This window comes from Puntigrus tetrazona, chromosome 18, assembly GCF_018831695.1.
Source record: "Puntigrus tetrazona isolate hp1 chromosome 18, ASM1883169v1, whole genome shotgun sequence".
Taxonomy (NCBI): domain Eukaryota; kingdom Metazoa; phylum Chordata; class Actinopteri; order Cypriniformes; family Cyprinidae; genus Puntigrus; species Puntigrus tetrazona.
This window is the reverse complement of record NC_056716.1, coordinates 20,987,410-21,116,584: the sequence shown is the minus strand read 5'-3', so window position 1 is coordinate 21,116,584 and position 129,175 is coordinate 20,987,410. Positions and strand designations below refer to the sequence as shown.

The following is a 129,175-nucleotide window of genomic DNA, read 5'->3' as shown; positions in this document are numbered from 1 at the left end:
AGAGCAAGAGAGATAGATAAATGCATCTGAGATAGAAATGAAGGGAAAGGTTAATGTCCATGAGTCACAGCGCTGACCGAGAGAAAGATCGGACCAGATCAGCTGAAAAGGACTGGAGTTTATTTATAGGCTATATTATTATGGAGGAGGTGGTAGTAGAATAATGCATTCTGATCAGACAGCGTTGAACTTTTCCTGTGTGTATAGAGTCACAATTTCAGCACAGTCAGGAATAAATAATAGCAAAACATATTTTCTTGAATGGATGGTTATGACTACATATTCTGACTTAAAAAGACAAAAGAAAGCAAAAACTGCACTACTTGCGTATTAAGTGTATAAATCTACAGTGTCTAAAAAGCTATGTGACTTGATGATAAAGTGTCACGCGTGTGTTTGTGGAAACATTTTACAATGTGTTATTGTAAACATTAGTTACTTTATTAACTACTGTGTGAACAAACAATGAACTATACATTTATTACAATAATTATGCATCTTTGTTAACATTAGATAACAAACCATTTTTATTATTAATGCATTAGTAAATGCTGAAATTAGCGTTAACTAAGATTAATGCTGTAGAAGTATTATTCATTCTTAGTTCACGTCAACCAATGAACCATAATGTAGTGTTGCCATATCTATACATCAATAATAGGAAAATAATGAGAAACATTCACCATTAGTCAATAACACACACATATATCATTTTTTTTATTTTAGACTTAGCTTTTTTTCATCTGACATATAGGCTATTTGTACATATCCGTGCTTGTTTTGAATGACACGATGAATAAATCGTGACAGAATTGTCATTTCTGTGTGAACTATCCCTTTAAGAGGATCCATCAGGTGAAAGGTCGCGATTATGACGCTAGTTATTAGTAATAATGGCTGTTTCTGCCAGTGTAAGAGGTCTGCAGTGAGGGCTCTCTGTGGATGACATGTGGAAAGGAAACAGCCTGACTGTAGCCGGTTAGTTAAATCCTGTGGGAGTATCTTTGACGTACAATGAATGACTCAAACCTCATGAATTAATGGAGCACTTCTGGTGTTTGTGTGCCTGTTTCTGTGGCTAATCCTATACATATTAATACGGTCACGGTATTTCTGCGTCTCGTTGTGCATTTGTGAGAGTGTGTCATTTCTTTGTGGGCCGTTTCATGCTCGACTAATGGCAGGGCTCAAGGTTATCACTTTAGCCTGGCACACGGAGATGGTCCGATCACGAGGGGCCAATTAAAACCTGTATAATGAGATATGATCTTCCAGAAGACATGCGATATACACACACAGACGCACAGATACAATGTGGCACCCGAAGGTCTTTTGGGATTTTTTTTTTCTGCAATCGTCTGGTCTCCTTTCAGACGCCGACAACCCATAATCAGCTCTGACAGAAAAGATGCGCAGACAATGGAGCGAAAATGCTATGTGCATGCGCGCGACTGCGCGTGATAGTAAAGTGAGCTCCGTCAAATGGAAATAGCAAGTGTGCGAATGCGAAAAGAAAAGAAAAATTCATTTTAATCAGTAAACAGCCCCGGTCTATTGCAGACACCCACTAGGCTGCCTACACATGGAAACGCACACAGAAACAAACCCAGGGGGATTCAAGGTGGGCGAGTGAGTTGGATATTTTCAGAGACAGACTTTTGAAACTCCCACGCTCTAAAATATATCCGACACGTTTTGCCCGAGCCCTCTTGACATGAAGAGTAATCGATTTGGGCCTCAAGCGTTCACATGACAATCGAACACGTTAAATGTAGTCGTATAATTTGCTCGGTTTTCTTTTAACAAGAAAAAAATCTACAAAAACAATGTGAAGCTATTTAATTCAGGACACTTAAGGCAGGAAAGTTCTGTCAGCAAAACTGTCTAATTGTATGCTAGTGTAGTTTAGTCTTTTGTTACAAGGGTCATGTCAGTTTTCCTCCTGACTTTATATCATCTGAACAGTTTTGAACATACAGTATATATATATATAATTTTTTTGCAATTAAAAATTGTGATCTTTTAATTAATTCATTAATTAATTTTATGCTGGGTATTTGTTGGAACAGTTTATGTAGTATATTAATAGAATTTGCACTGAATTTTAATGTTGAAATATTTTTTGAAATATATGCTACTAATATTTTAAAAATAAAATTATATCTGTTAGTTAATAGTGTTTGTGAACAGCAATTTGGTCAAATTATGCTTATTATTTGTAATTATTAGATTTCATGCAGCTATTATTTTATTTTATCAAACGTCTGCATTATTATAATATATATATATATATATATATATATATATATATATATATAAAAACAATTATGAAATTATATATATAAATGATCTAAATGTATTTGCATAAAATATTTTACAATTTAAAAAACTGAAATCAAATATATATATGGTCATTATAACCAACCCACATTGCATCTTATAATGGTCAAGAACCACCCACTTGCACGGGTAAAAAATGTCCGAATGCACCCATTTGCAGTTTTGAAAGTTTGCTGAAGTATGCACTCTTTCAGTATAGCTATGCCGATGTCAGGGTGGTTTTGGTGGGTTCTGCTCCAGCAGCAGGGGACTTGCATTAGTGAAGAGAATGCCATGCCTCTGTGTGTGTGCATCAAACCATCTGCCCCACAGACCCAACAGATGTCAGTGACTGAAACCCATGCTGCGGTGCCGAGGGAAAGCCGACCAAATCACGTTACCTTTAAATTGGGTGTCTATGCAGAGAACACACCTAATGCCTTAAATGAAATGCTACAAATTGAATTATCCACCCGCACGTCACATTACAGATTTAGCTCATTCTTTATCTGCGTATCTGTACATAACACAGTGCAGAAGAGATGATTACAAAGAATACATTAGTTGCGCGCAGTGCATTTGATGACTGACATTTTCACTTGTTTATGTCTCAGTGAATAAATATTGGTGTAATCTGATGGCATTTGAAATGCGGGGGGAGGTGGGTGGGATGGCTTGTCATGAGGCTCTGGAGGGTTTGCCTGGATCGGGAGGTATTTGGGGATGCAGTGTGCGTTATTGGGGGTTTTATGTCAGTCAAAATGAGCTGCATCTGACACCGTCCTAATGAAGGAGCACTGGATTGGCGTGCAAAATATACCCGCGTAGCTTCAACAGCAGGTCTGTCTGTGATTCACACTGAAAATCTGATTGACAGTCCTGTCTCCGACACGTTGGAAAGAATACAGATTTTCTGACAGACGGTTGAGAATGTACAGAATATAAAATGTGATGGCAGTACCATGGCTCATGTTTTTAGATGTTTTGGCTTGTTTTAAGAGATTGGTTCCAGTTTAGCATTTTTGTGTAAAACCTGATGATCCGTATTATCCAGCAAGATCTGAAAACGATCCAGAGAGCATCTTCGGAGCTTTAAAGCGAAAGTCACCCCCAACCCACCCAAATGAAAACTGTCATTAATTCACCTTCACGCTATCCCAAACGTTCTTTCTTCTGAAAAAAGTGCTTCACCTTTGTGTCCACATTTTCGGTGGCCTGTAGTAGTCCCATAATCTCAATGTGAATCAAATCTGGAAAAACAATACAATGTGGCAAATAATTCTCCTCAGCAGTGAAAATATCCTGTCTTTAGGGATAGTCAATAAGCTCAACAGGATTCACGGTAGACTGAGCTATCAGGTTATGAGAGAACAATTACAAATGCTTTCTAAAAGGCTGACGGGATGAATTCCTCCACTAGAGGGAGCTAAAGGATAAAACATGCATCCTATGAGCTTGAAAAAAGAGGATGGGAAGCTGCATTCATATTGCTATATTATCCATAATACGTATAGAAAATATTTGGGTTATTAGGATGCATCTAAAATCATAGTATGGTGTGCTTTGCTGATATACAAGGGTTACTGGAGGTCTTAAAATGGTCTTAATTTTTAAATATTTAATATACATTTAATATATACATTTATCACACTATCTAATATATAATATACAATAATAATTAGTTTATCTCTCTCTCTTGTCTACATACATACATATATATATATATATATATATATATATATATATATATATATATATATATATATATATATATAATTTTACTAAATATTCTATTTAATATACATTATTAAATTGTTAATATATTTAATATAATATAATTATACATTATGTGTTTTAATATTTGCTATATATAAATATTTCATTGCTGAAGAAAAATGTTTGTAGTATATGGTTTTAATAGTTCTGTTGTGCACTAGATGTTTGTAAATTGAGATGCAGCTGGTTAGTGGTCATTAGCTGAATGAATCCATTTATTTCAATCTAGAGCCAGGACAATATCATTTAAATTAAACAACTGCTGATGCAAATGAACCAAGCTCAGACAAACCCTTCAGAATGAGCCAAATTAATTAACCAAGTCCCACTAGATGGCTCCCCAATCCTGACAGATGTTACCATCTCAGTTGCCTTCCTTTCCCTCCATTCTGCATGTCTTTTCCTGCTCAGCTAAAATGAGAAATTGACCTCAGGAGTGCGAGGTGCATGTGCGTGTGTGTCTTGATGATTGTGCCAATTGTGCGACCAGATGCTTGTTTGACAACTTATTGTCGGCTATCTGTGTGTAAACCTCTGCACCTGTGAGATATGCTCACGATAAACGGAGAAGTGACGCTAAGTACATCTGTTTTTGCGTCATGTCACATTTCCGACCGCCTTCATGCAAGGCCCTTCTCGATTTTCTTAATGATGCGTTCTTGTAATGTCATGACTTTAGCGTGTAAGCGCGTTTCGTCGTAGCACGCTACATTGTGCAAACTCTAAAATAAATGTATGCGGCCATCACACATCATTAAGCTGCAGCTCTAGCACTTAAACCGTTCGAGATCCCGTTTGTGTGTGGTTTTGTTTTCCATCTGTCTGCTTGTTTTAAATCATTCCAAATCCCTCTTTCCAAGCTCAAAGGTCAAAGGTCAAAGGAGGCCAAACGAATAGTTTTTTGCTCGCGTTTTAAGGTCACTTCATCTCTAAACACACCCTGGGGGAGAGGTGCAAAAAAACATATAAATACAGACCATTTTTCATTTAACTCTGGGTTATTTTTTTTACAGCACGCAACCAACCATCTTAAGACGATCCTAAAAGGATAATTTAAGTAGTGCTACTCTTGAGTCAGTATTCAATGTGAAATTATACAGAGCTGGAATAATGTATTTTAGACTGAATGGATGAATAATTAATTTGCCAATCTATTTGCATACCTGCTTAGAGGAATATTTAATACTCAGAGTACATTTAATACTTTTTATTTCTCACGAGGCCACATGCAGCTGAGTTTCTGATTTTCAACTTTGTCTCAGAACGTAAATGAGACAGAGTAAGAATACATAACTATGAACAATGTTATTTTATTATTATTTATTAAGAATTATTATTTTCAGTTTTCATTTTAAGTTTTAGTCATTTCTTAGTTGTTGATGTAATTGTCAAAATATCACTGTTTTTTATCATTTATTAATATTTGAATTGCTTTACTTTTAGTTAACAATAACGACTGTCCAGTTTTGACAGCGAGATATCATTTGAAGCACATTATTAAGTTATTTTTAGGGAGAAAGTATGGACAGGACACTTTCACAAGTGTTCACTTGATTTCTGTTGAATTTTAGTAGAAACAGTTGAGATATGAAAGAAGGTTTATCTGTGGTTGTTTCCAAGAAGTTTGCGTGCATGTGCCAAGTTTTCAGTTTATTTGCATATGTATTTCAATATATGGGGACTTATTCACCTAGTCACTTAGATTTACATTATTTATATTTAATCACAGACACCACAATTCATCTGTATTCTGCTCTTCTCGGCATTTAGTGTGTGTGACACCGACTGCTGCATTTCTCTAGAGAAATCCCCTTCTGTCAGAAACAATACATCACTACATACCTAGACACACACACACACACACACACACACACACACATGCAGTCTCTAGGGAGTTGCCTAAGAGCCCGTGTGTGTATAAATGACATGTCAGTGGTGTGTAAGGTGTGTGCTTGTGTGCTAAATGACACTGTAACGCTGAACTGAGTTACGATGGCAGTGCAAGTGTGAAGGAAAGTGTTACTGCTTCGAATTATTGCAACAGATCTCTTTTCCAAAGGACAAGAAATGGCTCCATAAAAATGATGAGTTTGGTCTGGCTTTTGAGCTTCGGCCCAGACACGTATTTCATAACAGGAGTTCTGTATTTGTCTTCTTATTCACAGCACAAGCCAATTACTAATTCTTATATTTCTATAGGGCACAGCTATCTATCTATCTATCTATCTATCTATCTATCTATCTATCTATCTATCTATCTATCTATCTATCTATCTATCTATCTATCTATCTGTCTGTCTGTCTGTCTGTCTGTCTGTCTGTCTGTCTGTCTATCTATCTGTCTATCATTTCATCCGGCATTGGTTCATTTGTTTGGTTCATCTTTCAGCATTCCATCGTTCTGTCTGATGTCGTTTATTATTCTATTTATCTATTTATTAAATGTAAAATTCATTTTCATTTTGCGCCCAAGTTCTGCATTCTGTTTCTTGCCTCAATTAAAGTCAAACCATTGTCTGTGTTAATCAGCAGCATCTCTAGCTTAGAGCTTAACTTGTACTGAACCCAGGCCATGCTTTTAAATATTACCATAATCTTAAAATAGCACTGCACTTTGAGTTTGTAGATGACCAGGGATAAAAAAAATCCTCTGCTAATATAGAAAGTAATGCGAGACTATCAGGGGAGTGATATTTCATTATGTCCTCTTTTATCTCCTTAAATGTATTGCAATACTCACTCTGCGGGGATAACAGTAATCTCTCCGTTATGGGAGGGAATGATTTCTATTAATTGAATCCTCCGCTACTCAACGACACAACATGACATGTGGAAGCTCTGTCTTCTCACTTGTACATTCAGGCAAAATGTCTCGGTGGTTCAATACTGCAGGGGACAGAAATCAGGTGTCTTGCTCCACGTGAGTCATACACTGAGGTTTGAGGTTTGTTCTGGCGGTTTAACTTTCAAAGAAACAAAATAAAGAAATCTTTCAGGACGCAGATTTTACTGAAGTTGTACTGTACTGACCCGAAGTAAACAGGTGTCCTCGGAATGATACATTAAATGTATTAATATGATCAGAACGTGCAAAAAAAAAAAAATTATATGTTATTGGCATGACAAAAAGAGTGAAAAATATATATATGTTTGTAAATGCATATGTCTAGAAGAATATGGGCAAAAATAAGTTAGTTTGGCCATTTAATTGTTTTAAACAAATTTAATTATAAATTGAAATATATTAATATAATAATAAGGTGCAAAAGCCCAAATTATATGCTACATTACTGACATTACAAAAACAGTGAATAGGAAAATTATATTAAAAACATGTATATATTAAATATATAATTAAAAAAGCAACTTAAAATGTTAATTTGTATTAATCGTAAGCTGCAAAAAGCCTAAATCAGTCACGTTTTGTAATATTAATGTTAATTCATATTATGAAATAATATAAATATATTTGTAATATAAACACAATTATTTCATATAAAGATTAATAATATATAATAATATATTATTTAATAATGTTTGATAAAAATCTGTAATACATCTAGATTGATTTAAGCAAAAATATGGATTTTTTTCTACACAAATTTTAACCCAAAAATCATGTATTAAAATGTATTAATAATGATCATAAGATGCAAAAAGCTCAAAATATATACTACATTATTGACATGACAAAAAAAAACAGAAAAATCTTTTTTTTTTAAATAATAATTACTTTATAATAATGTTTATTCATTTTGTTTATCAATTAAGAAATAATAATGTTTGATAGAAAATCTGTCAAACATTCATCTAGATAAATTTGTACAAAAATATGGAAGTCAAATCAAAATTTGGAATTTAGAAGTCAAATCAAATTTGACCATACTAATGCGTAATTATATACTTGAATTTTCTCATTTGCATTCAGTTGTTTTTGCAAATCAATTGCTTTTTTTGGGGGGTGGGGGGGTCGCGACCCACCGGTTAAGAACCACTTCTTGTGCGTACACTATGCCTAAGAACTGCCTGCATCTGCTAATGTTGTGAAAATATCGATGACGTTAACCGTAGATAAAACAGAGATGGATTGTGAGCCTTTGAAAGGAGAAGAACAGCCTGAAAAATAATGTTTTGCCATTAGCCGAATGAATAGACGTCACACAGAGCAGACACTGGCTGGCTGTCCTTCTTTTGTATGTGCGTGTGTGTATTTGTGTGTGTGTTTGCCCTGGCACTGGAGGCGGGAGAGAGAGACGGAGATCAGAGATGACGGACAGACCGCGCTGTCCCGCTTCCCGCTTGTTTCCTGCTGTCTCCCACCCCCACTATCACAAAAAAACAGAGAGAGAAGCGAAGAAGAAACGCACATGCAGCCATCACTGCTTGCCGTCTGGAAAGCCAGGCAGGGGTTGCCCCTGACGACAGTTGCTAGGCGACTGCGGAGCGAGTGACTTCATACTCCAGTGTTTGCAGGGTCTCCGCACACACAGGGAGAGACAGAGAGAGCGCAGCATGCAGGACCCGCTTTACTGGGTGTTTTCGTCACCTTTAATGATATATGAAAGCATGGCCTGCAGTAACATGCTGCGATATTGCATGAGTGGGTAGTAATGCATGAATTTGTAAAAATGCAACAAAAACATACGCACTCTCACGTCAGAGCTGTGCAGTGAATCCCCCTCTTGCTACTTGTTAAAAACTTTCAAGTATTTATCTTACCGTAGCAGATCCAGAAATAGAGCTGCAGCGGTGGTAGATGTACTCCATCTCCACATTTCAATTCCAGGAATTGCAGTGAAAATACTAAATTGAAGCATTTTTAAATCAAATTTTTAAAGATTAAAGATGAAAATATGCTATATTAATCGCCTTATTAACAGCTGCTGGGGCTTAAGATTACAATTGTTCATATTTAGGAAAGGTGCTCAAGCAGAGTGACCCCCTAAATGCAGCTTGAGAGGAATTTCTTTCTTTCTTCCTGTATAGAAAATACAAAAATATTTTTTTGTTATTATTACTGTAATCAATTATCGTGATGTATTATTATTGTCTGTGTATGTGATATTTGGGGATTGTAGATTTTTAGATGATTTAATAAGAGTTTAATATATATTTTAATAAATATACAAATGTTTTGATTATTTTACTTTCATCTAAAACTTAAAACTTAAAATTAGAAAGCACAAATCAAATCGTTTAGTTTTATCAAATCTTAATATTATTTTCTTATTTAATTCTAAATAAATTTTTGCAATAAGAATTTATATATATATATATATATATATATATATATATATATATATGTGTGTGTGTGTGTGTGTGTGTGTTTGTGTGTATATATATATATATATATATATATATATATATATATATATATATATATATATATATATATATATATATATATATATATATGTGTGTGTACAGAATAGTAAAAAAAAAATTCATATTGGTCCTTATTAGTTGTTTTAGCAAAACAATACTTTTTTCTTTGGAAGAATTTTAATAATGCTTCATCCTTGCTTTATTCCTTTTTTTGGGGATACATATAGTATATATATATATATATATATATATATATATATATATATATATATATATATATAGTATATACATATAAACCTGTTGTCAAATAGTTGTGGTCAATCCATCTGAAAATCAGCATATGATTCCCACATTAGACTCAGCTCTCCTCATGCTGAAATCGCTCAGAGAGAGGGAGACAGATTAAACCACATATCTATAGTGTATTTACTCGCAGCCATCAGGGATATGAGTGAACGACCAAAGTTGTGCAGGGATTTCATCATGAACCTCAGATTGATTTGTTAGTTCATACATGTGCGCTCCACGCAGTCCACACGTGTGCTGGAACAGGAACAGACATGTTAATGCTCCTCAAACAAGCCTGAAGCTCAAATATCAGCATCAGCGTCCAATCAATCCAGCGATGCAGTTATCAATAACACACACACACATGTGGCCCTGAGGCTGTAACTGCTGGCAGATAATATGACAGCTCTGCTGTTGGCTGCATAGGGACGTGTGCTCGTCATTGATCATCACTTTTAACACATTGATTCTGCCACAGCTTATTGTTGTCTCCGGTTGCCATGGTGACTGAGCTGCTCACGTAGCTTTTGTTGTTTGCACCTATTGAAGAGCGTCATGAACACCGTGGTGCTAGATGGTAATACAACAGTAATAACTGCCATTTTATATATCACAGCGTTTATATGGTTTTCAGTATCATTTGCAAAGAAATCACGGTTTTAACATTAAGCTGTCCAAAACTCTAAAGTAATACCATGGTACTTCAAGTAAACGAGCTAAAACTATTTTTAAAAAATGCATTTTTGTTCATTGAAATATATCTGAAATAAATAATGAGCATAAATCTTTATATGAACAACTTTGGAATGTTACCTTGGTAAATAAATGTAAAACTGAACTTCAACTAAAACTCAAAATAAATATTATCTAAATCTAAAAAAAAAAGAAAAAATGCTACTGAAATCAATATATTAGTATATGTTAAATATAAAAAGTCATGGTATTAGCATTAAATTGTCCAAAAAACGTTAAAACAATAGTTTCAATAAATCGTTTAAATGAATCTAAAATAAAATAGTGAATTAAAAAACTTGAAATCAAAAATATATATATTGCCTTGACAACTAACTGCAATAATTTGAGGTGCTAACATAAAAAATAATAATGAAATGAGCTTCAAGTAAAACTGAAATCATTTTTTTTAATGTTTATTGCCAATTCTTAATAAAGAAAACCCTCCTGCATATATTTGTAGGAATGCTCTCTTAGCTGGAGCAAATTAATTAAGCTTTCTCCAATCCTTCAAACATACCTAAACTGGCATCCACAATGAATTAATAAAGAAGTTTAATTCCTATCCCTCTTTAAAGCGATTGGCCTGATGAATTCTTAATTGGTTCATTTTAGCTTGTTATGTTAATGGCGACTAATTGATGATTACAGCCATTAGTCCAGAGCTGTCCCACTGTGAAGCCTGTTTCTCTGTTGTTTCCAGGGGCGAAGAGCCATTAGCAGGAGCCGAATGCTCTGTAGATTCTAATGAAAGCCTTCAGCAGACATACTTAGAGAAAATTATACTCCTCTGTGTTCTCCAGCCTGAATCTGTCTGGATATCAGAGTCAATATTTACCCAGAGACACAATGTTCAACCCTCTATTGCCATGTCAGCCACTGATGATGTAATGCTTCATCCTTTGTGTCTTTCATAGGGTGCTCTGTTTGTTTAAAGCAAACATATATCATCCATCACAACACTGTGGGGCTGCATGAACCGCTTCATCTCTATGCATGACCCAAAATGAACACTTGCCAAACACGAGTAAAATTGACTTTAGTGAGTAAATAAAATGTATTTACAGTGGTCGTGTAAGTGGAGCATGCAAATACACACACACACACACACACACATTGTTCATTTGTATATGAGTAAAGAATATACAATATATGTTTTAAAATATTTGAAGAGCTCATTTGCAAAAACAGATAACTATTCTTATTCTTTTCAATGTTTAAAATATTGGAAAAATGTTCTTTGTACATTCCAATTAATCTTAAAAAGTTATTTTGATAAAAAAATAACTAAAAATACTAACTAAAATAATAAAAACACAATAAAAACATGAGTACTGTACATACATTTTTGTTTAATTGTAAATTGTAAAAATTGCAACTCTTAAAAATCACTCTTCATTTGTTGTTAACACTATTTCGCAAGACTTACTATTTACATGTTTTGTTGATTTTCCAAGATTTTTGTCTATAAACAATTTACTTATTTGCTCAATTTACTTGTCTATAAACTATTTTGTCTTATATATTTTTTTATCATTAGTATGTAAGTAAAAAAATAAGAATAATGTAGAATAATAATTCTTTTTTTTTTTTTTTTTTTAAATCTACCGATATTTTAAAAAAATATTAATTTATTTAATGTATTTCATTATTTTATTTCTTTAATATAAAAATATGGCTAAGAAATAGGCAAGTGTGTGTGTAACAGTTTAACACTTCCTGTCAACACGAGGATTGATGAGTTTAGCACTCAGTGTTGACTCTGCAAAAAACCTCGGTGGTGGAAATGGAATTTGCTGTAGCAAATTTATGATCAAATTATTTGGCTCAGTACATTGGAATCGGATTTCATTTGTTTATTGAGTTTGTTCTAGATATCCAGTGGCTGGTTCAGTGAAATCAAAGAATCTCAATTTTGCCTTTCCTTTGTACTCGTGATACTGTATGTAGTTTTAAGAACTGATAGCTTAAGAACCCCTAACTGGCGGCAAACCTTAAGCAATATTTTGAAGGATGTTGGCAATCAAACAGCTGACGGTAGCCATTGACTTCTGTGGAATGGAAAATAAATCTATTGAAGTCAATGGTCACCGTCAAATGTCTTATTTTCCTTATTTTCTGTTAAACTCAATGACGAAACTCAAATAAGTTTGTTTTAAGAAAATGATTTTCATTGTTGAGTGAACTGTCCCTTTAAGTTTGTGCACCTGTCTTAAAAAATGAGTGTGTTTGTGTTTCTATTTCAAATGAGTTACAAATCTCGCATACTGAACTTCAGAAAAGCTACACACATAAGTGCAGTTGGAGTTTTTCAAGCATGTGTATACAGTATGTAAAACAATAATTGTCATGCGTTATAAACTGTAAATGCACAACACATAGTCACGGATATATAAACGCTGCATCGGTTTGTCCGCAGGTCATATGTCAGGTAAACAGAGCGATGACAGGTGCCTTGACTGCTGAAGAACAGAGATTAGTTTGATCTCTGGAGAGTTCATTGATTTCCACATCGGCTTTTGAAAGGTCAGGGTGGAGAAAAGCCTCTGAATTGACAGAAAACGACACGGGACAGATTAAACCCCAGCTCCAGAACCATCAGACAGAAAACAAGTGGCTTTCATTGCTTCTTTGCAGAGCGCATATCGCGAGCTGTTTTAGCGAGCCTGGAGAGGAAGCGGAATTTGGAAGCGTAAACGCAGTTGCTGTGGTGACCGTGAAGCGTGAATCTTAAAAGACGATAAAGTTTGAGTGTGTGTGCATGAGGGAAAACTGCGAAGGAATAAAGGAGCCGCTGCTGAAACTCATTAACGCATCTGCGACTTTTGAATGAAGTCGAGTGATACACTAAAAGTCCCAAACGTGTAGCAGAGAGAGATGTTTCTGTCAGTAAAGCTACAAACGGTTCTGTTCATATTTTAATTGATTCTGAAAGATCAGGCTTGTGACAGCAAGGAAATCTCTCAGATCCGAGAATCGGGGCTGAGGCTCTAGGGACAGGAGATGAGAGGAATCGAGTGTGTGTGTGTGTGTGTGTGTGTGTGTGTTAGGATGTGAGAATGATTGCGATAATGAGTGCTGAAACCTAGTGAGCTGACTTACTGCCCTACATAGTGAGCATACTAAGTTGAATGGAATCTTGACACTGATTTAGCAAGTAATGCTCCATATACCTGTATGAAGGACACTTGATCCACAAGTCATGGCGCAAAATTAATTCTGAGTTTGCATAGCACAAATATACTGGGAGAAGGTTTTATTACATTTAATGCAGTAGTGCATTTTAATATAATATATAATATAACCCCATTCACAGTTTATTTATAATCAACTTACAGTATTTACATTGTTCATCAACTTGTTTCTAGTGCATTCTGGGACATCTGCCTGGCCAAATTAGAGCATAATGATGCTTTATACTCTTTTCAACAAACATTAACACAGGGAATGCTTATAACGATTTTTATGCACAGTAAATATACAGTATAATGTATATGTATTAGATGAATAATATGCATTAAAAGTTTTTCTTAATAAGTTTTCATAAAAAAAATGATTTATTTAAAAGAGTAAAAACTGTACTATTATGAAGTATTATTACAATTTAAAGTAATTGTTTTTCATTTTAAAATACTAACTTAATTCATCCCTGTAATGCAATGCTGAATTCTCATTAGCCAATACTCCAATACTTTTTTTTTATCAGTGTTTGGAAACTTTTGTTGCTGCTAAATATTTTTTGGAAACTGTGATTGTGAAAAAAAGAAATTTTATAAATATATATATATATATATATATATATATATATATATATATATATATATAATTTATATATATTAATTTATTTATTGAAATGAATACTTATTCAGCAATGATATATAAAAATCTCTCTATAATACTTATTTATATTTTTTTATATATACTTATTGCTTATATTTTTATTTAAGCAATAATTATTTGGTAGGCAGTTGACTTGTCTTTGAAACATTGATTTCACATGAGAGTCCAAATGTCCTTTAGCATCAGTGATTTTGAAGGAAAGTGGAAAGATGCATTTTTTTACAGAGGCTAATAATGCTAGTGGTTGTTTATTACACACACACACACACACACACAGTGCAGCAACCTTTTCTCAAGTACAAACTCCTACGTTTTATGAACACACACACACACACAAACACACACACAGAGGCTTTCCTGCAGGGGTGGGGGATGCTCTGACGTTGAGTGTGTGCGTGCATGTGTGTGTGTGTGTGTGTGTGAGCGTCCACGGGTGTGCGCCCAGAGCTGCGCTCATTGCTCGGTGAGCGTGGACCAGTTTGGATACGTTACTGGAGCGATGATGGCCGAGTAAAAGGATTGTGGGTATTCTGAGGAATGAGCAGAAGACATGGAAGGGCTGCTTTCTCCCATGCGCACACGGGTAAGTGCTCTGGTTGCCGGGGGATACGGGAAAAATGCTATAGAATGAGAGAAGGGAGAGAGAGTGCCGGTAAAAACGTGGGTTTATAATGTCCCTTTCTGCCTGGAGACAGCTTATAAGTCATGAGGTGACCACATTAAAAGGATGTGGTGGCTTTATTTTAGGATTTTGCAGGGTTTGTCTAGTTGTTTTTTATGAAGTGTGGGTGGCTTCATGCTAGTATTTTTGGTCCAATTGAGAGCTAGCGTGGTGGTGGATGCCAAATTTAGAGGTAGAATTCACAAACAGCAAGTTGAGGTGAAGTCTAGGACAGACTTGTGTGTGTGTGTGTGTGCATTTGTGCGCTTGATGCTGAATGCAAATGCAGGGATAGGATGAAAAGAGAGGTAGAGTTGAAGCACAATGTCATTCGATCATCGTCCGCAGACGCAGAAGTATAAACAGTCATACTGACTCTAAGATTTTCATTTGAGTCCAGTGATCCGCGTTTATAGAAAGAGTCAACCTGTGACATTTCATCTCATCTCTCGCTGTCTTTTTTTTTTTAGGCGTTCTCCATCCACCTCTCTAAATGTGTGTGTGGTTTTCAGAATAGTGTGTGAGCACATACTGGTGCGGCAGATCCAGCAGCGGTGTGTGTGGGAGTGAGTTTATAGAAATCATAATCATACAGGTGATGCATCCACGCAAGCCTTCCAGATGGCAACAGAGTGGAACTTCAAACTTTAATGCCTTAATAAATATGTATGTGTGTGTGTGTGTGTGTGTGTGTGTGTGTGAGAGAGAGGGAATTGGTTGTGATGAGATTTGAGATTTAAAAAAGGTTATGAGAGATGATTTCACGCTCTACAAATGCTTTAAAACTGTAGCATTCAAATATGTATTTTTTTACCATCAGATCCAAGATGTCTGAGATTTGTTTCTTTGTTTATTTACTTTAACATAAATTACTACTGATTAAACATTGAGGTCGTAAGCTTTTGATAGGAATTCAGTTTTTTTTTAATTAATCAGTTTAATCAATTATTTGATTAAAACTTTTATACAATATGAATTATTTTAATATCTTTAAGAATTTATTCCAGTCACATAAACGTTCAGAATTCATATTAATAATTTTTGTTGCTAATATTTGCTACTCAAGAAATATTTTGTATTATTAAATTAAAAAAAAACTCTTGTCCACTTCATATTTTTGTGAAAACCGTGATTTTCTTTCAAGATTCTTTGGTAAATATAAAGTTAAAATAACTTTTTTGAACTATAATTTTTCAAACAAAGCGAATTAAAATTAATAAAACATTAAATAATAAAACTTTAATAATCTTTGAACAGCAGGGTATGTATTCAGCTTAGAACTAATTAAAATGTAATTAAGTTTTATAATAAAAAGCATTATGCATTTCAGTATTACAGTTTTTTTTTTTCATTGTTTTGCTTTTGCTTTCATGAACAGCATGACATGAACAGAATACAGATTATGACATATACTGCATAATGTATGTATGTACTATATAGAGAGATAGAGAGAGAGCAGGAGAGATTTGGATCTCATTGTAGACACATTTACTCACAAAAAATCCTCATGCAGCATGAGTAGGCTGTGATTGGTCTCTACTCATGCTGTTGGATTTTGCTCTATCAGTCTATCAGCTCATGGCTTGTGTGTGTGTGTGTGTGTGTGTGTGTGTGTGTGTGTGTATGTGTGTTTACATGAGGCCAACAGATTGCCAGCACAGCAGGATGTTTGTTCTACTTTCTAATATAAACCATTTCAAACTGTGTGGCTTTAGGAGAATTCCATTTCATTTAATTAACACACATTCATTTACAAAGTGCTACTTATGATACTGTTGAATGGTCTTCATAATCTGTGTGTGTGTGTGTGTGTGTGTGTGTGTGTGTGTGTGTGTGTGTGTGTGAAGATCCACCACTGTATTGTGGTGCTGAGGCAGCAATTGTCAACGAGTCAAGTCAAGCCATGCATGAAAAACAGAGATGGAGAGAAAGGGAGATAAAGAGATGTCAGCAGTCTTGTCTGATGTGAGCAGACAGCAGAAATGTAATACATTATTCTTCAATCTTAGTCCACAGGGGTTTTAGAGACTCTCTTTAAAGTTATAGAAACACACTCGGTAAAAAGTGTATTGTTTTAGATGAGCATCATTGTTTGCCAAGCACATGATACCCTAGTGAGCTGCTGCCCACCTCACAGAGCATGATAGACGCTCCTGAAACGAAGGCTGCTCCCAAAGGTAGGAGGAAACATTATGTTGCCTCGTTTTTGTTTTATTCCAAGGCATCACATGTACCCTCGTGGAGAAGACAATTCTATAGTGTATTGCAATAGAGCGCTGCAGGAATTACGTAATTTTGTAGGACAACCTGTAAGTTAGCATCACTCTGGTTTCGTAGCTTTAAGGATTACTGCAGAAAATAAGCTCTGGGACCGGCAAATAGAATAGCCAAAAGTAAAAAGCTAAAAAAATACACTACAGACTCACATGACTACCGCAGTTTGTATTTAAAATGCACAGTTTGTAAAGTTTGAGTTGGAATAGATTGCAAAAGCACAAGTATTAAAACAATAAGGCTGTGGAAGCAGATTGGAGAGTCAATTAGTTTTTCTGTTTGCCGTGATGACATTTAATGTTCCTGACAGCCGCTGTAGCCGCTTGTTATCAATTGCCTTTTTCAAGACTCGTAGCTTGAAATTATAAGTGAGGATATTACCGGTGCATTTAATTGTAGAATGTGAAAATATCTTGAGCTTGTGCTAACCACGGGTGTTATTTCCAGCATTTAACCAAAAATCCCTAAAAAAAAAACTCTGGAAGTGGAACTGAAAATGCTAACTGACAAAAACTGAAGTCAGCTAGAGCAGAAATGGAAGCAAAATAGGTTGTGAATGCAGATTCATTTAAGATTCACTTTTTTGTGACAGTTTCGTGAAATGTTGGACTATGCCGTTAAATGAGGCTACGCATGTACACTCTGAACGCGAGCAAAGTTTCTTGCTTTTCCTCGGCTCCCGTTTTTCATGTGCATGAGATAGATTTGCCTGGCTCCTTAATGTATGTATGTAGGCCAGTGGATCAAAAATGAGAAGATTCTATGTGCTGACCTACACACACACACGCACACACACACGCACACACAAGCGTGTCTTAAGCTCTAAGTGATGTGTAGGAGTATAGACAAGGTGATTTCTATCAGTTCCATTAGACTCAGAGTAGATCAATGAGCAGATGTTATCTCGGATTACATGTCAGAAACTATTGAAGGAACCGAGGGAGTGAGTGTGTGTGTGATTTTGTGTGTCTGAGTGTATAATTAGACTTTAGATGAGGTTAGGCTTTAGTCGAGGAATGGGTGTTAAAGATGTGCACAGAATGCTGAATTTCCTCAGTCATTTGTTGAATAAATTCAAAAACTGTAAAATCAACTTGTTAAAGAAATAGTTCACACAAAAATGTTATTTCCGTCATGCTTTGTGGTGTCATTAAAGTGTGTGTCTGTGTGTGTGTCTCTGGTAAGCGGCATTACAGCTGCCCATGCTAATACTAACAGATGGACCCATTAAGACAGAGACCCCCAAAGCAAAAACCAGAGAGAGAGACTGGAGTTTCTTTGGCCCGGACCTCGATCCACCCCACTGACGATCTCTCCATCTCTATCCCCTCGTCGTTTCCTTCCCATCTCTGTTAATTAACAGGAAAACAGCTGGTAGGATATTCCAGGTCAAAGAAGAGAGCAGTGGTTGAAACCTGAACACAAGTTAAAAAACAGCTGATTGAATTACTCAAGCAAATAAGAAAAACTAGCTCCATCTCTCTGTTGGTTCTCCTGTAAAAGAGCGAACTATTGGAGCGTAACAGGCAGGTGGTGTCCATGTTGGAAGCGGGTTTGTCGACTCCATCTCCCAGCTGTCATTGCTGCAGTAATGAATCTGGGATCTGACTGGTCATAGTGGTGGAGGTCAGGGAGCAGCTAGTTTACAGACAGTTAATGAGGAAGTGATTATCTGGGTGAAGTGCTGTGAGAAACTACGCCAGTGGTGTTGATCCGTGATCACTTAGTTTAATTGGTGACATTTACATGGACTTGCAATGATCTCAAGATCGGCTCCATAACAACAAGATTATACATTTGCTTAAAATATATATATATATATATATTTATCTTCAAAATATGGTTTGGAAAAAAGCTCTAGTCTAATTGTTTGATTTGATATAAAATGGCATTTACATTTTAAATCATTGCATAGTGTTATCCAGTAACAGTTAACAGTAGTAGCATGAATATATAAAAATAGGGTATTTTGGCTGAAATGAGTTGCTATGGTGAATCTTTGTCCTAAAAGTAAGCCGTGTGAATGGTATGATTAGAATATTGTCTTATTCAGAACAGGGTCAGTGGTCAGACTGTGGCAGGCTGTTTTAAGTCACTGCTGCAGGCAGCGAGACAGTGAAGCAGTGTGTGTGTGTGTGTGTGTGTGTGTGTGTGTGTGTGGACAGAGGACGAGGAGAGGAGAGCACACTAAGGTCATGACCCCTCTGTCAGACCCTCCATGTAGAAACGCCTTTGTCCTCATGCTAATGAGTCTCACGGACATTCATAAATCATCAAACTATACTTTTTTTCTATTTTCGTCCTTTTTTAAGGCTTTTTACTTTTCATTACCACTTCTTTTTCTTCTTCTTTGCTTCGCTTTTTAGTACCACTTTTTCTTACTTACTCCATTTGCTTTACATCAGTTTCCCTTTCTTTTCCTTGTCTTCTCTCCCCTTACTTTTTAAAACTTCTTCATTTGCTTCTCTTTCCTTTCCTTTCATTTCATTTTTCTATTCCCATTTCCTTCTATTTTTGCATCTCTGATTCCTTTCCTTTCCTTTCCTTTCCTTTCCTTTCCTTTCCTTTCCTTTCCTATCCTATACTTTTTTGACTCTCATTTCTACCATTTTTCTTCAGTGTCTCCTTCCTCTTCCTCTTCCCAAATCCTCTTCCTTTTCCATTTCCTTCTCTTTCATTCCTTCCTAGAGGGTTATTGCATGAAGCGTCTGAATAATGATCAGGCACAAATTCGGACAGTCCCAGGGGCTGCCGGGCTAGGGTCCTGATTGATGTGTGGAATCAGAACAATTTACCCCACATGTCCATGGTACCTATCAAATCTCAAGAGAGGAGAGGGCCAGTGGGAGTTCAGAGTGTGTGTGTGTGTGTGCGCGCGCGTGTTTTGATGATAAAGTAGGAACTGGCTGTGCAGTAAAATGCCGGCCAGCGGCTCTTTCCTCTGCCCCATTAGGACTCTTGTGATTTTCCTCATCAGCATCAGTCAGACCTGCAGCACTTTACCAATCTCTCTCGCTGTAGCCCTGCGACTCCAGCAGTTGTCATAGAAACAGCAGGCAGGCTGATGGGATGCCATCATCATCTGATCTGCAGTTTCACACAGCGGGGTGATGATTTAAGGGCCGCTTCGCGGTGGATGCCACTCATGTAATCACACGTTCAGCACATAACATGCTTGTATGTGATCACCATGACATCATTGTCATCTCTTACAGTTTTAATTCATGTTGTTCCTCTTCGAATATTCTAATATGTGGATATTTAAACATCACTTGGAACGTGTCACAGTGAGAGATGGCCATTAGAAGAACCGTTTCATCATTCAAGCTGCTTATCAGCATGCACTCACGCACACACATGCACACACACACACACACACACACACACACACACACACACACACTCACACTCATTTCAATATAGTTTTCCCAGTGCCTTGATTAGGGCTGCTGGATTGGAGCAGAGTCAGGCCCTCAGTAATACGGCTCATTCATCATCAGGAAAGCTGCCGGTGTCACGCAGTCTCCCTCTCACACTCACACACCTCTGCACTCCAGTGTGTCTTCATCTTGCTGATTAGCGTGAAGTGCTTTGATTCATGAATGGAAGGGCAGAGGGTCCGCAGAGGGTCTACAGTGAGATACGGACAGGCTGGTGCGGTGAGCCAGCGGTTTGATGATGTCACGATCCCTCTGATATCTGATGGGCTCACGTTGAGTTTGCATGTGTTGTATCGCATTTGCAACACGAACAACTACTGTAGGTTTTGCATTCTCTAGACTTGGCAGCTAGGGCACTGTGGGTGGTTGCCAGGTCATCGCCTTGCAGTTTGCTTGCGTATGTCAGTAATATATCGGTTATTTAGTTTTTACATTACGATTACTTCTGCTGTCATGTACAGTTATTTAAATTTTGTAAATTTTATAATTTAATTAATTTTTATATGAATATTAATTAATATTATAAATCACTTTCTCAAATTAATGTTTATTTTAATACTGTACAAAATTACTTTAAAGTATTCAAAATTACATTTTTATTTTATTTTACTTCAAATAAATTATATTTGGTATTAGTCGTAATATAAAAGCAATACAGTATTTAATATATCATATCATATATTATTTTTTATTTTTTTTCAGCCAAAATTTTATTGCCAGTGTTTTTCTGGTTGTTTATTGTAGTTTATTTGGTTACAAAATTATATATAGGTTATGTATCTTTTATTGCCCATAGTATGAATATCAGCTCATCTGTACTGGTTCGAATTTTGCTATTAACGCATTTCACATTTTGAATATGATGATATGTGGTTGCTAAGGTGTTCTGAGTGGTTGCTAAGGGGTTACATACTCTAAAAAGAGCCATCTTTAAAATTACATTCTGGTCTCCAGATTTTCACACCTCACTTCAGATTTGAGCATCATTGAAGTCCATAGCAGAAGCGGTGGAAAGTAAAATATACATCAAAGGATACTCAAAAAAGGAGTTTGGCTCCGGAAGATTTTGTGTTTTCAATGCAAAACCTATAAACTTTCCATCTCTTGTAGTTTAGAAAAACAAATTTTCCAAAGCATTATAGTAATATGGCTATAATGTGCTGTGAAATGACTAGTGACAGAAGGTTCTCGTGTTGTTTCCCCCGTTAATGTGTATTTAATAGTGTATTTTGTGTGTGCATTTGGAAACGTGAATTTAATTTTAGCACAGCACATCACGTTCTGCTTGACTGGGGAGAAGAGTAATTGAAACATTTAACTATAGGACGGGGTAGCGCTCTTTCCCTCGCTCTTTTTCTAAATGTGCATATTGAATGCTGAGACAAACATAACACGTTTTCACCTTCGGTGTGAATATGACCTCATGAATGCTAAGTTTCAATTAAAAATCTTGTTATAGGAAGAATATTTTCTCTTGGTGAGAATTGGCCTTTAACCCGTTCATCAATCCTTGTCTTAGATCTAATCTTTACCTCTAAATCTAATTTGCACATTTTAGTGCCTCTAGAGGCAGGTAAGGTATTGCCAGTTTCTAAATAAAATCCGCTGACATTTACTTACATAGTTTTAATAAATAAAGGTTCTGAAATGCACATTTACTTTATCTAGCTGATCTCACTCAAAAGCTAAATGTAATCTGCTTTCCTACTGTGTGTGTGTGTGTGCGCTGTGTGTGTGTGTGTGTGTGTGTGTGTGTGTGTGTGTGTGTGTTTTTAAATCAGTGGTTCTCTTATCTGCAGTAGGCAAGGAGGGTCTTAGGGTCTGAGACCATTATTCTGAATAAAAGAGGACAATCAAGATCTTTCCTTCTGTCTCTCTCTTTCTCTCACACACTCTTTGTCCCTCACTTTTTTGTTACATACAGTAGAATGTAAGTTTTTAGGCGGCTGTTAGGTGGTTACTAGGTATTGTAAGTGGTTGCTAAGCCATTTCTAGGTGTCTGTTTGTTGGTCCCAGTTAATCTGTGATATCGTGGTCTCTATACATCCTCCACTGAGAACAGCTGCTTTCTCGCATTTGATATGTTGTTTCTGTCTTCCAGGCATCTTATAGAGAGCACAGTGGTTCATGAAGGACCTGCAGAACTGGGTCAGGCTGGCCAGTGTAGTTTTCACATCTGGATCTGTGAATTTGTCCTCCTGCATTAACACAACTGTCAAAAGAGACACTCCTGGAATTCAGTTTAATGAGGCTGACCCACATTTAGGCTCTCAGAATGCCTCCCAAAAGCTTTAGACTTAATGAGTAATCAAGTGCATCTCTTGTTGTTTGCCCTGTGTGTATGTGTGTGTGTGTGTGTGTGTGTGCCCTGTTTCCCTCTGAGCATTTCCACTTTGTTCTTCATGAATTCATCAGACTATTTTAAGGACCAAAAAAAAGAGCAGTGCAACACAAACACACACACACACGTGATTTCCTAAGGTTTCCTTTGCTCTGTTTAGCAGGACTTCATGAGTCCTGATCGAGCCCCCCGTGAGGGCCACTTATCTTCTGCACTGACCTATTTCTCATAAAAGAGAGGGGTTTTATGTTTGACTTTCATTTCCACCATAATCATATCCACTGGAGAAGCACCAGCCAAGACTTCAGCCAGTCTGTTTCCACATCATTATGAAGATCTGGAAATATATTTGAAAATCTAATTACATGAGATCAAACACAGCAAAATCAAAATCAGAATGTCTTGAGGTTGTGATAATGTTGTTTTCCCATTAGACCCTGCACGACATCCCAGAGGAAATGTTTGGATGTGCAATTATTGCTTGGTAGATGATACAATTTTTGAAAAACTATATTAAAAGAAATATAATATTGAAATATAATATAGTTTGTAATAGTATACATCATTTATTGTATGCGTTCAAATAATTAATATCATGGTTTGCACAAAAAAAATAAACAGCAACATTCATAATAATAAGAAATGTTTCTTGGACAGCAAAGAATAATCACCAGATCATTTCTGAAAGATCAGATGTAAGGAGGATTTAAAAATGTAAATAAATAAATATAGAAATAATAAATGTATGAATGAAGTTTAAATAAATATAAATAAAATAAAAATTAATATAGAAAATAATTAATGAAGGAAAAACAAAAACTGCCAGGATGCCTGAAATTAAAAGTTAAAGATCGGAAGACCAAATTATCAGAAATGCTTTCCACATTTATTGCACTGTAAAAAAATAAAAAATAAATGAATAAAAGGTTGAGCCAACTTAAAATTTTAAGGCAACCAGCTTCAGCAGATTTTTGAGTTTTCTCAGCTTTTGTTATACAAACTTAAAAAGAGAGGTTGAGAAAAGGTCTCTAGAGGAAACGTGAAATTACCTTTATCTTTTTCACAGCAGAAATGAGAAGCAAATTGAAATATAACATTTCCATTTCATCTCATTTCTGCCCTGAAGAAACAGCCGAGATGTTGAAGAGCTCTCATTTGTGATGATTAGATTGTGCCCTGGACATCACATGCGTTCGAGGGCAGTGTGTTAGGACACAGCCCCTGTCTTTAAAGCGCTTTTAAGCCCATAATCCTCTGCTCCTGATCTGGGACATAACTGGACAGGTGCATTCTGCCATGTGTGATCAAAGTCTGCTGTTCCTGTGTTCCCTGACACGAGAGGATTTGAGACAGAACTCAAAAACTGATTCATTTTTATAGATTAAGAGGAGGACAAAAGGAACTAAGATGAAAGAGTCTCCTTTTTGTCCCCTTCTTCCAAATTTACATGCCTCTGGGGGGAGTGGATGCTAATCTTGTAACGTGTTCACAGTCAGTGCCCTGAGTCAGTGTCTACACACACACACACACACACACATGCGCGCGCGCTGCAGGGCACAGCTGGATGACTCCGGGTTGCAGGCGCAATGTCAGATATCTCCCAGCATCTCCCCAGAAGAGGCAGAACTCATGTTATAAATAGACGAATGAGCTCTGAAGGGTGTAGTGACTGATTTTCTCTCTGTAAACTGTTACTATTACTGAGCGCTAGCTGTAAATATGACCTAGATTCAGTGTGGTTGTATGAGTGACCAGAAGAGGGCGCTGTGAGATGAATGCAGACAGATTCAGGCTCTCGAATTTGCAATGGCAAACTACTTTTGTAGAATGCAGTATAGCACATTATGCAAATAATCTGCATGATGGCTAGATAACTAGATTTCACTACATAGATCTAGCTCTATGAATGAAGTAGAAGTAATATTAGCCTAGTCAATAATATTATATATATGTGTGTGTGTGTGTGTGTGTGTGTGTGTGTGTTGTGTGTATTTTGTTCACATTCAATTGCACCAAAAAATTACACTTACGACTCGTTTTGTGGTCCAGGGTCACATACAGGCCTGCATGTATATATAAAAACACTAGGAGGCACAGAATAACCTCTGCATTTCATATTCGTATCAAGCAGAAATACATCAACACAAAACAGAATTCAGCATACTGTCAATATAAATACACACATCCATCCAATCCCACGAGCGTGTGTTTAAACTGCTGACACAGTCTGCCGGTCTGGGGTCAGAGTCAGGGTGGAGGTTAAGGTCAGAGGTCATGTGACAGATGACCCTCCTGAGGTTTAGCTCTGCTGAAAGTTCACTTTACGCACACGGGAGGAGAGATGAAGATGATGCAACGGTGGTTGTGTTGATGAAACCTCCTTTGAGGGTGTTTTCTGTTAATATTGATTTACTATAAATGCATACATTTTCTGTTTTTTAGCACATTTAACACGTTGATGAAAAAATAAAAATAGGCCTGCGTTGGACTGTTACCTCTATACACACACACACACACACACACAACTAATAGCTCATCCATCTTTTTAATGTCTGACATTGAGCGCGTACGTGTGTGTGTGTGAGAGAGAGAGAGAGAGAGAGAGAGAGAGAGAGAGGAGTAGGAGAGGTTAGGGCCGTGTCTCTCTGACAATGACTTTTGTTTTATTCATCAACCGTTAAAGATGAGTTTTATACAAGGTCCAGTCCAGACACACTCTAATAAATCACATTGGTTGTGTGTGTGTGTGTGTGTGTGTCTATTCGGGAGGTGGGGGTACACCTACTAAAAAAAAAGAGGCTAAAAGGATAAGTGTGTGTGTGTGTGTAATTGATGCCCTCTGTCCCGGTGCATCTGTCAGGGTGTAGCATGTGTTGGAGAGATGCACCATGATTAATAATTACACAGGCCCTGCTCCAGCTTCCACAACCCCTCTCTCACACACATTTAACTCATTGTTTAGTTCGTTGTCTTGCATTGTCTAGACAAAACACAAATGAGAGCTATATCACACACCTTCAGCTGTAATTTGAACCATGAAGTTGATTTATATTTCTTATACCAAAAAAAGGAAGTTAGGAACTTTGATCTACAAAGTGCACAACAACAAAAAATGTAATTATTTTGATACACAAATTTTGCGCATGTTGTAAAATCGATTAATATTAATATATTCTAACATTTTTAATGCAATAAAGTATATAAAACATGGATTATAAATTACATGTTATTATTTTTAAACTTAATAGTACTTAATGTCCTGTTATTAATATTCCTTTTTTTTTTAAAAATTAAGTCATGGTTTCATTGATCCTGAGTCCGGAGCATAACCTCAATTTATATCAATTGATTTTTGGTGCATGTTATTAAGGCTAAAATGTAAAATCGTGTTCTTAAAGTGACAGTCCACCCAAAAAACAAAACAAAATATAACAATTATGTATGTCAGTCCAAAACTCTATGACACTGTTTTTGACCATACAATGACATTTTTTGAAGTAATAACATAATAACAGAATATTCATTTTTATCCCTTTAAACAATGTGTTGCAAAGAATTTTAAGAACTGCACTCATGCAGGTAAAATCCTGTCATTCTGCAGGGCATGTTGGGAGAATGTGTATAAGTGAGGTCAAAGCCTGACTGTGTTTTGAAGGGTTTAGGTTAGGTTTTATTATAGGTGATGTAGAGATGGGATGGGCTGCTAGACACTCCCCCTTCCCCAGATCACTCGCACGTCTCTGGTTTTATTCATCCGTTTTGCTCATTGCTCATTACTCTATAACGTGTGCATGTGTGTGTGTGTGTGTGTGTGTCCGCCTGCAGGAAGGGTGTGTGTCTCCCTGATACGGATCACCTGGTGATTTGATTGGCAGGTCCCTGAAGGTATCATTTTCAGATGGGACACCCCGCTGATCTACAGAGAGAGAGTCATTGAAATTGAAATATGGTAATGCAAAGCAAGTCCAGGCCGCCCGTGTGATGCTGGCTGACATTTTCATGGCCGGTTTTAAATCTCCCTCACTCTCGCTGTCTTTCTTCTCTCTGACACAAAAAGGCATTTATATGAGTCCACTGTCCGGCTCAAAAGACAAGCAGAGACACAGATGTCTCCGACATTAATATAGATGTAAGAGACGTTATTAAAAAAATGCTGCAGCACCGCAGGCAGGTATCCCGACATGAAAAACGACAAAAGTTCAGCAGAAATTTACATATTTATTTTGCCAGCAAAGCAACTTTGCAGCAGGACATTGCAGAAACGCCAGAGCGAATTCATCATGCATTCGCAAGGCTTGAGGCATAAAATGTTAGCATCTCCCCCAATAGACCAGCTCAACACAGGAAGTGAAGTAATGGACACACACACACACCTGAACCCGCTCATTAAAAACCAGAGAGAAGGACAGATGGAGAAAGAAGCGCGCTGAGAGATGATAATGAGCTGTTGTGGGAGGAGACAAGCATGTCTGGATTTGAGTTCGGGGTTTATAACGAAGATTATTATGATAGGGAATCTTCTGAATGAGGTCAAAGATTTCTGTATCGATTGTTTGGGATCAGTGAGATTTTTTTTAATGCTTTTGCTCATCAAAGATTATTGATATAATTCAAAGTAGAGTAAGAGATGTTTATAACGTTACAAAAGATTTTTGTTTTTTAAAAAAAAAAAAACAGAAGAAATTCATGAAAATATCTCATGGTTGTCAATAAATTATTAAGCAGCAGTACTATTTTCAACATTTATAATAATAATACAAATTTCAATTTGCCATCAGAGCATGAATGAAATATGAAAATATAAGAGTCACTTTAACTTCTAATAATATAAGGCCTACTCAATATTTTACATAAAAAATGCAGCCTTGCTGAGCATAAGAAATTCAATAAAAATAAAAAAAACACTAAAAATCAGAGCGCAAACGTTTGAATCGTAATCAATCACATTTTTTAAAAAAAACATTAATTTATTTATTTGCAAAATGTGGTTTATTTTGAGTTTGACATCAGGGTCAAACGCACTTTACAATAAGGTGCCATTTGTTAACGTATTAGCTAACATGAACAAATAATGAACAATACATTTATTACATTAATCCTAATGAAGATAGTTGTTAGTTCATGTTAGTTCACAGTGCATCACCTAATGTTAACAAACATAACTTGAGATTTTAATAATGCATTATCAAATGCTGAAATTAACATTAACTAAGGTTCATAAATGCTGTAGAAGTGTTTTTCCTTTCTCAGTTCATGTTTACTAATGTTGTTAAGCGGTGTTAACTAATGAACCTTACTTTAAAGTGTTAACGACATCGGATTTGTTCGATTAGATAGAGACTGAAGAGACTGTGCCTTTAAGTTAGCGGTACTCTTTATCTCATCACAATAAATTCAGTCTGCAGCTCGGGTAAAACATGATTTATTTTGTGGTGCTGTAGAATCAGCAGAAAATGTAGTGAAGGAAGGAAACGGCGACATGAATGCAGTAGTATGTAAATGCCTACTGCTTCAACTTTCTGTACTGTCACATGAAACAGAATGCAGTGTAGCTTACGGCATTATGGCTTTTTTTTTTTTCTCCTCACAATCATTTTCATTCCGTTCAAATTGCAACGTGAAGGGTAGAGACCAGCCAAAACTCTCGCGGCACTGATCTGCAAATTGCCCATGCATTGTCACAATATTTAGAGTCGGTTCTGTAAAGAAAACCATAGAAGCGGTTTTCTGCGCTTAGATGTTGGAGACGGTCCAAGGCGCTAAAGTTGTTTTTACTATAGTACACAAGCTTTTGAAGACATATGTATAATCGCTGGGTGTTTTCATTAGGAGGTTAAGAGCAGTAGCAAGTGAACTGGCAGTTAAAAGCAGTTAAACCAGACATACCAGTATTGATAATAAAGCAACAGTAGATAAACTATAATTAAGTACATTTAGAAATCTTACCTTTGAAGTCAATGTGTCCTATCTATCTCTTTCTCTCTTTCTCTCTCCCGTCTGTCTTTCCGCCCGTCATATTTTTTTGTCAATCTACCTCATTACATACTTCGCTGAGTGTTTATGAGTACATGAATTATAATTGTTGTTATTGTTATTATGCAGAACACTTGTTTCTGCTCGGTGACTCAATGAGATTTCAGGTGATCGTGATTGAATATTTAATCGTCAGTGTTTTGCTCCGATCCCTTATAGTGGCTGAATGACTGGAGGCACAATTCACGCGCACTTTTACGGTGATTATGAACACGGATCTTTAGTACACCTCATGCATGAAATTGGTTTATGTGATTCCAAATGTCACTTAGATGAGAGAGTTAAAGATCAGACACACACACGTACTTCATCTCTCTTCCATATGTGCAGTCATGCAGTCGAGTGCGGTGTTTCGGTGAAATGTGAGAAAAAAACAGCACAGATATTTTAAATCGCACTGCTTTTTAACACTTGAATTATCAAATTAATTATATTTGATTTGTAATGGTGTGTAAGAAAAAAATCTGATATTTTAATAAGTTTTAGGGAGTGTCCTGCTATGGTTTGCAGTAATATTATGTGTGACCTCTGAAGTATAAATCATCAAAAGATGAAATTCATGACTTTTTTTTAGTTTACATGACTTTATTTATCATTTGAGTGTTTTTGGGTTTACATTAAACCCCACAATTAACATTCTGTTGAGTATTTTTTTTTTATTTGCATTGCACTGCACATTTTAATCCATTTTTACACATTTATTTTAAAATGTACACATTTGTACAATTCATATTAGGCATTTTTAATTTACATTTGAATTCACGCGTTTGACTCTGTATTCTACATCTCATTTTAATTGTATATTCCACATTACATTTTATTTTACATTAGTTTTGCATTATACTTTACATTTTACATCTCACATCTCACATTGGACTTCCCATTCCATTATGAATTCATTATATATATATGTTACGCTTAGGATTTGAGTTTTTTAAAGGTGAATATAGCCAGAATCCTCTTGAAATTTTAACTCAGATTATCTTTAATTTATACGAGATTCACGTGTTATTCAGGAGTAGATGTTGTGTGCGTGTCCTTGAATCCCTCTGAATTATGGCTGTTCTCAGTATAAAACTAGGCTGAGTTTACTAGGGCAGAAAATGCTGACTCGTGACTCACCATACTGCGTCTTTATCAGAGATTCACAAACACAGGTTCCCATCGATGGTGTGTGGGCTTTTGAGTCTGTGTGTTTGTGTTTGTTTGAGAGAGGGAAGCAGAAATCTTTATAGGCCACAGAGCCAACGCTGACTCAGGTGGAAAAGTAGGGCATTGTGGGTAGTAGACAAAGTGATGACATAAAGTAGAGAGAGTAAAGGGAAAAAAAATCAGTAAGAGTAAAAGTATGGACGCAATGAAATATAGAAAGATAGAAGACTGAAAGAGTGCTAGGATATCAGTCCACACTGCTGCAGTTGAGGTCACCTTGATGCTCAGAGAGACGCACAGAGAATACAGAGAGCCTTTCATTACACACATAAACACACACACTCAGTGCTGAAAACACACTCGCAATCTGCGGTTGTTGACTGACAGGTGAGATTTAATTGTGCTAAAAACCTAGAATGCTTAATTTCAGTTATATTTTTGTGTGTTGGATAACTTTAAAAGTGTATAATTAGTTTAGCAACAGTATAACTGACAATACCTAGAGTAAACTAAACAGACTGTAGTCTGGTGCATGGGTAAGTTAAGAGGTTAAGAACCAGTGAGACGAAAACCAGCTTGCGGTCTTGTGATTTAGACTCTTGACCGGAAGGCTATGTTAGGGGTTGAAGTGGTCACCCTATAGGGCTTAATCCTGTTTACAAGACAAGCAGAAAGTTTATTAAACTCTCTATTATATTTCATTTTAAACAATAACTGACATGTAGTTCGATAATATCATAATATAGAAATATTCATATCTGTTGATTATATTGTTGTTATCTGTTAATTTACTGTTACTTAATATACTAGTCCTGTCAAACAATTAATCACGATTAATCGCATCCAAAACAAGTTTTTGTTTACGTAATTTTTTGTTTACTGTGTATATTCATTATGTACATAAATACATACACATACAGTATATATTTAGAAAAATATATAGATATGTACATTTATATATTTATAATACATTTTATATTATATAGAAATATATTTAATATATGAGAATATTTTTTAAATATATATATATATATATATACATGCATGTCTTTGTATTTGTATATACATATGGATGCAATTAATCACAATCATTTGACATCACTAATAAATAAATAAATGTATTTGACCAAGATTGCTTTTAGAGGCCTTTGCTTCTGAACTATATATTTATATATATATATATATATATATATATATATATATATATATATATATATATATATATTTTTTTATTTATTTATTTATTTTTATTTATTTATTAAATTTATTTATTTTTATTTATTTATTTATTAAATTATTTATTTATTTTTTCATTAAACATACAAATTTTTTAACTGAAAAAGCTAAATTAAAGGATAAAGGATGGGCAAAAGTAACAAATTGTGAAATTCTAATTAGTGCAAATAAACTTAACAGTGTTAAAAGAATCCCATTAAATAAATAAAGGCTAGAAATGCAAAACCAGCTTTAGGGCAGAGACAGATGTAATAGAGAAATTAGAAACAGCCTGAAAAACTGAATCTTCATGAATTTTAAATGGCTTCGTTTAGCTTTGTTGTAGTTGATGTCAGTGCAAACACTGAGAACTTTGTTGGCAAACTGTGTAAATTGTCTGTGTATGTGCCAGTGTAAATAATGCCCCACCTAACCCAGTGCGGGACGGACACTAAACAGATGGAGAAAAATAATCAAACAGAACTGATGTGAGAGCATGTTTTGGCTGTTTTTACTCTTGATGTCAGCGGATGAGCGTGTGGTTGTGTGTAAATGTCAGGCTGATAGTGTCCATGATCTTTCTTTGATGAACAATGATTCGAAACGGCTTCAAACACACGGGCTGGTGACTGGAGCCATGGCGTAGTGAATATTGCTATTGCTAGGGACAATCGCATGTACTAAGGTAAGCATTGCTGTGCCAGTAATTATGGATTTGAATAATAAAACCCTTAGGACTTCAATTGAGAGGCATAGGTTAATAAAAAAACGGTATCTGTAAACAGCAGTACCGTAGTAGATTAAAGAAGTGATGTTTGTCAATTAAGGAAAGCTGGAAAGAGGCTTTAGGTCAGGACTAAAATGGATTACCTAAGTCTTTCTCCTCTTTCTGTGTGAAGATGTGCGAGAGCGGCTGCCGGTCGTGTTTGCATGTCCGCCGAAGAGAAATTACGTTTCTTGACTATAAACGTGACCGAGTTGCGGTGTTAATTTACTACTGAACGGACGTGGAGAGTCAAATTAAGGTCAGAGAGGCTTTGGATATCTGACAGATGGCTGTGCTTAATCAAAAAATGTGCTCCGGTGAGGACGGTGACTAAGACATTGAACATGAACAGAAGGAACTTTGAGTCAGTCCCGGTGCAGGACCAAATAATTCATGTGACGGTGAAGAGGAGTGTCTTTCTGGACTAAAAACTAAAGTTCACCATGTTCCCGTTTATGGTAAGAAAGCGTTTTAGAGTTGCATTAGAAAAGTGCATTATGTTTAAGACTTACAGAGCCTGCAAAATTATGGCAAAAATGTAATAAAAATATACAGATTCTCCCGCAAAATACACCTCTGCCAAAAAAACTTTTCCAGAGGAACATGATAGTTTTGTTTATATTGTTATGTATTGTCTTACATGCTTTATATATTGAAAAGGATAGGACGTTGTGGTTTTATATAACCAGTGCAGTTTTAAATGCGCAGAAATGGACTTGAATGTAATCACTTTTGACCGCCGCAGATGAGGTGCCTCAGCAGGGTCAAAGGTCAGTGTCACCCTCACTGAATTCGAGTTGAAGGGGACAACAAGGCTTTTATGTAATGATTTGTCATATTAAGGCGCGTGTGAGTTTGTGAATCTGTCATCTTCATGGAGGTCATACACGCCGCATGTCAATATTTTGCTTGTTATCAATCCTGTCCTCTTATCTGATTATTTGTGCGGTGTGGGTTTGTACTGTTGGTGTTAATTGGATTTTGTAATGACGCTGACAATGATAAGTGTACACTATCGTTCAAAGGTTTGGTGTCAGTCTGTTTATTATGTATTTTAATGTTTCTTCTGCTCGCTAAAGCTGCATTTATTAGATTAAACATAGGGTCAAAGATGTTAACATTAACGTTCTTACTGACAAATGGGCAAAATCAATGATAGTGGCAGCTTAAAAATAAATGAATAAAATTACAACTAATTCGTATTTGGGGTAAAATCTAAAAGTAAGTCTTTTAATGACATTTAAGATTTTTGTAAATATGCCTTGCAAAATTGTTACACTAGATGATATTTTTAATGGGTGTCTTCTGTAAATCAAGGAAAAATGTCAGATATAAATGTTTTGCTCAGAAAAAGAGATAAAGATTTGCAGTTAAATTTTAACAATTTAAAGCACTATTATGCTTATTGTTTTATGCTTAGACCCTTTTTGTCTTTGTGCAACAGCTTATTATTAAAGTTTAAAATAACAGAGTTCTAATAAATATGTTATTTTAAATGTAGTAAATTTATGCAAATGTTTTTCTTTAGTTGTTCGCTGTCATATGATCTGTCTGAAATCATTTTAATATGCTAATGTAGTGTTGTGCTGCTTAATGTTTTGTGGAACCTAAGAAATTTTTGTGAATAGAAAATAATCGATTTATTTTTAACAATTTTTTTTTCTCCTGGAACATTTTGAATTGCTACAAAATGTGAATCTGGCCTTGTCATATATGTCTTCAATGCCCTTACAGTCTGAAAGATTAGATTATTCTTGTTGACTTACATATTAAGTCGACATGGTATTGTTAAGAGTGACCAGTAGTTCCTGTTATATTTCGGTCCGCTGATGCCTCTGTTGAAATCAGAGTGAATGAGTTTCCATGGTATTCAGACACGGACATAATGTGTTTCTATGGTGTTCAGCTCTACAAAAACAAGCTTTTTAAAAATGCTAAGACCTCTGGTTATTTTTCATTATGCGGTAGATAGTTTAAATGACGTTCTGACAGTGTGAAGCACGCATGAATGCATATTTCGTGTTTGATCATTGATTCAGCATATGGCTGCCTCTGTGTTGGGATGTTTTGTAGCTTCGCATTTGCACAAGGTGAGCTAGAATAACTTGGCGCGTGTGCAAATGCTCACAGGATTAGGCCTGTTTGATTAGCCAACAGCTGTTAGCATCTGTAAATGCATGTGTGTGTGCGTTCTCCAGCTGAAATTTAAACTGTGACTCAAATGGAGTCACATCCTGCTATTTATAATTACACCCCTGTGTGTTTTTCTCTCATCTTTCTAGCTTGCTACACGGTGCACGCACATTAAAGCAATAGTTCACAAGGAACATTTGCTGAAAAGCTACTCATCCTCATTCAATCCAAGATGTAGATTATTTTGTTTCTTTATCAGAACAGATTTGGAGAAATTTAGCTTTGCGTCACTCCTCTGCAGTGAATGGGTGCCGTCAAAATGAGAGTCCAAACAGCTGATAAAAACGTCCCAGTAATCCACAAGTAATCAACACGACACCAGTCCATTAGTCAACATCCGAAATTAAAAAATATGTGCATAATTTTAACTTTAAAGCATCGCTTCTGGCCAAAATCCACAATCCAGGAAACACTGCCTCCTGTGAACTGTTTTTACTTCCAAACTGCGATTATTCCGTGAATATTTCTCTCCTGGTTTAGACAAAATAATTTTTTTATGTACTGGAGGATGCAGCATTATGTATAGGGGTCCCATATTTTAGCAAGAAGCAATGGTTTGTAGTTAAAAACATCTGACAGGACATTTTGGACTCTCATTCTGACGGCACCCCATATTGAGAACACTAATCACATTGCATTAGGCATAAACAGCGGCAATCTCTCGATGAGTTACATAAGTTTCCAGGCTCTGCCTTGTTTTGTGGCCGGGGCATCACAGAGACATTCTTGGCCCTTCGTTAATAAGCAACACAAAGCCGCATTGATCAGAAGGCCTGTGTGAATGAGACGGGCATTAGACACAGACACCCTCACGGGTCCTCCTCATCCTAATGGTCCTGGTGCACAATGGGGTCTACTGTGGGTCCACTGCCCCCAGGAAGAGGCGGACACACTGCTCCACACACACATAGATGGTTGGTCATCCTCAGTAATGAAGTTTTGTCCCCATGTCAAGTGAGCTGGACAGTCTGTTCTCGTCTCAGTGATGTCCTGCGTGTGAGAGTGTGAACGTCTGGAGGAAGTGTGCGAGAGACTTAGACGTGTCATGTGGTTTTTATACGGTGCAGACTTTCAAGAATTGAGCCAGGTCTTCACGTGGCTGCATATGCATATGCAATTAGAGGTTCTTCTGGGATGTGGAGCTCAATCTAATATTCTCTGGACTGGGACGGGCCCCTGAGAAACAAAGCGAAGGGATCGAAATTTCTTCTGGCTGAGAACATTGATTTAAAAAAAATAAGCACTGGGAGTTTATCCTAGAATTTGGACATCGCATGTGGACGCGTCGACATTCCTGTTAAGGATGTTCAGATTTTTGGAAAGCAGATGTGCAGTTTGGCTGTAGTGCACAAACATTTGATGTAAACAACTTTGTTTTCGTCACATTTGAAGTTGTCATTGGTTTTATCCATCATGACACTGGCAGCAAGACTTGATGACCTGGAAACGACTCTGGAGCACATGCTAATGGATGTGTTTGTAAGTCAAATTATGTTCTTTTACTCTTTTTGGCTTTCAAACAGCAGTGACAAAGAAGAAGCATTTTGGTTTCCTCAAAGAGCCAGTTTTTCTTAAAGTGAGAAGAACATTTTAATATTCTACTTTAAGGTTCACTGCAAAGGTTCCATGAATGTTTTGAACCACAGATGCCAGTAAATAACCTTTATTTTTAAGGGTGTTAAGCTGTGCCAAAAATACCATGATACCATTTTGCATGTGACACCATGATATTCTTTTAAGCAACTTGGCATACCATTTAAATACCTTCATGACTTCTTGATATATATATCAAAGTACCATAGTATTAATGCTTTACTACCACTGTCTGGTATCATATTTTTAATACACTCTTAAAAATTAATTATTGTAGTGAATTAGATGATTCACACTAGTATTTCACACTAACAGTATTCTAAAGTACTTCATACTAAAAGTATTTTATTGTTGAAACCATTGTTTTATGCAGATCACAAGAGTGTAAACATAAAGTATATATTATCATTTACCCATGTCGTTCTAACGCTGTATAACTTACTTTCGTCTGTTTAACCCAAAATAATATATTTTAAGACATATATCGAAAGTGTTGTTTTGTAACTCATCGAAATTAGGACGACGTGGGTTTTCATTTTGGGTGAACTAACCCTTTAGGGCTTGAGTAGATTTTATTTGATCTTGGCTTGTGCTCAAACATCAGTGTCTGCAAGGTGATGAAAACGATGATGCTGATGAAAAAGTTTCATGCTGAAGTTTCACTGTAAATAATTCAATCATCTCCACTGAGTGACACACCGCAGGCCTGACAGATGCGTAAAACTTTCAGTCCAGTCTGGTAGTGTGTGTGTGTGTGTGTGTGTGTGTGTGTGTGTGCGTGCAGTTGTGCTTGTGTGCCATTTTAAGAAAAACTTCTATAATTTGCACGATTGTAATTGCACTGAAGCACAAAGTCCTGAATTTCAGGTAAGGATTTAGGATTGAAAAACAAGTGGAAAAATCTCATTTCTTTTTTTCCATTGGGCTAGTAAACACACACACACACACTCACACAAACAACTAGTTCTGGATCTTTCGAGGGTATTTCTATGCAGTCTGTGTATGTGTGTGTGTCTGGAAATGAAGGATAGCTCGTATTTGAATTCAATCAGCATGTCTTTTCTTATTTCTGTTTAATGACTGTTTAATAATCATAGCGTGGATTGTGCAGTCACTGAGAGCTGAACAGCATATGTGATTGTGCTGTCTCTCATCAAGAGCCTGCGGTGCCTTCAGGAAATCTAAGAACAAAGCTCTGATTATTTTTACCCAACCGGTTCATAATCCCTTTATTTTAATCTCCGGATGTAAAATATTTCAACAATGCCTCTGATGTTATTTTTGGAAAAGATTAATTTAGTTCGAACAAAAAAAGTTTCCGTCTGTCAGATTAAATGCTGGTTTTGGTGATGCTGAATGTTCGGTCATTAGATCTTTTAGGAACAAAGTATGAAGGTTATTTTCCCAGAGGTGTATGCTGTCCCAAATCAAAAACGCTTTATATAAGAATGTGATGTAAGCAGTGTTTTGGAAAGTTACTTTTAAAAACAATGCATTACAATATTGCGTTGCTAAAAAGTAACTAATTATGCTACTTAGTTACTTTTTTATGGTGAGTAATGTGTTACGTTACTTTTGCGTTACATTTTAAATATTATCAGGGCTTGATTTTTTTGTTTTTAGCAAATGTAAAAGCTCCCTCACACCGAAAAGTGTAAAGAAAAATAAATTAAAATCTGTACAATAGAATACAGGAGAAGACGTTTCAGTTCTCTTTAGCATTGAAAAATGCGTTACACCCAACACTGAATGTATAAGTTCTTTGAAGTAATACGAATTTAAACGTTTAAGGTTTGGTTATAGTGTTTTATTTACTTATTAATTTTTAACATGCCTCTTATGCTCACTAAGGCTGCTGTCCTTACTAATAATTCAGCAAAATTGAGAAATAATATTAAATAACAAAATTGTAAATATGCAGATATACATTTTAATATTTAATATATTTCAAAATGTAACTTTGTGATACTTAATATTTTAGTAGAAGCTGTCATACATTTTCTTTCAGGATTCTTTTAATGAACAAAGTTCTAAAGAACCAACATTTATCTATTTTATAACATTACAAATGTCTTTGCTATAGTTTTTTATACATTTTATTAGTCCTTGCTATATATATGTATAATTAATATAATTGTTTTCCAAAAGAAAAATCAATTACAGTTTTTATTATTTACATAAAACACTGTGTGTGTGTGTGTGTGTGTGTGTGTGTGTGTGTGTGTGTGTGTGTGTGTGTGTGTTGATGTTTCAGTAGTTGTAATGGCAGAGGGCATGGGCAATAGTCTCTCACTGGTCACCATGGGAACAATGGGGTGGTGTAAAGGGCAAAGCTGGCCATGACTCCATTTTATTGCCCCTCTATCACACACACATTTGCACAGTGTATATGTGAGTCTCCCAAGAGGAAGAACGGCCAGCTAGAGGACAGGGTGAACCCAGTCAGTAAAGAATGAGCGATAAACTCCATTGTGCGTGTTTGTTTGGCTTTGGCTTGTGTGTTTGGCAGTGCTGTAGTGTTGTGCTGAATTCAGTGATTTCTATTGTAAGTGCACCTCACACACGGGGCATTGTTCCAATGTTTCAGCCTGAAGAAACTACAGGTTCTTTCTTCATGTTTCCAGCTCACAAAGCAGCGACAAGCAGTATTCAAACGTTGCAGCGAGAACAAAACGCTCAGTCCCTCTCACTGTTGTGGTTTATTTGGCTTTTATAGAATAGGTTTTTGGAAAATCCTTATGTGGCTTCGTCATGTGTTACGTAAGACGTCTTTCAGTTTATGTCCGCTTGAAGGGGGCAACTCCCATGTATTGTCTCCCATTGGTTTTTCTGCCACCTTGATGTGAAAAGGACCCATTTCACAAAAAAGGATTTTCTATGCATTGAAAATGTTTTATTTCATAAATGCAACTGTATTTTCTGTCATTGTGTCTTTGTATATTTTGCACTATAACTTTCTCAAAATTTCAAAATTACCACTATTTTTTACACTAAAACTTGAAGATGCAACTTTCTCACAACTACAACCTTAAATCTTACCATTTTAATGTTATATTTTACAATATAACTTTTTATTGCACATTTGCAGCTATATTTGCCATTCTTGCACAAAAAGAAATTTGTATTTGTATTGTACACTATGGATTTTCTTTGAACAATTGAAATATATTTTCCATTTTATCTCATAAAATTGATATCCCGTTAGCGCAGCTTTATTTCCCCTAATCATATCGAACAAACATGTGTGTGTTTTCTCATAACTACCTAAAATCATACAACTTTATATCTCGCAATATGACTATTTTCTCTATTGCAAACTTTATCACGCAAAGTTTGTTTTATTTGTACTCCGGCTTCAATATAAGGCGAAGTGAAATAATAACGTGAAACTAAATTAAAGCTTTGGGTGCTGAAATTGTGTTTATGTAGAGCACAATACCTTGACTAAGATTCTCAGGGAAAAAAAAATGCTCGAAATCTTAAATATATGACTCCTTTGGATATTCTCTTCTGAAACGGATGAGTATTTCCCAAAACCATCTGCAGCGCCTGATAACAGATATGTGCTTTATTTTAATGAGGAGAATTAAAGTGGCTGTTGATAATTTGTAGACTCAATAACCCCAGAAGCGTTATCAATTTGCTTCACCGAAGTGAATTATTCCAACATGGCGAGCAAATCATTGCTGTCAGCTCTTGTGTTTTCCCTCTCTCGTTTCACTCTGCGTTCTCAGCCTCACCCTTTCCCACGATAAGTATTACGAAACCCTTTCCGTCTCCATCCAATTGTCTTCCGTTCGTACCAAAGTAGGACTTGCACCGGGTTCAGACTGGGTTAAGAGAAGAGCGTTGGTGTGGATAGATGTTTTGTTTTTTTTGTGTGTATGTGGGGTTTTGCAGTAATTATGGTAATTTATGAAAACTCGCTCTGAATAACAGCCACACAAACTGCAATGGACGCCATCTGAGACACAAACACACACACACACACAGAGTGCCATGGGCTAAGATTACAGGGTGCAGTGTAAACAGGGTCTGGATGAGCCCCTGCAGTCCCAGAACAGAGGAAAAGCTCCAGAACTCCATTAAAACATCTCAGCAAGAGTCGAGCAGCCTCCCCCATCGCCTGCTGCACCATTGAAGGTGCTTAGAGATTTTGTTTGTGTTATTATATTGGATAAATTCATTTAGCCGAACTGTAAGAGTGTGACAGGTTCATTTACCATGTTTTGAACGGTGACACGTTGTTCACCTATTTGCTAAAATGGCCCGCTGTGTTGGAGAAAACGCTATGGAAGGCGAATGTGTGTGTGTGTGTGTATACTGTATATGTGTGAGTTAGTACTCGTACCCTCAGGCGTTTATATCCACTCTCGGGTTGTATTAAGAATGTCACGGTTACACAGGGAGTAATAGCTTGGTTTAGTGTTTGAAGGGGAGGGAACCAACACACACGGTGTGACAAATGTATCGGTTCCCCTGTTCCCTATCTGAGTTTATCACACTGGTATAGTTTAGCTATTAAAAAAACAAACTGTATGTAAGCAATTTAAGGCAAAGAGCCATCTAAACCCTCAGTGACTTTGCAGTACGGTAAAAATAGAAACGTTTTTTTAATATGCGTAATCTAGAGCAGCTACTGAATGAATGATGCTGAGCAGGGATTAGAAGGAAAGCTCCTTACTCTCTCTTTCTCTGTATGTATTTGAAAAAATAGTTTGTATTGGCCTTTTCACGTTCTTAAAGGTAATCAAATAATTCATACTGTACATCTAGACTGTAGAAGTTCCAATGGAAAAGTCTTCTCATATCTAATAAGAAAATGAAGAGTAATTGGGGTGTTTAAAGGGTTAACCTTAAAAATTATAAATTAGCATTAATCGCTTACACCATGTCATTCCAAACCCATAAAAGTGTTTCTGTCGTATCATAACATTCAGATTGAATCACTGATGGAAGACGAGCAATTTTAATGATGTCTTTCATACTTTTCTCAACCTTGACTGTGAAAATTGCATGGCAGTCAATGAGACGGTGACAAACCTCTCCGTTTTCATCCAAAATATCTCTAATTGTTTACCGAAGACGAACAAAGATTTTACAGGTTTGGAACAACATAGGGGTAAGTGAATAATGACAAAAAAAATATTTTGGGGTGGAGTAACGCTTTAGTGTTGTATTTTTGTAGAGAACCCAGTTAAAACTAGAGTTTACATTTTCGAAAGTACACTTAAAATGTTGCTGACTCGTGCAGAAGTTGCTGACAAGAGGCAGGGAGGGCAGTTCTCAGCCTTTTTAATTGCCACCCGTTGTCAAACACAATTTTTAAAGGCCAAAATAGGCTAAAAAGATATTTCAATAATTTTGCTGCAATTATATAAAAATGCTTGTTTTTAAACGTTTTAATTAATATAAAAAAATGAATTAATCATTAAATTAATTTATTTTGTGATTATATTGTAATTGTCTAAAAAAACATTGCTACCTACCTTTTGGAAAAACCTTTATGAGTGGAGAATACACATAATATACTATAATAAATACCTCAAAATAAAAATAATAGTTTATTCTTTCTTTCTTTTTTTCTATTTATTCATTTCATGTATTTATTTGTTGATACAGTGTTACAATGGTGATACAATGTGTCCGTTGTTGCTTTAAATGGCACTGACTTTCTGTTCTGTAAACATGCAACTGAAATGTTCTTCAAACTACCTTTATTTTTTTCCCAGAAGAAAGTAAATCATGCAGGTTTGGAAAAACATAAGTATGTGATGACAGTATTTACATTTTGGGGTGAATCATCCATTTAAAAAGCATGTAGCTTCATCTTCCAGAATTGAATCAGATGCTTTCTTGAGCATGTTTTTGTAGTATAAGCTCTATCATATGTCACCTCATTCCAGTGCAGTTTCCAGACAAACAATCGCCATAAAACTCACTCTTAAATACAATGATTCCAAAAGAATGTTGGAACGTTATTATTAACGCTCTAAAACTCTAAAGAACCTTTTCCACTTTAAAGAGCCTGTCTTTAGTGGAAAGTTATCAAGAGTGTATCCCTCTGCTTGCTTCATTGTGTTGGGAAGAACATAGAAGGACGGACTGGCATTTAGTGCAGTTTTTAACAAGACACGGTCCCTGTTAGGACATACAGGCGATAATGTCCTACACACACATGCAACGATCCCTAGTGTGTAATCTTGTTGGCAGCTTGAGGGTATTTTCCCTTTGTGTGTGTGTGTGTGTGTGTGTAGTCTGTCTGGTGAAAGCAGCCATGGGATTTACAGCTAATCTGAACAGCAGATGGCAAAACATCAGATATTCTGTTTGAGCAGGAGAATGGATATTTTACAGCGCACACACGTTTTATCCCTCATCATAAACATTGACATGTACACAAAACACGCACATACATTCTCGTCCAGCATCACGTGACTCACAAGTGTGTATGCGATAATACTCATATTAATCCAATGACCTGAATTGAGTTTGACTGGAGGAAGCAAGGCTGACGTATCTGGAGCGCACACGCCATTCCACTGCTACTTCCAGAGAAAGAGAGAGAGAGAGAGAGAGAGAGACAACAACCTCCCTCCCTTCTCCTCGCTCTCTCACTCACACGCGCTTCTCCTGAGGAAGCAGTATGAAAGCCGACACAGTATGGGTTGAAGACCACAGTGAGGACGCCCAACGCTGAGAGACACAGGAACAGAGGCAAAACGGACAGAAAGAGTGCAAGGAACAACGACAAAGAAGGTGCGAACACATTCAAAAGCCGAACAAGGAGAGACAGGCTGGAAAATTGGCGGGAGGGAGCCGTGGAGACGGAGCGAGAGAGAGGAACAGCCCGTCTGTCTGTGGCGGGACAGCAGACGCCGAACGCTCACACACGCACCATGGTGGTCCAGGCGGCCGTAACGCCTGGCAGGACCCGCAGGCTTCTCCTCAAGCTGCCGGTGGGGACTCTGAGGCGAAATAGCGAGGAGAGGGTAAGACGTCTTGTGTGTTTTCGAACGCTGGCTCAAGGTTATCAGTGGGCAGCACTTGTGCGATAGTTTCTGTGCAGCTGGGGAGACAATGGAGATAATTAGCCGTTTATGTGATGGATGTGCACCTGTGTAAGAGCTTTACAGGGAATCTGCTGTTTTCATGCTTCATGCGGCTCGTATGAGGGACACTGTCACGATTGTGGCTTTCTGAGGTCTGACAGTTCGAATGACAGTGTTAAGTAATAGTGTTTGTTCACTGAATATACCGGTATGAGGTAAACATGACTGTGATTACCCCAAAACACGCAGCAACCTGCCCAGTTATGTGAATCACGTTAGCAGACAAAATACGGCGAGCTTCACCTCACTGCACCGACTGCACTGTCATTTACTGGAACTGCCACAGGGTAAAAGTTCTGTCCGTACAGATGTGTGTGTGTGTGTGTGTGTGTGTGTGTGTGTGTGTGTGTGTGTGTGTGTGTGTGTGTGTGTGAGTGTGTGTGTGTGCGTGTGAGCATAGGTTTGCTTTCATTCTGTATGTGGGTGTGTGCGACTCTATTTGTGTGTTTGTGTGTGAGATGACACTTTGTGCCATAAAAGTAATAATTTAATAATCATGATAACGCCATGATTTTTTTTGTATATAAATAGGCATAAATATATATTATGATATATCATACTATAGCCATTCAATTTGGCAGGTTTTGATCATATTATTAAATTATTTATTAAATATTATATTTGTATATAAAGTTATTGTTATTATTAATAGTTATTATAACAGTTATTAAAAATTATTATTTTTAGTGATGCTTTATAATGCATATTTTGTGTTTATTTTGTGATTTATGGTTAAATTTAATGATTATTAATATATATATATATTTATTATTAATTAATAATTTATATATTATATAAATTATTAATTTATTATTATTGTATAATTATATTAGAATATATATCGTGGTTAATAATCAGCTATATTAATTAAATGTTTAATAATGAAAAAAAATTATATAAAATGGATATAAAATTATTAAACATAAAGTAACATCAGTAATATACATTTATAGGCCACCCTACTTTCTTAACGTCTATACATTTTTAAATGGCATAAAATGTATATCTTTTTTGCATGATGGTGGCCTACATTCATGCATTTCATATGGCTGTTGTGTGCCAGTTTCATTTGAATCCCGCCGTGCGCTAAAATTACAAGAACTGTTTAATATTTCACAATGGCGTAGTACGCATTACGTCTCTCTCTCTCTCTCTCTGGTTTTGCGCTGAGACAGATGTGTGTAATTATAGCAGTTTGAATTATTGATTAGAGGATTTCCTCATGCACGTTACTTTTACTGCATCCCTGCAGAGCTCTCCTCCTCTTCGCTGTCATTCTCTCTCTGTGGCCTGGGGCTGTCCCTTCAGCTACCGGCCACGAGTTTTAGCGGAGAAATTATAGCTTTACCTGCATTGTGGCGTGATGCCTACATGCATGTACATGCGGACTGCCCTGCCAAACCGACTTAAAATACTCGCTCCCTGCAGCATTCAGCACTGCGAGAGCTGGCGAAAGCGTTTGTGCATGTATCTCATATTCACCGTGGTTCTTCATTACTGTGAAAGCAGCTTTAGAAAGCACTCTTCCGTCCACCGTCAGCAACGCTGAGCCGGCAGGCAGCAGAATCCATCTACTTAACCGATCTAGCACGAATGTTGGTAGCACACGCCGCAAAACTCTACTGTGACTAATGTGAGATTTTCTTGATAGCCAGACTGCTCTGCATTGAATGTATGTGCATTCAGGAGAGAATGGATACGGCAGTCAAGATTAATGCTTTTTAGTTTTGGCCTAGACCAGCTGTGGAGGAACATACTACCATCTGAGATACTACTGTACCTGCTCAGATAAGTTAAAAAGACTGGCAACTTAATCTGAAGTCCTGCTGGTAAAAACATGTCAGAGACATGTGGGCCAAAATTGCATTTTATTTGTTTATCTATCTTCAGATGACATAAAACTTATTAAAACGTATATTATATCATTTTATTGTATAAAATGTTGATCTATAATTGTACATATTAATGTGTTTTATATGTGTGTGCAGTGCCTTCCACTCTCTTGTAACGTCTTCCATCTTGCCTCTGCCTCCTCTCTTTCACTTTCTCTTCCATTTCTCCAGCTGTCTGTATGCAAAAAGGCATGTTCAATCTATCATATGTCCATATGGGTCATAACTAGGGTGCAGATGTCTACCATCATGTTTAAGCATCAATTATGAGCTATCAATCAGAGTGCAGCCGTAACGGTTCATTCAACCAAAATGACTCTTACCGATGAACTGAATAATATGACGTTGCCAGTCACCCAAAAACTGGTCGCTTTTAGCCTAAACACGGTGGAAGTTCACTCTGATTTTCTTGTCTTTGCCTTGTGTTTTCATTAGAACTTTCTTTAGGTTGCGACGTGCCTTTAAGAGGCAGCGCTGGTCTTATTAAAGGCCTGTGGTGTGTTGTGTGTCTGTCTCGCTGGTTTGCGTTGATTGGCTCTTTTGAAACACGGTTGTAATTTAGGGATTTCCTGTGAGGACGGCAGACGAGGTTTTGGGGGACGGCAGTGGTTGATAAGGCATAACCATTGCTATTAGCAGACAAAGCGATTTAATCAAAGGAACAAGGGCTTCATTCTCCTTCTCTGATTACTAGGCTTCTCAAACCCCCCTCTTTCCCCTCATTGTTTTTTTCCTTCCCCTTGTCTTTTGTGTTTGTGCTCTGCCATCTTTCATTGAAATCTGTTTGAGTGATTTTGACTCACAGCTCCAGACATACACCACAGGATAATCACATAGCCAGAGAGGACGAGTTGTTTTGGGCGACTCTCATGTCCGTGTTACACCAGTCTGTTTAATGTCTTATTTAAGTTGAAATGACTTGTATAACCAAGTTGATCATACTTAAACTTTAAAGGACTCCATTCAGAAATCATTCTTATATGCTGATTTGGTGCTTAATAAACATTATTATTATTATTATTATTATCATCATCAATTATTACATATTCAATATCATATTGTTATAAAAAAAATGCAGAGACTGCCGTGATTTTTTTAAATAAAATGTTAAGTTAAAAGAGTATTTATTTGAGAGAGAAATGTTGTAAAATTATCAATATACATTCTTGCTGAATAAAAATATTAATTTATAAGAAAAACACTTTGAACAGTAAATATAACTGTTAATAATTATGAAAAAAAAAAAAAAATATATATATATATATATATATATATATATATATATATATATATATATATATATAACTATATAATATTTTGCTTGAATCCAGTAATGATATAACATTATAGTGTGCAAAATCTTAATGGCCCATTAGCAAGCCTTCTTTTCTTTTGGTTCCAGGGTGAAATATGACATGGCTGTGTTCTAGGTGGGTTTCACCCTTATGCCACTCAGTGTTTTATGATTTTCATTCTGAGTTGAGTGTATGTGTGTTTGCGTATGAGATGTTTCTTCACTGAAGGTTAATGTAATCATGTAGCTGCAGGGCTTTCCATAAGAGTCAAATCTTTACGCTCGTTGGTCATTTGCGACAGACAAATATGTTCTGCTTCATTAGATTGAGACAATGAAAGAAGCCCGGTTCTTTTGCCCTCCACTCATCCCTTTTTCCTCCTCCGTCTGCCCTACTGTTTTTCTTACCCACGTATTTCTTTCATTCTTTTGCCATTTTATGCTCTTCTGTTCTATTTCCTGTCCTTTCAGCTTCCTGCTTCCTTCTCCTCCTCCTCCTCGTTTCCTCTTTTTGAGTCTTTTTGAGGTCGAGTTACAAATTTATCTCAGCGTGTTCCTCTGCTATAATATGGTGTGACCACTTGCAGAGTTTCGAAGCCAGATTTTCAATCCAAGGCTCTCAGCGAAACAACAGTAGCAGTTTAGCTGTGGAAAACAGTTCCTTTCTACCTTGATGTTTAGGAGGCCGCCGGGGTTCTCCTTGGAGATGCTTTGTTGCATTGGGTGGAATCGCTGTGTGTGTGTGTGTGTGTGTGTGTGTGTGTGTGTGTGTCTTTAATTGGGTCTTGTTTTGTGTGCTCCGTAGAGTTTGTCTCTGGGCAGTGCGTTAACTCTCGGCTAAAGCAGTGTGCTAATTGAGGCTTGTTAAATTTAACCGTTCTGTTGCCTCCCATTAGGAAGCAGGTCAGGCATGATGCAGACAAAATGTGGATTAATATGCGAGTGCGTGCTTGAGCTTGTGCAATGTCAGCCGTCCTTTAAAATGCTCCAAAGTAACACATTTACAGTCGCTAATGCATTTGTGCCATGTCTGTAATCAAAAATGTGCAAAAATGTTGTTTTTATTTATAATGTATGTTATCTTTGTTCATTAAGGCTAGACTTTATGCAATTACTCGAACGCATATGTTGCTGGCTTTGTCAGGCATTTCAAATGTTTACACTAGAAGTACTTACAGGTCAAATTGATTTGTTCCCGGCTTGAAACCTGGAACCAGCCTAAGACGGTTTGCTTAGTTGGTCTATGAGCCGAAGGCCAGTTTGGCCTGATGGGAGAATATCTTGAACCAACGTAGAGTAGTTTAAAGTGAAACTTTGATGTATCTGTATTTTAATGCATCTGTAAACCTGCCCATTTATCACAATCAAATGGCTTATTTTATTTGCTATCTTTGTCTTGTTTGTAGTCAAAATATCTAAAAAAAATCTTAAATCAAGATACTATTACTATATGAAAACTAAATAAAAAATAAAACTAAATGAAGTATTAAAACAAGAGTATTTACTTAAGCAAAATGCACTTTATTTTTTTTTACCCTAGAAACAAGACTAAATATCTTGTTGTTTTGCTTATCTAGCAAAAGTATATTGATTTAAATATTTTTAGATATTTATACTAGAAACAAGACAAAAATACTAAGTCAAATAAGCCATTTTTGCAGTGTTGAGAGGTCATGAACGAAAATTCAGTCAACATTTATGTAACAAAAGAAGATAATTTGAAGAATGCTTGTGACCAGAACTTTTTAAACGATTTGGGGTGGATAACAGATAAGTTTTCATTTTTGGGTGGGCTTTCCCTTTAAAGTCATGACGCAATGGAAGTAGCACTAGGTCATTCTTCCTTTGGGGTGGGCACTTGGTTTAATCCATCATTTGGAAAGAAGAGGACTCGAATATGATCTCACACTTGATTCTGAAAAAGGGGTTTGGTTTTCTCAGCAAGATTACCAACAAAGCAAGAATGTATTTTAAGAATGTTCGGCATGCCAACAGTGCATCCTCATACTTGCTTAAAGTACATTAGTGGCCTTAGACATGATTCCTTCCAAGTGCATGTCAAAATATAATGACATCTAGATGATAAATTGATCATTTAGAGCTTTGTCCCATCATCATGTACTAGCTTCTCCACTTGGGCCCTCAAGAAATCTCAAAACAGGCACACACACACACACACACACACACACACACACACACACCAAGCTGCCGCTATCGCTTTTATTGTTTCCCTCTCCATTTAGACATCCCCTCAAGCTCAAACTGATCTTTAGAAGGAAAAAACATCCCATAACACTTACACACTCACAAGCGCATATACAGACTTCAGCATGTGAATGCTGCAATATCAACTGCCCTGAAGCAGCCCGAGGAATAGAATTGAAGTGCTCTACACACAAACACACACATTTCCTCATATCAGTAGAAGATACGAAGTGTCTTCTGACTGCTTTGAATATTAGACTGGAATGCAGCCAAGTTGTAAACACACACACACACACACAATCTCATGCATGTCTGAGAACATAAAGCTTTTTAAATGACTCCAACCTCTATGTGAACTTGACGTCTACTGGTTTCAATTAAATCTCATGTTCTCTTCCCAGAAACACCCGTGCATGATCCCAGGGTCAGCCAGGGTCACATTCGTCCCCCAAAACAGGATGCATCAACCCCCACTCCCCTCCAAAATGTCCAGAATGTCTCTTAGACGTGAACAAGTACAGAGCTTTGTGCTAAAAATAAGAGTAGAGAATGGATCATTTCACATGCGCTGGAACAGGCCTGTCATAGAGCATTACACACACATTTTGACTCATCTTTCGCTCTCAACAGTCTATTCATGCCATTTTGGGGGCTGTGTGATGGTGCGCCTGGGTGTTTAGGGAGGAAATGTATGCGCTTTCTGCTGGTGGGCTTGGATTGGAGTTACACCAGGCTTAATTCCACCGACTCTCTCTGTGTGTGTGTGCTCGGCCGCCTCCTCTGCGCTCTTGTGGGTTTGCGCTATTATATTATAATCCTCATAAATATTTATGCACACCGAAAGATTCAGGAGCAAACACTTATTAGCCTATATGCAGAATGAAGTAGGTCAGCATGCACATGCACGCTCTCACATACATATGCACGTGAACATATACTTCAAACAGCTCCGGTGCACTGAGACAGCAAGGCTCTACCCCCTCTCTCTCTTTTTCACAACTCTATTTCTCTTTTTTTGCTTCTGTCGCATGGCACTGAAGACACCAGAGGTTCTTTTGTGTGTTTGGGTGAGAAGGAGAAGGACAATTTGGGCACTGTGGCATGCTTTCAATCAGCACAAAAATCTCTCCGTTTTGGAAAACAAAAAAATGTAAAAAAAAAAATGCTATAAAATGATTCGACACTACTTTCAGAGGTTTCAGATTCACCGTGAGTCCCTTCACATTTATCGTGAGCTTCTTAACCTTTTGTGTTAAACGTACACGGTCGACATCTCTGTGATTAATATGGTTTCTGTCTTTTGTGTGCCTAAGCGTGTGCAAAACCATTGAATGCCACAGCATTTCCCAGGGTTCCACCAAATAGTTTGAGAACTACCTCCATTTCTAAATATTTGATCGTCTTCCTGCACACAATAGCCACTCTCACACATTCACACATTTAAATGACAGCAGATGACATTCTCACCCCTGAGGAAGCAGCAGCCGGTGACTCATAAATTCAAAAGAATGGCAAATTCTGAACATTCCAATAGAACACAGCAGGAGAAACAGGACGCTGCATATTTCAATTCAAGACGTCATGCTGCTTTAACTTATTTTCTCTTTCTTCGTCTCGTTTCCTCCAGAGACAAAACCAGGAATTCCATGCACAACTTTATTTTATTATTTGCAGTTGAGAAACATTGTGACCCTAGCAACTTTTTGTTGTTTTCTCATTTTTAAAATCAGGTATGCCTTGTTTAGGCAGCATTTTCCAGAAAACTGGATCATTTTAGACAAAATTATGATTTTTGTGGTTCACGTGCTCTAAATGTGAGATAATTTCAGACCTAGAACGCATTCATTTCCGTTTAACAAAACCCCATAAATGAAATACAACTTAACATGAAACGAATGTATTTTTCAAAGGTTCTGTTTTTCGCATTCACACTGAACAGAATTCAAGAAAAACATCTGCATTTTGTAACAGATCGTTAAACATTCAGTCGAAGCTGTTGAGACGGTTCTTAGGAATTCTGTTTCTCTCTCTCTCTCCCTCCCTCGTGCACCTCCATGAATACTTTCACATTTGTGCTTTATAATAGTACTATCACACTCCTCATCGGGTTTATTGTGCACAAATCAATACGCATTGAGCCACATAATGGCAGGACAGTAATGTGAATGAGTTATTGTAGCTGTCCTGGTTCTATAGCCCTGTATTTGGCCTTCAGTACCACAGAAGCATGAACACAAATAGAAACACGTGTGTTTCGGTGCTCATTCATTAGACTCCAGCTGTCACTGACTGTGACCGAATGAGGTTTGGTGTCGCACAGTGTCATTACACTCACTGTAATCATATGATTTGACTATAAAAAAGCCAACAATGTTTCTCTGCCTGCATTGTACAAGTGTGTTAGTTAATCTTTATGTGTAGAAGAAAATCTTAGATTATCACCATGGTAACTATTTCCTTCAAAATGCCACATAGTTATTGTTAATGAAGTAAAATCAATACATTAATATGGATTTTATTTTAAAAAATTACATTGCTGGCTGCCTAAGTCTTTTTTGTTCTTGTTGTTGTTTTTTAAATACCTTCATGTCATGTTAGCTGATCCTACCATGATAGATCTTTTATTGATCACGGTAAATCCGATATTGATGTGTGCAAGTTTGATCAAATTGCAACGCCAGCATCAAAATAAAAATCCTATAAATCTCTCCTAAGACAGGAAGCATTTTTAATCAAGATCAGACGCTGGTCAACTTTGCTTACTATTGACCGAGGCTTTCTGTTGAATTGCAGAAAGAAAAATGCGCTGTGCTCAAATAAGAGGAAATGTAAATCACAGCAGCCTGAGTGCATGAGTTACCCATTAGCAAAAATTAAAAGAAGGAATTTTTTATGCATTTACAGGATTTTTTACATATTTAATAAGGCTTTTAAAAACAGATTAAATAGTAAACAGTTTGCATGTTATATTACTGTAGATACAGCAGTGAAAGTACAGTAAAAAATGACCTCATAAAAGCCCAAGATGGATTTAGTTGGACAGCAAAGTCCCCACCGACTGGCTAACTAATACTAGCTTGATCCTGACCCCATATCCTTCAAGTCCAGTTTATCCACTACTAAACTAGCTTAGACCAGCAAACGACTATAAATAACAAGCTTAAAGAAGCTAGAAACCGCATTAGATTAGCCACAACCTGAATTTTCCAGTTGAATGCATGCTTTGTTTTATTGGCTTTATTTTTAACAGCATTAGTTATTGCTGGGTGTCCAAAAAATAATTTATTATATAGCCTATGCAATTATTTATTCCGTTAATGCTATTGCTCATGCTTAAGTCTAGTGATCTTAATTATTTCAAACAGTGCAATTCATTGATTTGATTTAATTAACATGTTATTAAAGTAAATATTAATTAATAAAAACAATTTAATTAAATTAATAAAAATAATTTATTTATTTTTCATTTTATTTTATTACTTTTGCACATATAGAGTTAGTGATTTGAAGAAACCTCTGATTATTTAAAGTGTTCATTATTGAAATTATGTATTTATATAACCCCCCCACACACACACACACACAAAAAAAAAAAACTATACAACTATCTAAAACTATAGTATTACTGTATTTATTATTTATTATAACAATTGCTTTAAACAAACCCCAAACCCCAATTTTTTTTCGGGATGCGGGAGGTGTTTGGCAGGGTTTGTCAGGTAGTCTGTAGTTAAAGGACTGGATCTGGATTGGGTGTTTGGTGCCATGAGAACACTGACGGCATGTCCCACTCCAAAACTCTGGAATCTGGACGTCATCCCAACTGTTTATGGAAAATGAGTTGAACTCCCATGAGTAGTGCTGTCTGCTGCCCTGCCACACTGGGAAAGCTGAGACACGCATATCGGGTATCTCTTCAGTCGCCCGGGGCCGATGAACCCGAGCAGGATCCGTCCGGCGGGGAGGGACAACTGTCCTTCACTCTGCCCTAGATGGGCGTCTCAGCGCATCATGCGAGCTTAAAAGACCTCGATGCCCTGCTCTGAGACTGTTGCTTTAAAACATACAAACAAGCAGGGGAGAGGGAGAAAGAAGGAGGGAGAGAACGACGGAGAGGGACCAATAGTTCTCTATTTGTGGGAATGTTTGTGTTGGGCGAACTGAGAGCTGTTATTCTGGGAATTTGTCCTGCAGTGCAGGGAGAGAGACCAGTGAGACCGATTTCATTTGGAAGACGGGATCTGAGTCACACAGAAGTCACAGTCTCGGTCTCCCATGGGGCATTTCTGAGGATTAAAGCGAGAAGGGATGAGAAAATGAAAGAAGAGAACGCAGAAAGGAGAGCAGCATTACCTGGGGACCTTTTCTCCCACACACACCTGTGTTGAGAGGGGATTATTGGAACACACACCTGTGCACCTGTGTGCTTTTCAGTCATGGAGGCGATGCTTATGAGTCTGGGAGAGAGTATGTGTGTGAGGCACAGTGCATTATGGGATGTGACTTCGGCCGCCCTCAGAAGACTGAGGCACACACATATCAGAGCTCCTGACATCCTGGTCCGAGCCGTCTACCAGGTATGAACAGGACTAGTCACTTTGAGTCATTTTCAACAAATCATAATGACTATCTATCTATCTATCTATCTATCTATCTATCTATCTATCTATCTATCTTATACATTTATACAATATTACACAATAAGTTAGTTTTACAGTTTACTTTTAAACAATATTTTTTTATTTAAATACAAACATAATATGTATAATAGGTAGTAAAACATTAAAATAATGAGATTTAAAATATTGTATTACAATAAGAATAAATTAATTGTGTTTTTAAAATATAACAAAAATTATATTTATCACTCTAAAAAAATAAAATAAATAGTTTTTTATCATTTTGTATGGATTGGATACATTTTAAAATACAATATCACTATAATGTATGTATTAAGTATTTTTGCATGTAGTAAGTATTTTTGCTCATAGTTTTATGTTTTCAAATTGGGTCTGTCTGTACAGACATCAATGATACCTTGATATTTATATTTTTAAATAAATTTGCATTTAGTAACTGTTTTAATATTAAATATTATATATTCACATCTTATATACATATTCATAATATATATTAGTTTAATTAATTTTGTCTAGTTTCATTTGTGAAATATAAAATAAACAATAATTTCTATTCTAAATAAAACATTTTTAATTCAATGTACTTATTTAGATTTGTACACTAAATTATTTTGTTGCTTAAAACTATAGCTCATACTTAGGGTGAGTGATTTGAATTAACTTCTAATCCAAAGTACTTTCACATGTACGTTAAATCGTCTTGTACTGGTTGTTTGTACAAACACGTATAATACTTTAAATCTGATTTATAATTTTGGGGTAAAAATGGGTAAAAAGTGAGCCATATGTAGTGACCAGGATCTAGTTGCACTAACTGCTTAGAGTAGCCATCTAATTAGTTTTTATCTAATGAGACAGATCATAGCAACACCGTATACCATCCACAACACCCTGGCATTCCTTCAGTGAGTTTTGCATGGACAGGTCACCCTCACATTTCACCCTAATAATGTAAACCTCTAATGATTATTTTTGATATCATGCCTTAATTAGGTTGTGTTGTGAGCTATAAAGTGTATTAGCGTTGCTATGGTGGTTTCTAGGGGCTTGAGTCACACTGTCTCACGGTCATGAAAACAGCTCTCCGCGGGAGTCTACTCTTCCATCTCTCTCTCTCACATACAGATAGATCAGTATTCAGGTTGTGTCTCCCCTACCTTCCTTCTGTGTGAACAGAACACAGCAGAGTGAATCTCAGAGTTTTCATCTCTCTGCGACATACCTGAAAAAATGACAGCTAACTTTTCATCTGTTCCAAGGCTGATGTATAACAGGCTGCTGCTATAGAAACAGAGCTGACAGAAACGAATAAAGCTACAGACATTTCTCGCAGAGTGCTTTGCATAACCATGGTATTATCATCTTATATTATAGACACTGGAAGTAATATGGAGCACAACGTAAATTTAAAGTGAATGTGTTTTTGTTTTAGGACAACTTTGGTGAAAGGCTTTTGATCCACTTCAAATGTTCCAAAGTGTGTATATATATATATATATATATATATATATATATATATATATATATATATATATATATATATATATATATATATATATATATATATATATATATATCCCCATATTATTCAGAACCTTATAATATTTATTACAATGTAATATTTTAGAATTTAAATCTTTGCAATTTAAAGGACTAATAATGTTTCAAATAATATGAAAATATATTTATAAATTTGTAAATTATTTTTATTTTTCTAAAAAATGGTGTCATTTCAATGCTGGTGCTAATGACATATAATAATTTTTGTATCATATTTAGATTAAATATATTTCAAAGGACTGTAGTCTCTGTGCTGACAAAGAGCCAGGTGACTTTTGACCCTCTTCATGTGAAGCTTGACCATAGAAATGACGACTAGAATCTCAAGATTACAAAACGAAACAACAGCCCTGCATAACCTATGAGCCAATCTCACAGAGACCACCCAAAATGACCTTTGAGTTTGACCGGATGGTGTTCTCGGTGTCTGCAGTGTGATTCATGCCTTTATTGTCCGTAAAACCACATACACACATACATTGTGATAGTAATGGCTTTAGCATGGCTAGTAAATATGAAGAACATACATTATGGCACATTTAAGAGACGAGGAGGAGCTTCCTAACGCATTCTTTCCACATCCATACACACACATACACTTTCCTTGCAGGCCGCAGTGTTTGATCCAGCAGGTATTTCCTTGGGAGACCCTTCACCCCCCTCTCCCCTTTTCCTTTCATTCTACTTACCAGAAAAACAAGTCTCCCTCTTTCTCTCTCTCTCTCTCTCTCTCTCTCTCTCTCTTCTTTTTCAAGCCCAGCTGAGTCCGTCAGCCTCAGTGAAGGCATTATCCTTGCGTCTTAATACACAGCCATAGAGCTGCTTTTGTTCCATTTAAGCTGCTAATTGTGTGTCTCTCAGAGGGTGTGTGAGAGAACGAGTGAATGTGAGAGAAAGCGAAAACTCTCGAGGTTAATTTAGGGCCCAGAATATAGTTCATGTTTTTAAATTTCCCTCTGATATATATATATATAAATATATACACAACTAACTGACTGAATATATCCTCGCCTTTTCTGCTCAGCATGTTCTGATTTATAGCATGTGGTGAAAGGAACAGCTTAATGTCATTTTACTAACAAACCTTTACTAACAAGTAGTTGTTTGTGATTTCTGAATACAGTGTATTGCACACTAGCTGACAAGATGTTAAGGTGTTATAGGTAGTTAGCAGGCCAGTGTTATGCAGTTGTTAAGGTGTTTTGAATTTTTTTGATGGGTGGTTGCTGTGGTGTTACCATGGTATTTACTGTAATCCTGGTCTTAGTAAATATACCACTTACAGATACATTTAAATAAGTGCGGTACTACAGATGTACATATATTAAAACACATAGTATTGTAATGGTATTTTTTGAAATACCTTTTCGTAAATGTAAACACTTCATGATATACAGTGGTAATAACAGTATGTAATTTTTTTATTGTTTGATTTAATATTTAGCTTTTATTTGCTTTTATTTCTAAAAGTTTTTTAGTTATTTACCGTGGAAACCAATGCTATTTTAGTATTTTGAATACTTTTACAGTTTTTACTAATGTTTTGAATTGTCTTTTGTTTTAATTGATTTTCAGTTTTCATTTTAATTTGAGTTATGTGTTTTTGCATTTTTAGTGGTTTTGTATATTTCTATTTAGCTCTAATTTATTTCTGTTTTTAATTATTCTTTTCCAGGTTTTAGAGCATTTAGATATCAAATCAACATTTCTAAATTCTTTTTTGTTTTTTAAGTTTTTATGGGTTTTTTTACACAAGTTTTTTTTTTTATTTTTTTCAAGTTAACTAGCTTTAGTTAACAACAACACCACTTACTGGATCCACAGCACGTTACTTCTTTGTAAGAGATGTTGTGCTGAGAACCATGGGAAGGGTCCATAAAGGAATTTCCTTTTACTTAAATTGAATATCAGTGTGTGTGTGTGTGTTTGTGTGTGTGTGTGTGTGTGTGTGTGTTTTAATGTAGCCGTGTTCAAGCAGTCTTTCCTGCAGTCTTTTCCTCTCTGTTTTGACCGGCATGGCCTGAATTTGAGGGAAATACCATTTTCTCCGGTTTGAGTGCAAAGTGCCACCCCTGCAGCTGCTGTTGAATGGACTCTTCCGCTTCAAACCCTGTAGAGAGAGCTCAGGTCTGCAGCAGGACACACATCTATTCTTCTGAGTCTGTTTCTCTCTTCGGTCCACAATCCGTCAGTTTGTTTCCCAGCTGCGGAGCAGGTAAATGGTCCGTGCTGCTCCGGGATCCTTCCTGTCTCACTGTGATATCAGAGAGGAAAAATTTACGAGCCTTCTGGAGCTGTTCGGCCTTGTCTCATTCCAAACTGGAATGCTCCAAACATCACATCAGACGCAACCGAACACACACTCTGATACGCCACAGCTGTATTTATTCACAACGGTATTTTCCCAGAACATAATGTGTGTTAATCGCTTTGCACATTCTTCACTGGTGATTTCAGGCCTTCGTTTGGAAGTGGTGTTATCACGCTGATCAGAGTGTGTTTATGTGTGTGTCGGAGCTGCTGACGGGGTGATTGTGTGATTGAGTGCCTTATCATTTCAGACGTTTAGGCTGCAGATGCTGTGTGGGAGCGAGCGACTGCAAGAAACGTTTAACTGTTTGTTATGATTCAAAAATGCAAATAGGTAAGGCAGATGCTGAAAATGGATCTAACCGAAAGGAGGTGATGAAATGAATATGCAAGTCGGACTGGTTTCCCAGAGGGGAAGTTTATTGCTCTTTCATGCCTCCGGAGATTTACAGAAGTTCTTAATTAAGCTTCATTTAAAGTATCAGCTTAAAATCTCTATAAATCCTTAGGAGAAATACAAAAGACTCAGCTGTTGACATACAGTAGGAGTATGGAGTTCTAAATGAATTTGGCTAGCATTGGTCTTAAAGGAATGTTTAAGAAATGCGTAAGAAAGTGATAAGCCATGGTGGCCAGGGTAGCCGTGGTGTCCTGATTGGTCGCCAGTGAGTTGATAAAGTGTTTTGATTGGTTGCTGGTGGTTCGTGTGATTGTACTGAATGAACCTTCACTTCGTTATGATGTATTGGTTGGTTTCCAGGGTGTTGCTATGCAGCTGCTAAATAGTTTTGAATGGAAAGCTTTTTCTTTTATGTGGGTGGGGAAAAATGTATATGCCACGTGTGCATAATTTTTGCTGTCACGCATACTAGAATATAAACGGGTTTTAAACAGGAGTTTTATCCATGCATGTACTTTTTTTTCCATGTACATTCATTTTTTTGAGTCCTATAATAGTGGTATAGCATAAATATCGATTTATGGAAATAGCCTTCTCATCTCTTGCTGTAATTTAATCATGCCTTACTGACGTAGTGAAGTGACACAGATTACTTTGGGCTTAGTCCAGCAGTTCTCTAATCGTGGGATTTCCCTGTGTGTGTGTGTGTGTGTGTAATCTAGTGGGATTACATTCAAATGCATGTGATTAGTGTGTATAGGCCGGGTCACACACATACTGAGATGAGGGAATCCTTAGATTTACTGGGTTGGACAAGGATATGAGAGTATGAGATGACTGATGATTATGTTTGTATTTTCTTTGATGTGATGGTGATGTGGATAGAATAAATGACTCTGCCGTTTAACAGCAGTTGATAATGTGCATAAAAAATACAATTGCATATTATTTTCACAATAATTAATTGCATATTAAATCGCCTGCTATGCGTTTCATTATCGCTAATGGCTTTAACAAATAGGTCTATAAATTCCTCTGAATTGAATTATAATTTAATTTTGATTTACAATTTATGATTTTGTTTGTGTCATTAATACAGAAGAGCTTAATCATAAAGAATGTGGATCGTGAAGTGAAATGAAAAAGAAAATAAAAGTGTACACACACACACACGTATGTGCCAAATCAGCATAATAGAATGATTTTTAACGAATCATGTGACTCTGAATCCTTAATGATGCCGTATGTATGTATATAATAATTTAATTAAATAATAATAATAATTTTTATAAAAAAGAGAGATATTAGACCACATCTGAACTGTTTGTTGGTGGGCGAGAAGGGAAGAGATTCTTAATGAACTTCCTGTTGAAATGATGAAGACTTTGGCTGACCTCCGCCATGAGCCTTGACAAGCTGTCATATTCAGAGCTGAAAACTGGCATATTCAAGAAAATTGCCTTAATTACAGTCAGAATCTCCCACATCATCCTTGGTGACCTATAACCCGATCCAGCGCATCATTAAGCTGTATTAATATTTCATGCAAACACACTCTCAGCCTGCTCAAGCCTAAACTGAAGACATTTAATCTGTGTGTCAATAATTCACATCTCATAATAAATAAATCAGTAATGAAGTTACAGGTGAATGACATCAGTATTATTGTGTGGTTAAAGGACAAGAGTGTGTTCGTAATATATGTGAAAGAATGCTACATAATATTGTCACATGATCTCATTATTAGAATGAGATTATAATAGATATATGTTCAGAATTACAGTTATATTTGTCATGCTCAAAATGTAAGATGAAGTTGAGCATGTTGCACTGAAAGATTCTTTACCCAGCATAGTGTGATCTACTTCTATACTGCGCATTTGGCAAATATAGAAGACTATCAGGGGATTGCAGATAGAAAACTTGCATACTGTGCACAATACTGCACACTCCGGTATGGTTATGTTTGGTTATGGTTGTGTTTTTAATGCATAGAGAGAACAAATCTATTATAAATGTCGTCTAAAGCAGGATCTTTCGGCTCTGAGGAATTCCAGATCTGACTTACGCAGCTTCCAGGAAGGCTCTCTAGACATGACAGGTGTGCAGAGATGAGATTTGATTTAGTGCCAGTCAGGAATTGAGAGATAAATGCACCTGGAGCCACAATCTGTTACTATGGTGATACATGTGACTAATAGTGACATCAGCGCGTTAAGAAGAGGTTGAAATGCTGATATATTGGTATTTGAATTGTAAACAAGGATTAAGAGAGTTGTGTGTGTGTGTGTGTGTGTGTGTTTTTAATCAGCCAGACATTTTGGCAGGATATCCAAGGCTAATTTGCATAGCTTGTCTTGATAAGATACACAGTCTAAGAATCTCATGGTTTATTTTCTTTCTTTATGTTTTAATTTATTTTTAAAAAGTTTATTAATGTATATTTAAGTAATGAGAATTTAGGTAATTTTAGCAAACTTTCACCGAGGTCTGGTTCCATTCTGCTGCTATATGTATTTGCTATTTTTATTTATCCAATTAATTCCTCGCAGATTAAAAAATAGGCTGTAAACAGCAGTTCATATTGGCTGTAATTGTGTCTGGGAGAGAGTGTTGCTTCTTCCTGTTTGAGAAAGTGATATGAAGGGTAGTCAAGGCCAGCTGTCCCGCTCATTTCCTCTCTTTCCGTTTGATATTCTGTGTATTAGTTATTGTGATGGGTCATGAAGTTTATTGCGTCTGCAGTTCCTGCACAACACAGCCAATTAGAGATTCAGCCAATCAAGTTCTCGCACCTGACTTGAACATTACCAATCACAGCTTCTGTGAGAAACAGTTGAGATGGGCATTTATGCAGCGGCCCGGTCAAAGTGATTGATTTACACTCGTTTAATTATAAATGTGTGAGGGACAGTAGGAGAGAAAGAGATATGTGGAAACTGTCCACTTAGTCTACTATGAAAGTGACACACGATGATGTACTTGTGACTGTGTGTGTGAGAGAAATTCACTTTTAAACTGTTAATGCAAGAGTTTGTGTGTGTGTGTGTGTGTGTGTGTGTGTGTGTGTGTGCCTCACATATTATTGCATAACTAGTGTCTGTCCTAACTGAAATATAAGCATATAAACAGCAAATACATAATATTATTTATAATATTTGTAGCATATCATCTAATAAAAGAATTTCTTTTCAGATTTAAACACTGGCTAACATAGTATATTTATGTTCATTTACCCCTATTTAACATTTAGACCATATCTGCTGTCATCTAAAATAATTTAGCAATAGTAAATGGACTGTCTATATAGGCAGTTGACATTTTGGAAAGGAGCAGTTCTTGGGTGGAATAAAACATTTGTCAATTTAGAGCATAGTGTGTGTGTGTGTGTGTGTGTTTTATCTTGGGGGGTCCATAATATCCAGGAACACCTGAAGTCCATACACATCTCTATTTCAGTTTAATAAACTGCAGATGTGTGTGTGGCCCAGAATGCTCCTTCACTCACTCTTTTATCAACAAACTCCAAATTGCTCTAGTTTCTCCAGAATCCCAAGAATGCTTGACCGACTAAAGATGTTCTCTCATACAAAAATAGCCAACGGTGCTGCATGAAAGCATTCCTCTAAAACACAGCATGAGAAAACAGCTCAAGAGCGATGGGAAAAAAGAAAGTGTTTTTCCAATTACATTCAAAGGAATCGTCCAAAATGTTAAATTATGCAATTGTTTACTCAATCAGGCTTCAGAAAAGAAAAACACTTTGAACCTAGTCTGCACTTCACACAAAGTTGAATTACTGTATATGAGGGACAGATTAAATTCACTGATTATTTACAAAAAGTCTCCCACTTTGTTGAATTTCATATAGTGTTTTTGGTCATCCGTCACTGCAAATAGAAAAAAAACAGCATGATCTTGTCTCGTTTTGAATAATGAATCAACACAAGGCTGAAATGATACACAATTTTCATTTTTAGAGTGAACTATTTCTTTAAGACCCTTCCTAGATATGGTTTCCTCTTCAATGGATCATCATTCCCAGGAGAGCCCTTCATTAAACACACACACGCACACACACATACATACACACACACACAGTTTGTGAAGATGGGCGTACAAAGTGGCCGTATATGGTGAGAGCAGTGATGTGGTCTGTGGTCAGAGTGTGTAAGAAGCACAGACTCCATTGCTGTAAGTGATGCTGTAAGCTCTCTCTGTCTTCTGATGATTTCTGCTGCTCCACTGACTCATATACTCACTGAGGTTTATGTCCTGGTTCACACACACACTTTCTTTCACACTCTCAGAGATCATAGGATTCTGCTGACATGTGCACAATGAATGACACACATAGTCATGTGAGAGGACAGGAGATCTCATTTATTGATTCACACAGTTCCTGAGTCAGCAATCTGTTCATGTTACACACAGACTTTCTGTCCTTTATAACTAGTGACGATTATAGCACTTTTCTGAAAGCTTTTGTTTCGGTGAGCATAACACAAAGGGTTTTCTTCTTCTTTTTGTGGCTCAGCAGAATTCTGCTTGATAAATCATAACTTTAGCCTATATGTTGTTGCTTTTTTCAGATCATTTAAATAGTCAGTGTCAAATTTAAATGTTGTCCAAGAAACCTAACATAATATGAGACCATATGACTTGAATTAAAAAACACATAGTTTAAATTGGTTTTACATGTAACTGAGTCATTGAATCACTTATAGGCACTTGATTTGTTTCTGAATGAATCAGCATTTTTTAACACATTGGGTGAGAAAATGATTCATTCAATCACTCATTCAAATGGTCTCTTGATTTATTCCTGATGTTTGAAAGAAGTGGTTATCTAAATAAGTATTTGACTCATATAGACAGCCACCTAATCTGTTCCTGAATGATTCAAAATTTTGCTGGCAAGATTTGAATGATTCTTTGAATCACTCAGAGAAATGTTTCGCTTATAAAAACATAATTTTGAACAAATCAGTTGAGTCAGTCACTTATTGAATCGTTTGGCCACTTGATTAATGTCTGAATGAATCAGCTTTTTTTTAATTAATTGATTTAATGTTTCAGATAAAGAGTCACTTAAACATTCCAAAATGAACTAACTAATATCCTAAAATGCATGTCACACATATACATATGTGTAACATTAAATACTGTATTGGAATGTACTTGCCAAGTACTATATTTGTCTAGATATAACTTATTTCTAAGCATCTCTTTGTCTCTCATTCACATTCACAGCAGTCTCAGTTTCTGTTGCCAGAGATGGATTTGCATTCAGTAGTTCTACCCTCAATCAATATTCAAAAAGGCGTGAGAACAAAATGACTCAGCCTTTAACAGAGAAACCTTTACAATCACATAGAAAGCATAGAAAACTTCAAATAAAACTGTAGGTGAATGTGTTCCAGTAAGTTCCAGTAAACATTATCGACTCAATCGCTGTTTATCTGTTCTTGTTTATCTTATTTATTTGTTCCATGTGTTTCCAATGTATATGGTGGGATATATTTGTGTGTGTGGGTGTGTTATAGGCTAGAAGCTTTAGATGTTTAAGTTGTGTCTGTGTGTGTGTATGTGTGTGTGTAGTATACAGGCCAGATGGGAGTAAAGCTATGCAGTGAAATTACAGCAGGAGAGATCTCACACACGTTTGAAGTGCACGCATGTGGGTGTGTGTTGCTTTTTTTCCACAGATTTAACTGGAAACACATTTTCTTCTCTCATAACACACACATGCACTGACATGAGGCACGAAAAAAATCATTCCCAGTCTCTTTGTGCATATGGCCCCCTATTCTGAACTGGCTTCTATACGTAGAGAAGTTACAGGTCTCTTTAGACTATTCAATAACATTCTCACATACATCTGAACGCAGTTACGATCCTCGGTAGTCCAATAGCATACTCACCTGTACAGACACAGGTGCTTTGGTGTCCATTCCAAAAACGTTGTTGGATAACTATTTTACAGTGCACAATTACTCCTTTAATCCCTTTAAAGATCTGAAACTCTTTTATAACCCACGGCTAATACATCCATGGCTCTCCCATAAGGAAAATACCATAAATTTCTGCTGTTAACCTCACTCACACCTGGATCCGTGAAGACTCTGCATATAGAATTACACAAATTGACTATCAACGCGAGCACACGCTCACCAATGCTTACTGCAGAGACTGAGGGGGATCTTTGATGTGATTTAAAGGAGGTTTGTAACCGCTAAGATTATTCATAAAAAAACCTCTACCCACAACCAACATCCTACACCCTAAAGACTGAACCCCACCAAAGCCCTGTGGTTCATCCACCCCCAGCCCCTGAGCTGGATATGATGAGAACATGGCATATGAAAGGGCCACGGTTTGGTTTGGTGTAGACGGTTTTTGTGTTTATCATCCCAGCAGATTTTATGACTGTAGCATGAAACAGACAGCAGAGATTCACGGTAGTCTATTTGAATGATAAGGCACGCTGTTGCTACAAAGTCATAGCATTTTCTTTCTTTAAAGGATACAAATAGAGAAATTTTGAGCAAAGGAAAAGATTGAGCCATCATAATTTGTGGCGGTATTTGTTGTATGTGAAACTGCAGTTTAAACAGTCATCAAAATTCGAAGAAAATAACCCATTTATGATCAGAGCAACATGAGGGTGAGAAAATGATAAGCAATTTTTGTCCCTTTAATATTTTAGTTTGGCTTAGTTTGTCTTGTAATCTCCTATAATCGTATATGCACTACCATTTAGAAGTTTAGAATCTGTAAAATGTTGCTTAATTTATTTGGTCAAAAATACAGAAAAAATCTGTAATATTATGAAATATTAAATATACCATTGTCTATTTGATTATATTTTAAAATGCAATTTATTTCTGTGATGCAAAGCTACATTTTCTGCATCATTACTCCAGTCGTCAGTGTCACGTGATCCTTCAGAAATCATTCTGATGCTGCTCAGGAAACATTTCTTCTTATTTTTTTTACAGTTTAAAAAGTCTTCTCTTTCTTTGCTGGATAAAAGGTATTGTATATGTTGCTTTTTTCAGATGAAAATGAAAGTCTGTTTGTGAATGTGAGCAGCAAGGTTAAGGGATGAACTCCATCTTGACTCAATTATAGGTCAGCTCTGTTTACATCTAGTTCCAACATTATTGGCCACATACAGACACAACCTTTATACCCCTGTATGTGTGTATACATGCACACACACACACCAATAACATTCAATCCTTCCTCCGTTCAATTTCACGGTTTACGTCAGCCGTACAACCTGTCCTTATGTCCGCAGATGGAGAAGTGTAACCCATGTGACCGCCTTCCGAAAAATAACAAACCCCTCGAAATATACACACACATACACCCCACTTTGTCTCCGAGCCTGAGGCAGTGAGACAGAAATAACCAAACTCAGAGACTCCTAACCAGAACCATATTTCCTTTATTGAGGAAGCCAGAGAAGGCAAGAGAACTCGCTTTCCCATATATATATGTTATTTTTTTCCATTTTAAGGAAATTTCAGCCTTTCATTTTCTCAGGGAACATCGCAGTCTCTCCTTCTTGCACTCTTCTGGCTGCTTTAGACACAAAAGACGGTACGTATTAAACAAATTGAGGCTTTGGTCTGGCAGACATGGGCGGGATTGGTCTTTCAGAAGTTTATTTTAGAACTTCTCTCTCCCCAATCGCAGTCGTGTGAGCCTGGACATTCTCATTTATTCCGAAACGCCCCCACAGTATCAAGGGTTTCCTTTCGTACAAATATTCTCCTCCATCCACGCACAGAAATACACACACACACACACACTCACTCCCTGTTTTAAACAACGGGCTCTTGTGACACTGTTCGGACCTGTGCCCAGAGGAAGGGGCCAATAAATGAAGTCAAAATATGTATTGGAGAGCGCGGAGAGATCATGAGGGACTGTTTAAATTGGACAGTGGTGTTTCCGCTTTGGTTGAGTGTCCAAAATCAGCAGCGATATATGAACGGCCAGGATGTTGTGGTTCTCAGTCACCTTGCGTTACCTCCATTATGTTTCTCAAAGAACCTTTTAGCGAACAGTTCTTTAAAGAACCATTGTGTTAATATTCATTTTCTAAATGATCAGTTCTAAACAACCAAGAAGGTGCCTTGAATTCCAAAAAAGTTATGCCATTGTATTGAATAGCATATTGGTTCCCCAAAAGAACGTTCAAACCATGATTTTCTTTTAGTGTAAAGAACCTTTTAATAATCGAAAGAACAATTTAGACTGTAAAAAAATGAAATTTTGCGATGGAAAGGTTCCATGGGTGTAAAGCATTCTTGCAAATATCAATAAAGAGCCTTTATTTTTTAAAAGTGCATAATGATTCAAATCAGAGATGATGGATCGGACTGTCATCAGATCCAACAAATACACAGAGTTTCGTCTGACCTCAGCCACTTGTGTTTGTTTATCGATGGTGTTATCACCAGCAGTTGAATGATAATGAAATGTAAGCCTGCAGCCTAATTGCATTATTTGGAGTGTTGTTTGGAGTGTTTTTCAATTACTTTTCAAAGGCCTTCCCATGAGTATGCGTGAGAGAGTGATGAAGAGAGATGGAAAATCCTGACCCTTTCTCTCCATCGTTCAAGTGCATTTAAAGCAAGGCTGAAAATCGTTAAACCAATGGCTGTGGAAATAGTTCTGCGCTGTATCATTGTAAGACATAATGCACTGGGGTTTTTTTATTTCATCATGGCTCAGTGCAGGGAGATGCAATTTTCAAAGTAATGTTTTTTTTCACACCGTTAAACTTGGGTTCTTTTGAAACCCCAGGTTAAGGCCAATATTAATCTTTGGTTAAACATGTCTACCTCAATTACTGGTTTGCATAATGTACTTACAAGACATTAATATCAACACACTTGCATAGGTTCAAATGCAAATGTCGACATGTTGTTTAGTTTTGAAGGAAAATGTCAAATGATGACAAAAAAAAGTTGCCTTCTATTATGTTGTCTTTGCTTGGCACAAGACCAGCTAATTCATTGCACAACTTCTTTTACAAATGTACAAGCCGTATAAGATAGGGATAAAAATGTGTCTGATTTAAAAATACGAAACACACATTCTTTGTGCAATTCCGTATAATGACCTGGGAATTATAGAAATGGCTCTTGCGAATTGCTATGCAGAATTTATGCGCACAGGCTATGACCCATAAAAGAAAAACACCTTCCAGTTTTTGTAAAAGTTTTCGTTGAACCCTCTGCAGTGTTGACTTTGCGGTCAAACGACCGTTAGACGTCTGTGTGAAGGAGTTCACACAAATCAACTGCCTCTAACAGTCGGGTTCGGTTTAAAAGCATCTTTCAAACGTTTCTCTCTCTCCTTTTTCCCTTCTTTCGTTCACCCTGGCCAAACCAAACGGGAAGGGAAATCTGAATTAGAAACGGAGGGGCGGAAGAAGTCAGGCAGAGAGAGAGAGAGAGAAAGAGCGCAGCCCATTCCCAAATGTTTCTGCTGCGTTTCTACTGCAAATCCAGATGTGGATCTGTTAGTCATTGGTCAGCTTCTACACACACTGAGTGAGCGTGTGTGCAGTTTCACAAGACCAAGGAGCACAGAATTTACATGCCATTCACTTTCTTGTCCACTCTTTTAAAAGTTTTAATGTTTTTCCAGAGTGTAGAAAATCCCTTGTATTGTCAGTTTCTTCAGTACTTTGAGTTACAATATTCATACCATGGTACGAACGATACTACCTTTGCTAACTATATATGCTACGCTTAGTAAAAGTTGTCAGGTAATAAATAATGTGGTTATATATAAATTCCAAAAAGTACAATGAGACTGCATGCTTTTCAGACATTATGCTGTTTATGGACATTTACCTCCATCTGATTTTTAAATAGTGCTTCAAGGTAAGAAAACCATACATGTCTAAGTAAATATGATAGTATTAGTACTTTTAGTAGTAAGTTTTGGACAGATGAAACATTCTTGGACATTTTCTTAGTATGTACTATTAGTTTTGCTTAATATTTTAATTAGCTTTTATTTTTAGATTTTCACTTCAAATGTAACGTTTTAGTTTATGTGCGTTTTATACATTTTGCAGTGTTGTGATATATTTTGGACAGATACAACACCTGCATATATTACTGTAATCCAGTGTCAATTAATTATTATGTAGCCTAGTATTGACTGATATTTTTATTAGATATTAATATTAATTGTAAATTAAATTAGTCAGTTGCCAATTCCAAAGTTAAAGCTTTTCCTCTAATAGGCCTGCTTTATTTTAGTAAATATAAGCAATATTTAAGTTTAGGTAACAGTAACAACAAAGGTGATGGTGTGAGGCTGGACTGAGTGTGTGTGCGCGCGCGTGCGTCGCGGTTTGCTCGTTCACAGCCTCGCCAGTGTCACAGGGGAAAGGCGGAGGAAGAGGAGCAGCAAAAGAAAGAGGAGGAGGAGGAGGGGTTGGGGTTTGCTGTGGAGGGCTGCTGGTGTGTGTGAGTGTGAATAGTGTTGTGCGGAGCTGCTTGCTGGACGCGGGCCAGCGGTCCCTGTGAAACAGCGCGTTGAGAACGGAGAGGGATGGGATGGGATGCGCTGGCACTGCCGCTGTCAGTCCGCTCCGCTCCGCCTGTGCAGCTTCACCGATCACAACAACGACATGGATGATGCTGACTGCGAGGACGATTTAGCCGGCGTGTGAACGTTCGCTCTTCGGATTTAACCGCGTTTGGATTACGGCTGTTGTTAGAGACCGTTTATTTATTATCTCGGCCAGGAATTCGCGTACGCGGGAGCGTAAGGGAGTTTTAGCAAGGTAAGTCGCGCGCACGTCTCGCGCTTGTTTTGCGCTGGTCTCGCGCTTCCCGCTTCAGTCTGTGAATGGAAGGATGGATGCTTTAAATCCGCGGTTTCGTTCTGTTTTTACACAACTGAGCTGTTGTACACACATTTTACAGGCAAATCGAGCACTGATTTTTCACCGTACACGGAGGATATCCGATTTTAGTAGGTGAAAAGGGTCCTCAGAGTGTAAACGGTTCTGCAGCTAGCCTGCTAGCCACTTACCTCAGAGACATCGAGTCATGTTATGTGAAAAATACCGCGTCGTATTCTCATGATGTTGATCTGTTTTGACGAACATCATCCTTAAGGTGATTTTTAGAAACTATTAATGTTGCTTTTAAAGGAGTTTGCATACTAAACTTGCTAGGTGATTTGCTTTGCTTGGTCACAATTTCTGCCCATTCAGACTCATTCATCCTTTTTTTTTCCAGGGCTGTTAACCTGTGCTGACAGCTGAATATGATAAGATCTGCTGTGGATAGTGACAGGAACTTAAAAGGATTGCATGCATATGACCATCATGGTCATATCCTTAAAATCCTTCAACAATGCAGCTGTGTTAAGTCTTGCCTAATTAGATTAACTGGAAATGTCCTATGACAGTCTCTTAGAAAGGGTTTGCTGTCTCAAAACCAACCGAAATACCCTTTTGGGCTATCTGTCTATCTATCTATTTCGTCTCTGTCTTAACCAGTGCCTACCTAAACAGCATTTTGTTGTCTTTGCTTTATTAAATGTGATAGTACCGCCCCTCATAGAATGATATGTTGATTTGGAACATGATTTGGACTGTCTCAAAAACTTCTCACATCCACATAGATATGTATCACTTGAGTAAATTTGGGTTTAATGAAATGACAATTTGATGTGAACTGCATTGATACAAAAAGGCTGTGTAGATAGGGAACTCAGTAGAGCATTTTTGGGCTTCATAGATGCATTCCACTATTAAACTTGGCTGCAGCTTTCTGTGACACACTCCTAGAAAGGACTGTCTCAAAACCTAATGAGATGCCTGCTTAAACAACATTTTTGGGCTTCATAGATGTATTTTAGGATGCAAAAACCTGCAGAGATGTGAGCTTCCAACCTAGACATTTTTTGGCATCCTAAATGGTGTCTAAATATCTTTTCCATTAGGTTTTGAGACACAGCCTGGAACTGGGGTCTGTCTACAGACAGTAAACAAAGCAGACCAGGCTGTGTCTATCTAGGCAGCTGTGGTCCTGCCGGTTCAGGGTGACAAATGTCTTTTTTTTTGTGCTGCTCAGCCTGTGATGTCTGCACTGCAGGGCAGCAGTGTCAGCAGGCTGATGTACTCTAGCACACACAGTCAGGCACGAAAACCAGACCCGTAGTCACCTAGACTTTTTATCATTTGTCAGTTTGCACCATGAGACTTAAATTTGTGATGAACATTGATTTTTTTGACTTTGTTGTGTCCATGTGCATGCGTGGTCTGTGTGGTGCGCTGTTGTTTTGATGTCATTGTACATTAAGGGGAAATAATGGCTAAATACCCCCTTGCTGTGTGTATGGGATGGTGTCTAGCGGTCTAAATCAGCAGTCTCCAGCCATGCTTAATATCTGTATCTGATATGATCTGAATTGGATGTTCGCTAATTCAAATGCTCTTATGTCTATCTTCTACACATCATACTGCTCATTGACCGTGTATGTGAAGCTAACATGTAGCTTAGGATTTAGTACGGATCAACTGCAATGAAACCTTAAACAGTGCATCAGGGTCAACTTTAAATCTGCACTAGAGAGTGGGTTTATCATCAGATTATGTTACGCTGTAATCGTCTCTTCTGCAATGTGCACCAGAGTAGCTGCACCTTATTATTAGGGCTGCATGATTTTTGGGTAATTGCAATTTCGCAATTATTGAAAGCTCCTGTAAAACTTCACAATTGTAAAATAGCAGGACTAATATTTATGTCTTTCTTAATCAAGCCTTAATTAAACCATCAAGCTTTTATTTTAGCGTAAAGTTCCACTAAAAGCGTGAAGTTCCTCTCTTCACTCAGAAACACGCAGTATATATAATTTAGTGAAATTACACAAAGCCATATAATTGTGCAACTCTTCCATTTTGTCTATAAATCTTTGGTTTACGAAGATTACACCGACTGAAATGTTTCTGTTATGTGGTTTTAATGACATCACAGGTTTGTAGGGCATTGTGAGTGTAGTGTGGCACACTGGAGTTCAGCTGAGGAAGAAGTGACTCACCATTCAGTGATTACAGGCGAGGCATTTTGTAACCCCACACCAGGCACAGCATACAAACACACTTCTGCTAACACACCATTCCCAGCACCTGATTGTTAGATTCTGGGATTGTGGTTGAGAGTTGTTCACCTCCCCCTCCAGATATACCCTGGTGAGGAGCGTGCTCATTCAGTGGAGCGGAGGTGTGACATCTTGAGCTTCAGGCTATGAGGATGTGCTCCCATCACCAGCATGCTGTTTGCTTCATTCAAAGCCTCAGGTTTAATCTCCTATTGTGTGGTGGGAAGTGTTCCTATCAAGCCTGACTCAGACCTTAAGAGGTTTAATATGGTGATGTAACCAAACTGCAGTGCTTTCGGGCTACCTCAAGGTCGGCAGTAAAGTTTAACCTTTAAGACTGGAAAGTCAGCCCAATATCAGCCACCACAAACTTTGGCTTCTGGGTTCTGCATCTTTGGCTTGTTATGAGCGGGCCCACATGAAATCTGTGCCCTCAAAATGCTTCACAGATCTCCGTAGAATTGGAACAACATCGTTCACAGTTCTGCACTTCCCACCACACTGTTTGTTTAGGAAATGTTTTGGCTGATTTGAATATGCTTTCAGCTGCCAAAAAGAGTGTAAAGCTCTTGTTTTTTTGGTTTTTTTACTTTGTTTATATAAATTCCATAGGATTCTTCAGCTTTAAGATTATTAGTGTTTAATTAGGATAGTATGCCTACAATTATATTGTACTTAGAGGAAGGATTGAGTATTTTTTATTTATTTGTTAAATTACTTGTTAAAGTACTTTTTTGTTTAATTATAAGTGTAACTACAAAGATACTTAATTATAAGGAATGTTTAAATAAGACTTTATTCATGTATTTTATTATTTTTAATAGGCACAATTTAGTTGTTGGCTGGGACATGAACTTTTTTATGTAATTTAATCTTAGATACAAGATTACAAGATTCCTAAACTTAAACTCTAGCATGAATGTACAAACCTACATATATTCCAGTATGAATAAATGACTAATCCGCTATTTATAAGTCCTGTATTACTTGGCTGGTTTCTGTTTCTTAGGGGCATTTACATAAAGAAGCATTAAAGGGGATCAATTTGGTTTTTGGACAACTGGTAGACTAGTGAGCTGTCATTACCTATCCCCAAACTGAAGTGTACACTGTATATGGTTTTAATTTTTCTGCACTGGTTTGGTTCAATTATGCTACCATTTTTATTCTCGTAAATGAATATCATGAAAGTTGGATGAGCTGACCTAATTGGGTCATGTGCAGCTCCAGGGAAGGAATTAGACATTTAAAAAAAAAAAACTCATTATTAAACACTGGACCATAGTCAGGTGAGCCAGTTCATATTGATTTGGGTTTGTGTTTAGTATATGGAAATGTGATCTCACTCAGTGGTATTGGAGAAGAATATGGATGTTGCCTGAGAGCATGTTTTTCTGAAGACAGGATATCGTCTATTAGGAGATAGAGCTGGAGTTAGGTTCAGTGTTAGCACGACCAAGAGAAATTCATCAAGCCAAGCCCCCCTGTAAAAACATCTTCACAGGTCAATAACAAACTCACACCAGTTTGTTCGGACACAAACTCATACAATTATTCATGTGGTCTGTCACATGCCTGTGCATTTGAGGTTGTGTAGCTCCACTGAGGAACAAGTCAGAGGAGAAGGGGAAGAAAGGATGTGTTTCTAGTCCTGTGACTCCCCTCCTCCAGTCTCTTCCCCCCACGTGTGTGTGGAGGAAATGTGAGCCATGCTGCTTTTATCAGCCTCATTGTTTGTGTTCCTCAGGGACGGCGCTTCCTGATGGCAGCCAGAACGCTTCACATGTTCCCATTCTGATGTCCTTACATACACCATCACGCTGAAAAGCTTAAGAAGTGTCTTGTATTTTTCTCCTTTCCTTTCTCCATTTTCCTTTTAACTTGGCCTACATATAGAGGTAGAGGGGGTGGATGAGAGCGTGAAAGCATTGAGGGATCGAATAAGAGAGCGATATAGCACACTAGAGAGAGTGAGTCAGTGCACCACTGCATTCTGACTCGTACAGGATGTATAAACAGGAACCGGACGGAAAGTCCACTGACGGATGTGAGCTACCGCCACTGTTAGTATCACATTCACAGACTCAAAATCCCTCAAAACTTTTTTCTTTTCCTTTAAGGGAAAATAAACAGAAATGAAAAGCTCAGATGAAGGGACAAGTACAATGGGAATATCAGGTTGCACTTTGGTTCTTTGTACTCGAGTTGTCAAACCAGCTCAATCCTAAAGGCAGTATAACTCACGTGATGACAAGGCTGTTAGTCAGACTCTGTTCCTCACAGATGTGTCCGTCCACCTGCTTGTAATGGGATGTTTACTATACGGCTTGGCACAGAAGCGGCGATCTTAAGTAAACACTTACCAAAATTGTGTATGAATGGAAACAAGTGGGGGTGAGCAGTGATTTGAGATCAAACGAAACGAGCGTGCAAACGATAGTAACTTCAAACATGTTTCATAGGTGGAATGAGTCTGGACTGCAAGCGTCCAACTGCGCCCCGAAGGAGATCTGAATGCACATACTCATTTTCCCCCGGAGGAAAGTGTGTTGTTAGTGTGTTTGTTTTCTTACAGACTCGATTTATTATTAATTATGAGCAGTCCTCTCTGGCTTTGATAAAAAGAGATATTCCTCACCGTGGCAGATGGCAATCAAAGCACTAATCAGACTGTGCGCTGATGCAGGTATCTATATGAACTGACATGGCACGATCCTTCTTTAATCATTAGCGATGGTTGAGGGGAGTTTTATATTAACATGGATATTAACAGCAGCTGTAAACCCTGATCTCTAAACTGGGATGAATTTCGAATAGAAGCTTATGTATGATATGTGTGCTCATGAATATATATATATATATATATATAATGCTTATATTTTATATGTTACTTATGTTTTGAATATAATATACTAAGTATATATAAATTATGTAGTTAACTGCAATTTTGAGTAAATATTTTTTCATTGTGCAGTCAGTTTATTCCAAATCTATATGAATTTCTTCTGCAGTACACACACTTTTTTTATACATAAAATTAGTAATTGATGTCCAGAACAGAATTATGATTACAAAATTGGTATTTTGCTGAAAAAAGGACACTTCTTAAACATTTTATAGCACTTATATTAGCCTGATGGAAAGAAAAAAACTAAATCAAGTAGTTAGTTGATTTTTATATATCATTCAGAAAATCTGCAAATTGCAAAGAGTTCAAATGGCACAATTTTTAGAAGCAAAGGAGCCATTATCTCATTTCCGACCTCTGATCATAAAAGTCTGCAAGCACCCTTTAAGTGAAACAACATTCTTTTTACTTGTTTATTATTTGTTATATAACCTTAGATTTGATTTCTAAATTCAGTAAGAATTTAAATGTTAAGTGTGCAGTCATATATTTTAACCAGGAGTTGGATCAAAATACACAAAAAAAGCATCAACACTGATGTGTGAGATAATTCAGTGTAAAAGTGTGTGTGTGGGAGTGAATGAGGGAATTGAATTCTGCTGCTTGACTGGGAATTGCGCTGCATGTGTGTAAGGAGAGTTTCTATTTTTGTCATGTCACCATGACCTAGTATTTACAGTTGATTTCACTCTGCTGTGAATGTGCTTTCACTAATCTCTCTCTCTCTCTCTCTCTCTCTCTCTCTCTCTCTCTCTCTCTCTCCTCTCTCTCCCTCCCTTCACAACAGATGACGGAAGGGCGGAGATGTCAGGTCCATCTCCTGGATGACAGGAAATTGGAGCTCCTGGTACAGGTAAAATAATATACTTTTTTTCTAACAATCAAGGTAATAGTATAACAAGGCCCAAATATGACATTGTAGGTTTTTAATAGGTAATTGATTCTATTTGACTCAATTCATCAGCACTATTTCCAGTATTAATGCAAGAAGTGGTATGGCTATTGAAATAAATAGGTGTAAAGTTTTGGTGCATGTTTTTGTGATAAAGGCCTCAGGTTTCCTCTTGTTTGCCTGGGAAGGGAAATCCTCATTGTTCCTCTGAGACTTAATTAATGTCTTGTGGAAAAAGGGGACTCTTTATTAGTCTGTGTGAATGTATGGGTTTGAATGTTTGCTCTGTGTGTGCAAATGCAAAATGACTCCTTTATGCCCTTCTCTGATTTCACAGCCAAACAGACCCTGAGATTAGTCCGCCCTGACCTGATCTCTGTAATATGTTTGTCCATATGTCTGTCTCTCAAGTGTCTTTTAAACATCAGTACCACTAATAGTCAATCTGCCAGGTTTAGGTTCCCATAACGACCCAAACCAGCAGCTTCTCAAGTCACCCACCCAATCACACATACAGCGGCCCCCTCCTGTTCAAAACACTCCATAAATCCTCCTATCAGAACACAAACATCTTCTCTCAGGATGAGTTCAGTTTCCATAACAACACTGTCTGTCTCCCATGCCCCATCAGCCCTCAGACCTCAGTATAAACAGAAATGTCTCCTTACCACAGCTTTGTTTCCTCAACACTCACACTCATGAGCTTTCTCAGGAAATTTCTAATCATGAGGTAAATGCTGCCTGTGGCATCTCATTCACTAAACACATGAAGAATAAAGTTTATACTGTGTTGTTTTTTCTCATTTACTATATTTTTCATTCCTATTTTTTGTTCTATGTTCGGTTATTTACTATTAATAGTATTTATCACTATCTTGAATTAGCATTTATTGTTGTATTTTAATTTTAGTAATTTTGTTATCTGCTTGTTAATTTTTAGTGTTTTTGTTTGTTTTCGTTTTAGTAATATTAGTACTTCAATTTTATTTCAGTTGGTTTCTAAGATGGATTTTAATCATTTATAATTTTATATTTTTTAATGTTAAGTTTTGAATCTATTATTTATATTTTATTTCAGCTCATTTAAGTTCTTAAACTTTTTTTGAATTCAGATTTTGTTTTTATATACTATTGTATATTGTTATCTTTTGATTAATTATCAAAACATTTTTGTTTCTCTTTTATTTCTATTTTATTATTCTTTATTCTTGTTTATTATTCGGTTCTGTCCTGCTCAGTTCGGTTCTATTAGTCTTTTTATCTTTTATGCTCTCTTGCTTTCTCATGCCTGTCAGGTGCGGTTAGGTGACCTGATTCCTCTAGACTCCAATCCAGTTTAAACTCCATCATAGTTGGAGAAATGTAATTTCTCAGCCTCCTCCATCTCTCATTTTCCACACACTCTCTTTCTCTCCTCTAAAATGCTGGTTGACTTAATTGTGGTTGCAGTTTCGATCTAATAAACAGAAATCTAGAAAGGAAGAGGTGGTGAGAGAGTCCTTAACAATCAGGTAAGAGGATGAAGAAGGGATTTCCAGGAAGAGATAGAAAAAGGAAGGGGAAAGGCAGTGTGTTTCCTCACTCTCTACAGTTTATGATTTATTGAGCTGTTGCAGAAACGCTTATTCCATAATCTTTACACATTTGTCCTACTTTAGTACTTAGATGTATGTGTTTTTAGCGTTGGTTAAAAGATTTTACTTGCTCTTTCTGCTTTCTGACTTCTCTTTTTCCTCCTCCCTCTCTTCCTCCATGTGGGCGGATGTTCTGGAGAAGGTTGTGTAGGTTAATCGTGCCATTGAGAATTCGGCTGTTATTCCAAGTTAGTTTATTCTGCATGTTCCTTGAGGAACAGCTCTTCCCTTTTTCTGAAAGAGCAATTGTGTTGATGTACCTAACAGGGCAGTGCTACGGGATCTTCTGTTCTACTCACTTCTATTCATTTGATTGTGAAAAATCATATACATAAACTTATGTGTTTTAATTGTTCATTAGGATGCATGCTTGGTGAAAAGACACTGGACCAAAAGGGATAACTTACTTATTGAAAGCTGTTATTGTGGCAGTTTGCATAGTCTTTTTTTTTTTTTTTTTTTAGGAGACTTCAATACAAACTTTAGATGTTTTGGGGGAATTGAGGTAGAATGCATTTTATCATTTAAAGTCACTAAGAAATAAATAATTTACAATTTTTGTAAGATCTTATATATGCTTTTGTGAAATCATTGTCTTATTTGGTTTTACTCTTTTGGTCTCTGTTGGATCTTTCTCTAGCCTCATTTATCTGTTTCCTCTTCGTCCTCACTTCTTTCTCGCCTCATTAGAAGCAGTGTACCATTTTGAAGGTTATCATGGATGATCTTACCCTGTGAAACTGGTAGGATCTTTGTGAATGATTTTATGCTCCCATTAGAGACATTAGAGACAACAGTGCTGCTGTCTCATCATTTGTGGGCTTATCTGCATACAGTGCAGTAGGAAGAATTTTGTTTGCTTTAGCTTTAGTGGAGGTCCATTTTCGTGTTTCCTTTTTTATTTTTTATCAGCAGTTTTGACATGACTTTGGTTTATAATAAGATAGACCGTCTTACAATACAAGAGCTGTCAACAGTCTTGTTCAGATTTTTTCCCAAGTTGTATAATCTTGCTCTGTTTTTCAGCTGTCTAACTGCTTGTTAGCATCTCCCACCTGTCTCTCCACAGCAGGCTGTAATTTTGTGAGTGATGTGCGTTTAGCGTGTAGTCGTCATTTTCCATGGTGAGTCAAAGCAGATGCTGTTAGTTGGTGGTTCTCTCGTGTCCTAGCTCGGTCCTTCCTCTCAGCTATAATTTACACAGTCTGTCAGGAGTTTGACAAGAGCATATTTGGTCTTTCCTGAAGAAGACAACCTTTTAGTTTGAGGTGCTAGATGATACACTTTAAGTACTATAAGGTTTGAGTTGTAGACTTACTAGATATCTCTTAGTTACCTTTTTAGACCAAATTTCCTTCAAAGCAATTACATAATATATAAGCTTAGTGAAAAAAGAATTCCAAGATGGCAGAAGTTAGGTAAAATGCGAGGATAATATAACATTTTAACACCAAAAAATCTATGAAAATTGTTCAGTCTATTAGAAAATTGACTGAATTGTGTGTGCTGTCTGTTTTTATGTTAATCACTGGACCATTTGTGTGTTTGTGCTGCATATGTAGGGCGTTTCAGATAACCCACTTATATCTAAAGGCAAATGGCTGTGTAGACAATAGGCAACAAGGGAGCTCACTTTGATTTGGAAAAGACTCATTGTTTCCCACAATTACACTTCCTTCATAAATGTATTTACATTGGCTCAGATTAAAAATGTAAATGTAAAAAACACCTGTATAAATGCACCGTCTTTATATAATTACATCTTCAGATTTTAATTCTGTTAATTTACAGTATACAGGCTGCTTTAAACAGAGACTAGTCTGCACTGATGATCGGATCAACATGTGTTTTAACAGCGATAAATCCTGAATAAAAACCCTAGCGTTGCTTTGTGCTGAAGTCATTCCGTGTGATGAAAGCCGACTCACATCTTTCATCTCTGTGATCTAGACCTGACGAGACCTGACGGCGTGTGTTCTTGTCATCGCTCTTCCGTCCTGATCAGGCACACACTGTTTAATGATATTAAATCACATCAGTCCGGATATTCTTCCTCACGGCCACACACTATCACATGTGCAAACATATGTCTGTGATTTGCATCATCTCAGTAAGTGTAATGGCAGAGAGGAGATGATAGCCATCCCACATTAAATCTGTTAAAACCATATAGCGCTTATATTGATGGCCCTCAATGCACACTAACAGGATATTAATAATACTTGATCTTTCTTATCTATGTATTTCAGAGACTCTTCACACATTATATCAGTAACTGTCATAATCAAGTCTGGAGGCTAAACAAAGAGAATGAATCGGAAAGACATAAAATATACCGCCATGGACACTGTTTGAGTTTTAGCCCTCTTCATTTTCTCAACTGCACAAACACACACACATACACCACAACAAATGGGTCCAGATTGAAGATTGCAGCCATATTAAACCTGCTTACTCTTCTTACCACAGACACACACTTACTCACTCGTTTTGGCTAATTGAGGAAGCAAGCTGTTTCACACCGCATTGCTTGAAATGATGAGATCAAATGTGCCAATTGATTGATGTGGTACAGTGATGCAGATCTCACCTGAAGTAAGAGGTGAACAGTCCCACAAAATACTGTGATTAACCACAATGTTAGTACCATAAAAGATAGAAGAATATTTTAAAATGAGATGTGTGGCTGAAAGCTGGATTTTTGAAATCAGACCTGAAGGGAGGGAGGTGAATCAGAGTGGACCGTAATTGCAGTCTCAGTAGACATTGAGATTTTTTTTTTTTTATGGTGATGCTTTGTCTCTGGCAGAACAGCTCTGTTCCTAAACCTAGTTAGTTGTGTCATTTTCGGCTTTATATTGGCAACTGCTGTCTAAGGCGACATCTGCATTGAAATAGTTGACTTGAGATGGTCAAGATGGGAGAATGCAGATTCCAGTAGAGTTTAGCCTTAACAAATGTTATTTAGCTAAGAACTCTAATGCAGGCTTTTCCAATCTGGGGTTCATGAACCTTTGGAAAAATCACACAGGAACTGCAGGGGGGTTGTGAGCTAATGAAAAGCTGATAATTAGTTAAACCATTCAAATTAAATAAATGTAATTTAAAAAAGTTCCTAATTAAATAGCATTTTATTTGTTTACCTGTATGTTGTGTGATTATTTACCAAAATCAAAGAACAATTTACATGCAAATGTGAATAATTAAAATAATTAAAATTCAAATGAAAGAAGTTTGAGAACTGCTGCACTAGTGAGTAATAAATTAACAAATTAATATTGGTGAAGAAAGTCCTTTGTTACTTGAACTGAACTATTTTGTTGATATTTCTGCTTTTGAATAAGTTATCTTTTTATTCAGAATAGTTTTGTGCTTACTGTTCTCATGCTCTAGGTGTAACTACATTATAATTTTATGCACAACATTCTACAGGCTGTAATGTACCCCTTGTTCTTTTCTTCTTCTCTTTCTTTCATTCTTTCCTTTCATAAGCAGAGGTTGTGGCAGTGATTGTACTTTTGCTCCAGATTTTGCTGTGCTATTTTTAGAGTGTGTGGGTGGGTTGGCTTTCTTATAAAGAGTGCTGTATGTGTGTCTGTATTTAATTCAAAAGGGTCTGTGTTGAAACCAAAACAGTAATTAAAGTGTTTTGAACACTTACGCGCTCAATGCATATGCAAATCAAGTCCACATTTAGTTTAAATTGATTTAACTGATTTTATATATGCATACACACCCCAAATATACACTACAGTCCAAACTGTCCCATCTCTCTGATTTCTGAGGTATCATGTGACTGAACACATTAATACCTACATTGAGCACTTGAGTCAAATAAATGTAGGATAGCTGTGCATAAGAATCTCCTTTAAATAACACTAACTAATATTTTGTATATATAACAAGAAGTTAAATGTTTTCTACTTATTAATGGTGGATATATTGGTAGGTTGGTAAGCTGTACAAAGATGTTCTAGGACACCAGTGATTTCAGTGTCTACGCTCTAAGCCAATGACACACCCATGGTTTACCACACACTGGCTCTAACACACTTTACACTCACTTATACACACAGGGAAAGCCCCGAGCTTGCAGAAGCACAAACAATGTGACAACTGGGATGTCTCTGTTTTCCAGATTGTTCTGGATGTGTGTCAGTGCGGTACTCTGTATGTCTTTGTATTATTAAAAATAATGATCAATCCTTCTTAAAAGGGTATATCTCAGCTTTAGGAGCATATTTCAGATACTGTTTGTGCAGCAAATCAAGCTTTTGTTCAAGACGCAACACACAGACTGCAGACAGACAGAGTCGGCATGAAATTGCAGAGTCACTGCAGTGCATCAATACTCATCAGAATACAACGCTCGCAGGCTGCCAAACTCGCTGACCTTGTGTGTGTGTGTGTGTGTGTGTGTGTGTGTGTGTGTGTGTATCTGGGTGTAGTGTGAAAGTTCTAAACCAAAAGATCTCTTTTGTGATGAAACCTTTTTTTCTGTCTCTCTCAGCCCAAGCTAATGGCGAAGGATCTTCTAGACCTGGTGGCATCCCATTTCAACCTGAAGGAGAAGGAATATTTTGGAATCTCATATGTAGATGAGACGTACGTATACCCAGGACATGCTATTATATATTACATATGCCTCCAACCTATGAGAAAAGGTGCAATCATGAACAGTTCATCTCTCTGACTGTGCCAGGGCTGGATGAGTGAACATGTTGTGATAATTCCACGGGGAAATGATTTGCTTCACTCTTTCTCTCATCTTCACTTTGTGTGACAGCCAGCTCTTCATTCATCCTACACAGTGTGACCTACTGCTGTGTGACATTTGTTAGTTGTGTCTTCGCATGATTTCTTTAAGGCGCAAGCCCCTCCACCCACACACACACACACACTCAAGAGAAGCATCCCTTCTGTTCTTACTGCTGGAGTGCTTGGGGGAATGCGTTATTTGTAGTTTTGAAATGTTGTCTGGTGACCTTTGATCCACCCCACTGTACATTCTTCCCAACAAGGGGATGACAGTTTGCATTTGCCAAGGACAACATGCAAATCGACAAATGCATTTCTGTCAGAAACATGCACACAGTGCGAGTTAAAGAGGCGCAATCATTTCCCTATACAAACACAATTTAAAAAACATTGGGATGTTGCTTGTCAGTGGTACAATCATTTGTATTAATATTGTTCCATCCAGAGCACTATAGAAGCAACTTTACACGTGTTCTTAAAAATATATATATTGTATTATTATTAATATATATTTTGTTATATAAATGAAATTGATAAAATGGAGTTAGCTGTTTTTGCAAATCAACTCTTCAATATAATGTACTGGGTTGAATCTAGTTTCGGATTTAAAATGATCTGTTAAAGGTTATATATTTCACAATAGTTAGAGTGCTTTTGTTTTTGTCATCACTGGCTAAATTATGCATGAAAATGCACAAGCAATGACATCTTGAACATAAAACAGCCCTCTTGTGGCTCATTTTTCACATCATGTTTTATGCCGTTATTTGGCACTATGAATGATACATTGTAAGATGTTGCAAGACATTTCCGGTTGCTGTTACAGATGCTATCAGTCATTTCTCTTGGGCTGCTTTTCAGGGGTCATTTCAGCTGGTTGCAGTTAGATCGTCGTGTTCTGGAACACGAGTTTCCCAAGAAATCTGGACCCATTGTGCTTTACTTCTGTGTTAGGTAAGTACAGCTGCGACAAAACCACAGTAAATGTTTACGTGTATACACATAAATACATATTTATCATTTTATTTATTATTAACAGCAGAAGTTATAGAAATATATAATAAACTACACATAAAATAGTTATATATTACATATTATTATTACTAATACAAATAATATATAATATTTAAAAAGTATAATATATGTTTATTGACAGAGAGAATAAAAGAGAAATGTTCATATTACTTCAACAAATCCCAGTTGAATATTTAAAAAGAAAACACTTAACACCTCTAGAATCAATTAGCGTCAACACTTCCATCAGTGTTTTTTTGTTGGGGGGCGACTGTGTGTTTGTTTATTGTTTCAAATTAGAGGGGTCAGCAAACCACAGTTTACTGGCAGTTACAAGAAACGCGTCCAATCAGAATCCACCATTCCTGTCATTAACACCCCCAGCAATTTGAGCACCATGGCAACAGCAGAGTGTTAATCAGACTGTGTTTGAATTGCAGAGCATGAGCAGATATGCTGGGCGGCTCGATTCGTTTAGGTTTTAATTGCATCTGCTTCGAAATATGACCAATACCAAGAGCAGCCAGTATATTTATTGCTCTTGTTTTTGTCTCTGTGTGGGCGAGAGACTTAAAGCGGGCACATTTGTGTGCTTCCTCACAGTATTTTACTGTGTAAGTCGCAATCAGCACACAGTCGTACATCACCACGCTCGCTGTGGGTGGATGCTGGTTTATTGCTGTCAAGCTCAGCATTAAAATAGCCCAGCATTTCACCCATTTGTCGGGACACACTTGAATTGCCTTTCTCTCATTCAGTCTATTCCTCTTGCATCACTTTGCTTTTCTGGGTCACACACAGGCACAAACACTTAAATGCACGCATACGGACGCATGCATTTTGCTCTAATAGCTGCGTGCGGAGTTGTATGTTTTTTGCTTGAGCTATTGCATGTCAGTGCAGTTTAAATTGGAGCGGAGGCCCAGTTTTAATGCATGCATGATGTCCTGTGTGCATCAGCGTGTATGTGTGTTGTCCTTTCTGCTCATGATTGGGCTATTGATTGGAGTGAGCTAAAGTCTTTGATGCATGTAAGACTCTGTCTCACTCACATCTCAAATTAAACCGGCTGTCAATACAGTTTTAATCACTTTAATCTCTCTCACTTTCACTCGTCTTCTGTCTCTCTAATTCCTCTCGCTCCTTTAAACAGTCAGTTTTGGATTCCAATTATGTGTCTTCATTTATAATATGTCTTAGGGTTCATTTTAAGTTCAGTGTATGTTCAAGGTCATATTATCAGATTGCACCTGTACATATATATCTATGCATGTGTGTGTCTGTGTAAGTTTATGTGTGAATGGCAGAGCTTCAGCCTTCAGCTGCAATGAAAAATGTCTTGCTGAGAGCGCTTATTTATTTATGCTGATTTTGAGACAATTACTTATTTATGTGTTTGTTTGTTGTTGTAGTTCCCGCTAACTCTAATCTGAGTGCTAAATGAAGCTTGCACAGTGGAAATTGTTTTCTTTTTGTGGGTTTCAAGAGGGATGGAGACAGCAAGAGGATATAGCAAGTGTCTATGATGCCCTCTAGTGATTGGTCTTTGGGTTTGTGTATATAATGCATTGTTTCTTTCAGTGAGTTCTTTGAAACAGTCTGAATGAACCTGCTAGGTTTCATTGAACCTGCTCAGAATCGGTTGCTCATGTTGAACAATTTTAAATCTTAGGGTCACAAGTAAACAATCATGTTTGGCAGTCTTAATATGTGAATTATGTATGCAATATATGTAACTGTAATGTTTTTGAACATTAGTATTTTATTAGTATTTTTATGTTCATATTATTTTTTTCTTCTACAGGTTCTACATAGAAAGTATCTCTTACCTTAAGGACAATGCCACAATAGAGCTTTTCTTCCTCAATGCAAAGTCCTGCATCTATAAGGTAAACTGTTGTCACTGTACTATCACTAGAGGGCGGTATGAGCTAATGCCCCTTTATATCCATTTGTTACTTCCACGTATGCCCATGGAGCACCTTATCCATAAATCCCACGTTGAAATGCCACAGATTTGTCTGAAAAATCATGGCAACGCTGATTGACTGATGGTACTGTAAGAATGTGCAAAGTACCAAGCTCTTCACTTGCACATATATTAACATATATTACATTTATTATACATGCATACATTATTATTCAAAAGGTGTCAATAGGGTATTGTAAAATATTTAAAAAGTATTTAAAAAAAACGGTTTGCACAAAAATTAAGCAGCACAGCAATAGTAATAGAAAATGTTTCTTGAGCAGCAACGTATAAATATGATTTCTGAAGGACTGGAGTAATGCTGCTGAAAATTCAGCTTTGCATCACAGGAATTAATAGTATTTCTAAAAAAAATTTAATATAAACCTTTTATTTTAAATTAAAATAACACAGTACCAGTATATTACAGTATCGTTGAATTTTTAAGGAAATAAATGTAGTGTTTATATATATATGATTATATATATATATATATATATATATATATATATATATATATATATATATATATATATATATATATAAATATATAATTAAACATTTGCAATAGCTGTTTCGGTTTGTTTCAAAAACATTCTGTATTTGTGAGTGTATATGTGTCACTGATCAAATACCACAGATTCCCACCATGAGCTCATTGCTCACACTTTACTCTAGAGTCAGCTTTCTAATGCATGCCAATCCTCTGTGTGTGACATTCCTGAAATTCTTGTGTTCAGCAAAGGTAATGAATCACTGCATTTGACTTGGTCTTCGAAGTAATTAAGACCCCCTACACTTCCAAAATCCCCTCACACAAAACCCATGTGTGTATGTGGCTTTGTCCTGATATTGATTACACAGGAAATAGCTGAGGTGATTTAGATAGACCCTTCAGTGATAAGTCAGCAGATCAGGTCATTAAAAGAGAGAGCGATAAGATAAGAGACAGATTAATGGAGATATCCTGTCTGCTGTGATCCTGAACTTAAGGGTCTCTTTTTCCTCTGTCTTGTCTCTAGGAGCTCATAGAGGTGGACAGTGAGGTGGTGTTTGAACTGGCCTCTTATATCCTACAGGTAAGATCGTGTCATACTGTTTATCATTTTGTGGACTCTCATAAACCGTGCAATGAACTTTCATAAAGTTCATACATCTCAAATACACTTGTGTTAGCATTATAGAGTCATATTCAGGTCACTACAGTATTTCAGCCTGACAGGGTACTTTATTTTAAATCTAAAACAGGATGTTTCCTTTGTGCTGTAAGTTATCCATACGAGGGAAATGCTTTGGAGAAATACGGTTTTCCTGTATGACTCTGTGTATGTGTGATCCAGGTGTAGTATCAGGTATGTTATGTGTGTTTGACCTTTTAGAGGATTCAATCCAGATGGCTGCGACTACATCCCCTACTGAGACACACATGCACCTTTCTATGTATCAGTGGATACGATCTTTCCAAGCAGTCTCGTCTACCATCAAACACTCATTATAGATACTAAAATATGTCTTTTTTTTCTCCCACAGGAAGCTAAAGGAGACTTCACGAGGTAAGAGGCTGTATGAATGAACGAATCACCTTGGATTGACCTCTTACACTCGCACATTATCAAAGTCTCTATCAGTGTGTCACTGCAGAGTGAAAGCAGATCCAATTTGTGGCGTATATCAAACTCTCCTTCCCACATAAGCACATGCACACGATTCAAGAGAGATGGAGAGAGAGAAAGAGAGAGATATGGGGGTGTGAACCCTGGGAACGGAGACAGAGGGGAGGAAATGGAATGCAGAGGATAAACAGTGTTAAATTACACACACTAACCCCTGGCTCTCTCCATCACACACACACACGCTTACACAAACACGTTCTACACACAGTATCTCAGCTACAAATCTGTCACATGTGCATCCTTCCAGCTTTATTCTGTCACTCTGTTTTCTTCGACTCAATTTCCTCTACCTCGTACACTTCCTCTTAACCTCTCCATCACTCTGTGTTAGAAATGGCACACTACCATACTGCCCTAATTTTTACAGTATTTGTTTTAAATATAGTGTGAAAATTTTTTTTATGTGGAATGCCTTTATAGTCACTAACTTTTTGCATTATACAACCTGAGCACACTGGAAAGGGTAACATATCCCACCGTGCAATTCATTTGACTTAATCTTCCATTAAAATAGTTATTAAAGTAATTAAAATAGTTCATTGCAACTAATTTGCCTTTCTGTTTCTTCTGTCTCTGTTCTGTAAATCCAAATGATTTTTTTGCTCTGTTAGGTGTTTCTGTTCCTGAGTATTTTGTGTTATTTTTGCAGTAATGAAGCTACTAGGGCTGATCTAAAGAAACTGCCAGCACTGCCTACACAAGCACTGAAGGAGCACCCTTCACTCGCTTACTGGTGAGACACACACTCTTACACACACAGCTGTCAGCTGATAATGGAGAGGTATTAACGAGAAGTATTTGCTCTGTGTTCTCTGAGCACCTTGGGAAAGGATTCCCCAGAATAATTCTCTAACCTAATTTCCCCCGAATTCTATTTGATGCGAATGAAGTGTTTCACAGATGCTGCTCTTCTAAAACGCATTCACTCACACATTCATACTTAGCAGGCTGGTGTATTTCCTGTTTTAATAATGAACTTATCTCCTTCATGGTGTTGTATTTCATTGGCTGCCTCTCTGTACATCTGTAAGCCTTCACTCTTGCCTGTTTCGTGTTCCTGTGGAATTGAAATAGGCTGACAGCCACGTTCTTATGAACACTGTCATCTGTTGCCACTAATCTGAATGTGTGTGTGTTTGTGTCTGTGTTGTGTTGCAGTGAGGACCGGGTCATTGAGCACTATAAGAAGCTAAGTGGACAGTCCAGGGGCCAGGCTATCGTCAAGTAAGAAAATGCTCTTTTGAATTTGATGAAGAAAATGCATTTTATCTTCACCCAAAAATTAAACTTGCCATCATTTGATCAACCTCGATCATTGATCATTCCAAAAACAACTTCTGTAGAATTCAAAAGAACTTAAACTTAAACATAGGGTCCTGCATAGAGAATTAAATCCCATTTGTTTGACAAAAAAATTACATTTTCAGTAATTTAAAGATAAATGACATTAATGTTTTATGCCTTCATTTGATGACTAGATATACAACACAGAATTTTTGAGGAAAAATTAAACGTCATATGCACATGATCAGGATGGCCTAATTTTGGGCCAGGAATAACCCTGAAACTACATCACATATGGTCACATGGCATGCGAGAACCAAAGATTTGATGTTTTTGACTCCACTTTTAGACGTTTTTTTTGTTTCACAGAAGAAATCAGTGCCTAAGTGTGTCTAAAGTATCCAGAAACTTTCAGTGCTGATAATCCTTTTCATGCATCCTACTTCCGAGATCCACTCCCATGTGTTCACTGCTATTGTAAATTGTCTGCATATGTAACATCTATAACACACTGTCAACGATTTCTTCTTTCTTCTCTCTCACAGTTATATGAGTATAGTGGAGTCGTTACCCACATATGGAGTGCATTATTATGCTGTTAAGGTGGGTCAGTGTGCTCGGAGGGAAAATTTATAATCACAGCCGTCAGTCCATGCACACACACACACATTCTCACGACCTATAGTATCAGCGCTTGACTTAAGTGTTAAAGGATGCTTAAGACTCCGTGTGTTTAAGATAATCTTGCTGTCATCAACCATAAGCTGACACTTCTCTTTGTATCGGTATGTGTGAGTGCGCACATTAACTCTCATTTTTTTCTCACTCTTGCTTTCTCTCAGGATAAGCAGGGTATCCCGTGGTGGCTGGGATTGAGTTATAAAGGCATTTTTCAATATGACTACCAGGACAAAGTCAAACCAAGAAAGGTAAGACTGTCTTTCCTCTGTGGACTTACTACAGTTTGACTTCTTTTGTCCTCTCTCGACATCTCTTTATCTTGGTCATCCCATAATAGTTTTACCTCCGTGATGGTAATTAGTAGTGCTTAGCAAAATTCATCCCTCACCAGCGGAACAAGTGGAATGAGACCTTAAATCATTCCAGTTGTTGAGAAAGAGGTGTGCCATTACTTTTCTGAGTGGTCAGGCTTGCGATAAAATGAACAAATTTGTCTTTTTTGACTTAGGCAACCACCCAGAACCAGTCACTTCTAGAAAATGTAGCTTATGACAGTGCCTTTTAAGAAAAACTGTTTTGTTTCTTCACGAGGAAGGGGAACAAATCCCACTTCTTCTTTAAAACTCTCTGCTTTGCAGAAAATCCAGTGGATGTAAGCAGTTTCCCTTTACGCTGTGTTTTGAAATTTAGCTTGAGCTGTGTGCTCTAGTATGAATATGTGTTTATCACAGAGTCAACTTTGCTTAACCTCATGACGTCAGCCAAGACAAGTCTGACCGTCTGACACTTGGGTGTGGTGGCCTCAGATAGGTCATGACCTCTGGCGGTCTGACCCCATAGCGTTTTTTTTTTTTGTGTAACTTTAGACAGAGACTCTCAAACTTCCAGACAAACTATCAGTGACACCAAGTAACTGAAATGCTACAAATCTCTCTCAGTCAGGAGAAACTTGCTTGCTGTCAGAATGACTTCAGGTGTGTGCCCCGCTGGCTTTGGTTTTCCATTCTCACAGCACACACCCGTGTTTTAGCTCTCTCCAAAGGACAGGCAAAAACTTCAGCCTGTGGTGAGGAACAGAAAAACCTTTCCCAAAACCGCAAGCTAAAAATAGCGTTCAAAGCAGAACATCCAGCCAAGCGAAAAGCCAAATTCAGGCCTATTTACAGAGAAGGATCTGTTACAGAAAAAGAGAGTTGAAATGAAACGACGCAGCAGAGGGCAGCTCAGAATGGAGGGAAGAGAAACCAGTGAGAAGAACAGATGCGTCTGCAAAAATGCCACCGATGCAAACTAAACAAAATTATAGCTCTACTGACAAATCCACCTAAACCTGAATAACAATTTAAAAGGATAGTTCACCCAAAAATGAACATCATCATTTACTCACCCTGATAATCCAAACCTTTAATTCTTCTACTGCAGAATGCAAAATAATATAGTTTAAAAAATGTTTAAACTAATTTTGATGATGCAGTGCAACAGCATTGGATCCCTTTGACTTTCATTGTATAGAGTAAAAAAAGATGTATTTCAAAATATTTTCTTTTATTTTCCAAAGCAGAAAGAAAGTCCTACAGGTTTGAAATGGCACAAGAGTGAGTAAATGATGATAATATGTTCAGCTTGTGTGAACTATTATTTCAATCGCAGAGAACAATCAGACATCTAGCCCTGTGTTCAAATGCCAGGCTGCAACTTTCCACTGATCTGCATTTCAGATGGGTCATTGCCACTAATGTTCTCATTACACAGTTTGCCTCCATCGCATATGCACGTTTTAATGTTTTGATGATAAGCTCACATGCACTAATGGTTTGTGGCTGTTCTCCATCTGTAGGCAGTGTGTGTGAGAGACTGTGGGATATACTGTTAAATATGCCACACACTAAAAGTTGCAGACTTGGTGAGTTAGTGGTTGGGTTTGTTTAATGAGTTTCAAACTAATTTAAACCCTCTCCTAATGAGAAACCACAGAGCATTTGTGCCAACGCATGTGTGTAAAGTTTCACAGAGGTGTGACGAGTACATTTGTGGTTTCATCATGAATTGGGGTGCGTGTTTCTCAAGAGCTATTGTCCTCTACCTAAACTCCCTCCGCAGCCTTGCTGACTCCAAAACCCGCAACAGGAAACCCAGCAGCAGACACCCGCAGGATTACTGTCGCCCTGACAACACAAAACATACTGGAAACATTAGTTCGTCTGACGAATCCTAGACCACTCCCCAAAAACTGGCATGTGTACGGCTGTTTCTGATTGGTTTGGATCAACTCATTAACTGTACTAACTGAAAGATTCTTGCCTTGTAAAACATACAAACAGCATAGCCAATCTGAAAAAAATGTATAACTGCCCTTCTAGCCAGATGGGACGTTATAGCTATGAATCATGGGATTGCAGCCCTTGAGTCACCGGTGATTGTTTTCATCCTGTCTGCTGCTAGTGACCTTTGACCTTTCCAATGCCCTGTCTTTTCTCATAAGCGCTCTTTATAGCTCCGGCTAAGTAAATACCATGCCACACACACAGTCTTCCTGTACTCTATGCGTTTCTTTGTGAGAGAAAGGGGTGGGGGTTTGTTGTATTATTCTATGTACAGACAGGCTGCAGGGTGGGCGTTGTGCGTTATAATAAAAGCAGCTGCAGTGAATAGTCATAGTGATGAAACGCCTATGACATTTACTCTGAGACTCCTTAAAATCTGAACTCCCTTACTTTGGAATTTTCTAAATAAGCATGTCTCGGTCTGACAACCAAATCAACCAAAAGCAAAGGCAGCATTGCATGTATTATTGTCCGATTAGGCAATCTTAAATGCACTGAATGATTTTTTATATTTATTTATTTATTTATGTGTTTATTTTTAAATGAATAAAAATTGCAAATGAACAGCCTTTATTTAAAATAGAATTTTTTTTCTAACATTTACTGCCACTTTGATCAGTGTATTAATTAATGTATCCTTACTGAATCATCTAAATAAGAATACACTATTGTGTATGTGTTGCGCTTGCATGCTTTTCTGAGTTTTTAGTTTAACTGCATGATAAAAACGTTCCTGGAATCAACTGCATCACAGAACAGAGGTGGGATTTTCAGACAGGCATAGCCAATCTCTGGACCACATCACCATGACTGTGAGTCTTCATTAAAATCCTTTGAAGTCCAGAACAAGATTTAACTCTGTTTCCAGAACAACATGAGGACTAGAACACTGTTCAGCTTTCAGTGAAATATGTGCTGGAACTAACCAGGATTCAGCACATCACTGGGCACATGGGCCCCTTTTGAAATGCCTTTTCACTCTTAGCCTCTCGTGACTGCATGCCTCAGAATTACACACACACAAACACACAGTTTCAGCTGAGATTGTCTCAATCCAGAACAATAGCCGAAGTCCCCAGTTCTACCTCACTGTGCCCAAAATACTCTGGTGTGGTTAATGCTCCATGCCTCATTGGCTCTTATAACTGCACCACACTAGTGTTTAGATGTCATGGAACATTGTAGCCTCCCTCACTTTCTTTTTCCTCTCCCTCCTCTCTTAAGGAGAAAGAGATTTGTATCTCAATAATGAAAGCTGTTTTGAAAGTGTTAAGGGTCAAATTTGTTCTTGGTCCCATGAGACCATCAACGCCTCTCATAAACACCAAGAAACATTCACGCTATGTACTGTTCACTTGCAACATGTTTTAGGGCGGAAAACATAAGGAATTTAACTATTCTGCTTCCATTTCCATTAAATTATTTAATGTCCCTCTGTTTTATGTTAATTTACATTTTAATAGGACAGAACTTCCGGGGAACAATATACATATATATAACAAAACAGTACTATTTTTGTAAACGTTTTATTGTTGTTTATTACCTTTATTTCTGCTGCTCTTATTACTACGTATATAAACAGCCAGTTCACTTTGAGGCACAATTACGCTAATTTGCCTATAACACATATTATTATATGCCTATAACAAAAATTATTACATTTAGTGCTTTTTCCTATATTCTTATTGATATTTAGTAACATCACTTTAGCAGGAATTGACTTTTTTGTTCTTTTTGACTTGTCGAATCTTTGGATCCACACATAGCTGGTGTTATTTTAGTGATATGTATCATTGGAGCAGTTTAAAACAATAACAATCTTGAGATTGATTAATGAGATTTATTATTTACGCATTGTAGTTTTCAAATGAGTATTTTTGTGATTCTTTATGTATTATATTGTACATCAACCAATCTTTCTCATTTCACTAATTTATATAGCAGTTCATATATTGTAATCTCATCCTATTTAAAATTGTACATTTAATAGACATGCAAGAAAACAATTTTGATGCGGTATGTTATCTGCATCAGTGGAATGTTGCAGATTTTAAAATAACATTATCGGATACTAATGCTATAAAAGTCATTTGATTCCAGTATATTTTTAAAATGGAACCAGTTCTGAATAGGAAATGGTTCTTAATTCCCAATTCTAGTGATGTATGTGGAAATAGTTTGTGTGTGTGTGTGTGTGTGTGTGTGTGTGTGTGTGTGTGTGTGTGTGTGTGTGTATAACTATGTTCCTTCCCTCCCCTCTTCCTTCATCTGTCCATTGTTTTCCCAGGCTCTTAAAATTCTTGAGCTCTTCAAGCCAGCCCCTCCCCTTCTCTCTCACTCTCTTACATCATTTCTCTTTTCCTTTATTTTCTTCTTTTTCTTACATCAAGGTTTTGCTAAGGAATGCTTATATACCACGTATGTTTAATTTAATTAGGGGCGTAATTGATATGTTAGATTGTATATGTCTCTTATATACATTGGAAAGTGTATAGGCTCTTAACAGTTTCAGCAAACGTACAGTACATATTCATGCCACTTTCTCCACCACTCTCTGTTTCTATTGTGTTTTCTTTGTGTCTGTGCAGCTGATGGCTCCAGAAGTCCAATGTGTGTGCCACAGACAGCCTTGTGTGCATGTGTGTGTGCAAGATTGTGTGTAATGAGAACCAGAACCAGGTTTCTTGAGTGAATGAGGAGGAAAGAGGTGGAGGAGTTTAACAAAGCTTCAGCTCTGCATTTTGAGGGGTTACTACAGCACACACACAAACACATCACTCTGAACTCTCCTTAAACCCCGCCCACACAGGAAGTGTGTGTCCCACAGGGAGGAGAGGCTTGGAAGGGGGCTGACTCCTCCCACTCTCGCTTGCTCCCTCTCTCCATCGCTCTTGATCCAAACAGTCTCTCTCTTTCTACACATATACAGAGGAGGACTCATTGTTCCCCTGTGCTTAAGGAAGATTTTACTTACACTAACCATAAGCAAAAAAGTGCACAGAAAAGTAAAATATCTTGGCTTGGACTTAACTTCTGGATTTTCTTTTGGAGGCTTTTCCTAAAGTTTTCTGATCTGGAAAGAGTTTACAGTCGTTGGAGCACCATCCGTGGAATGTTTGGTTGAGGTTTTGGGAATGTTGTAAAAACGTTCTCTCGTCTCTGCAGGTGTTCCAATGGAGACAGTTGGAAAATCTGTACTTCAGGGAGAAGAAGTTCTCAGTGGAAGTCCATGATCCGAGAAGGTAAATCTATATTACAGCCTACACGTGTTCACTCACACTCACAGGTCATGAACTGTAACGGCTTCCAAACAATGTGTCAAATACACTGACAGGGCATGTTGTGGTGCCACTTTTACTACATCTCAGATGGAGTTTGAAATATAAGTTTGTTGAGATCTTAGCAGTGTATGTTTTTGTCCTTTGATTCTTTTGGATTAAAGTGTGGAAATAATTTGAATTACTTATAAGTAAAGTTGCATGACGTACTGAGCTTTACATTGGACTATTTACTAGCAACAAGAATTGAATATGAATCTGTTTTGGTGTAATTTGAATAGAGTAACATCTTTAAACAGCAGTTGTACAAGTTTAATTGTTTGATTTTAAAAAACATATCAGGCTTTGAGAGGAAAACCCAATTTAGTGTCCTCCTGTTCCTGAAGAGAATAATTGTGAATTTTTATTGATAAATGTTACATCTGGTTAGTTTCTGTCCACCAGCTAAGCTGTCTGTTATTGGATTAAAATCTCTGACTTCCTGTGTCCTGTGGAGAAGAGGGCAGACGTACAGCTGGAACACATGAACAAAAACATAGCCTCCTCGTTTTGTCCGTATATCTGTAGAGATTGAGATGTGGTTTGAGTTCGATCTCGGTTCTTCCCTTCTCTCTTTCTTTCTGTCAAAACATGGATTGTTTTGGATTTTTAGTTTGTTCTGATGTTCTCTCTGTCAATATTAGGATGTGTTTAGGGTGTAATCAGGCCCTCATGACATCATCAGTGCATGCCGAGGGCTGGTTAGTCTCTATAGGACAGCAGACACTGCCAAAAGCAGCAGCACACGCTGCCTCAGATGCTGACAGATAAACCGCCTCATTCACGCTGTTCAAACAACCACCACGACAGCCCAGAAACGCGGAGAACACGGAGGGAGTTCACAGAAATGCTGGAGGCTGCGGAAATAAGACATGAAAGACAGCAAAACCGTTTAGGAAGATGAAACAATCTGTTTATTTTGCAGCATGAGGGACTATGATGTGTTTTCTTTCTTGTTAAGTTCACTGTCATTCAGTGAAAGTCAATGCAACACACGCACATACACTAATATAGTTTTGATAAAGAGTCAGAAGAAGAGGGTCTGCTGTTTATCTTTGTTCTAGTGGAGAGGCCTGGAGGATTTTATAAAGCCCATCACTGGACACACATGTGCGCTGGGTTCGACCACAGTGTAATGGTGTGTGTGTGTGTTTGTGGGCTGCACTGTGTGTGGTATGTTAAGACGATACATCACAGAGCTGTTGGGAATATTATGTGCTAACACCAGTTCACATTTCACATATCCCACATAAATACACATCATACTGGTGGCTGATAATATAGCAGACAATAGAATTTAATAGCTTTTTTTTGTGTGTGAATTTTTATGCCTCTAGTAGTATCTAAGTATACACAATTGTTCAAAAATGTGGGTGCTATTCTATTGTATATTCTTGCGCATTGCTTGTTTTCAAGATGTTAGATAATTGTTAATAATAGTTGATGATAATGAGCAGCAATTTAGCATATTGAAATGATATCTGAAGGATCATGTGACACTGAAGACTGGAGTAATGATGCTGTCCATTCAGCTTTCTCATCACAGGAATACATTACATTTTAAAATACATTTTTAAAGAGACACTTTGAATTATAATAACAATTTCTTTACTGTGTTTTTGATCAAATAAATGCAGCCTAGGTGGACATAAGAAACAAAACCTTATTGATCCCAAACTTACAATTTACAGTGAATCAAAAATGTTCTGTTGGCTAGCACAGTAGATGAGGTATTTGCAAAATAAATCAGTTAAAATCTTACAAGCATCAGTCAGCTTTATCTTAGAATTAGCTTACCTAGCCAATCAACATAACATGGGCACAGGTCTGTTTACTGGCTGTTTTTATTCATCTTTGGATGTGGTTCGTCCGATGTAGAGGAGGTTACTGTGTTTATTGAAATCATAAACACAAAGATGGTGTGTGTCTGTTAAAATGCAAGTGTTTTAAATGTGTTTGGGAAATAATAAACATTTTGCTTTTCTACACTGACAATGTCATCAAATTCAGTGAATATAAAGTCGGTTTGTGTTCACTCCAACTGTAGGGCGTCTGTAACGCGGAGGACATTTGGTCACAGTGGCATAGCCGTGCACACCTGGTACGCCTGTCCCACTCTCATCAAATCCATCTGGGCGATGGCCATCAGCCAGCACCAGTTCTACCTGGACCGCAAACAGAGCAAGGTGAGCGTACTTTTGTGTTTTCGATCTTGTCTTCAAATGTGTTTCTTGTATCAGTGTTTATGTGTGTGTGTGTGTTTGATTCATAATCCTGCTCTTACTACATCGACTTTCCTGTGTTTCTGTGGTCTACCTCTAACTGTCTCACCGTCTAGACAACCATCTCTACAATCCTCAGGGCCACTTGCACATACACACACACACACACACACATAACTATCTGTCTCTGATTTTGCTCAAGGATTCTGTTACACTTTTAAAAGCTGCGGAATGTTCGTCTCTTGGAAAATTCTGACACACTCAACACAGCTGGCAAGCACATTCACTCTCTCCGTCTCTGTCTCTCAGAGCAAGATCCACGCAGCACGCAGTCTCAATGAGATAGCCATAGACCTGACAGAAACAGGAACCCTCAAGACCTCCAAATTGGCCAACATGGGCAGCAAAGGCAAAATCATCAGCGGCAGTAGCGGAAGCCTGCTCTCCTCAGGTCAGAACACTCACACACACTCACACAAAACAGGTGCAATTACAAGATCGCTTTCTTCCTGTTTACAGAGAAACTTTGCATTCTTGCATTATTTTTTACTTTTTGTGTTTCAATAGCAAACTTTATTTTCTCACAGAACTCACAGAAAGAATTTAAATATATTGTCCTTTTAAAGGGTTTTTAGAAATGGCAAATCAGCAATGATGTGGGGCCAGTTGTAAAAGCTTCGGTTTTATATGTGTAAAACCAGTGTTTGTGATCTCATGGTGATGATGATGTCATACGCTGGGAGTGTTGGGGTGTGGGCATGTGTGTAAATTTTCTACGAGGTGAGAGTGAGAATAGCTTGTCTTGATGCTGGTTTTGGACTCCTGCCGTGGTGTCAGGTATCATGAATTAAAAGCGCTCGAAGCAGGACTCCTCTGGTGTCGGTCATATGATCTCCCTTTCATCTGGGCCATGTGTCTTCAGCCTCTTAATCACTGACCGCACATGAGAGATTAGATCATAGCGGAGGCTTGGACAGTCGCTGCATTTTGGAGTTGTTTGCTTTGCTTAGGCAGCATGAAACAAACTGCGTTCACAAACCATTTTACTTCTGTTTTCTGAATGAATGTATTTTCTGTATTCATTTATTTTTTCTTAAATTGTAAAGTTGGACTGTAGAGTTGAGTCTCAGTTATCTCAGCTATTATATTATTGGTTAATATTGTTTTTCCCTGCTCATGAAGCTTGGGTTATATAAACAGAAAACATTTTGCTTGTTTTCTTAGAATAACATGCATGATAAATTGGTCAAAGTTTGAACATAAAAAGTACAAGATTAAAGTATTAAAGTATTAGAGTCAGATTAAAATATTGTTATAAATACAGTACATGTTTGTGCCATTGTTCTGCAAAGACCTTCAGAAATCTCCTGACTTTTTATATGTAGGGTCCAAAAGGATAGAGAGTTTTCACAGAGACATTCTCCAGAACGATTTTACTCTGTTCCAGTGACAGAATTATTCTTTTTCTGTGTCATGCAGTGTGATGCCTTTCTTTGCAGTAGATTTGCTTCATAGATTCACAACAGGACAGTTTTGCCCCTCTGGAGTTCCCATGAACCCCACCCAGCCCAAGTGTGCGTGTCCATTACTAATTTTCTCTTAACGTCTTTCACTTCACTTCCCTGTACAGAATGCTTTCCACTGGGAAGCAAAAATGATGGATTTATTTGGCAACTCAGCAAATCCAAACTTGGCAAAGTGGAAAAGCTCTTTGCAGCTAAATTCTCCTGTCAGAGATACTCACAGGAACTGGAAGAAAAGAATTCCCACTCTGGTTCACTCGTATGTTCAGGGTGATTCTGGAATATTTACTTTCGGTCTTAGTGTGTCCAAGAAAAAATATTTAAAATACCACTAAATATATATGCTAAATACCACTAAGTATTTAGTCCAAAATACACAACCATTCAAAGTTTGGAGTCCCTAAGATTTTTATATTATTGAAAGACGTTTTACCAAGGCTTCATTTGTTTAATGTAAAAACACAGTAAAAACAGTAATGCTGTTAAATATTATTACAATTTGAAATAAGCTTTCTATTTTAAAATGTAATTTATTTTTATGATGGCAAAGCTTTCTTGAAAACAGTCGTGATGCTTTTTTTTTTTAATGTCTTTACTTTCACTTTAGAACAATGCAATGCATCCTTGCTGAATTTCAGTATTAATGTATGTAAGTGCATAAAATGTATGCATGTATTACTGATTCCAAACTATTACATGGTAGTGCATGTCATGATATAAAAAAATGTCATAGCATATTGCTTTACAGTGACGGGACAAACCTAAGGTTTCAGTGCTTTTTCTGCAGCCGAAGACCAAAGACACACACACACACACACACACACACAGAAAGCTTGACTGGACACCACCAGTGACCCTGGTCATATTCTCTCTCTATTACTGCTGACCCTTCACTGATTCCCAGACAGCTGCCTGCCCACACACACTTATTATCCCCTTCTGAACACACAAGACGCATCGCATTCCTCTGCAGAGATGCAGGAAGCTTCCATGATGCCTCATAGTTTCAGTGTGAGAACACACATTCATAGCCTCCACTAATTTCTACCCCAGGTAAACAAATACTGGTTTGATGTCTTTAGCATTGTGTAGTGATATTAAGGTATCACTCTTGTTATGCAACCCTTCCCAATCTTGCCAAAAAATTCTGCTCACTTCCTCGTAAACATCTCAGACACACAACTTTGCCTTTGTTTTGGGTACGCATGGACTATCTGCAAAACAATGTTGCCCCATTGGGGCCCTTTGTTTAATTTTGTCCGGAAACACACACACACACACTTTGCCCCTTTCATAGCATTGAAAGAGATGAAGTACACACCCTCTTGCTAAGCAAGAAGGTCAGTCTGATTGTTTAAGCTGAAGTCTGCTTGTGCTGATTTGACCTTTAAAACTTTTCTGATCTTTGACCTTTAGGTTAGACACACACATACTTATTTGGTCAAATGTGACATGTGTCAGGCCCTGGATTTGATTTAACCTTGTGTATGTATGTATGTGTGTTTGTAGGCTCTCAAGAGTCAGACAGTTCCCAGACCGCTAAGAAGGACATGTTGGCGGCTCTGAGGGCCAGACAGGAAGCACTAGAGGAGACGCTGAGACAGAGAATAGAGGAACTAAAGAGCATTTGCATCAGAGAAGCGGTAAGGATTGAAACAACTTGTCACCTTCTGAGCATAATGGCTCTGTTGGAAAACCTGAGCTTACTTTCTGTCTACAGTCTGCATATGAAGCTGTTATGCCAGAAAAAGGACAATTACATTTGTTGTTCATAAAGAATATGTTAATCATTTAAATCATAAATGATCAGATTAAATAATCAAGGTCATATAAAGTCAGTGTTATGTAAATAATGTAAACGGTATATAAAAATTACTTAAAAAAGAAATATCTCTTAAGTCTTAGATTTCTCAATGAAAAAAACAATACACCCTGATATCATTGTTTAACTTCAAAAGGCTGATCACTGAACATTCAGAATCAAAACACTTTGCACAGAATTACGTTTTAAAAGCAATTCACAATCCCTCAATACTGCAATCTGGTAATTCATTTAAAATTTCTGGATATTATTGGTATTATGGTTACATAGTAAACTGTTATGGGCATTTAATTCAATGTAAACTCTTGTAGCTCCTGTATGCTGCCCTGTCATTTAATAAATAGATTCTACTAGCATTGGCACAATCTTTTATTGGCTTTATATATATATTACATATCATCACATAAAAACACTATGTTTTTGAGTAATTTAAACTTGCAGTTGGCCTGTTAAATGAAGTGGACAAATCTATGCCTTAGGCAAAATAATGCCTTAGGATGAATTACTGTTTCTGTGTCATGAAATGTAATTTTAAGGGTTTTGCAGGTGAGAATGTAGTTGTTTAAAAACTCAAATATGTGACTTAATTATAAAGATAGGGCCTATTTGATGCACCTATTTGCTGATTTCGTAGTTCCAGGCTATCGCTGGGTTTATTTATATATCCTCTTAGAGCAGCCTCAAGCCCAGCTAGACCTTCCGACATTTGCTGCTGGCTCTGACGTCTCTGTAGTGTTTAAACATTAGATACAATATGTTTTAAGTAATGTTATATTTAACAGGAATTCATGGTCTCATGCATCTTTTCTTTGTTTCTGATAATATAGTTTTGGCTAAGCACAAAATTTTCTTTAACTTGAATTTGACTGTAGTACAGCTGTGTTTGCTTTTGTCTTTATTTCTTCTTAAGCCTCTTCTACTTTTATAATGGCTATTATTGTTCATTAAAACTGACAAAAAAAGGCAGAGTCTTCTTGTCACACTTTATCATCGTGTGGACAGTGGAAACACAAGCTGGATTTGGGTGTTCCGTGCATCAATCGTACCATACTGAACTGTACCAACTCAAACCGCTCAGTGGAATCGAGCCAATAGTGTGTTGTGTTTCAGGAGCTGACAGGAAAACTTCCAAAAGAGTACCCTCTCGACCCCGGGGAGGAGCCGCCCACCGTCAGACGTAAAATAGGCACCGCCTTCAAACTGGACGAGCAGAAGATCCTACCCAAAGGAGAGGTCAGTGATGTTTATAGTGTGATTTATGGTTGGTACTGAACCCTGACCACAGCAAACGCTGCATAATTATTTCATTGTAGACTGCCCTTTAAGCTACAATTAGACATCCATGTATGTGTGCAGAGGTCTATAAATAGCTCTAGTCTGGCATGATCAGAGGAAGTGGCGATAATGCAGTGTATGTGTTGAGTGTCAGCCAAAAGAACTAGATTGCAAAACCCAAAAAACGAGCTTAGCTGTGTGAATGAAGAAAGCTGATTTATGTAAGAGGTCGTAAAGTCATCTTTGTCTTTGCATTTGTGTTTTTACATGACTGATGATTGTTGATTTTGGGTGATTAATCGAAGGCATTGATAAGAGGCCACAATATCTTCGCTCTGTGTGTGAGAACTAGACAACTTGGCGCCCATAGTTGTCTTGTTATTTTGACAGAGACTGTTAGTTATTTTACAATGGATTGATGTCCTTTTCTTTTTTGGCTCAGTTTGCCAATTTTGTATATGTTTACACCTGTGTGTCTTTTAGGAAGAGGAGTTAGAGCGTTTGGAAAGGGAATTTGCCATCCAGTCCCAGATAACGGAGGCAGCACGGCGGTTAGCATCCGATCCTCACATCAGCAGCAAAAAGCTGAAGAAACAGAGGAAAACCTCGTATCTGAATGCTCTAAAGAAGCTCCAAGACATCGAGAATGGCATCAATGAGTACGCGTTAAGCTCTGGGAAGAAACCCACACAACGTGCCTCTCTAATCATAGAGGGTGAGAATTCTGTTCATTGTATTTGTAGACGTTTTCGCAGTGCTTCTGCTAGTTCATTAAGTGTTTCCTCCGTAAAGTCTTTCATGCTGAGAGCAAGAGTAATCGCACCTCCCCATAGACCTATAAAACCGTGTGAAGATATGTGTCTGTGTGTGACCTCTGCTGTGAAAATTCATTTAACGCACTCTTGTTCACGCTCAGGTTGCAAAGATTTGTTTGACATGTTGGTGTATGTGAGTTTTCACTTTTAAGTGTCTTTGTCTTTGTTTGGCAGAAGCGAATATCGGCTCGGAAGACAGCTCACTGTCTGATGCCCTTGTGCTGGATGATGGTAAGCTTTGTACAATTGTTATACAGAAATACCAGTTTAACATCTCTATTCGGGTTTCAAATTAAAGCAGAATAATTAACAAAAAAAAACAGGTCAGGGTTTGATTATATCCATCTGTAATTAACTGGATTGTGAAAAGGAGGTATTGCAAACGAGTATGAAGCCAATTTAAATTATTCTTATGCCAAATAATCTAGTTTACAGATACAAACCAGATATTCTCATTAAGATTCATTCATTCATTCATTCATTCATTCATGGCCCGTTAATATTTAGTATAGAATTTGATTTTTTTTTTTTTACTTACCTTTGAACTTTAAGTATCTAATCAATAATACTCAAGACATTTTATGAACTATTTTTCTTTATATAAACAAACACAATAAATATGGAGGTTGGATGTCATCAAGGTGCAATTAACAATTATTTTCTAATTAATATAGTTTACATATACAATTAATATCCAAGCATTATTTTTGCTGATTAAAATATTGTAAGAACTTTGAATTTAATGTACACATCGAGACTCTAAATGAATTTTCTTAATTTCTATCATTTATTTTAGCAATTTTGTCCCCCAAAGTAAAAAGAAACATGTATGCATGCATCACCTTTACCTTCAATTATTTATTTATCTCATATCCTCTCACTCTGTTCTCCAGATGACCCCCAGGTGACAGGAACCCCTACGTTCTCTCCAGCTGCCTCCCCACACAAAGGTCTCCCTCCCCGACCCCCATCCCACAGCCGACCGCCTCCCCCACAGTCCCTGGACGGACTGAGACACCTGCATTACCAACGCAGTGACTACGACAAGTCCCCGATCAAACCGCGCATGTGGAGTGAAAGCTCATTAGACGAACCCTACGAACGGGTGAAGAAACGCTCCTCACACTCCGGGTACAGACCAGTCTGAAGATTTGTGATGGTGTGAATATTGTGGTGCACATGTAAATGAATGAATTATGTTTATTCATTTCTCTTTCTGCAGTAGTCACAGGCGGTTCCCCAGCACAGGCAGCTGTGAGGCGGGAGGGAGCAACTCTCTCCAGAACAGTCCTGTGCGCTCCCTCCCTCACTGGAACAGCCAGTCCAGCATGCCCTCCACCCCTGACCTGAGAACACGGAGCTACGTGCACTCAGCCAGGTGCTGGACACACACACACACTCAATGTCCTCTGCTGTCGACATGAGAACATCACCTGTGGTTTTATTTTGGATACTATTTACATTATTGTTTATCTGAATGATTTATATTTCAACTCATTCATATTTTCTGTAATATTATAATTAATCTGTATATAATTTAATACAATTTGAAGGAAAATCAAAACCATACATAAAATTACCTAAATTTAAAAATCAGCCCTATTTACTGTCAAACTTACTCTATATAATGTTTGTGTTTGTAATGTTTTATTTTTAATACACTATCAGTCAAAAGCTTGTTTTGTACGTTTTTGAAAACAATTACACATATGCTCACCAATGCTGCATTTATCTGAACCAAAATATAGTAAAAACTGTAATGTGTAAAATATATATATTTTATATTTATATTTTTAAATGTGATTTATTCCTGTGATGGCAAAGCTGAATTTTCAGCATTATTACTCCAAACTTTAGTGTCACATAATTTCTCAGAAATCATTCTACAATGCCGATTTGCTGATTAGTTATTTTATAAAATATTCATTAATTATTAATAAAATGTATTTAAAAATGTATTCAAAATGTAATATTTAAATACTAAATATGTTTGAATAATTTTCTTTCTCAGTCTAACTCAGCCATTCCGTGGCCGAAGTTCCAGTTTGGAGTCTCAGGGGAAGCTGCTATCTTTGGAGGCAGACACAGAGGTGGGACTTAGCCCTGACCTGTTTCTGTCAGGACCACAGAGGACAGGAAGCAATGGCTCTGTTGTCCCCGACGACTGCTCATCTTGCACCAGCCACTCCAGTTCAGAACATTACTACCCCTCATCCACCTCCAACCCTAACTACTGTACGCTGGCCGAGGACTCGCCCTCCAAAGCCCGGCAGCGGCAACGACAGCGCCACAAGTCTGCCGGACACCTGGGCGCATCCAGTTCTGGCAGCATGCCTAACCTTGCGGCACGCAACGGGAGCACCCACGGAGGGGTGTGCGGTAGCCACCAGGGTGTGTACCTCCACAGCCAGAGCCAACCCTCCTCGCAGTATCGCATCAAAGAATACCCGCTGTACACAGAGGGCAGCAGCCCCAGCGCGTGGTCGTCCGCAGCCTGGAGAATGACCAGAGAGGGCACTACAGCGTCAAGGCGCAGTTCAAGACCTCCAACTCATACACAGCCGGGGGGCTTTACAAGGAGGGCTGGGGCTCCGGGGAGGACGGGGAAGCGGGTGGTGGCAGCGGGAGGTTGACGCCTTCCCGGTCACAGATTGTGAGGACTCCGTCTCTGGGCAGGGAAGGAGGAGGAGGGGGGCGGGCAGCGGTGTCAGAGGAGCTGCGGTGTTGGTACCAACGCTCATCTGGATCGATAAAGGAGCACAGCCGCGTCACGCACACCAGCTCCAATGCTTCAGATGGCCGTGGAGGACGAATAGGGACACTAGTGAAGGGGTCACCAGGTGAGCAGATCAAATGTAAATGATGCAAAAAGATATAGATACCTGCAAGACTTTAGTCGGGGTTAACAACATAAATTAGATGCAGCCATGGTTCTTGATTTGTGGCTATTTTTTAAATAAAAATTGCGCCTCCTTTGTATAAATATCCGTCAAATCGCACCAAAATCCGTTACCATGACTTATTGCGAGAGGCAAAAGGTTATGTTTTAGCTGCATAACCTTGGTTAATGGAATACATTTGCAATACATTTTTATTAACTTTTATAAAATGAAGTTTTGCGCAAATATGCAAAGGAAATGCAGCTAGTGTTGAAGTCACAATAGAGGGGTGGGTTTTAAACAGATTAATTCATTATCTCATTAAATTGTAAAAGAGCTATTCATTAGCCATTCTATTGAATAGCTTTATAATTTGGTAGGCTAACTAGAAAATGTGCTGCAATTTGATTTTTTTATTTTAGGATTAAGATGCTCCCAGTCATTTTTTTCAAAGTCTAGAGCCTTGGAAAATGAATTTGAGGCTGTGAAACGTTATAATGTTTTGTATTATTTTCACAACACCCAGGTACACTAAGGTAAAATATGGTGCAAACTGTGCAAACCTTATTTACACATTACATTTCATTCACATATGCTAGGTCTGTATATTTCACTTCACTGTGTGTACATTTTTTTACTGCAGTGATTTAGTGCGTATGACAGAAAGAGAAAGAGTGGTGGAATGAGACCTATTTTATGTGTCAACTTAAGCACATTGCTGTGAGGTGTGTGTGTATAGAGGCTGTCAGGGTGGTCTGGTCAGGGTGTGCGTCGTGGGGATTATCACCTCTCTCTGGGTGGCAGAATCACTCCAAACCTTTTCCAGAAGCTCAAGAGGGTGTTGGCAGTCAGCTTTATCTCCAACACGTTCACCGCGCGTATACCTGTATGTGACTGTAGTTCAGCTGTGTTTATTGGTGTCTTACAGTGGAGTCTGTGTGTGTTTCAGCTGCATCTCCACACAGTCAGAGGAGTGGAACTCCCTGCAGTGACCCTGCAGCTACACCCCCCTGCAGTCCACAACACATACTCAACTGGCAGAGCGGGTAGGACACTGAATCAATCAGAATTTTAACAATGTTTATATTTACACACACACACACACACACACACACATATATATATATATATATATATATATATATATATATATATATATATATATATATATATATATATATATCATAGTCTAGATGGAACTAATTACTAGTTGGTAGTAGCAACATAGTATCTAGTACTCCAGTGGATTGTTAAAAATGTACTGCATCTCTGTAGTTTCTTAGATGGATTTACCAGTCAAAATCATGCATTAATACTACAAAAACAGAGTGACACTTTTTTCAGCCTAATCTGAAGGACAAATCTCTTGAAATTAGTTGCTAAAATTCTCTTTTAATTGAATTTGCATTGTAGTCAATGTGAATAGATTTGTGTGAAAAAATCACTTTCAGTGATTTTTTGTCAGTGATTTGCATCATTCCAGACTTGCGTATGGCTTTAGGCTAGGCTGATATGGTTTTCCTTGCACTAAACTTTGACCATGAATATTTATATACGCTTCATATTTTTATTGTGCCGTACTTGGTTACTTCCAAAATTGCACAATTGGCTTGGTTTTCCCGTAGATTGCACAGCTTTGTTTGTCAGTGGGTATTTAGTTCAAAGAACAGACATATTTGAGGATGTTGGTCAAAGCCTGGGACTTGGAGCACATTCTCTTGGTTTAAATGCCCACCTATCTGTACCAATGCTTTGTCTGTGTTGTTCACTTTAATAGTGTTTAACCGAACTACCCCAGTGTCAAAATTACACAACTCACTCTACATTAACTGATCACGGCTACCCACAAACGCTAACCTTTCTCTTTCTCTCTCTCTCTCTCTCTCTCTCTCTCTCTCTCTCTCTCTCTCTCTCTCTCTCTCTCTCTCTCTCTCTCTCTCTCTCTCTCTCTCTCTCTCTCTCTCTCTCTCTCTCTCTCTCTGTGTCTCACTAACCCACCTCTGCCTGAATGTGTATGTGTGTGTTTTCTCGGGGCAGTGATACGACTGAAAGTTCTCCTACTGAAGACCGTTCTCCCTCTCACCAAAGCACTGACCAGTAGAGAGGTACACTCTCTCTCTCTCAATCTATATCTATCTGCATGTTCTGTATCTCACTCACTCCTTCACCTCTCTGATTGTGTCATTTTCCTGTCTTGAAATTTAACTTGTGACTGAATTTGTATTGCAAAGATAAAAATGTTATTTAATTGAAAATTTACTAGGGAGTACTGAAGCAAAACTTTATTCTGGGCAGGATGACCAAACTTTTTTATCACAAAATTAGAGACTTGAAGTTAACCCATTTATTCGTATGACATTCAATTCCATATAGGCCTTCTGATAGCTCCTAGCATCAGCAGTATAAATATAGCAGCCTGTTAAATATACCTGAAATATCAAGATGTCTAACACTTTCCTCTATTTCTCATCTGCAGATCACCGTTCTCCGATAGTTGTTTCCTGAGCAGTCCCCTGTGCTCTGAGATAGTGGACGTACAGTGGTACGGGCACGAGAAGGCAAAGCCGGGAACTCTCGTCTAAACTATCATCCCTCATCCCTCTCTCTTTAAAAGAGTGTTCAGAAGGCAGGCCTGACCAAAGTCTGGACCTCAACTCATCTGAAAACCCTATGGCTGGAGCCAGTACCACCTCGACCTCTCCTTCTTTTTATCTCTCTGTATATCCGGCGGTACAGTGCTTATGAACTATGGGAATACAAGAGTCTGAATGAACTGAGCTTGACCTTGTCTGACCCTCCCACTCTGACTTTTGAACTTTGACCCAGTAAGCTGGCAGCCAGTTCCTCCGTATGCACAAACCCTCCATGTTTAATCCATCGCTGGATTAATGTGCATAAGAGAGACGTCTTATGCGCGTTGTACTATAAGTGAACCCCACACACATGCTAAAATAGACACATGTCCCCTGCTGTCGTGTGTGTCCCTCTGCACTGATGTCAGAGAGCCGGCATCGTTCTCTCTCATGCACAAAAAAAAAAAAAAAAAAAACATTCGATGGATTGCTTTGGCGTCAACCATCTTTGTAGATCTTTATGTTCTCAGTAACAGTATGTGATTACAAGCCCCTCTTTCATCCTACAGCGCCACTTCTCATTGGACCGGAGTGCATCATAAGCCCCTCCCACTGTCTGTGAACTTTGATACTTTGTGAATAACAATAGAGCATTTAAAAAAAAAAGGCAGAAGCCTTGCTGATGAAGAAGGATGAGCCCTGATATCATATCGCTCAAGATTACTACGTCACAAGTACGACATTCCGAAGAAATTCAAAACATTGTGGTCTTTGTGCGTAATGTTGATTTGTCATTCTCAAGTTTATCGATACTGGTCCATTTTCGCAGAACATTAGCTAACTTAGAAGCCATAGCTGTACAACAAATCTGAAAACGTTTAGCTTAGAGGCTTTAGCATGACCCTCGGCTTTATACGACCGATCTGTGAAGTGCTGCAACTCAGGCCGCAACCGGCAACTCGCCACCATGGTGCTCTGAGCCTGAACTGCGCATCCCACAATGCCCTGCTATATGCTCACACTGCATGAACACAGTCACAAACCCCCACGCGTATAGTGTTGTGACATCAGTGAAGTAACGAGACACACGAAAAAACCTTCTCCAAACACTCCTGGCCTTATGGGTTTCCTGTTTTTACGTATCTGTTTTTTAATATTCAGGATTTTACCTAAGTGTAACACCACTACGACGTTACGTTCATATTTATAAAACCGTCAAAAGTCAGATGAGCACAACGTAACGTGGCAAACCGACACAATATTCCGATGAAAATAACGTTACCTCTTCCCTGACCTGTTAAAGGCTTTCAGGAGAACAGCATTCCAGAATGTGACGCGATTAAACAAGTGCTTCATTTTAAAAGCAAACGATAAGAAACTACAAGCTCAGACAATACAGGGTGTTTCATGCTTTTATCATGCAGTCAACAAGATCCGAAACCACGTGTGCCCCTCGCCTCGGTCGTCTGACCAAGGAAACATCAAGCCATAATGCTAAAGAACGCATTTGTTACACTCTGCGAGATACGAAACATTGTACATGAAACAGGTAGCCGAAAGCACACCTTTTGCCGTTACAACTCGACCGGTCTTCAAATAACAATAACGTAAGCAGTCATTATTCCGAAGGGTCCAAATCACCAGACGTTGAATCTAAAAATCATCCGATTCATCTTTCATGAAGGGCCTATAAGTAAAGCTGACGTTTTTATCTGCCCTGAAATTGATTGTTGATTATTTTTGTGCATGCTCAGCACACGGTGTTATGCATCTTGATGTTAAAACTAAAACCCGGTGTAGAAACAGCCCTTCACTTAGAGGTTGTTCAGACCTCGTACCCTTTTAGGCCAATGTGAGATCACTCCTCTCGTCTACCTGTACTCTATAACAAAAACATAATTTTTTTTATATTAAAAAAAATCAACTAACACATTTATCAACATTTATAGGCAGGACTGTGGAAACTGGGTTCTTTTCAAAGAAATCATAAAAACACTCTTTTAATGATTTTTATAAATCAGTATTGGTTTTATTTTCGGTTCTTTGAGCTGGGAAATAGCAACAACACGTTCAGGTGCTACAGGAAGACCAGTTACTGCTTTGGTTTCCTAGCTGTAGACTTTTCCTAACTGTTGTCAATAGTTTTATTACCAGTCGTGCAAAATGAAGGACGTTAGTTACTAAACTGTCTCCTCACTTCATCTTGACAATAGAGCATGTTTCATGAGTTCATTTCCAGACATAACCGGACACGATAAAACGGTGTTGTAGAAAAAAATAAGTGGAATTGTTGGGCGGGTTAATTATAACCAAATTCCACAGTTAATTTATTCTTTTTTTCTATTAAGAATTTGTATAGTAACATTTTTCAAAAACCGTGTTGTTGGCAACTGATACTGAATTTTCCAGATGAGAAATGTGGTGGTTCCTGAGATTCTGAAATAAATTATTGCTGAATGTTCTCTAAACCGAAGCGTGAAATCACTTTATTGCTATTATTCAGATCTCTTGTGTCCCATATGGGTGAATATGCATTGTTAATGTATGTTTATCGTTATTCATAATGCATCATGCCCCTCCAGGTCGATGAAGGTGATGATCTGTTTCCTCGAGGTGTAATTGAAATTCTTCTGCGTGTCACCTTCATGGATTATGTTCCTGCATGTGTAATGAGATCAGCCGCAGGTAAAGCTGACAATCATACCCACTGATTGAAATACCAAGTACGTGAATGCTTCTGAGAAATATGCAAATATATGTCAACGTTGTCACAGAAAACATGAACCATCATCATGGAGGGGAAAAAAAGAAAATTGTTTTGCTTTGATCTGCATTCACATATTAAATGTCCGATTTTGGACCCAAGTTTATTTTATTTTTTTTGACCACGTTTACATATATATGCATATTCAGTGGGCAGTGTAATAAGCTAATGTTTATGTTGACATCAACATGGGACTTGTTTCAGTGATTCAAAGACAATAGCTTTATACACAGTGCGCTATCAGATTTAAAACTTTGCAGGATGTTTTCATTCACTTAGAGCTGTGTTTCACTGCATGAAATATGTTTTTTCAAAAATCCATAATACGGACACTTTAAAAATATATGCAAGGATAAGTAATGGTTGGACAGTGGCATAATGTACACAAGGGCAAAATCGTTTTTGAGAACAAATGTTTGATGTTGACGTGAAAACATTGGCATCCACCACACACAGTTTAACATTTAAAGGATTTAAGAATCACTTTGGCATCAAGTAATGATCACCTACTGTATTATAAATGCATGTGATTCATCCATCACTCCAGCTCTAATAACACCTGCTGTTGACTTAAAATGCTCAAAGCATGTGATTTCCCAGTGGATGCATGTACATTTCTGTTTGTTTATGTGTCTCTTGCAGCTGTTGAACATTTACTCATTCGTTCCACACCTACCGTCAGAGTCTTGGTGTCGATGCTCATGGAAACGGAGAAAACCTTTCACAAGTAAAAATATATCATGTTCCTTCACAGACAATCAAATATTTTGTCAGGTGTTGCTAAAGGTTTGAGGTCAGTGACATAAAACACCGGATCTCAAACAACCGGTCTTAATTTCCTTCGGTTCTCCACACAAAAATTGTAGAATGCCTGTACATAAAGCACAGAAGTGACAATTTATTTATTCAGTTAACAATAACAACGGTATGGAGTATTCCTGTGGTGCTATTTTGCCCTTTTTGGTGCTTCTGAGCTTCCATTGTTCCATTATGCAAATATATTTCCACATTTTTGTTCCACAGGAGAGAAAGTATGATGTTAGGAATGTTATGAGGGTGAGTAAATGATGACAGAACTATTACTTTTAGCTCTGATTGCAGACATGCAAGTAATTCCCGTAAGTCCATGTGACTCCTTCCTTTGATAGACAGGATTCTATGCAATTCAATGGGTGAGGAGACTCCTCCCGTCTTCTTCAATACTGTGCTAATATGACTCACAGATTTTGCCTCTCAGGAAGTGTGTGAGGATGTTTGTGCCTTGGACAATGGCTTGGGGTCTCCCCCAGCAACAGGAACACAACACTGGAAAACCAAACATTGGAGATGTGACCGCTGTTATTGTGCCAGTGTGATGCTGGAGATATGTGTTTTGGGCCAGCTGAGTCTATTGTACCTACTGCAGCTGGAATGTGAACAACAAGAGTTGCTGTGTTTATAGAAATCTTCCATTTCCTGTGAAGCTCTGTGGACGCTTTGTTGAATGAAATATTTTCGACACTGAATCCATGGCATTCCCCTGCTGTGTGAAGGGCTCTAGGAACACCAAAGGAATGTAGTGTTCAGTGAACATGAAAGCTAGACTTCATAGGGCACCACTGTGACCCTTGGTATGGCGGGTCAAGGCATTTGGAGGCTGTTTGGCAGGCTCACAACTAATATAGGCCAATATAAACACTGGTGGAGGCTGTAGAAAGCACCACTGCTATCGGTTTAAGGAGTGGTGGGATGTAGTATCGAAAGATCTGGGCTTGAAACCAGAAGGTAGATAGTTCGCTCCCCACAAGAAATGATTCAAGAGGTCTTGAGTGAGACACTTAACCAGTCCAGACAAACAAAGCCTTGTCCAAACTATCCCAACATGGTCTCTTTATTGTAAATCGGGGGTTGTACTAAGGTTTTTTCAGTGATTCTTTCTGCAAGTAGCAATACTCAGGCAGGTAGTGAATCATCCATTCAAATCTAAACATGGATTAGTTCAGAAATGAAACCAGTAGCAACCAATGAGCTTTTATATTTTACTTTTATTACAGTATGCGGTCACTTTATAAGTGGGTCATTGAATCATTGATTCAACTGATTTGTTCGAAAACACTGGCTGCATTTGAACATACTTCAACAGTGCCTTCAATTCTGGGCCATTGAATCCTACAGTTAAGCGGTTCAATTAAAATGCAGATTTTCTGGAAAACTGGAACCATTCTTGAAAGGCTGATCCCTATGACCCAATCCCATCAAAGGTTCACCTTCTGGAGTGAGAGCTTTTAGGAATTGAAGGGTGTAGGGGCCGATAACAGTTTCTTGAAATGCCCTTCTGCATCATCACACCATGCCCATACGATCATGCAAATAATCTTTGCAAAGGATCCGAAGTGTCCTTCAGTCGTCCCAATCAAGTGTCCTTCATTCTGAAGGGCCACTTTGAAGATTGTCAGTTTTGAGCACTACGGTTCGGAGCGACCCTTCAATATAAGCGGCCATGATCGTTTTTCACTCTGAAGTGCGCTTTGGAAGCGATACATCCCATTTGGGACGCACCGAGGAGGAAACCAATGAGAATGAATCACCCATCGAACCGATTCGTTCAAAATGATGAATCATTCAGACCGGGCTTTCAAACATCGTTTGGACCCATTTCCACGAAGAGAGCACCCGTCTGTAAGATAGGTCAGTTCTACATACATTCGAAATCATAAATGTCTAAAAGATACAGACGTCTATTTGACCTCGAATATAAACGTCCTGTAGAGTTACTGCAGATGAGCAAACACTAAGAATGGTCTTGAAAATGTAAAACCAGACGTTTACTGTTAAACACACTAGTCACCAAATATATAGACGCTATATATAAACGCTTTTCGTTGGAAGACGTTAAGGTTACAGGTTAGTCGCTAATAATTAATTTGAGGCATAAATATCCCACCACTCTCAATCCTACGTCGAAAGCCCATTCTTATCCAGAATAATGTTTCTGTATGAACCCTGCAGGGCCTGGAGCAGAGCAGCTATTCTGTTACAGCTTTCCACAGCAGCTGGAAGCCGTTATTCTCTCATGTGATGAAAGTGTGTGTGTGTGTGTGTGTGTGTGTGTGTGTGTGTGTGTGTGCGTTTCTCCCACGAGCCGTGAGAACAGCGCGCGTGCTGGAATGCTGCGTGAAGGAAGGGGCGTATATCGTGTGTGTCCTGGGAGTTTGGGATTGGTGTGTGTTATGATCACAACTCTTTCATCACCGTGGAAACTGCAGCAAGGGGCGATGGGAGCTGGAGTCTGGGGTTTCTCCACAGCCCTGAGATCTGCTCTAGCTCTGCCAGTTTTTAAACCTGAGGTTATGAATATTGCAACACTTTAAACAATGAACTTAAATCAAATAACTTGCAGTAATTGTCTTGCTTTGTATTAGTAGCAACCTGTTTTTTATTTGAAAAATTTGTAAATGTAGGTTTTTGCGATGCCCGTTAATATTTGTGGATAAATAACTTATAACCCTTTATTTTTAAGGTGTCCTTTTTACACATTACATGTACTTACTATTATAATAACAGTAAATTATGCATAATAACATACCAGTAACCTTAAGCCAAACCTAGTCCTTACCTTAACCATATAGTAAGTACATATAGTTAATTCATTACTTAGTACTTATATATATAATAATACTATGTAACAAGGGCACCTTAAAATAAAGTCTAACCACACTTATTTATAACGTTTATAATATATATCGTATTTTAAGTTGAACATTCATGTCACTATTTCCTGTCGCATTAAAACTTTTTTTAACCAAAATGTGAATGTTTAATCAAACCAAAATTATCTTAAATCTTAAAATTATCTAAAATTATCTTCTTTTTAAGCAAACCTATGTCTGACCATTTTAAACGTGAATCACTGAAATGCATCAGATTTACGGAACTGAAACAAGCATAAATGCAGAGCCAAAGTAATCAGAAGTTGGCTTGTTTGTGTTTCAAATCGGATTTAGTCATAGGCGTGGAAATCAGTCACACTTCCTGTGACTCAGAACATCCTTTAACTCATCTTAGGAGGGCAGATAAAGTCATGAGTTGAGTTGTGATACTGACTCAAATTGCGAGTCTTCTTCACGTTCATCTTTAAAGGCGATTTTCCTGTCTGTAAATGAATTAACCCATTCTGTATCGTTCAGCTCCGTAACAATGACATCAAGTGCATCAAGTGTCAGTGAATGTCATGAAAAGACCGTAACATCAGCATTTATTAAAAAAAAACAAAACACTGTAGAGATCCACTTATATGTTCTCAAGATTGATGTATATTTACAGTCAGTGGGTTATTTACAACATGAGTGAATGAGAGACAGCCGTACATTGTACAATATGTGGTGACATGATCGATGCGTCACAGGCGTTATACTCCACACACTTTGAGGGATCTGTCGGGAAATGTTTCTGACAGATCGTCATTAATCTTTTCAGCCCCTGTGAAAATACAAAAAAAGACAAAATATGAAAAAAAAAAAAAAAAAAAAAAAAGTATATAAAAATATTTTAAAAATATGAAAAAAAAATAAATGTATATATATATATATATATATATATATATATATATATATATATATAACAATAATCACAATGCTCTATGTAATATAACACTTTTATTCACACTATCATTTCAGACCTGAATGTATTTCCTCTGGGTTTTAAATGGGTTGAGCACATGGGGAGCGTGTTTGGAGAAAGATCTTCTCACGTCCAATGCGAGCGTGGATACCCACCATGGTCACACCGATGGCCACGGGCGTTTCCTATAGCCATCTGCAGATAAGCATCGTTTGCCTGCCGCATTACCACGGACTGTTAGTTTGATATATTTGTGAAACCCGTTCCAAACCGTCAAAGTGTTGCAACAAGTAAAACACACCTTAACGTATTCCCTCTCCAGCATGAACTTTGCGATGTCTGTGATGGACTCCTTAATATCCGCTGGCAAATTCTATATAGAAGACACACTGCGCCTGTGAGCCTCGATCTAAGAATGATACTGTATAAAAAAAAGCTTGTGGGACGACGTCATACCTTCTTACGCAGTTTTCTGAACAGAGGTTCCAAATAGGATTCAGTCTGTTTCTGGGTGGCACTGGCGAGGTTTGCCCTGGGCGCTACGCTTCCACGTGAGTACTCTCGGCTGTTCAGATCTTTAGCCCACACGTTAGCAGAAACTAGAATAATAATAATAATAATAATAATACAAATAAACTTGATTCTAGATTAAGTATCACACAGCGCATAAAAATATACACAAATACAAAAAATTATTATTAACTTAAGATAAAATGATTGTACTTTTAAATCAGATGCTCATTAAATCATTAATATTTTTAAATATTTAAAATAATTAGAATATCATCTAAATGCATCACTATCAAACGTCCAAAAAATGTAAATAAAACAAACATACCCTTGAAACTTTGTTTATGACGTCCATGTCTCTAACGTCATTGCCCAGTGCGAGAGATGCTCCCAAAAGCCTGTTTAACACGGTTATTAAACATGAATGTATGAGCTATAGGGCATCACATATCTTTTGTTATATTATACAATTTCTTAAAAGCCATATGCGCGTTAGTATCCAGACAGTTACTGTACCAATGCTGATATTCTAACTCTAATGGTCATATTATTATGTGCAGCTGAACTAAATATTTATTTTTAGTGTTTTAATTATAAACAATTTCTTATTTATTTATTCATTTACATTTTTTGGAATTGATTAAACACTAGCATTTCATAAACAAAAATAAAGTTTGGAAAACCCAGGTCTAGTTATGAAGAGCATTAAATATCATATCTTAAGATTATAGAGCCCCCTAGTGGAATTATTATAGAAGTGCAGATTCTGGAAGTGATGTACTGTAATTATTTGCTATGCGGGGAAGCCTTGTGTTACCTTGAGCTACTAAAGGTAAAACTACAAATCACTGCTTCTAATTCGTTAAATTAAAATCATGATAAATATGTATTTTGCAATGTGAAGCAGCATAGGGGCCTGTTTTTGTGCAGCTAAAATAACCGGAAGCCTTGCGCATTTACTTATCGGCCGCACCTGCTCTTACATTGAAAATGAGGATGTGAATTAGTTTAAGTCATTGTTGCGTGTGTGGGTTTTACCTCAAGCTCCTCGATGGTGGTGTTTTCTTCATGCACTTTGAGATGCGTGCTGCGTGTCCACTTCAGCGCCCTCTGTTCCTCCGACAATCTCATTCAGATACTGCTGATCGATCTTATCCATAGCAGCCTTTAGATCATTCCTCAGACCCTACACACACACACACACACACACACACACACACACTCTCTAAGTCAAATTCAGCCATTTGAATCCACCTTAGCAAACTTTTCTTAGCAGCAAAGGAACATGCACTGTATGACATGAGTGTGAAGAGCTGGGTCTTACCTTATTTACTTCCGGTGCTAGAATTTCTATCTTTAGTCTCTGGAAGCGTCGTAATCGGATTCCCCAAACAGGCGGACCCGGGCTCGCGCGCGTTCCTCAGGCGTCTGATCACCTGCACAGCCACAACATTTATTCATCATCCGTCCGAGAACAAAAACCGACTCGTCAGGCGAGCTCTGATTGGCTGACCTCCTGTCGAAGGCGTCATCGGCAGCTTCTCCTCCGTGAGCTCCAGCTCTAACACGGGATTGGGCGATCACGGAAGGAGCGCCTCTTCCTCCGTCTTGTCAGCTTGGACAAATATAAAACAAAAGGCATGTATTTTAACGACTATTAAATTGTTCTGACTCCGCTGCAAAGCATATAACTTAGAGGTTTATATTAAGAAGGGCTGCTTGCAAAATAATAAGCTGATAAATACTTTTACAGAATAAAGGCTAGTTCTCCATATTATCATGCAGCTATGCATTTGTGATTAATCCTCATCTAATCTCATAAATATGAGCACACGTAATACTCCCAAGATGCAATGGGTGAACAGCAAAAAACCGCATGTATTATTTGATTGGCCATGCTATATATATCGACACTGGTTTTAATTTAAAACATCATCATGCAATATCAAACCAAATAAGAAAGCTTAAACAACAAAAGTGCATTGCACAAATGAGAAAACAGACAAGGCATGTAGAATTCAAGCGACTTGTGCTTTGCTCCTGGTGGGCATCTCTGTCATTTTACTGTGATCGTTATGCGACTGGGCCGAGCATTCGGATAGTGCTGCCTCCAGCTTTGTGCAACACTGGGAGCAAAGGCAATTAAACACACAAATGTTGTTCAGTCATGCAGAAACCCCGTCAAACATCTGTCTGGCAGCATGCATTCTGTCTGCCTGAGCCCTACCTGTCTCACAGGCTGCTCATTAAAACCTACACTCACACACACACACACACAGACAGCAGGAAAGAAAACGTGAGAAGAAATACACAGCAGACAAGAAGACACCACTCCAGGATGAGAAGAAAAATCCTGTACGGAATAGCTTTCGGGAAGATTTACTCACCTCTGAAGCGTCCAAGATGAGAGAATTTAGCATTACAACACTTGCATGGATCCTCTGCAGCGAATGGGTGCCGTCGGGATGAAAGATAAAAGCGCGCACATAATAATGCACACCACTGCAGTCCCTCAGCTCGTGTCATGCATTTGTGAAAAAATCCCTCATTAAAATGCTTTTAAGTTTTAAATGTCACTTCATAACCCATAATACTGCTATTTTTCAGTGAAAAACTTTTACCAATGGATGAAATGTATTATGGACTATAGCCAGAAGTAGACAATAGAAAACATAGCTATTATAGCTAGATAGCTAAATAGATAGATATATAGACAGACTCATACTTTAGTTGGAAAATATCTTGATGGACTTGTTTCTTTTAAACACACAGATTTTCACAAGAAGTTAACTGATATGCTGGAGTCCTGTAGATTACTTGTGGTTTGCTGTGCTGTTTTTATCAGCTGTTTGTTCTGACAGCACCCATTCACTGCAGAAGGTCAAGTGATGTGATGCTAAGTTTCTCCAAGATCTGCACGAATGAATGAAAAATTAATCTACATCTTGGACAGCCTAGGGTGACACATTTTCCATATGAGTGTGCGATGCTTGTATAGAAAACACTCTTTAAAGGCACATCCGTTTCTTTTAAAGCCAGAAGTAGATGACTGGAAATGGTTCCTGTATGTCCTCTAAAGCTGAGGTCTGATCATATTTGGAGGTTCATGGCAGCTAAAACAAACATTTATGAAAAAGATTACGCTACAAATACATTGTGTGTGTGTGTGTGTGTGTGTGTGTGTGTGTTTTCGAGCAGATGTGTTCAACCTCGTGAGAAAGGTCAGTGAATGTTTAAGTAAATAAGTGCATTATGTTGCGATGTTGTCTGTATTCACCACTGGAGTTTATATACCTTGTATCCACATCTTCTGTAATAATCCTCCTCTTCCTTACGTGCAGAGATCAGCCCGTTTGAAGTACTTCTTTGAGTCCTGGAGAAAACAACAGAGGTTATAACACTATTACAACCAAACGCATTGACGTAAAATGTAAAATAATACTCAGAAATAGCGCTACTCACATCTAATGAGCTCTTTTCTCCTCAAGGAGTTTTCTCGCGATCCTGCTTGAGGAGTCCATAATCCCAAAAAATAAGAAAAACCTTCCAAAACAATTGATCAAAAACGTTTTTACATAAACATCTAACGGAACAGTTTTAGACGGCTTCCGTTCACCGTTTCGTTCTGGTTTTGTGTGGCTGCTGAGAGCAAGCGTCATTACCGCCACCAGGTGGACAAACGAGACTGACTGGGAAAAAGTTTGGATGAGTGTGCAGGGAATGGCGTTATACTGCGTTTGCTGTATAAATTATAATAGAAAAGAGAAGTAGAGTTTGTATTTATTTTTAACGAAATGTCTTTACTCCGTATAATAAAACATATACGAATATCTGTATTTAAATATTATTTAAATTAATTAATTTATTTATGTATATTTATTTATTTTATATATATATATATATATATATATATATATATACATATATATATATATATATATATATATATATATATATATATATATATATATATATATAATTTTTATTAATAATGATTATATTATTAATAATTTAATTTAATAATTTAATTTAATTGCTATTTTTCTCTTTTTACTAAACTGTAACGCTTTACTAAACGCTCTCCGTAATTAAATCGTACAAATAAACATGGCTGATTTAAATATTTTACACTTCACGTACGCTATTGCTCTATTACTCCAAGTAGTCACCGACTGCCAAAACTGACAGTAAGTTCTTCACTCTCCCAATAAAAGAAAGCCAGTTGACTGAGCTGTTTTCTCCGGGTCTGTCTAATGTAAATCTGGGACCTCGTATTGCGCGCCTCACAAACACAGCGACTATCAGGTGGCGCAAAGTGAATAGACGTGACGAATTCCTGAAAGAATTCAAGAGGTTTATTTGTATTTACACCATAAACGAGCAGCCCCGGGCAGGAGAATGTAAACGCGTCCTGTCCATCATCCTCCTCCCCTCCCTCCTCACCACCACTCACCATCATCATCATCATCAGTCCAGAGAGACCCCGCGCTTGCGACAAAGCTCAGGGAACACTTTCATCATCATCAGCCGGACTTGTAATGAGTTTGTCAGTGATTAAAGAGCCTGTGTGCTGATGAACTGGCTGATCCTGGCTTTCCCGCCGCTCCGTCTTTAAAATGGAGTTTGTGGAGAGGAAGCGGATGCAGGAAATCGCAGAGCTTTAAACTGGTGAATGATGCAGGCAGATACGCTCCTGTGGATGACAGCAGACAATAGAGCGCACGAGGCGTTGGCGTCAGCACTCCGGAATGCACCTGTGATACAAATGCATCTTTCCTCATTGTCCCGTTTCCGCTTTCGCCGATGCGTTTCTGGACGCTCGGTCTGGCTCGAACTGTTCGTCGTGTGTCTGATCGCGCTTGTCGGCGGCGTTCGTAGTAAAGAAACAAAATAAACAAAAAAAAAACGTCGAAGCGCGTCCTGAGCACTCTCTTCGAGTGCGCGGTGGACATACCGTGGTCTGTCTGCTGCGTGAATGTGATGAAGCTTTTCACAGTCACGCAGCCTACAGGTGTGTGGTCCTGCAGCATCACTTCATCACATCTGCACCGCGAGGACGTCAGCGCACACGGCTGCTGGGTTGTGAGACATCGCCACCGTGTCGAGCGGTCCTGCTGTACTTCGTCGGTAACTGCTTCAACGCGCTTTCGGAGTTATTAATTATGCGGCTCGGTCAAATCCAGAGCTCGCGCGCATCGGCGCTTTCAGAAAGGTTGCAAATGCAGCAGGTCCGCGTTCGGCTGAGATGTTACTGTTTCGTCTCAAAATGTCGTGGAAATCCAATTATTTATTTTCCATTTTTGGATTTTTATCTTCCTAGCATTTTCCCTGCCTAATCAAAGCAGAACTGTAGCATACACACTTTTTCAGAAATCTGACTGACGTCCATTTCAGTGTGTAACACACTCACGATTCACACAAAACTGTGAAAAATCTGTTTATTTTCTACAAAGAACGGATTTTAAGCCATTTTGTGCATGGAGTATCATTTATTTTTGTCTGGGTGACTGGTATAAATCATACCACAAAACAAACAAACACAAAACAATACTACTAATACATTACTACTACTACTATTACTATTACCACACAATAATTCAGGAAAGTACATTTCCTGGAAGAAAATGTGAGGGTGCTTGCTGGCAAAACCGCCTCGGTTAAGTTAGGTAAATTTGGTTGTTGCTAGGAAGCAGCTTGGTAGCCTGGGCAATGATGATACACTGTCACTATGAATGATATAAAACCAACCCCTATGTCTCTAAGTGACGTCTGATTTAAAGATATGCCTCATTTGAGTCGGGGTTAGTGTTTGATAATGGTTACATATATGGATGTGGGAGATGTCCAGGATGGATTCAGGATTGGCCACTTGCTGCCTGAGCTAATCGGTGAGACAATTCCCATGTCTCTGTGACGTTCTGTTCAAGATATGCAAGCTTGGATTTTGCTGCTGACATTAATGATAATGGTTGCTAGGGCGTGGCTACGAACAGCTGAAGTGACTTCATGATTGGGTCGCTTATTGCTCAGTCAAACGAGAGCTTCCACCCTTACGTCTCTATGACGCCTGATCCAAAGATACCCATCTGAACCATATTATAATGGCAGTCTATGGAATCTGTTGCCAGGCGCTCTAAAATGTATTGCTAGGGCGGCTTGACACCTTCAGTGATTCAGAGACTTTGATTGGTTTGCTTATAAAACGAGCCCACTCCTAATGTCTCTATGACATTTTAATGCAAATATATTGATTTGCAAATTCCTATGTAAATTACCATAGTAGAAAACACATGTGCAGTTTCCACTCACCATAGTAAAAGTTTGAGGGTCTCGAGTCTCTCTAGGTAAAACTTTACTCCTAATTGTGTGTATGTCTCGCTCAGCTTGATAAAGTCTTCAAATCTGGTGATTACAAGTTTGTGCGTATATTCTCGCCCGCGCTACGACCGTCAAAGCATGCAATGTTAAGTCTATGGGATTTTCGCCTGATTTTTTTCGCCTGTGTAATGAAAATTCCATACCATCGCTTATAAAAGCTATAGTAATATCTTTCCACAATACCTCTCGCACGCATTTGACGCCGTTTGTGTGTACAAAAACTGCGAACTAGTTACACTACTAAATTTGTCCGAATCTAGTGTATAATAATAATAATAAGAACTAGAAAGTACATTTCCTGAAGAAAATGTGAGGGTGCTCACAAGTGGGCAAAACTCGCTTCTGTTGCACGACTAAGATGTCGTTAAAGATGTTTCTAATATGATTAAAGAAAGTGACTAAACAGAGCGCTGCATGCATTGTAGTATGTAGTTGTGATGTTTTTAGCAAGATTGGCAGTTGATTTACTTCATGTCACAAGATGATAGCATGTCGCTAGCATGTTTTTAGCATGATTAAGAAAGTGACTACAAATATGTCGCAAAGATGCTGCCTCTTTGTTAATGACTAGCAAGTGATCAGCATGCTTAGCATGATCAAAGTGATGCTCGCATTGCGTTTCCTGTGATGATTAAAGAAAGCGACTCAGCATGTCGCCAGTGATGTTTTGCATGATTTAAGAAGTGATCAAAGATGTCGCCAGCGATGATCGTGTGATGTCGCGCACATGTTTCGTTAATATTTAGCGTTGACCAAGATGTCACAGATGATCAAAACATGTCGCCAAAGATGTTTTTAGATGATTAAGAAAGTGGACTCAGCATGTCAGCAAGATGATTATATACCGCCAATACGTTTAAAGATGATTAAAATGACTTGTAAGACGTCGCAAAGCGCTTTTAAAGTGATGATTAGCTGGCGGACTCAAAGATGTCGTTGCAAGATGATCAGATGTCGCTTGATGTTTTCTGTGATGATTAAGCAAGTGACTAAAGATGTCGCTAAAAAAAGATGACTGCATGTCGCGTGATGTTTTTATCATGATTGAAGCAAGTGACTAGCATGTCGCCAAAGATGACTGAAGATGTCGCTAACATGTTTTTAACACATTTAGCAAGTGACTAGCATGTCGCCATACACAGTATGTCGCCAATACGTTTTTAGCATGATTGAAGCAGCGACTAGCATGTCGCGGTAGCATGACCAGTATGCTCACGCATGTTCTGATGCAAAGATATAGGTCTCTATAAAAGGCTACGTAGGGTGTCGGAGAATGGCCACAAGGCGATAGGAGATGTCTATGGTGACTCAGGATTGGCTGTTTGCTGCCCCGAGTCAAACGAGCCCACCCCCGCGTCTCCGCGACGCTCTTTTTGAAGATATGTGTGCCTTGGTTAAGATTTGGTTGCTAAGGTCACCGATAGCGCTGCTAGGCGTGGCTACGAACAGCTGAAGTAGTTCATGATTGGCCGCTTATTGCCCCGGACAAACGAGCTCACCCCTACAAGTCTCCCGCGACGCCTGATCCAAAGATACCCATCTGAAACCATTATACGGCAGCCCTGCGGATCTGCTGTTGTGGTGCTCTAATTGGCTGCTAGGCGTGCTGGGCTTGACACTCTGCAGTGATTCAGAGACTTTGATTGGTTAGCTGATAAAACGAGCTTCCAATTTAATGCCTATGACATTTTAATGCAAAGTTATTTAGATTTGCGAAATTCCTATGTAATTACTATAGAGAAAAACATATGTGCATTTTTCTCACCATACTAAGTGCCAGCTGGCAACTTTTGAGGTCTCTCTTCAGGGGTAAAATTTACCCCCACTGTGTGGTATGTTCTCGCCCAGCTTGATAAAGCTCCCAAATCTGCATTACAAGTTTGTGCGATATTCTCGCCTGCGCGATCCACACAAAGTTAGTTTAGTTAAGATGCTCATGGGATTTTTCGCCCCGATTTTTCGGCTCGCATTTAAAATCGCATCGCCGATCGCTTTATAAAAGCTGGCGCACATCTTTCCGCTGAATACCCCACGCATTTGACGCCGCTTTCAGGGGTGTGGCAAAACTGCGGACTAGTTACGCCGAAAATCGTGACACTTGAATCTATAATAATAAGCTGGTACAATAAGTATGAGGAATAGTATTAGTGTGCTTCGCCTTTAAAAAGGCAAGCACCACTAATAAGTAGCGAGGAATAGTAATAGTGCGGCCGGCTCAGCAAGCACCACTAATACCACAACACACAACAATACGGTATAATAATAAAGTTACTACTATTAATAATATAAATTAAAAATAAAAACTATTATTTATCACAGCCTAGTAATGCTAAATGTTCACAAAATTAATTTTACATTTTTGTTTTAATGATAGGATATATATATATATATATATATATATATATATATATATATATATATATATATATATATAGAGAGAGAGAGAGAGAGAGAGAGAGAGAGAGAGAGAGACAGGTGATAGATAGACAGGTAGACAGGCAGACAGATATAGAGATAGATAGATAGGATAGATAGATAGATAGATAGATAGGTTAGATAGCTTTTGCTCTTCTATTACTTTCTCTCTAAAAGTTGGCTAAAAAGCCCATTTCTAAATGAAATTGTGTCATGACCTCATAATGATGTGAAAACCTCTTGTGATTGGTTTAGATTTTAGCTATGAAATGGATGATGTAGACCAGAATGATACTGAAGGAGATGCTCTGGATGCTTCTGAGACTGAAGGTAGCTTGTCGCCCATCATAACACACTCTGAGGAGCGCAGCAGGTCGTGTGTTAACTGCCCTCAGTCTGTTAGGATGAAGGGATGGAGATAAAGAAGCTGATAATAGTATGATGCGCTTGCTGAGCCACAAGACGGGCGAGTGTACCAGCGGGTGGGGGACGAGAGGGAGAGACTCTCAAACAGGAGCCTCAGGAGGAGTCTCTCAGCCACTGGAGCCTCAGAGCCTGCCCTGAACATCTCCGGCACAGCCGGAGCTCCACTGGTCCTGATGACTCATGGGCAGTACGGCACTACTCCAAAAAACACAGAGGATGCTCAACCACTCAAAGTTAATGGTGAGTCTCTAAACCATGAAGCAAATTCTTTTTTTCAGGTTTTAAATGAAAAATCGGTCAAATACTAAACGTAAGCATTATCAGCTGGGATCCACTGATTCATTAGCTGTATTGATATGTAATGCCCCCAAAACATATCTGGAAATTTTAAAAATGTATGAATTTAAATACACCTATAATGCAAACATTTAAGAAACAACATCTGTTGGCTTTTAAATTATAACATTTATAAGAAGTTATAGTATTTATATAAACTTCTACAACTTACATTGCTTGCCAATCAAAGACATTGCTCTTAGTTCACACACTTCCTGGAAATTGGAACCCATGAATTTTGGCATTGCTAAGGGATGTGCCTAATGTTTGAGCTACAGGAATGCTATATTTTGATTTATTTATTTATTTTATAAAATGCAATGCATCTAATTTCCAAGACATTGCAGGTATGGAAAATTTGACTACTCACCATTTTCTATTTTTTCACTTATTTCACATGCTTTATCTACTTTAGCACTTTTTATTTTATTCTGTATTATTTTAGTCCATTTATTTTATTTGATCATGTATTTATTTAAGTAATTTTAGTGAATTAATTGTATTATTTATTTAGTTCTGCACTTTTATTTAGCTTTTGTTTATTTAGTGCTTTTTTTAATCTCTTTCCTTTTTATTTAGTGCAGTTAATCCTCATGAGGTTGATGTCTTAATAGAACTTGCCTTTTTCTTTCTTTTTGTTCTTTTTTAACTCAGAGAAAAACATGCTTCTGCTTTTTAAAGTGATTTCAGATAGAAGCATAGGGAAGATATTATCAAAACCTACTTTGGGATTCTTTTTCCGAGGAAATCCCAGATTATTTTGACTGTGGGCTACAGAAAAGATGCGCTGTCTGGCACTGCAGCAGCAAGTGTCTAGACAGCTCTGATAAATACAGCAAACACGTAACGCTCTTCATTCTGTATACACAGAAAGACACAATAACTCCCTGTCAGTCCGACACACGCACACACACTCCAGAGTCAGCAAGTCAGACAGCTTTTTGTGCTAGGTGCTTGAGCCTCAAGCAGGGACATCATCAGCATGTGGCTGCTGTGTTTGACGATGGCGTGTTCTGATTCCAGACATGGCCTTCGCCCCTGCGCCCATGCCATGGCACAGAGCTCAGCTGCTGCAAGCCGCAACTGCAAGAGCACCCTGCAGGCCATTCTGCTGAGCATGTACCATGAGGAAACTAATCCAAACTCAAAGAGTGTAAAATCAAACTCAACTACCTCGAATTCCTCTTCTGAACGCAATTACAGCTGCATTGACATCGCGTTCGCTGCGCCTCAGGATCCCAGGACAAACAGGGCTCCCAGGCATCGCCTGGTCCCAACCTCCATCTCCAGGAGGAGGAGCCGGGAAGAGGAGGCCGGGCCGCAGTGTGGGTGACAGTTCTGACCACGCGCAAAGAACCACACCTCCGTCGCCACCTGCTGAGAGCGAAGGAAGCACCCACGAGTGTAATCAATCAAGAGAGGACACGCCCCAGCAGTGACAGCACTCATTTATCCCAGATCCCATTCCCAGTGCAAGACTCCCTCCTCTCACCACAGCGTCACCAGAGGCCAAAGTACTCACAGAGGTACAATTTCATCGCACATAAATAATAGATATATATATATATATGAATTGTTCCTTTTGCCAGAGTTTTGTCTAAATACAGATTCAAATATGTATCACATGCCCAATCATTTTTGTGCAGTCCATTTTTGAGTTCTGTGTGTAACTTTATCAAACTAGACTTTTCTTTGAAAAAGAAACGCTTAAGCACTATGTGAATACTAAAAATTACTTAAGTTAATAATAAGTAAAAATTACTCACATATTCATATATTGTTCATAGAATTACTTTAACTAATTAGTTCAATTGTAATTGATTCATTCAGGAATGAATCAAACAGCTTTCTTTTTATTAATGAATCATTGAATCATTCTCTTAACTAAAACACTACCTTGATCTTCGTCACAAGACAAAGGCAGAGTAAAAAGTCGTAACGCTCTGTCTATAATGCACCAGTGCTTAAATCTGAATATCGCCTTGGTCTAGGATCGTGAAAGTCTTGCGTGGATTAGCAACACTTAAAGAGAAGCGTTCATGGAGCCAGCCAGTAACTTTGTTTTCATTTACTTGCAAAGCACATTTTCACGCTGGTTGTAGTTCTGATTTTGGAGCGTTTCACCTAATTAGATTGATCGCTACGTGTCTTTCTCTCCAGCAGAATGAGTGAGTATAGAAACGGCACGGTTTTGAGAATATAAATATGGTTTCACAGTTGCCCAGGTTATGCTGACAAGAGTTGTGTATGTGTATGAGCATATGTCTCAGAAAGTATTATGATCTGCTTACGCCTCTCACCTGACTAAAAGTGAAATTTTCTTGATGATTAAAGAGTGTCATTGAATGTGCATGAGTGTGTATTAATTCCTTTTATTAATATCTCATCTGCCTGTCTCTTCCTCAGCCGAGGTGCAGCTGGCTGAGGATTATGACGACGTGGTTCCTTGGGTGCTGCTGACTCTATCTGAACTACACTCGCCTGGCAGCCTGCCTTCAGGAAACTGTGCAGGCGTTTTTGATGATACCACGCTGGCAAACCTACTGCCCAACGGCAAGAGGAAGAGAGAGGTCTGAAACGACACCAGAAAGGACTCATCAAACATAGTCGGAGCCATTAAAGGTTTGTGGAATGTAATTAAAGCAGACTCGACTTTACATAACATCAGTGTACATGAGAAATACAACTCATTTTACTTGATATTAAATATATATATATATATATATATATATATATATATATATATATATATATATATATATATATATATATATATATATATATATATATATATTTATTCTAAAAAGTATTGATACTTTAAATGTGTTATTATGGCATTATATAATAAATATCAAACCATTAGTGTTTATTAAAAAGACTATATTTGTAAGTTTTAAGAGATAAAAAGAACAAACACCAAAAGTGATAGTTTTATGTAAAAATCATGCAAATTTTGCTTTGATATATTATAATAATTACTATATAAAATATTGAAATAGATATTTATATTTTATGTACTAGCATTTCTTTCTAATTAAATATGAAATTTATTGTGATTGATTGCGAAATATATATATTATAAATACATATTATTATTTATTATTATTATTATTACAAATAAATGAATAAAAGCTTTAAAACACAAATACAAAAACAGATAAAACATTTATAAATAAAACATTTTCTAAGATTTAAATTTTGAATCTACATATTTTAACATATTTTATAAAACTCAAAACGGGTGTGTATTTGGTATTGTATATTTGCATTTGCAAACTGTAAATTGTTTTATACAATGTGTATGAATCAGTGTTCATGTAGTGCAAGTATTGCACAGCCAATGGAATTGAGAAGCTTCCTGTCCTAGAGACTGGGTCCAGATTTGCAAGACCAGACTAAACTTGCCTGCTGACACTAAAAAGAGGTGAGAAACATACACAAGAGAAATACATGCAGGCAAAGCAGAAAAGCAGAGAGAGAGAGAAGTGTGTCGTATAATAAACTGGTTGACGGTGTTGTAACAAAGTCGTTGTTTCATTTACTGATGATTTGATGAGTGCTATTAAAATAATCAATCGATCATTTAAATGTTAATTTGATAAATGCTTCAATGTTGGCCTTTGCATGATTTGCAGCAGAGACAGCCTCGGACAGCAGTGATATTCAGCACAAACAGGTACCTGCACACACTGACCCAAACCCACACGCCAGCATGAATGAAAGCGTTTGTGACAGATGAGTGTCCTCTTACTTACTTACATCCCCAGCATTTCCTTACTTTCAGAACGCTGTTTAAATAAGTACACATTCCATCGAAATAACTTCACACCCATTTCTTGCGCTTCATTTTTCAGAGAAATGTCAGTAAACTGTTGGTAAAGTGGAAACTGTGACGCAAAACGGTACTGCAATGCACATCTTTAATCTTTTCGCTTCTCGTAAAAGTGGCATTGTTCTAAAGTAACCTTTCTTCCACCGCAGGTGCTGCGATGAGAGAACAGACCGTCTAGTTAAGCAGGATACTGCCTGAGAAGAGATTGTTTTCTCAAATAAACAAACCTCCGCCCCGCATGAGTCGTTTTTAATTGTTTTTTCCGCTTCAGACTGTAGTACGTGGCGGAGAGACGGGGTTTAAATTCTCACGGTCACAGTAACACGCAGAAAGCCAAAGAAAGTTGCCGACGTTAGCGCTCCAGACAGCTATAGCTACACTTTATAAATACAATTGCTCCCCATTTGATCGTTTTAAAGTGGCCCCAGATGTCTAGCCGTTTTCTATGAATATTCGAAGTGTTTGTAGTTTTTCAGCTTCATCCAAATGTCTCCCAGGACTGCTGAGAAAAAAAAAATGGCTGTGCCTTTAATTCACTCTGCCATGCCAAGCAACAAACTGATGTCATTTCACGAATTGTGCTGTTTATTGACACTTTCTGGTAAAATCGTGGCATTTTCTATATTATTAGTCATATTCGCTACACATAGTCTTACTAATGTGTTGTTGGTTATATAATCTGGCAGACTGGTTATGTAGACCTGTAACTGTTTGACTTCCTGTGTAAAGAGGATTTAGTGTCTATTGAATGTGTAAAAATGAGTGAATATGAACATTGTCCTGCGTCTGTGTAACAAAGGGTTTTACCTCACGGTTAAATGCTTGAATAACTATTCGCTGTTAATATCCGGGTTAAAAACAAGTTAAGCTGTTTGGACAAAGCGTCTGGAAACGATTCAACGTCTCAGTTTGTAAAAGCAACAATGCTAAGCGCACATCACGAAATGCACTTACATTGTACACCTGCCCCATGGACTTCCCTGTAGGGTGCATGCCTGTACACACAAACTGATGTTTGCTTTATGAGTGAGATCACTGAGTCCAGCGAATGCGTTGATGCTGTTGATAGAGCTTAATGGAAATATTCCTTTAAGGCACAGATGTTGTGTCTGTGCCTCCTTTTAATATACCTGTTTTAAAAGATGAACCTTATGTTTTTTATTAATTGGAAAGGTTGTTTGGTCTGAGACGTCAAATAAATATGGCTGTGTCTTACATGGTTGACATAAACCTGTTTCAAATACGTCATTTTTATTTATTTGGTAGGCTTCAGCTTTGTCTATTTTATTATTGATCTATTGTATTTATACTTCATTATTCATTAAGTAAATTTCCATATTTTGTACACACACACACACACACACATATATATATATATATATATATATATATATATATATATATATATATATATATATATATATATATATATATTTTTTTTTTTGCATTGTATATTTTACATACAGCAAAGTATCCATCTTCAAAAAAACTAATTTTTATATTTTTTACTTCTTAACCACTGATAGATATAAACAAAATAAATAAATACACATAGAAGAACAGAAAAGGGTAACACATTTTTAAAGATTTTTGGCTGCTTCTTTGTTCACACTGTGTACCAATAATGTTTAATTTATTTCAGGAATCTGAAAAGGGGCTTAAAATGCATGTAGAATTTACAAAGAAACAGAAACTGAGTACACTAAAAAACATGTATCGTCACTAAACCGATCATTTATACAGCAACCAAAAAAGAACCAAAAGAACGCAAATCGCCATGAAACTGGCGAGACCACAGTAAGTTTAAAGGTACAAACTAATGTGGACATTTTTGATTGCCAC

General features: G+C 37.6%; 1 protein-coding gene across 1 annotated transcript; it reads left to right on the top strand.

The window, feature by feature from the left end:
* The first annotated feature begins 52,577 nt into the window (after positions 1-52,577).
* On the top strand, positions 52,578-108,541 carry frmd4a (FERM domain containing 4A). Its single transcript, XM_043264830.1, is given in 24 exon segments — positions 52,578-53,028; positions 74,206-74,271; positions 80,455-80,549; positions 81,564-81,656; positions 83,521-83,605; positions 84,708-84,764; positions 85,216-85,238; positions 86,008-86,091; positions 86,517-86,582; positions 87,188-87,245; positions 87,485-87,571; positions 92,813-92,889; positions 95,009-95,150; positions 95,496-95,637; positions 98,219-98,352; positions 99,642-99,764; positions 100,290-100,521; positions 100,796-100,852; positions 101,515-101,752; positions 101,844-101,999; positions 102,633-103,098; positions 103,101-103,461; positions 104,450-104,546; positions 105,977-108,541. Coding segments are annotated over 24 exon segments (3,186 nt in total). The 5' UTR covers positions 52,578-52,887; the 3' UTR covers positions 106,083-108,541.
* The last annotated feature ends 20,634 nt before the right edge of the window (positions 108,542-129,175 follow it).